Source organism: Gossypium arboreum, chromosome 13, assembly GCF_025698485.1.
Source record: "Gossypium arboreum isolate Shixiya-1 chromosome 13, ASM2569848v2, whole genome shotgun sequence".
Lineage (NCBI taxonomy): Eukaryota > Viridiplantae > Streptophyta > Magnoliopsida > Malvales > Malvaceae > Gossypium > Gossypium arboreum.
Genome location: NC_069082.1, coordinates 127,931,609 through 128,075,787, shown reverse-complemented (window position 1 = coordinate 128,075,787; position 144,179 = coordinate 127,931,609). Strand labels below are relative to the sequence as shown.

The following is a 144,179-nucleotide window of genomic DNA, read 5'->3' as shown; positions in this document are numbered from 1 at the left end:
AAAATAGAAAATGGTGTCGCCACCGACCCTTTTTTGAGGTGTAATCGGATCACCTTGAAATAGATCACTTTAATAAAACATTTGATTTATTAACATAATAATTTTAGGTCTACGAAAATTGAGAGAAAGGATTCGGGAGTCGGTTACGCACGAGGAAGGGTTAGCGCCCCCGTAACGCCCAAAATTGGTACCCAACCGATTAAATAACTGTCCCTGTGTCTTAGATTTAAAATGTTTTTGAAATGAGATTTCTTTTTGATTACATTTGAATAACCTGAATTGGTCATCAAAATCTTTTTGTTTCAGAGGAATATAGCACCACATCCAGCACGGTAGGATGTGATCCTTTATATCCACGGGAACACGATAGATTTCGACTTTCAAAATTCATGACTTGGGAATTACAAAAGGATGCTCTACTATTTAGTCCAACGAAAAAATCGAAACCCAGCACAGTTGGGCACGATTCCTCGAATTTCCAAACGTTGAGCATTGCCTTGCCTTAGAAACCACGAATGAAATTCCAAAGGGATATTCGATTATTTTGCATAAACGAGAAATTGCAACCCAAAGACGATAGGGCACAATTCCCAATTGCCAATTATCGAACACTTCCTTCGTTTTAAAAGTTTTAGAAAACATGAACGAAATTCTAAAGAGACATTCAATTATTTTGGGCAAGCGAAAATTGCAACCCAAAGACGATAGGGCACGATTCCTCAATTGCTAAATATCGAACATCGTCTCCGTTTAAAGAATTTTAAACAAATGATTTTAAAACCGCTTGAAATACACTAATTTAACTTAAAATAAAAGAGAATAGTTGGTTTTAAAGAATTAGAAATTATAAAGTGATATCTCTAAATCGGAAATAAAAACGGGATAATATACATGAGCATAATAGACGCATTAATATAAAATAAAATGAAAGACGAGAATAACAAAAATTATCAAGCACGCGAGATAGTCACAGAACAAAGATAACGAAAAGTAAAGTAAGAACTTAAATAAATGATATATACGTAAATAAATAAATGACACAAACAACGATAAAAATAATAATAATAATAATAATGCAATGATAATAAGAAAGAAAAAGTGATAACAATAATATGTCAAATAATAAAATTAATAATAATAGTAAATATAGTGATGATAATAGCAGAATATGCAATATATAGTATTAGAGGCAAATACATAATACATACATATTAGAAATAATCATAAATAAATAAATAAATAAATAAATAAATAAACTATTAATAACTATATAAATAGATATATAGTAGTTGTATATACATGGTATTGTTTAGGAAAAACATAAACATAAGATAGTATGAGAAATAAAATGTATAAATGATATAATATTCGGTATATACATAACAATAAAAATACAATATTAAAAGACATATACACGTAACATAAAAATGTATCCGTATTTGTATATTAAAAATACGATATTTAAACTATTTACATAGTATATACATGCTAAAATAATAATAATATTTAAAATAAATATTAATGATATTACATAGATATATACATATATATTAAAATGAAAGCATGATAATATCAACAGTATGTACACAATATATAATATATTAAAGATATATATATATATAATATTAATAATATATATATATATATATATGTGGTATAATGTTAATATGTATGCATAATATGGGGTATGACATAATATTTAAATGTGTGTACATAAAATATATTAGGAGTAATAATAAGAAACAATAAATATATATAATAAATATTGTAAGCATTAATTAAAGCTAAAATGTCTAAATAATAATAAAATATGCTAATAATAATAATACGAAAGTAGGACATAAAATAACAAATAATATTTTAAATAATAAAAAAAAATAATAATAATGCAGAAACCATATTAAATCTAAAGGGACTAAATTCGAAACAAATAGGAAGTTTTGGGGCCGATTAAAAAAGGAAATATGACAAAAGGGACCCAGATGAATGCGCGAGTGACCAAGGAGATTGAAATGGAAATAAATCCACTCGTCCAAAACGCATCATTTGATTAAGGACCCAGATGAAACGACAACGAAATTCCAGGGGTGAAATTAAAAAAAATCAAAAAGAATGGGACCACATCGAAACCGGCCTCAAAAGCGGAGGGACTGAGGGCGCAAATAAACCCTCAGTCCAAAAACACGCGGATCCTAGGCAGTTTTCGGGTCGGGGTCGGGTCAGGCGATTAAACAACACCGTTTTGGGTGTGTAATAGTTGCCCCAAAACGGCGCCGTATCAAGGGGGTATAAAAGCTAATATTTCAGAAAAAAAATTCATTTTTCCCTGAGTTTTAGAAAAAAGGAGAGAGAGGGAACTGTTTTCTCTCTGGGTAAATCCCAGAACTGGCCAGAAAGGTCCGGCCACTCCGCCAGTAGCTCGCCATGCCACTATCCCTATACCTGTGGTGGAAATCGCCAAAGGTAATTTTTTTTATATTATCTAATATATATATGTGTTATGTGTAGACAAAGGAGAAAAGAAAAAAAAAAAAGAAAAGATCCCAAACTAAAGAAATTAGAATCACCTTTTTATTTTCGATTTGGATTTTTCTCTTTTAGGGTCTGTTTTTGCTTTTGATTTAGTAGTGTTTAAACCACTTTTCTCATTGAAAGTCCAAAAAGAAAAAAAAGAAGACCCTTACAATGCATTTAGAAGGCTTTATATAGCCGAAATAAAAATTACATTTCATTTTGATTTTCTTTCTTATTTCTATTGCTGTCTTTTCTCCATTAATGTATGCAGATGGGGCAGGTGGCTCAGCAATAGCAACGGTGGCAGGCGGTTAGGTGCGGTGCCGTTAGAGGCAAGTGGGGGGATGGTCAAACGGCTAGGGTTTTAGGTTTCCCCTTTTTCTTTGATGTACTGGGCTATGTGGGCTTGGGGGTCATTTGGGCTGTAATGACGTGGGTTAATAGGTTTAGTGGGTTTATTTAGGATTGGGTTTAGGGGTTGTAAATGGGCCGAGCAAATTGGGCTTGTAGCAGATATTGTTATCAATATAGGAAGATGTGGGTTCAAGTGCACCAATAAATAATTTTAAATATTATGTTAAAAAGAACAGATAATGCTCATCCAATTGAAGATTCTCATGTGCTTCTCATGTGATTTTGCTGCTGCAATTTTATTAACGATAGAAAAATATTTTTGAATCTATATCAAAGTAGAAAAGAGGCCGCAGGATGAATGAGAGAAGAGAATCTAAGGATATTTCTTAATTACCTAACAAATATTATATATAAGAGTAATTTTGTAATTATTTTAGGTCAGCGTGAGGTGGGTTTAGGATAAGTTCGACTTTTATCTAATCCAACTCCTTTTTAAAATTAACTCACTTCGAACTCGATTTAAAAAAAAAAAACTCGACCCCATTTGGTCGGATTGGATTAGAACTTGTTACTTTTTATTATTATTTTTTTGCCATCTGTGAACCATACTACTAGACTTACATGGCAAGACGTATACAATATAAGGGGCCACATATCCCAAGAACAACCGAAACTTTGCCGAACTTCTTCCACAACTCTACAAGAACTAGCGGCTCTAGCTGGTTGATTTACATAGGGAACTTTACAATATATGACAAGATAATTTGATGGTAACTCATATGAAAAGTACATAAAAATCTTTACCACGACGAATTTTTTCTTAGTTAAAGTGGTTAAACCGACAAAGTATCTAAACAAAAGTATTAGTTATAATGCGGTTTAAAAATTAAATTTCAAATATCCTTTAAAAAACCCCAATTTATTCACGATTTTTATTTACATCCATAATCAAAATCCAAAGTTGGTACCATAATTCCATTTGGAGCTAAGATATTGTTTGCCAATGGACAACATCAATATCAAGTGGACGGCACCCATACCAAAACAATGGAACACTTCAATTCATGATTTAGCATTTTAAAGAAAAAAAAATATTCAGGTACAATTGCCGAATGAAGACCATTTCATTTTCGTCTATAAGCAGTAAATTCACCCAATTAAAACAAGAAAACTAAATAAAATATATATCATATATTAAATGACTCTTTCAAATCCCAATAAATTAATGACTCTTTCAAGGTTTGTATACAATTAGTGGGATATCACTACCAAATCCACAATAAATTAATGAAGGTTGACAGAATAAAATGTTAAATTATTAGGTTTTGTTGGAGAATTAGTAAGCTTCATACAACATTAAACAATTGAAACAATATTGGAGGGATGAGTATATATAGTGTGGTTTGTCTAAAACATTTCATTCACTAAAGAGAAAGGTATTACATCTCAAGGCATCAGAGAGAAAAAGTTGAGGGAATTTCGGCGCTTAATTCTGCTCAAAATGGCCAATATTTGGCCTCATCTAGCCTATGCATTGGCATTGTGCTTGTCGATCAACAATGTAGCTGCCTATTATGATGAGCCTTATAATACTCCACCACCTTACTATAGTAAGAAACCAGAAACACCATTGCCTCGTTATACTTATAAGTCCCCTCTACCATCATCACCACCACCATACACCTATAACTCTCCACCACCACCTCTTTATTTCTACCAATCCCCACCTTTACCACCGCCTTCACCTCCACCACCGTATGCCTATAAGTCTCCACCGCCACCTTCTCCTTCCCCTCCACCTCCTTATGTGTACAAGTCCCCACCTCCACCATCTCCATCTCCACCACCTCCATATGTTTATAAGTCCCCACCACCACCATCACCTTCACCACCGTCGCCTTATGCCTACAAGTCACCACCTCCACCATCTCTTTCACCTCCTCCACCCTATGTCTACAAGTCTCCACCTCCACCATCACCCTCACCACCTCCTCCTTATATTTATAGGTCTCCACCACCACCACCACCACCACCATCACCTTCACCACCTCCACCCTATGTCTACAAATCTCCACCTCCACCATCTCCCTCACCACCTCCACCCTATGTCTACAAGTCTCCACCTCCACCATCTCCCTCACCACCTCCTCCTTACATTTATAAGTCACCACCACCACCATCACCTTCACCACCTCCACCCTATGTCTACAAGTCACCACCTCCACCATCTCCCTCACCTCCTCCACCCTATGTCTACAAGTCTCCACATCCACCATCTCCCTCACCACCTTCTCCTTATATTTATAGGTCTCCACCACCACCACCACCATCACCTTCACCACCGCCACCCCATGTCTACAAATCTCCACCTCTACCATCTCCCTCACCACTTCCACCCTATGTCTACAAGTCTCCACCTCCACCATCTCCCTCACCACCTCCTCCTTACATTTATAAGTCTCCACCACCACCATCACCTTCACCACCTCCACCCTATGTCTACAAGTCCCCACCTCCACCATCTCCTTCACCTCCTCCACCCTATGTCTACAAGTCTCCACCTCCACCATCTCCCTCACCACCTCCTCCTTACATTTATAAGTCACCACCACCACCATCACCTTCACCACCTCCACCCTATGTCTACAAGTCACCACCTCCACCATCTCCCTCACCTCCTCCACCCTATGTCTACAAGTCTCCACCTTATCCATCTCCCTCACCTCCTCTACCCTATGTCTACAAGTCTCCACCTCCGCCATCTCCCTCACCACCTCCACCTTATGTGTACAAGTCCCCACCTCCACCATCTCATTCACCTCCTCCTCCTTATGTTTACAAGTCTCCACCTCCACCATCTCCCTCACCACCTCCACCCTATGTCTACAAGTCCCCACCTCCACCATCTCCTTCACCTCCTCCCCCTTATGTTTACAAGTCTCCACCTCCACCATCTCCATCACCTCCTCCACCTTATGTTTACAAGTCTCCACCTCCACCATCTCCCTCACTACCTCCTCCTTACATTTATAAGTCACCACCACCACCATCACCTTCACCACCTCCACCCTATGTTTACAAGTCCCCACCTCCACCATCTCCTTCACCTCCTCCACCATATGTGTACAGGTCCCCACCTCCACCTTCTCCTTCTCCTCCTCCACCTTATGTCTACAAGCCTCCACATCCATATTACTAAAAAGTTGCATTTCCTCCCTCTTCATCTCCTTTTCCGCATCTCTAAAAGCCAATATCGACACCATTATTCAATCAAATCAAATGTTTTTCTAAGTTCAGCGAAGCTAAATTATAGTTTCTTGGAACAATTTCCCTTTCTTTGAAATTCTTGCTCGTGTCCTTTATATGAAATTAACGCGGATGTTTCTCACTGTTGGAAGAATAAAGAGAACAAATAAATTGATGTGGAAAATCATCGTATGATTTCTTGATTGTTTTTGAGTAATATATATTGTTACAATTGATACATTGATATCTTTGTCAAGGGTTGAGGTTTTACTTTGTAATTGTTTACTTCATAATATATTTTCCATATATTTCATTTATCTTTTCTTCACTTGATTATGATTCTTTTACTCCCCTTTCCTTTTACTATTCTTATCTTAAACTTATTGAAATTTGTGATGCTAATTAATTAATTAACAAATCCTCTCTTTAAATTCTAACCACCATCAAATTGCCTAAGCTAAGTTTTCTTTTTGGTATTCTGCTTGAAAATTATGCATGAACTCAAGCAATATAAACCCAAACTCAATTGAATTTTATTGCAATTAATTTAAAGTAATTCCAAATCACAAGTGTACCAATCTTGGGTTTTTCTTAAATAATATTAATGACTAGTTTGTCTACGTGACCTTTAATAATAGGCCTATGCTAGTTCAAATTTGATTAAAAAGAAGCAATGGTAATTAATGTTAATTAATTTGAATCGTTTAAGGAAAAAGTAGAAACAATCAGCCAAAACCCCGGATTGAGGAAATAAGAATATCCTCAATTAATTGCTAATCAGGCTTTAAAATTGATGATAAAGGTGGAGGTTTCGATCCTTGAACTCTTGAGTTTGACTCCTACCATTTACTATTCTAATGTCTGGGTCTCATTTTCACTAGTTGCCCATGTTTTAGATGGGTTTTGTTCAATACCCAATCCCCTTTTTTACTTTTGAGCTAAGATATTGTTTGACAATGGAAGACATCACCAAGATCAAGTGAACGACAACCAGAACCAAAAAATTGGAACACTATTCGTGACTTACCTATTTATAGATTAGGTTAATTTTTTTCCCAAAATTTAACATTTATATATTTTGGATGTTTGGATAAAATTATTAAATAAAAGAAATCAACTATATAAAAGAAAATAAATAATAATTTTCAGAACTAATTATGCTTAGACTTATTTATGAGTCGACGAGATTAAGTTATAATTTGTCAATTTACTTGTTATTTTTTTGTTCATATATAGAAATATTAAAATGTATATTACTTTAAATTTACATAAAAACTCTTCCGATTATTTAATTTGAATTCATACAAAACTAGATCAATTTGAAATAAAAAGAATGCTGTGATATACAATTGTTTGGAAGAAGTTTTTTTTTTCTCATATTTGTTTTATAGTACATTTTTAAGGTTCATGGCCGCCTCTCTTATTAAAATCGACTCTGAAATTCAAATTTACATTGAAGATACTCCTTATTGTGCTTTAGACATATCACATTTTTCTTGGCAAAATTTGTTTTACTATTAGTTAGATCATTTTCTTTTAGACAAATCAATTCCTTTCTAGGGGTCCCTTTGGATGGGTGATGCGTTTACCTACGATTAGTGTAAAAACAACAGTGGCAGTGAGATTAGATACTATAACGATAATGTAGTGTGAGACAAAAAAAAACTAAACACACTGCACTGAAAATAAACGTTTATCCAAATAGGCCCTAGGAGAGTTTAATCATTTTGTGTAAAAATATTTCTTAAATAAGTAATCCAAGCTCTAGATATGAAAATTTTGCCTATATTTTCAATCTATCAAATTAATAAAACAAAAAAAATCTACAAAATCTTGAAGGGATTTACAATTTAAATACTCAAAAAATGTCATACTACCTAAGTTTACTCAAATATAAATAAATAACTTGATTTCGTCAAATCAATTTTATGTTTTTTCAATGCCTAATGGGTTGGAGAAAATGTCTGGATTTACTACCATTTTTAGCTCAATGTTAAGAATTGACTTGTTGTGGTACAAAGTCCCAAAAATTTATTAAGAATTAATGAAATTGACAAATTGTTGGAAGCTGTTTTACAAATATACAGATATTTATTCCATTGACAAATATCCAACATTTAAGACTAGCACATCTTAGTACAAATGTCAATTGGTCTCTTTCAAAACTATTATATTTAAAGTTTTAATATAGTCTAACATGCAATTGAGAGTGGTTCATTTACAATTCTATTGGACTGCTTCAAGGTTAGCATACAAATTAGTGGGATACAATACCTCAATAAATTAACAAATGTTGAAGGAATATAATGTTGAATTATTTGGTTTGTTGTAGAGTTTGAAAGCTTCATAGATCATTAAACAATTGAAATAATAATGGAGAGATGAGTATATAAATTGTAGGTTGTCTTCAACATTTTATTCATAAAAGAGCAAGGTATTACCTCTTAAGGTATTGAAAAGAAAAAGTTGAGGGAATTTTGGTGCTTAAATCTGCTCAAAATGGCCAATTCTTGGCCTCGCCTAGCCTATGCATTGGCATTATACTTGTTGATCAATAATGTAGCTGCCTATTATGATGAGCCATATAATGCTCCACCATTTTACTATCGTGAGAAACCCGAAACACCATTGTCTCGTTACATTTTTAAGTCCCCTCTTCTACCACCATTGAAACCACCATTCATTTACAACTCTCCACCACCACCATCTCCTTCCCTTCCATACCCTTATGTGCACAAGTCCCCATGTAACACCCCCACGCCTGAAACCGTCACCGGAGTCAAGCTTGAGGTGTTACTAAACTTATCTTACCTTTTAAACAACTCTAAACCACTTATTTTAATTTTCGGAATAAACTATTTTTCTGCGTCATGGTTGCTTAAAAATTCATTTCTCGAGTTTCAAAACTCAAAATTAAGATCCGTAAATTTTTCCTGAAACTAGACTCATATATCTATCTACTAATTTTTTTCTAGAATTTTTGACTTGGCCAATTAGTACAGCTTATTAGTTAAAGTTTCCCCTGTTTCAAAACTCGACTACACTGACCTCTTCTTACTACGAACCATGTTTCTTCCTGTACAAAATTCATATGACTAAGCTGTTTGTTTCTCTTAAAACTAGATTCAACAAGGATTCTAACCATATAAAGTACACCTTATAATTAGTTGAAACAAGGGATCCAGAAATCGCTCTGACCCTGTTTCACTAAAACTCAGATATCTCATAAAATATAATACCTTTACCTTTTTTGCTTATTCCCTAAGAAAATATACATAATAAGCTTTAATTTCATATATTATTCATCTTCAAACTATGTTTCTACAATTTTTAGTGATTTTTCAAAGTTACGTCATTTTTGTTACTTGAATTTGTTTTTAGGTTACTTTCACATTTTTCATAATTTTCATGTGATAATCACCATTCAATCATACATATTAATAAACATGTATATCATCGGCTATTTTATTAGCTAATCACTAGCAAGTATTTACACATCATTCATTGTTCATATTATACCAAAAGTAGCTAAGTTTCTATACATGCCATACCCAAAACAAAACGTCTAATTATACCGAGTTATTTATTTGATAGTGTGATCGGCCTCCGACGTTTCCTTCGATCCCCGAGTGACTAGATAAGTACTATAAGAAGAAGAAAATAAAGAGATTAAGCACTAGGCTTAGTAAGCTTACAAGCAAATAAATCACAACATTCAACATAATGGATAATTATGCATAATATCATCTAACATCATAAATTTCTTTACTTCTCAATTTCTATCTTCTTCTTTATTCCCTTACCTTCTTTCTTACTTGACCTTTCCTTTTTCATAAGTATAATCTACTTTTCCTTTGCTGTTAATTCACTGTAATTTAACTCGTATCCTGACCCGTTGAACCACTCGGAATACTAAGGATACTAGGGTCGTTCCTGTCTATCAATATCCTGCCAATGCCATGTCTTTGACATGGACTTACATGAATTATTCCTGTCTCCAATGCCATATATAATATGGACTTACATGGCTCAATCCTGTCTCCAAAGCCATATTTCTAATATGGACTTACATGGCTCATTTCATCTGTCTCACAACCCTAATATCCTAACATTCTTAGGGTTCAACCGGGGCTTTCTAACACTTTTCCTCTGTTACTTCACCTTAAATTCGACTTTAAATATTTTCATAACATAAATATATAAATGCTGGAAGTTGACAATAATAATGTAAAATAAAAGAATATTTCATTTATTTACTGTAACTTACATTGATACAAAATGTTACTAAACTTTACAATTTAGTCCTTTACTTTTTCTTTTCCCCGATCTACTCTCGAATTTCGTTCTTCTTGATCTATAATAGCAAATTTAACTTATTTAATATTCACATTTATTAAAATAGTCCTTGACCCATGTACAGGCCAATTTTAGGCCCAAAACCCATACCCATTAACCTAAACAACCAAGCCCACTAAGCCTAACCCATTAGCTAACCCTAAAGCCCAGTACCAAACCCACCGAACCTACCCTCTGACTCAGCATTCAGAAACCCGAACCCCACTTGCCCATACCGTCTGACACTCCCACCACTAGCTCCACCACGCCTCTGCCACGGCCGTTCGCCCATGCCCTGCAAGAAACACACGAAAAGAAAACAATATTAGATTAATATTGACAAATGGTTATAAAAACCAAAGGGTAATACTTTGTAAAGGGTTGGAGTTTTTAAGAATACAGAGAGTTCAAAAAAATTTCAACGATTAAAGAAACAACAACCTCCAATATTCACAAGCAGTATAGTTTGAGATTCAAACAATCTCAGAAAAACAGAAGCAATATCGGAAGGAAAAAGGGTTGGAGTTTTTGAGAATACAGAGAGTTCAAAAAAATTTCAACGATTAAAGAAACAACAACCTCCAATATTCACAAGCAAGTATAGTTTGAGATTCAAACAATCTCGAAAAAAGCAAGCAATATCGGAAGGAAAACAAAAGCAAGCGAAAAGGTTATCTTTTATTTTTTTCGATTTTCATATATTACATTTTATTTCTTTACTATTAGTGAAAATATAAAACATATATATTGAAACTAAAAAATAAAAAAGAATAAAAATAGAATTTTACCTTTCCTACCACTGCGTCTTTGTGGCGACAGCAGCTATGGCGCCGGGGACCTCCGGTGGCCGTCCGGTGACCGCCCCCCACACGGCCCTCTCCCTCTCCCTCTCCTCTCTCCTTTCTCCCTCTCCTTTTCTCTCTTCTTTTTCTTTCTTCCCTTCAAATGATTGTTTTTTCGGGTTTTAGGCTATTTATAGCCCAAGAAAACAGTACTGCTTTTGGTACCCAGATTTAAACAAAAGAACGACGCCGTTTTGATGCGAGTCGGGTCGACCCGACCCGTCCGGCCAGGGTCCGCGTGTTTTTGAAGCGGAAGGGCTAATTGCGCGATCGGCCCTTCCGCATTTTTGCTATTTTACGATCAGGTTTTTAATATTTTAATTTGGCCCCAGAGTTTTTGCCCGTTCATCAATTTAGTCCCTCCGTGCTGCGCCGCGTTTTGGTAATAGAGAATATTGCATTTTTGGTCCTCGTTGTTTTCACGCGTGTCCATTTTAGTCCTTTATTTCTTTATCCCTTTTAAATTACCAAATTTCATTTTTATTCGATTTAATCCTTTTTCGTTTATTTTCCTTTTTTACATATTACTAATATTGTTACTATTATTTTTATTAATATATTAATTATTTTTTTAAGTATTATTATTATTAATGGTTGTTGTTTCTAGTTTTAGCATTATTATCAATATTAATATATGTATATTATATATGTATATATTCATACATTTATATGGTACTATTTCAATTACTTTATTTTAATATTATTGTTATATCGTATTTGTTTTATATATTTCATTATTATTTTTTATGTTATTATTAATATTATTAGATGTTGTTTATTCCTAATATGTATATTACGTAAATGTCTTAATATCATACTATATATATTTTATACATGTTATGTATATAAGTTTTCTATATTATATGTTATACATATTTTTTAATATTATTAGTTATATTTTATATACTATTTTATGTGTGTTTCTAATATTATATCATATATTTCTAATCTGTTATTTATATATATGCATGTATGTACTTGCTAAATATGCTAATGGTTTTCTCTTTCATATTATTATTTCTAATGTATGTGTATATTTCTATATTTCTATATTATACATATATATTTTTAATGTTCTTTATTGTATACTTCTTTACTATTCATACATTTGTATGTATGTGTATATATCTTTTATATTATTAGTTATGTATTCTTTACTATTTCATGTATATTATTATATATGTACATTGTATATGTTCATATTAAATATATTATGTATATATGTATATTTCTCACGTACATTACGTACATACTTTTAATATCATTTTTTATATATACGTATATTTATTGTTTTCTCGTATCTTATACTATTATTACATTTAATTGTTTTCTTATATTACTGTCACACTTGTTATTCGCCTCAATATATTTCTAGATCCTTTAGTTATCTTTATTTCGCATCAATTTGCTTAGCATTATTTCGAAAATCTTATTCTTGTTTTTAAATAAGCGAGGCAATATATCGATGTGACATTAGGCATAAGTTTCATCGCTATGTTGGATGGAATTTTTAGGCCCGTGTTAACACGGTATATCCTTCTCAAAATAAAAAATTCAAAGTTTTCGTCTTTTGAATTGGATCACAATTGAATATTACTTTGAACTCATATTTTGAAAATCAAGACAACACTTGTTTATGAGATACCAATTTTGGGCGTCGCGAGGGTGCTAATACCTTCCTCTCGCGTAACTGACTCCCGAACCCTATTTTTTTTCTGGATTTTAACGTGGACTTAAATTCATTCCTTTTCATTTCAAAATTAAATTTATAAGGTGTCCGATCACACCTATAAAAAAGATCGGTGGCGACTCCCGGTTTATTTTAAATCAAATTTCAATTTCCAAGTTATTAATCGCCACAATTAGCGACCCCAAACCAAAATTTTTACGTCGCTACAACCCAAACTTTGGCAAAATTATATTTTTACCCCTAAACTTTCACATATTTGCACTTTTGCCCCAAGGCTCGTAAATTAAACTTAATCCTATTTTCTTATGTTTTATAACATGCTGATCATTTTTCCCTTCTATGGCAATATCAAAATCACACTCTAACATATACTTATGACTATTGGTATTTTTTTCCAATTTAAGCCATTTTACTCGTTTTCACTTAAAACCGAGTAGCATAAGTTGTTTAACATAATTTAAAACCTCATATTCTATCATAAAACACCAAAATACACAAATTTCAGCCATGGGTATTTTTCCAAATATGAACCCTAGGTTGAATTATTGCTAGAATAAGCTTTAATCAAGTTATCGGGACTCCAAAAACGTAAAGATCATTAAAAACGGGGCTTGGAATCACTTACTATGAAGCTTGAAAGTTGAAGAAACCCCAGCTATGGAGGAGAGAAAAAATCGGCAGAAACTAATTGAGAAGATGACCATTTTTGTGTTATTTTTCCTTTTTAATTCATTTAATATCCAAATGACCAAATTACCCCTCCTTACTAAACTTTCAAAAATTCCTTCCATGTCCTAATTTTTGTCCATGAACTTAAAATTGGTTAAATTATTATTTAAACCCTCCTAATTAATATTCCAAAGTAATTTCATACTAAAACTTCTAGAATGCAAGTTTTGCAAATTATTCGATTTAGTCCCTAACCTCAACTTAAGCACTTTATGCATAGAATTTCATCACGAAATTTTTACACAATCATGCAATCATACCATGAACCTCAAAATAATAATAAAATAAATTTTTCTACCTCAAATTTGTGGTTTCGCAACCACTATTCCGTTTAGGCCCTATTTCGGGATGTTACATTTCTCCCCCCTTTTAGGGATTTTCGTCCCGAAAATCTTACCTGTGAAGAGATTTGGGTACTGTTTTCATATAGCCTCTTCGGGTTCCCATGTAGCCTCATCTACCCCGTGTCTATTCCATAGTACTTTCACAAGTGCAATACTTTTGTTCCTTAATTGCTTTACCTCTCGAGCTAGAATCTTTACCGGTTCTTCACCGTAAGTCATGTCTGGCTGAATCTCAACCTCTGTCTAAGAAATCACATGTGACGGATCTGAACGATAATGACGTAGCATAGACACATGAAATACATTATGAATCTTCTCTAACTCAATCGGCAAAGCTAACCGATATGATAATGGTCCGACTCTCTCAATTTCTTCAAACGGTCCAATAAAACGTGAACTTAGTTTGCCTTTCTTGCCAAATCTGAGAACTTTCTTCTACGGGGATACTTTCAAAAAAAACTTCGTCACCAACTTGATATTCGATCTCTTTTCTTTTAAATCAGATACGGCTTCGCACTCAAAGTCGCTTTTAAACAATTTCGATAACTTTCACCTTTTCTTCTTTCTTTAACTAGATCAACCCCAGTAATCGGCTTTCTTTAAGCTCATCAATATAAAGGTGTACGGCATTTACGTCCATACAAAGCTTCATAAGGTGTCATCTTCAAACTTGACTGGTAACTATTATTATAGGCAAACCCTACCAATGGTAAGTATTTTTCCCAACTACCTTGAAATTCTAATACATAACATCTAAGCATATCTTCAAGTACCTGAATAACTCTCTCTGACTGACCGTCGATTTGAGGATGGAAAGCTGTACTAAAACTCAACTTTGTGCCCAAAGCCTCTTGTAATTTCTTCCAAAACTGTGAAGTAAATCTTGGATCACTGTCTGAAATGATCGATAATGGTACCCCATGTAGCCTGACTATCTCTGAAATATACAACTCGGCCAACTTGTCAAGTGAATAATCCATACGAACTGGAATAAAATGAGCCGACTTCGTTAACTTATCAATCACAACCCATACAGCATCTTTCTTTCTCGGTGTAAACGACAATCCTGTCACAAAATCCATAGTAACTCGATCCCATTTCCATTCCAGAACTAGCACAGGCTGCAATAATCCTGAGGGTACCTGATGTTCAGCCTTTACCTGTTGACAAATCAAGCATCTAGAAACAAACTCTGAAATATCTCTTTTCATTTCTACCCACCAATACAATTTCTTCAAATCATTATACATTTTTGTACTGCCTGGATGAATAGACAAAGGACTGCTATGTGCTTCCTGTAAAATCTTCCGAATAAGCTCATCATTCTTTGGTACACATATTCTGTCTCTAAACATCAAACAACCATCAGAACCAATCCGGAAATCTGATTCTATGCCTGACTCACATTGAACTCTTTTAGCTTGTAACTCATTATCATCTTTCTGAGCTTCACAAATCTCTTCAAGAAGTACCGGTTTAGCTCTCAATTCAGCTAAAATAGAACCATCATCTGACATGGCTAAATTGGTACTCAAAGCTCGCAATGTAAATAAAAGTTTCCTACTTAAAGCGTCAGCAACTGCATTTGCCTTACCTGGGTGATAATCAATCACTAACTCATAATCTTTAAGCAATTCCAACCATCTTCTTTGCCTCAAATTCAAATCTTTTTGAGTCATCAAGTATTTCAAGCTTTTATGATCGGTAAATATCCGGCACCTTTCACCATACAAATAATGTCTCCAAATCATCAATGCAAATATAATAGCAGCTAGCTCTAAATTATGTGTCGCATAATTTTTCTTATGTGGCTTCAATTGTCTAAAGGCATAAGCAATTACCTTTCCTTCCTGCATAAGTACACAATCGAGCCCATTCAAGGATGCATCACTATAAATCACAAATTCTTTACCCGGTTCCGGCTGTACTAAGATAGGAGCTTCCGTCAACAATGCCTTTAACTTGTCAAAACTTTGTTGGCACTTCTCAGTCCATTCAAACTTAACATCCTTCCGTAGCAGTCTCGTCAACGGGGTAGCTATCATGGAACATCCCTCCACAAATCGTCTATAATATCCAGCAAGACCAATAAAACTTCTAACTTCTGATACATTTCTAGGAGGCTTCCAATCAACAATGGCTGAAATCATGCTCGTATCAACCTTAATACCTTCACCTGAGACAATATGTCCAAGAAAACCAACTTCTCGTAACCAGAACTCACTTTTGCTGAACTTGGCATACAACTGATTATCTCTCAGAATTTGTAAAACTATTCTCAAATACTCTGCATGCTCAGTCTCATCATGAGAATAAATCAAAATATCATCAATGAACACAACTACAAACTTATCTAAGTACGATCTGAAAATTCGATTCATTAAGTCCATGAAAATGGCAGGAGCATTAGTCAAGCCAAATGGCATCACAAGGAACTCATAATGATCATACCTAGTCCGGAAGCGTCTTGGGACATCGACTCTTTAACTCTGGCCGATAGTATCCGGATCTCAAATCTATCTTGGAAAACACAGTAGCTCCCTTCAATTGATCAAAAAAATCATCAATTCTAGGCAATGGATACTTGTTCTTTACTGTTACCTTGTTAAGTTGCCGATAATCTATGCACAATGTCATCGATCCGTCTTTCTTTTTCACAAATAGCACTGGTGCACCCCATGGTGAACTACTGGGTCTTACCAAGCCTTTATCTGTTAATTCCTGCAACTGAGCTTTCAATTCTCTCAATTCCAACGGAGCCATTCTATAAGGAACAATAGAAATGGGCGTGGCACCTGGAATCAACTCAATACCAAACTCAACTTCTCTAACAGGAGACAAACCTGGTAGTTCTTCCTAAACACATCGGAAACTCACATACCACAAGCAGATTCAATTTTCAATTCGGATCTTTAGTGTTCAACACAAAAGCAAGATAAGCTTCATACCCTTTTCTCAAACATTTCGGCGGACATAATGAAATTATGGGAAATAAACTATCGACTCTTCGAATTAACCAAAGAATTTCACCATTTTCACACTTCAACTCAATGAATTTCTTTCCACAATTCACTATCACACCATGTGTAGTCAACCAATCCATACCAAGAATCACATCATACTCATCAAATGGAAATAGCATGAGATCAGTAGGAAAAACAAGAGCCTCTAATCATTAAAGGACAATTTTTACATACTTTATCTACTAATACATGCTTGCCTAATGGATTCGATACTTTAATCACAAATTATGTAGATTCTATAGGCATACTTATACTAGGCATCAATTTTATACAAACATAAGAATGAGTCGAACCCGGATCAATCAGAGCAATGACATTAATATCATGTAAAGAAAATGTACCCGTAATCACATCGGGGGAGGATGCCTCTTCCCGTGCACGAATAGCATAAGTCCTTGCAGGGGCTCTAATATCTGGTCTCACAGCCGAATCTCTAGAGGTACCTCTGTTACTTGATCCTACTCCCGGTTGCCTCGGTGATCTGCCTCTAGTAGGAGCATTTCTGAATCTAGCACTCTGTGTTACCTCTCGGCTAGCCACTTCTGGACATTCTCGTACAAAATGATCTGGAGCACCACATTTATAGCAAACATTTTCGCCTACCCGAAAAGGACCATAATGAAGTCTACCACACCGTGGACACCCTGATCTACCCTGTCTAACATTACCTACACTCGTAGTCGAGGTGGTCTGAGCCTTCGGATCCTTAAATCTGCTACCTCTATTCTGACTAGATTGCCCTGCCGAAAAGCTAGATCTGGTAGAAAACTCTTTGGGCCTCTTGGATGTAGCCTGAAATGATTTGCTCATCTGTCTCTTCTTTGTATCTTGTGTCTCTGTCTCAACTTTGCCTTTTCTTTTTAACAGCTCCTCTGCCTTACAGGCTCTCCCAACTAAAATAACGAACTCTTTTATTTCTAGGACACCCACTGACAGTCGGATATCATTATTTAACCCATCCTCAAACCTTTTATACATGATAGCCTCTGTGGACACACATTCTCGAGCATATTTACTAAGCCTGACAAATTCGCGCTCATAATCGGTCACTGTCATATTACCTTGTTTCAATTCCAGGAATTCCTTTCTCTTCTGGTCAATAAACCTCTGACTGATGTACTTTTTATGAAATTCCTCCTGAAAGAAATCCCAAGTGACCCTCTCCTTTGGTACAAATGATACAAGTGTCTTCCACCAGTAGTAGGCTGAGTCTCTAAGAAGTAATACACATTTCATACATTCCTCGGGTGTACAAGATAATTCGTCAAAGACTCTGATAGTATTTTCTAACCAAAATTCTACTCTTTCTGCATCATCATCTTTTGTTGCTCGGAACTCTTCTGCCCCTTGTTTCCTGATTCTATCAACTGGTGGCTTTTCTCTTACCACTGTACCGTAACTGGGGAAGCTTGAGCTATATGGGTAGCCTGAGAATCATGAGGGGGTGGAGGTCTAACTGTCGGATTCGTACGAACGAACTCGACAAACAAATCATTCAAAGCTCGGAAGAGAGCTTCTCGAGTCACTCCTCCCTGATCAACTATTACTGGCCTATTCTCAGATGGCGATGCCCCTTCTGCGGGAGTAGGCGCATTACTTTCTACATCATCATCACCAGCTCGTCTGGGATCCATTACTATAAAACAAAATATTTAAAAATCATCAGGAGTCGTCACACTATCAAAATACAAGTATGGCATGTATAGCTAGACTTTTTCTCACACTAACTGTTCCGAGAACCGACTAAACCTGCTCTTATACCGATAAATGTAACACCCCCACGCCTGAAACCGTCACCGGAGTCAAGCTTGAGGTGTTACTAAACTTATCTTACATTTTAAGCAACTCTAAACCACTTATTTTAATTTTTGGAATAAACTATTTTTCTGCGTCATGGTTGCTTAAAAATTCATTTCTCGAGTTTCAAAACTCAAAATTAAGATCCGTAAATTTTTCCTGAAACTAGACTCATATATCTATCTACTAATTTTTTTTAGAATTTTCGACTTGGCCAATTAGTACAGTTTATTAGTTAAAGTTTCCCCTGTTTCAAAACTCGATTTGCCGACCTCTTCTTACTACTTAATCATGTTTCTTCCTGTACAAAATTCATATGACTAAGCCGTTTGTTTCTCTTAAAACTATATTCAACAAGGATTCTAACCATATAAAGTACACCTTATAATTAGTTGAAACAAGGGATCCAGAAATCGCTCTGATCCTGTTTCACTAAAACTCAGATATCTCATAAAATATAATACCTTTACCTTTTTTGCTTATTCCAAAGTTGAAACAGGGGATCCAGAAATTGCTCTGACCCTGTTTCACTAAAACTCAGATATCTCATAAAATATAATACCTTTACCTTTTTTGCTTATTCCATAAGAAAATATACATAATAAGCTTTAATTTCATATATTATTCATCTTCAAACTATGTTTCTACAATTTTAGTGATTTTTCAAAGTTACGTCATTTACATTACTTGAATCATTTTTAGGTTACTTTCACATTTTCATAATTTTCATGTGATAATCACCATTCAATCATTCATATTAATAAACATGTATATCATCGGCTATTTTATTAGCTAATCACTAGCAAGTATTTACACATCATTCACTGTTCATATTATACCAAAAGTAGCTAAGTTTCTATACATGCCATACCCAAAACAAAACATCTAATTATACCGAGTTATTTATTTGATAGTGTAATCGGCCTCCGACGTTTCCTTCGATCCCTGAGTGACTAGATAAGTACTATAAGAAGAAGAAAATAAAGAGATTAAGCACTAGGCTTAGTAAGCTTACAAGCAAATAAATCACAACATTCAACATAATGGATAATTATGCATAATATCATCTAACATCATAAATTTCTTTACTTCTCAATTTCTATCTTCTTTCTTACCTAACCTTTCCTTTTTCATAAGTATAATCTACTTTTCCTTTGCTGTTAATTCACTGTAATTTAACTCGTATCCTGACCCATTGAACCGCTTAGAATACTAAGGATACTAGGGTCGTTCCTGTCTATCAATATCCTACCAATGCCATGTTTTTGACATGGACTTACATGAATTATTCATGTCTCCAATGCCATATATAATATGGACTTACATGGCTCAATCCTATCTCCAAAGCCATATTTCTAATATGGACTTACATGGCCCATTTCTGTTCTGTCCTGTCAACCCTAATATCCTAACATTCCTAAGGTTCAACCGGGGCTTTCTAACACTTTTCCTCTGTCACTTCACCTTAAATTCGACTTTAAATATTTTCATAACATAAATATATAAATGCTGGAAGTTGACAATAATAATGTAAAATAAAAGAATATTTCATTTATTTACTGTAACTTACCTTGATACAAAATGTGACTAAACTTTACAATTTAGTCCTTTACTTTTCTTTTCCCGATCTACTCCAATTTCGTTCTTCTTGATCTATAATAGCAAATTTAACTTATTTAATATTCACATTTATTAAAACAGTCCTTGACCCAAACTTTGAAAAAATTATATTTTTACCCCTAAACTTTCACATATTTGCACTTTTGCCCCAAGGCTCGTAAATTAAACTTCATCCTATTTTCTTATGTTTTATGACATGCTGATCATTTTTCCCTTCTATGGCAATATCAAAATCACACTCTAGCATATACTTATGACTATTGGTATTTTTTTTTCCAATTTAAGCCCTTTTACTCGTTTTCACTTAAAACCAAGTAGCATAAGTTGTTTAACATAATTTAAAACCTCATATTCTATCATAAAACACCAAAATACACAAATTTCAGCCATGGGTATTTTTCCAAATATGAACTTTAGGTTGAATTATTGCTAGAATAAGCTTAATCAAGTTACCGGGACTCCAAAAACGTAAAGATCATTAAAAACGGGGCTTGGAATCACTAACTATGAAGCTTGAAAGTTGAAGAAACCCCAGATATGGAGGAGAGAAAAAATCGGCAGAAACTAATTGAGAAGATGACCATTTTTGTGTTATTTTTCCCTTTTTAATTCATTTAATATCTAAATGACCAAATTACCCCTCCTTACTAAACTTTCAAAGATTCCTTCCATGTCCTAATTTTTGTCCATGAACTTAAAATTGGTTAAATTATTATTTAAAACCTCCTAATTAATATTCCAAATTAATTTCATACTAAAAACTTCTAAAATGCAAGTTTTGCAAATTATTCGATTTAGTCCCTAACCTCAACTTAAGCACTTTATGCATAGAATTTCATCACGAAATTTTCACACAATCATGCAATCATACCATGAACCTCAAAATAATAATAAAATAAAATTTTCTACCTCGGATTTGTGGTTTCGCAACCACTATTCCGTTTAGGCCCTATTTCGGGATGTTACACCCCACCTCCACCATCTTATTCACCTCCTCCACCCTATGTCTACAAGTTTTCATCTCCGCCATGTCCCTCACCTCCTCCACCTTATGTCTATAAGTCCCCACCTCCACCATCTCCTTCACCACCACCACCATATGTCTACAGGTCTCCACCACCACCATCTCCCTCACCACCTCCTCCTTACATTTATAAGTCCCCACCACCACCATCACCTTCACCACCTCCGCCCTATGTCTACAAGTCACCACCTCCACCATCTCCTTCACCACTACCACCCTCCTATGTCTACAAGTCTCCACTTCCACCATCTCCCTCACCACCTCCTCTTTACATTTATAAGTCCCCACCACCACCATCACCTTCACCACTTCCACCCTATGTCTACAAGTCACCACTTCCACCATCTCCCTCACCTCCTCTGCCATATGTCTACAAGTCTCCACCCCCGCTATCTCCCTCTCCTCTTCCACCCTATGTTTGATAGTCTCCACCTCCGCCATTTCCCTCACCTCCTCCACCCTATGTCTACAAGTCACCACCTCCACCATCTCCCTCACCTCTTCCACCCTATGTCTACAAGTTTCCACCCCCGCCATCTTCCTCTCCTCCTCCACCCTATGTCTGCAAGTCTCCACCTCCACCATCTCCCTCACCTCCTCCACCCTATGTTTACAAGTCTCCACCTCCGTCATCTCCCTCCCCTCCTCCACTCTATGTGTAGCGACGTAAAAATTTCTGCTTTCGGTCGCTAATTAAGGCGATTATTTGAAAATTTAAACCGACTTTTGATTTTATTAGCAAAGGGAGTCGCCACCGATCCTTTTTTATAGGTGTGATCGGACACCTAATAAAATTATTTTAAAACAAAAAGAAGGCCAAATTTAGGTCTACGTGAAAGTCCAGAGAAAATTGGGGTTCGGAGTCGATTCTGTGAGGAAGGTATTAGCACCCTCGCGACGCCCAAAATTGGTATCTCATGAACATGTGTTGACTTGATTTTCAAAAATACGAGTTCAATATAATATTTAATCTAGGTTCATGGATGCTAAATTGTAGTTTCTTGGAACAATTTTCCTTTTCTTTGAAATTATTGCTCGTGTCCTTTATTTGCAATTAACGCGGATGTTTATCACTGTTGAAAGAATAAACAGAAGAAATAAATTGACGTGGAAAATCATCAAATGATTTCCTAATTGTTTTTGAGTAATATATATTGTTACAATTGGTACGTTGATATCTTTATCAAGGGTTGAGGTTTTACTTTGTAATTGTGTACTTCATAATATATTTCCATATATTTCATTTATCTTTTCTTCACTTGATTATGTTGCTTTTACTCCACTTTTCTTCTTCCATTCTTATTTCAAACTTATTGAATTTTGTGATGCTAATTAATTAATTAACAAATCCTCTCTTTAAATTCTAATCACCATCAAATTGCTTAACCTTTTTTTTTTTACTCTAAAATTATGCACCAACCCAAGCAATATACACCCAAACTCAATTTGATTTTATTACAATTAATTTAAAATAATTCTAAAGGAGAAATGTAATAATCAAGGACTTTTTTTAAAAAAAAAAGCAATATCAATGATACGAGATTCACTTTTTTTATACCTTCAAACCTTTAAATCATAAAAGGATTTGAGCAACATTCTTTTTATTGTTGCAACTGCATTTATGTGAGCTAAGCTAAAATTCAATCAGCTTAAATATAGAGCTTGAATATCATTATTTAAACTTATAGAGAGGAGAAAATAAATGTAATTGTAATATCCAACTTTACCCTAAGATTAAGATTTATGGGTTTTTTTTTTTTTTGCATTATTAAACCTTAAATTATAGGCTGTAAAGAAATTATGGACTTACTATAACAGAAATTAGGTCTAATTTTGCTATAAGTCCATGTATTTTCTTTTGTTGAAATGTTTTAATAAAATTGTTAACGGTGCCTTTTTTTTTCCATTTAATAAGCTAATGTGGCAAGGTGAAACCAAATGCAGGAGATGAGGTGGATTAGTTTGTCTACGTGGCCCTCGATTAGTCAAAATCGTGACAAAAGAAATTTCTCAATCAACTACAATGTAATTCGATGATAACTCAGTTTTTTTTTTATATACTTCATGTTAATTTTATGGTTTATATTTGGGGTTTGAGATTATCTCTTTAAAAAATATTGTCTTTAAGGTTTAAATACGGACTCTTCCTTTGAAAGTATGTTATAATACAAGGAAAAAAATAAATCTTATGAAAAAATTAAATCAATTAAGTTCATAGTGATAAAAAAATCAATTAGATCCTTTTTGTAAATAATTAAAAATTGTCATCGATCAATTTAATTATTAATGGACATTGACATGATTGACGAAAGCAATGTGAAGATGATATGTGGTATGCCACATGAAAATATGTTGACCGAGTCAACATATACTTTTAAATATTAAAATTTTTAAAAATTAATATTTTAAAAAATACCTGTCTAGCATGTGGTTGGACATAACGTCCAAATTCATTTGTTCAGATTTATTGTGGACATAATTATTAAAATTATAAATTATTTTTAAAAATTATATAAAGAATCCTAAAATATAACAAAATACTTTAAAAATTATAAAAATTATTAAAATGACAATATATAAATATTTTTAATAACTTTTATAATGCTTTATAATTTTTTAAATGCATTTTATGAGTTTTAGATAGTTTTATAATTTTTAATGTTAACTTAAATAATGAATTTAGACAAAATGAGGAAAAAAACCCTAAACAAATATATATCTAAATTTGTCCAGATTCACATGAATGTGGGCAAAAAAAATGCTTGATAGAGGTAGAATATTCATTATCAAAAACTAAAGTTACATTAATCAAGTTATTGGTTTAATGACAAAAAGCTCAAATTTTGAACGTGGAGCTAAAATAGGCATAAAAATCTCAATTCAATCAAAACATGAAATAATAATATAAATATTAAGATAATTATATTTTTTTTTAGAAATCTCGTTATAGATTCTAACGATTTATGTTCGTTTTGACACAATACTTAAAACTATCCATAGCTCCTCTCAACCTATAAATAAAAAGATAATGCGTTTCAACGCACTTAAATCCACGTCTTTCTATATTAACAATAATACTCATATTAATCGAATTAAGGCTTAATTTACAATATTGAGATAATTATTGGATATTATTAGTCTACATCATGATTGGATTTAGACCTAGGTTATTGTCGGCCAATGGAAGTAGTGTTGACTTCGCTTAGCATTTACAATTCATTTTCATCTTTATTGACCCAATATAAACGGAAAATAAAATATCATAAATATATATTCGTGAATATCCCAAATATATATTTATATGCACAACGAACTTCGAAAATTTCAATTATTTTGCAATTAAAAATTGAGATTAGATTTATCCATAGATGACAATATTGTTCTTTAAAAATGAAAATAGCTGTCTGATATTTAGAAGGTTGGAATAAAATATTAAGTATAGAAAATAAGTTTAGGCAAAATATGAAAAGAATAACAATTATTACATGTTTATAGGTCGAGTCGAGTCTTCTAAAATTATCATTCTTAAACTCACATTCAATCTATTATTGATGTTCATACATTATAAAAAAAAATTGTGTTAAAATTTCTAGCATGTGCTCATGCAAATATATATTCAATCTATTATTGATGTTCATATTGTGTTAAAATTTCTAGCATGTGCTCATGCAAATATATATATCGAAAATTTTAACTAAAACATTAGAAATTTTGATAAATGTTAAATTTTTTATATTGATATAGTATTAGAAATTTTGATATAATGTGATATGCCTTTTCTTTTCTCAAGTGAACAACAAAATTTCTCGATTAAAACTCTTATCCATAGATACGGGTTAAAATACTCTTTTATCTCGTTTAATAAAAAAATATACATTGTACAAATGAATACTCAATTATGCTTACGTTTCTGTTTTAGTCATCCAACTTTAAAAAAATTCAATTAAGGCATTAAACTTAGTATTTGTTCTTGTTTTAGTCATCCGCCGTTAAATTGATAACGGAAATAATAATGTGACATTTTTCTAACTAGTATAATATATTTGCATATTCTACCAATTTGATTCTCAAACTTTCTAACCAAAACTTTTAAGTTTTAAAACAGAGACATTTCATATCTACAAATTTGTAAAACCAAAAAAAAAAAAAGGGAAAAAAAAACCTTCTCCAATTGTGCAAATATAACATGTAATAAATAACATGTGCAAATATAGTCTTGCTTAGAAACCAAACAATCGAAATCACCACCGAACATCCAAATCCAAAGAACCAAGCTTAAGAAACATAAAATCTGGCAATAGGTACTAATTAATTCAATAAAATCCAAAACAATTAACATCAAAGTTGTACTTCTTCTTTATGGATGATTTAGTATACAAAATAAAATCAATTAACAAAGACTATCTTTGAGCTATGGATTAAATTGGGTAACCATCAAATACAAGAACAAGTAAAAATTCAAATAACCCAGAAACTAAAATCCTAATATAGTATAATTCTTAACAAACCCAGTAAAGTATGTTATATTTGCATGATTCAAGAAATTTTTTCTTTCTTTTTTGGGTTTTGGAATACCTCTATTGTTAAAGTTTTCTGATAGCTTCGATTAGGAAGTGTGAGAATCAAATTGATAGAATTTCTTAATATGAAATGTTATATTTATTAAATTATTTAGAATTAGGATCAAATTGATAGAATATGTAAATATTAATGACTAAATATATTATTATATCAGTTAGAAAATGACATCTCCTATTCACGTTATCAATTTAAAGGCAAGTAACTAGAATAAGAATAAATACAATTTTTAGTGCTTAAATTGAGTATTTTTAAAATTAAATGACTAAAAAAGAAAATAATTGGATAACAATTTATATAATTTACCCTTAAAAATGAAAATATTTTTATTTTTATTTTACATTATTTAATGGAAAGGAGATGTTTCGTTTCTCTACAATTTTTAACACGATGTAAAGCATTGACTTCTTGCAAAATCAAATGAAAAAAATTATTAAAAATATTAAATCATGAACGTGATGACAAGGTGCTTCCCATATATCAAATATTTATTATTCATTTGACAAATATTGAACATTTAAGAGTTGCACATCTTACAAGAATAAATTATATGTATAGTAAGGTATAAAATACAATTGGGAATGATTTATATACAATTTCATTGGACCGCTTCAAGGTTTGTATCCAAATTAGTGGAATATAACTACAAATTCCTCAATAAATTAATAAATGTTAAGGGAATATAATCTTAAATTATTTGGCTTGTTGGAGAGTTTGGATGCATTCTAAAGCATTAAAAATTTGAATAAATATTGGAAGGGTGACTATATAAATTGTAGGTTGTCTTGAACATTTCATTCACACATAGAGAAAAGTTATACATCTCAAGAAAAACAAAGTTGAGAGAATTTCAGTGCTTTAACTTTGACTAAAATGGCCAAAATTTGGCCATGCCTTGCTTATGCATTGGCATTGTGCTTGTTGATCATCAACAATGTAGCTGCTAATGATGATGAGTTTTACAATGCTCCACAACCATATTATGGGAAGAAACCGGAAGTACCTTCAAGAGCACCACCATACATTTACAAGCCACCTCCTCATCCATATCAATCATCATCACCTGGTTATACTTATAAGTCTCCACCACCACCATCTCCCTTACCTTCACCTCCTTATGTTTATAAGTCACCACCACCACCCTATGTCTACAAGTTCCCACCTCCACCATCACCTTCACCACCACCTCCTTACATCTACAAGTCGCCTCCTCCACTATCTCCCAAACTACCTCCTCCTTATATCTACAAATCCCCACCTCCACCATCTCCTTCACCTCCCCCACCATATGTCTACAAGTCTCCACCTCCACCATCTCCTTCACCACCTCCTCCTTACATTTATAAATCACCACCTCCACCATCACCTTCACCACCACCTCCTTACATCTACAAGTCCTCTCCTCCACCATCTCCCAAACCACCTCCTCCTTATATCTACAAATCCCCACCTCCACCATCTCCCAAACCACCTCCTCCTTATATCTACAAATCCCCACCTCCACAATCTCCTTCACCTCCCCCACCATATTTCTACAAGTCCCCACCTCCACCATCTCCTTCACCACCTCCCCCTTACATCTATAAGTCCCCACCTCCACCATCTCCCTCACCACCTCCTCCTTACATTTATAAGTCTCCACCACCACCATCTCATTCACCTTCTCCACCATATATTTACAAGTCTCCACCTCCACCATCTCCTTCACCTCCTCCACCATATGTTTATAAGTCTCCACCTCCACCATCTCCCTCACCTCCTCCACAATATATTTACAAGTCTCCACCTCCACCGTCTCCGTCACCACCTTCTTCTTATGTTTACAAGTCCCCACCTCCACCGTCTCCCTCACCTCCCCCACCCTACGTCTATAAGTCCCCACCTCCACCATCTCCCTCACCTCCCCCACCATATGTCTACAAGTCCCCACCTCCACCATCTCCGTCACCACCTCCTCCTTATGTCTACAAGCCCCCACCTCCACCGTCTCCCTCACCTCCTCCACTTTATGTCTACAAGTCCCCACCTCCACCATCTCCCTCACCACCTCCTCCCTACATCTACAAGTCACCTCCACTACCATCTCCGTCACCATCTCCTCCTTATGTCTACAAGTCCCCACCTCCACCGTCTTCCTCACCTCCTCCACCTTATGTCTACAAGTCCCCACCTCCACCATCTCCCTCACCACCTCCTCCCTACATCTACAAGTCACCTCCACCACCATCTCCCTCACTTCTTCCTCCTTACATCTACAAATCTCCACCTCTACCATCTTCTTCACCTCCCCCACTATATGTCTATAAGTCCCCACCTCCACCATCTCCTTCACCACCTCCCCCCTACATCTACAAGTCCCCACCTCCACCATCTCCCTCACCACCTCCTCCTTACATTTATAAGTCTCCACCACCACCATCTCCTTCGCCTCCTCCACCATATGTTTACAAGTCTCCACCTCCACCATCTCCTTCACCTCCTCCACCATATGTTTACAAGTCTCCACCCCCACCATCTCATTCACCTCCTCCACTATATGTTTACAAGTCTCCACCCCCACCATCTCATTCACCTCCTCCATCATATGTCTACAAGTCTCCACCTCCACCATCTCTTTCGCCTCCTCCACCATCACCCTCACCTCCCCCTCCTTACATTTACAAATCCCCACCTCCACCATCTCCCTCACCACTACCTCCTTACATCTACAAGTCTCCACCTCCACCACCATATGTCTACAAGTCCCCACCTCCTCCATCTCCTTCACCTCCCCCACCTTATGTCTACAAGTCCCCACCTCCACCATCTCCATCACCACCTCCTCCTTATGTCTACAAGTCTCTACCTCCACCGTCTCCCTCACCTCCCCTACCCTACGTCTATAAGTCCCCACCTCCACCATCTCCCTCACCTCCCCCAACATATGTCTACAAGTCCACACCTCCGCCATCTCTCTCACCGCCTCCACCCTATGTGTACAAGTCCCCACCTCCGCCATCTCCCTCACCACCTCCACCCTATGTCTACAAGTCCCCATCTCCACCGTCTCCCTCACCTCCCCCACCCTACGTCTATAAGTCCCCACCTCCACCATCTCCTTCACCTCCTCCACCTTATATCTACAAGTCACCGCCTCCACCATCTCCCTCACCACCTCCTCCTTACATCTACAAGTCACCACCTCCACCATCTCCCTCACCTCCTCCTCCTTACATCTACAAGTCCCCACCTCCACCATCTCCATCACCACCTCTACCACATGTCTACAAGTCTCCACCTCCACCATCTCCCTCACCACCTCCACCATATGTCTACAAGTCCCTACCTCCACCATCTCCCTCACCACCTCCACCATATGTCTACAAGTCCCCACCTCCACCATCTCCATCACCTCCTCCTCCTTACATTTACTAGTCTCCACCTACACCTTTACCATCTCTTTTACGCCTTCCTCCTTATGTTTACAACTCAAAACCACCTCTTGTTTACAACTCCACTATTCTACCGCCATACTATTAAAAGATTCCACCGCCTCCCTCTCTTTTTTCTCATCACTGAAAAACAACACCGCGACCATTATTCAACCAAATCAAGAGTTTTTCCAAGTTCAGGGAAGCCAATATATAATTTCTTGGAACATTATTTCTTACTTTCTTTGAAGTTCTTGCTCGTTTCATTTATTTGAAATTATTGTTGATGTTTGTCACATTGTTGAATGAATAAATGAATAATAAATTGTTGGAGGAAATCATTTGATTCTTGATCGTTTTTTGTAATATATATGTAATTCGATTTCTTTACTAAAAATATTTAAGTCATTAACAATCCTCTCATTAAATTCCTAACGAAAAAAAAAAGCAATAGCCTACACTATGTTTTCTTCTACATATTTTACTTGAGAATTATGAATGAATTCGACTATAATTACCAATACTCAAATTAAATTTATTACATTAAGAACAAAAATTATTTAATATATATGTCAAAATAGTACGTCACGACATATTAAATATTTAACATAAATTTAAACTTGAAATTAGAAATATAAATAAAAAGTTAATAATAAGTCATATGAATGATAAAAATTTTCGGATTAAAATTAATTTATTGCTAACTTGTGTATTAAAATTCCTATATATCAAACACAGCTTTATGGTTTTTGAGGTTTGAATGATTTATTGGACCTCGATTTATTTTGGGGCTTTAAAAGGCCTATGAGTTGCCACAGCATGAATTTAGTTTTAGCATTTTTTGGGGGTTTGCTTAAGTGTTGGGTTAGTGAAGTCCATTTTTCATGGCCCAAATACATAATTAGAAATAAACTTGTCTAAAATTATTTGATGATTTTATCTAAATAGTTTTTTTTAGAAAATTTGGGATCCATTTGAATTTTTTAATTTAAAAATATTTTTATTTTATTTTATTTATTATAAAATATCTGTAAAAAATCATTTACTGAAAAGTTTAAATATAAAATGAACATACAAAATTATATAATTTTTTAATACGTGAGTCTTGTTACCATTGACTCAAATTTAAAGATTTAATACCATTTACTTTGGGTATCTTTTAGTAATAGAAACAAAATTAAGATATTTAATTGGGACAAAAAATCGAGTATCACGTATATTAAAATTAAATCGAGTATCATTTGATATATTAATCTTCTAAATTTTATAAAGATTAAATTAGGTAAAATATAATTATACATAATTTCAAGTTAAAGGCTTGAGATTAAATGTGGATCATGAAATGTATAATCTCGTTATAGGTTTTGATCATATCTGTTCTTTTTGACACAATATTTAAAATGACTCATAACTCCTCTTCAACCCATAAATAGGAGGATAATGCGCTTCATTACACTCAAATTCACATCCTCCTATATTAAGAACAATGTTCATATCAATTAAGGTAAGACTCAATCAACAAATAGTGTTTTTTTTTTAATTTCAAAAACAAAAATTCAATAAATGTAAACTTTAAAAGGAAAAATCTTCACATTTTTCCATCTAAACCATGTCTTATCCATAGACAAACTTCTCAATTCTTGATCAATCGACTACCGAGAGCCATTGACTTGTATCTCCAAATATTATAAATAAATAAACAAAGTGCTTAACCATTCAATATATCTAATCGTGCAAGCATTTGTTTGCCTTGTATTGATTTTTATTGCAATTAGTGGCAAATAGGAACAAGACAATATCATCTCATTAATCACTTTAAATAAATTATACTTAAAATATATTTTTTATTAAGTTAACCAATGAAATTAACTAAATTGGTCACTTTACTGTCAAATGGTAATAAAAATTTAACGATTCATTTCTACGTTTTTTATTCTGAAATTTGAATAAACTACCTGTTAGTCGCTCTAAATAAGAATCATTTCTATTTTAGTTACCTAAATTTTTTTCATATAAATGCTCTATTAATTTTTTCATTATCATTTAACGGTGAAGTGACTAATTTGACTAATACCGTTAGTCTTGTGTACAACACTATGACCAACCTCCTTGTCCAATTCCTCCAGTCGCATAAAGATTAGAGAAATATAATGCAGTATGATTCTAATTATTCTACTCGGAAAATTTGGATCAAGAAACCAAATAAAATTTGATAGCTATCCATCCCATCTTGCCTGGGTGATGATGTTATCACTTACATTCCGACATGCAATGAAACTAGTTTGATTTAAGATTTAGGGTTTGTACTTGTTTGCAGTCTAGTATTCTTTATAATTCTTCTCTTAATTTGGCTTTTAAATTAACCAAGCAACAAGATTTAAATGTTTCATGTACATGTTGAACGCCCTCAATTTAACCGTGATCATCTTCTTGAGAACCCCTATACTCTCAAAAATTAACTTATTCCACTCTTACGCAGCCTCAGTACCATCATGTTGAATTCGTCCTACTTTTATGTCTTTATATTTTAATAAAACCTAACCTCTGAATAGTAAATGGTATAGTTTCAGGAAACACATTGTCCTACCTTCTTTTACAAACTCCCCAATCCAACCTTACTAATAAGCTACGCCAACTGCATGTAAATTTCGAGCCTTTGAATCCCATGTCCATTAATCCATGACAAAACACATCAAGTTCTGAAAATGTTTACAAGGTCCAACATTATCCCCACTTACTTTCCTATCCCAAAGTTCATTAAAGTCACTAGCTATACATTAACTTAAATAATGCCAAAATGTAATTGGATTTGAGTGTAATTACTTTAATTATCACCCTCCCTCTATAAATTAAAGATTATAATTGGGGTTCGTCATTTACATTCAATTCAATGAAGTTCACTAATAATAATAACTACTTGAACATGTCACACGTACATAATTACAAACAATTATACCCAAATTTAATTAGTATATAACTCTCCTGGAAAAAAAACTTAAAATATCGATAGCTTAACATCTGTCCTTACTTTTTTAATATATATCCTATAATATTATATATTAATTAGGTGTTGTTTGACTATTGAAAAATTAAGTACTAAAACATTAAGAATTGAATTTGAATTATAAAATATGTTTGATATATTACTTAAAATTAACTACGAATAAAATTAGATTATTTGATAAATATTTTTTTTAAATTTAAAGGTGAAGTATTTAAAGGATAATGTTAAAAGAAAAAAATTGAAAAAAAATCAGTGATAAGTAATTCCTTATAATCTTATCATTTTCTCTATTTTTATATTGAAAAATTCTATCATTTGTTTTTAGTATCGATTTTCAAATATACTTAAAAAATAAGTCACTTAAAATATTAATTTTAGTTGATTTAATTTTTTAATGAGTTATAAATATAGTGTTATTATTTATATAATGATGGCATAATATATATATATATATATATACTAAGAAAAATTATCTCATAAATCACTTAAAGAAGTTTTGTAGACTCTACAAGATTTAGAGTGTGATAGATGTTTTCTAAGATAAAAAATAAAAATATTATATAATTAAAATACATATTAAATAGATAAAATCAAAATACAAAGTCAAAACTCAAACCGTAAGAGTTATTTAGAGGGTTTTTTAACATTATTCTTAGTATAATTTTTTATCATATCTGTTTTTTTTATATAATATCTAAAATAATTTATAGCCCTTCTCCAACCCTTAAATAAGAGGATAAATAACTTCAACATACTCGAATCCACATCCTCCTACATTAACAACAATATCAATGCTAATTGAATTAAAACTCAATCAATAAAAATTAATAAAAGTTGATATCGAAACGTTGTTATCACTCTACCAGTGATTTGGTCTACTTTTAATTTATAATTTTAATAAAATACCAAAGTGACATTGCGAACAAACCCAAAATGAAATTTATAAATATTATATATGTTCACTGTGACATAGTCCAAGGGAGGAGTTTACCTGTTCAGTTGGAGTACTTAGGCAAACGTTTACCGAGTCTTTCATAAATTTCTTTTCTTCAAATTGCTTCTATTCTTACTTTTTCACCATGATGAAAACTTGTTTTTTTTTTATTTAGGCCTTAAATTTGGTAACTATTCTTAAATTAGGGTTTGGACTTTTTTTTATCTAAATTAAGCTCTAAAATTGGTAATTATTTATACATTGGGCTTGAAATTTTTTTTGTTTAAGTTAATCCTTAAAAACCCTAACGTTTAAGCTTCAATATGGGAATAATTACCGAGTTTAATAACTAATTTAGACAAAAAAAAATTCAAACCTCAATATAAGCACAATTACCAAGTTCAAGCCCAAAATAATGATTTAACCCTAAAAGAAATTATATCTCCTATTACACAATATCCAAATTGAAATAGGAGATAAAACCAAATTTGATTCCTTAAAAAAGTTTAATTCTTATACTAGTCCTTCTATTATACTAAAATTTGAGATTTAATCTTTTTATTTCAGTTGAACATAGTTTGATCTCTATACTTTTATAATACTTTTAATAGGTCTACAATGATAGCACTCTTAGTTATTGCTCTTAAAGTAGCGAATTTGTTTTACTGTTATTTTGTCACATAGTGATTACATGAATATCCAATCAATCATGTTCAAATAATAACAAATTTATATGTCAATTGAATGTTAAAGGCTTTTTTTAAATTCTATAACATCAATTTAACGGTGTTATCAATTTAGACATATTAAGAACATTAAAAAAGTGAATGAACCAAATTAGACAAAATTAAATTAAAAAGATTAAATCCCAACTTTCACATAATAGAGGTGCCAATCTATAATTAGACCTAAAAAATTAAAAATAAAGTCTATTATAATAATGCTAAGGGTACTTCGATCTTGTGAAATAGGAAATTGGATATAAAATTAAAGTTATGCATAATTTTTAATATGTAACGTTTGCTAAGAACATTTCAAGTACAACTTCTGTTGACTATTTGCTAAGAACATTTCAAGTACAAATTCTGTTGACTACTTCATGGTTGAAGTACAAAAGTCTAGCACGAGTTAGTGGAATGTCAATTTCATTTTTCAATAGTTAATAATTTCATATAACATTTGAGCACATATGGATTTAATTTAATGGCTAATTAGAAGTTGGAAGTTTCATATATACCAATTTAAAATTCTTTAAAATATTGGTGAGATTACTATATAAACTTCAAGCCCTCCATTGGGAGATCACAAATCAGAAATAGGAAGTCCTTTATTTGTTTGGCATAGAAGTGAAACTTAGTGCAGTTTTAAGAGCCTTGTTCCCCAAAATGGCCAAGGTTTGGCCACATTTAGCCTATGCCTTGGCATTGTGCTTGATAATCAATATTGCAGCTACTGAGGATGAGCCTACTTACGATGCACCACCTCCATACTATTATATATCACCTCAACCTTCACCATACATTTACGAGCCACCATTGCTTCCGCCATATGAGTATAAGTCGTCACCTCCACCTCCATATACGTACAAGTCACCACCTCCACCTCCATATATGTACAAGTCACCACCACCTCCTCCATATAAGTATAAGTCTCCGCCTCCACCCCCATACATGTACAAGTCGCCACCACCACCTCCATACAAGTATGAGTCGCCACCACCTCCTCCATACAAGTATGAGTCACCACCTCCGCCTCCATATGTGTACAAATCACCACCTCCGCCTCCATATGTGTACAAATCACCACCACCTCCTCCATATGTGTACAAGTCACCACCTCCTCCTCCATACAAGTATGAGTCACCACCACCTCCTCCATACAAGTACAAGTCACCACCTCCACCCCCATATGTGTACAAGTCACCACCACCACCTCCTCCATACAAGTATGAGTCACCACCTCCGCCTCCTTATGTGTACAAATCACCACCACCTCCTCCATACAAGTATGAGTCACCACCTCCACCTCCATACAAGTATGAGTCTCCACCTCCACCCCCATACGTGTACAAGTCACCACCACCTCCTCCATACAAGTACAAGTCACCATCACCTCCTCCATACAAGTATAAGTCTCCACCTCCACCCCCATACGTGTACAAGTCACCACCACCTCCTCCATACAAGTACAAGTCACCACCACCTCCTCCATACAAGTACAAGTCACCACCACCTCCTCCATACAAGTATGAGTCACCACCTCCACCTCCATACAAGTATAAGTCTCCGCCTCCACCCCCATATGTGTACAAGTCACCACCACCTCCTCCATACAAGTACAAGTCACCACCACCTCCTCCATACAAGTATGAGTCACCACCTCCACCTCCATACAAGTATAAGTCTCCGCCTCCACCTCCATACGTGTACAAGTCACCACCACCACCTCCATACAAGTATGAGTCACCACCTCCGCCTCCTTATGCGTACAAATCACCACCACCTCCTCCATACAAGTATGAGTCTCCGCCTCCACCCCCATACGTGTACAAGTCACCACCACCTCCTCCATACAAGTACAAGTCACCACCTCCACCCCCATATGTGTACAAGTCACCACCTCCACCTCCATATATGTACAAGTCACCACCACCTCCTCTATACAAGTATGAATCTCCACCCCCATATGTGTATAAGTCACCACCACCTCCATCATATTACAAGTAAACTCCACAGATCTTTATTTTCATATAAAGACCCATTATTCCTCTATCTCTTTTATTTTCCCCTCATTACATTAACAAGTCTCCAGGTCTTCCACTATCTTCAATTACATCGTAAATTTCTAAGTCTCCTCCCCCATTATTTTCATTCCCTCCAACTCTATATTACTACAAGTCTCTATCACCTCTTTCTACACCCCATCTCTTTCCTTACTACCATAAATTGCCTACGTTCTATCAATATTTGTACTAAGTTAAAAGAACCCTAATTATTTAATGAAATATATGCATTATGAATGTTGAAGTACTAAGAGAAGGGATTATTGCTACAAGAAATCATTAGTTGGTTTCTTGCAAGCGTTGTTGTTATGCCAACTCATAAATAAAGGATTTGTTATGTTTTCAAGAATATTTACTTCCTGAATTTTCAATCTCATGTAAATTTAAATCAATTTATGTTTATATGCTTTCATATACAAAGATGCAAAATAATGTAATTTGAGTTCTCTTGATTACAATTCTCTAGTTTTGTTTTTTCTTTTTAGTGTTCATCTATCCAAATGATAAGTTTTATTAGGTCATTAATCACATTTAACTTAAAAATATATGATAAAATTTACATTTTAAAAATGTCTAACAATTAAAATGGTTATAAATCTCTATATTTTTCTCTCTTAATTGGACAATCCTTATGATTTTTCATATTTTCCCTTAAAAATTTGAATTATTGTATAATCACACGTCAGCAAAATATTATTATATAGACCCTTCCTACTACTTAAACTACGAGCCTTGGCCAATAAAATTAATCCACATTATTTATTGTTCCATTCATTTTTACACATGGATATAAACTCCAATTCAATATTTTTCCCTCAAAATACCTAAATGCAATACATATGTATTGTATTTTTCCTTCATGTTGCTGCCATCGCCAACTAAATGGAGAAATCATTTTTAAATAACATTCAAACAAATAGTGAACAACACCATTTCATGGAAAATTGATATTTTCTTTATAGAAACTCGGTTAAAAGTTGTTAGAGTTGTGTAACCTAATCTCGTCACTTGTTAAAGCGGCAAAATAGGGGGATCTGTAGACATTGATTATAACAGGATTGTTTAACCCTTAAATAGATGTAGTCGAATTCCTCTTGTATCATGTGTTTTTCAACATAGTGAATTTCTCCTCCTCTACTTGTGGTTTTTCCCAATAAGAGTTTTTCACGTAAAGTCTATGTGTTTTTATTTTTTTCTTTCTTACTGCATTGCGATCATTCCTATTACCATTATTGACATTTATTATAACAAAAGTATTAGTAAAAATCCTAAATTTTTATAAAACAAATCCAAATAAAAGGTAATAAATCATATATATTTTTAATTTTGCCAAAAAAATTCACAGAGTTCTTGGATCAAATTCATTTTATAAAGATAATTAAAAACCCGGAAAACAAAACAACCATTTTTATATGATCAAGAATTAAACTCAATAATGGGGAAAAAATTGAGAAGTAAACTCCCTGAAAGTCCAAAATTTCAATCATGGAAAAAAAATAGTTCCATTTGGATTTTGTTTGGATTTCTCTGGAAATCAAAATTCACTTTTTTATGAGATACCTTACAGAAAAAGAAAAGGCTTTCTTTTGGGTTTCTCCATTGTTTTTATAAAAGTTAATTCAATTTTTTTCATCAACTCCAAAATTGATGGTGATTAGAGGTAAACAAAATTTTATTTGATTTGAAAAAATTGAAATTTTTTTTAAATTTTGAGTTATTTGATATTTACGAGTCAATTTGAATAAATAATTCGAGTTTCGAGTTCAAATCAAGTTGAATTTTATAATTCAGATAACAAATAGGTGTAATTACCCTTTGGTCCTTGTCAATTTTGAAATTAAGCCAATTGATCACTCTCTCAACAAAATTATAAAAGAATTCAAATAATTTTTAAAATTCAAAATATTTATAAAAATTCCAAAATTTATACTTTTAAAAATCTTTAAAAATTTTAAAAAATCTAAAGAATATATAAAATTTTCTAAAATAATAATTTTGGGACCTAAATAAGTAAATTAATGATATAAGATTATCATACTAAAGTATCTTTTTTTCTTATTTTGCTTTGAAAAAGTTTTCAAATATATTTGGTTTCAAATTCATATATTCTAACATGAAATTAGTTATCTTGTAACAATATTTTAATTTAACATGTTTATTTTTTTAAATTTAACTCGAACAATGTCACTTTATTCGACTTGAATTTCATTTCACTCGATTCGATTAAAAAAATTCAAATTAAGTTTGAATAATAAAATAGGACTCGTCAACCCGATTAACTCAAAATTTTTAGATTTTATATAGAAAAGTATAAAAATAAAATACCTTCCAAATGGTGTTCATTGCTTTACAAAAATAATGGGTTTTTGATAATTTTGAGATTAACTTAATCAAATCCTTAAATAATAGTATAGGTTGAAGTGTTAGAAAACTTGATGTTTTATATTCGGGTTCCGCCTTGTGTGAGTTTTTCAAAAATTATTTTGGGGTTTAAGTCACAACATGTGTGAATCAATATTTTTAGAATTAGGCCTGTGGTTGAATCAGCTAGACCACCAATTCGATTAAAAAACTTTAAATTTTAAAAATATTAAAAATATATATAATAAAACAACAAAATTCTGGTTCAACTAAACTTTTCCATGGGTCGGGCCACTTGTCTCGTGCTGAAATCTCGCTTGAAAAGTGGGAGGGTTTAGGCAAAAAATAAGACTCATTTAGAAAAGGGGCCAAGCCTCAGGTGTAGCGACGTAAAAAAAAATTAGTTTCGCTTGGTCGCTAATTGTGACGATTTATTAAACATTTGAAAACCAACTTTCGATTTTATTAACAAAGGGAGTCGCCACCGATCCTTTTTTATAGGTGTGTTCGGACACCTAATAAAATTATTTTAAAACAAAAAGAAGGCCAAATTTAGGTCTACGTGAAAGTCTAGAGAAAAATTGGGGTTCGAGTCGATTCTGTGAGGAAGGTATTAGCACCTCATGACGCCCAAAATTGGTATCTCATAAACATTTGTTGACTTGATTTTCAAAAATACGAGTTCAATATAATATTTAATCGTGATCCGATTGAAAATGAGAATTTTAGTTTTCGATTTTTTTTAGAAAGGGTGTCTCGTTTTTTAACACAAGCCGGCAATTTCACCCAACATAGCGATGAAATCGATGGCTTAATATTAAATCGGTACATTGCCTTATTTTTGAAATTAATTAAAACATGAGAAAAATATTCCTAAAGTGAGAAATTAAAAATAGATAAAGGACGCTAAAAAATGATATCATTAATGAAAAATATTAACATGGAATACTAGAATATTAGAATAACAATAATAATGATATTTACAAAATAAAAACAAATCATGTACTAATAATAAAATAGGAAAAATGATATATTTGGTAATAATAATATAAAATAATAACATGTACATAAAAATACATATATATATATGCATATAATAAAAGTATGTAATAATAATAATAATAATATCTACAATAAAAGAAAATATTAGGAAACGTACATAAAAAAATATATACATAAAAATTTACAACAATAATATAAAATAATGATATGTACAAAATATATATATATATACATATGTACATAAAATATACACTAATATAATAATAGTTATAATAATACTAGCAATAGTAATAATTTGTAATAATAATATATACACAATATGGTATTTAAAATATATATATATGTATATATAATAATATTTAAGAATATATACATAAGAAATATATAACTAATGGCATTAAAAATATATATATACATAATATATATAAAATACATATATATATATATATACGTATTAGAAATGATAAAAAATTATTAACACACTACATAAGTAAATGAAATATAATAATAATACTAAAATAATTAATTTAAATAGTAAAGTAACTAAAAAGAATTAAATTGAACTAAAAACAAAATATTTGGGGCAAAATTGAAATAAAAATAAAAGGAAAGGACTATGTTGAGCATGCGAGAAATAGTGGGGGCCAAAACACAATTAATCCTCCCTCAAAACATAACATAGCAAGAGGGACTAAATGCAAAGCGCTACATACTTTAAGGCCAATTTTGACAAAAAATCATTTTGAAGAGAGAAAGAAAAAAAAAGAAGGGAGAAAGAAGAGAGAAGAGAGGGGGGAAAGGAAATCCGGCCAAGGGGGGCCGATCACCGGCCGATAGTCGGCCGCCGCCCGTCGCCGGCGCCGGCCACCGCCCACGATGGCCGGAAAAGGTAAAATTTTTTTCTTAACAATATATGTATATATAAAGAAAGAAAAAAGCAACACAAAAAAAAAGAAAGAAAAAAGATTCGAAAGAAGAGGAAAAAAGAAAAAAATGCAACATTTTTATTGATGTTTCTTTTGTGTTCAAAATTTGAAGGGATTTTTGTGTTTGTCTCCTTTTTCAATCTTTGTAAAAATCCTATCTTTACATGATTTTGAATGGCTTTTTATAGCCATCTTTTACATGATTTTCTATTATTTCTTTTTCTATTTTGTAGGTGGTGGTGGTAGACAATGGATATCAAAAATGGGAGGAAAAATGGGGCAAGTGGGAAAGTGGCTAGGTGGCTAGGGTTTCTTGGTTTTTTTGGGGGGGGTTAGGTTTTTCTTTTTTTTTTTTTTGGGTTAGTTTTTTTTGGGGGGGCTTAATGGGCTTTTGAATTGGGTTTAATATTTAGGTTTTGTAATGGGTTTGGGTAGATGTAAATGGGTCATGGGTTAAGGGTTTTAGTGGGTTTAGAGGTTTGGTTGGGTTTTGATATAATCGGGCCTGCAATTTGGGCTTCTATTTGCCCTCTTTGCTCATTGTCGTGCAACGATAATAGAGCAAAGATTTTCAAGGAAGACCAAATTTGCCCAGTCTTGCTAGGTCTTGACTTGCTTTAGAACTCTTCTTGTTTAGTTAGTCCCTTTTCAGTCCACCGCATCTTGTAGCTTTGGTTCACTCCACTGCATCTTGTGATATACGCCTTGTAGCTTCAATTTATTCCGATGTAACTTCAAGGATATGAAATGTATGGTTTCGATCTACTTCGCTATAACTTTAGAAAGGTGAGATCTACAACTTCAATCTACTCTTCTATCGCCGGTGAGATAAGGTTTGTGGTCTTTTCTTCTGCGACTCGAAAGGCAAGATCGATACCTCGATCAACTCCATTGCAACTTTAAGGAGAGAATCGGCGTCTTCAATCAGCTTCAATCTTTATTCTCTACTCGGCATGTGATCCCGAGCTCAACTCATTTTTCGCAATATGAATTGACTCTCTAAAAATGACATTAAAAAGAAATTGAAAATAGCTCAAAGACGTGAGCCAAGGCTCAACTCACCTCTCGCAATATGAGTTGATTTTTGAAACTTAACTTGAAAAGCGATTTTGAAAATACCTCGATATGTGATGAAGGTTCAACTCACCTCTCGCAATATGAGTTGATTTTGAAAAAGAAATTAAAAGACTCAACTCAACTCTCGCAGAAATTAAAAGCTCAACTCACCTCTCGCAATATGAGTTGAATTTTTTGAAAAAAACAGAATTGAAAATAGCTCAAAGACGTGAGCCAAGGCTCAACTCACTTCTCGCAATATGAGTTGATTTTTGAAAATGAATCTGAAAAACAGATTTTGAAAATACCTCGACATGTGACCGAGGCTCAACTCACATCTCACAATGTGAGTTGATTTTTTGAAAAATATAAATTGAAAAATACCTCGGTGTGTGATCTGAAGCTCAACTCACCTCTCACAATATGAGTTGATTTTTTGAAAGACGAATTGAAAATAGCTCGGTCGTGAGCCAAGGCTCAACTCACCTCTCGCAATATGAGTTGATTTTTTTTGAAAGGCGAAATTGAAAACGAAAATTGAAAATACCTCGGCGTGTGACTGAGGCTCAACTCGCCTCTCACAATCTGAGTTGATTTTTTGACAACAGAATTGAAATTACCTCAACGTGTCACGAGGCTCAACTCACCTCTCGCAATATGAGTTGATTTTTTTGAAAAACAGAAATTGAAAATACCTCAGCATGTCTTGAGGCTCAACTCATTTCTCACAATATGAGTTGATTTTTTTTTTTGAAAAACAAAAATTGAAAATACCTCAGCATGTCTTGAGGCTCAACTCATTTTGAACAGAAATTGAAATTACCTCAACGTGTCTTGAGGCTCAACTCATTTCTCGCAATATGAGTTGAATTTTGAAAACAGAAATTGAAATTACCTCAACGTGTCTTGAGGCTCAACTCATTTCTCGCAATATGAGTTGAATTTTTTTTTTTTGAAAGACAGAAATTGAAAATACCTCAGCATGTGAACCGAGGCTCAACTCACCTCTCAAATATGAGCTGATTTTGAAAAAGTAGAAATTAAAAGGTTCAACCCACCTCTCGCAATATGAGTTGATTCTTGAACAACATAAATTGAAAATGAATTGAAAATACCTCAACGTGACTGAGGCTCAACTCACCTCTCGCAATATGAGCTGATTTTGAAAAAGTAGAAATTAAAAGGTTCAACCCACTTCTCACAATATGAGTTGATTCTTGAACAACGTAAATTGAAAACAGAAATTGAAAATACCTTAGCGTGACCTGAGGCTCAACTCACCTCTCGCAATATGAGCTGATTTTGAAAAAGTAGAAATTAAAAGGTTCAACCCACCTCTCGCAATATGAGTTGATTCTTGAACAACGTAAATTGAAAACAGAAAGTACCTCAGCGTGACCTGAGGCTCAACTCACCTATCGCAATATGAGTTGAAATTAAAACACAAAAATTGAAAATACCTCAGCGTGACCTGAGGCTCGACTCACCTCTAGTAATATGAGTTGATTTTGAAAAACAAAAATAAAAAGGCTTAACTCACCTCTCGCAATATGAGTCAATTTAAAACTAAAAATACCTCAGCGTGCCCCGAGGCTCAACTCACTTCTCGCAATATGAGTTGATTTTGAAAACAACAATTAAAAATACCTCAACATGTCTTGAGGCTCAACTCATCTCTCACAATATGAGTTGAGTTTCCTTGAAAAGCATGAATTAAAAACATCAAAATACCAAAACCTGTCCTTTGGTAGAATTCGGGTGTCTTTTCCTTTGATTCAGTGCGACTCTCATTCAAGATTTCTTGCTCTGTTGGAGTACCTGTATATGTCATGTATGATGTTATCATGATATGAACATGTTTGTCTTAAATGCTTTTATGCCTACATGATTATGCAGTGCTCCTTAAGCATGTTTGTCGTATGTTCATTTAGCAACGATTGTTGAGGATCTGTGTTCATTGCTTTGATTCTCGACTTTCTCTTGAGCCTTATACTGCCTTCAAGCTTCACAAGTAATCGACGTTTCTCGATATCACTCTTACGCCTCGATTGAACTTTGTTCTTACTTTGAGACTCTTGTGCTTATCAAATTTTCGTCCAGGTAATGCTTAACATTTCTTTTGTTTAGAGTATGTCATTTCACCATTTATCATGTAAATAATGAGATGCATGAAAAAGGTCAGATAGGGACAAAAATGATATTCCATATTCATCTATTTCAAATGTGGCAAACAAAGCAAGTTAAACAATGAGAGTAAAAAATGTCAAAAAGAAAGAAAGGATCATATTCAACGGATACAAATGCTCTAGATATTCAACACATGAACTCTTCCTCGTTCCTCAATCAAAAATCTTTTCGAGCGCGGCTTCTTGCGTAGAAGATTTCAAGCTTTCAAAAATGCTTCAAATACTGTAGCCTCACTGCTTGACCTATCGTTCGACCGCCAGGTTTGTTTCATTAGGACGCCCTCTCGGGTTTTCATCCTAATCTTTTTGTACTAATCAAGATGCCCTTTTCGGGTTTTCGCCTTGATCTTTTTTTTTTTTTTAAGATGCCCTTTTCGGGTTTTCATCTTAAGCATAATATTTCTTCACAGCATCTGAGTTCACTGGATTCAACACTTCTTTCCTATCCATCTCGGTAAGGATCAAAACTCCGCCCGAGAATGCCTTCTTTACGACGTATGGACCTTCCCAATTTGGCACCCATTTTCCTCGCAGATCTTTTTGTATTGGGAAAATTTTTCTCAGCACGAGTTCTCCTTCATGGAATTCTCTTGGTCGTACCTTCTTGTCATGGGCTGCGATCATTCTTTTTTGGTACATCTGCCCGTGACAAATTGCCCTGAGACGCTTTTCTTCAATGAGGTTCAGCTGATCATATCGAGCTTGTACCCATTCTGCTTCTTCTAACTTTGATTCTATTAAGACTCGTAGAGAAGGGATCTCAACTTCGATAGGTAGCACAGCTTCCATTCCATAAACTAGAGAGAAAGGAGTTGCTCCCGTAGATGTTCGTACAGATGTGCGATATGCAAACAAAGCAAATGGAAGCTTCTCGTGCCAATCTTTAAACGTCTCAGTCATTTTTCCAATGATCCTCTTAATATTTTTATTGGCTGCTTCAATAGCCCCGTTCATCTTTGGGCGATTATCAGATTCATGGCATTATCTGAAATGATTCTTTCAGGCAAACCATATCGACAAATGATTTCCTTCTTCAAAACACGCAAACTACAGGTCTTGGTCACATTGGCAAACGGCGGCTTCTATCCATTTTGTGAAGTAATCAATGACCACAAAAATGAATCGATGTCCATTAGAAGCTTTCGGGAAAATAGGCCCTATAACATCCATGCCCCACATAGAAAAAGGCCACGGAGAAGTCATGACGTGAAGGGGCGAAGGGCTACATGAATTTTATCGCCAGTAGATTTGACATTTGTGGCATTTTCCGCAAAACTAATGCGATCGCTTTCCATCGTCAACCAGTAGTAACCGAGTCTCATAGTCTTTCTGGCCATACTGAAACCATTGGCATGTGTCCCACAGATTCCCTCATGGACATCTTCAAGTATCTTTCTGGCTTCAACATCATCCACGCATCTCAAAAGTACTTGATCCTTTCCTCTTTTATACACGATATCCCCATCAAGAACAAATCCCGCTGCCATTCTTCTGATTGTTCTTTTGTCGTTCTCATTCGCTTGTTCGGGATAGCTTTGATTCTTGATATATTCTAAGACATCATGGAACCATGGCCGTCTGTCTGCCTCTTTCTCAATGCTACAACAGTATGCAGGGACCTCGTATATGCTCATTTTGAAGGGCATTATTTCTGCTTCTTTACTTGCTTTGAACATTGAAGCCAAGGTGGCGTGGCATCGACCAATTGGTTTTCTTCTCATGGAAATAATGAAAAGTTATTTTTTTGAATTCTTTGATCAATTCAGCCACTAAATCACTGTACTTAACCAATTTTGGGTCCCTCACTTCCCACTCTCCACGGATTTGGTAAACCACTAGGGCTGAGTCCCCGTACACTTCCAAGATCTTGATGTTTCGTTCGATAGCTGCACGAAGCCCCATGATACAGGCCTCATATTCTGCGATATTATTGGTACAGAAGAAGTTCAGTCTTGCAGTGAACGGATAATGATTCCCGTCTGGTGATACCAGGATTGCTCCAATTCTATGCCCTAAAGCATTTGACGCACCATCAAAGCACATCTTCCATGACTTCTCCTTTGATGACTCGAATTCTATTTCTGTGATGCACATTAAGTCTTCGTCTAGAAAATCGAATCTTAAAGACTCATATTCCTCTGTCGTTCGAGTTGCTAAGAAGTCAGCTATTGCGCTCCCTTTTATCGACTTCTGACTTACATAGGCAATGTCATATTCCGAAAGGAGGATCTGCCATCGTGCCATTCTTCCTGATAGTGCCGGTGATTCCATCATGTATTTTATTGGGTCCAGCTTTGAAATTAGCCATGTCGTGTGATACAACATATATTGTCTAAGTCTCCGAGCTACCCAAACCAGAGCGCAACAATATTTCTCAATGAACAAATATTTTGACTCATATTCAGTGAACTTTTTGCTGAGGTAGTAGATCGCTTTTCTTTCTTTCACGACTCATCGTGTTGCCCCAAAGACGCAACCCATTGAACTTTCGAACACGTCAAATACAATATCAATGGTCTTCCGAGAGTTGGCGATACTAGCACCGGAGGATCGGACAAATATTGTTTTATCTTATCAAAGGCCACCGGCATTCCTCGTTCCATTCTCCGGGTTATGTTTTCGAAGAAGCGAAAGATTGGGTCGCATTGGTTGGTAAGTTAGCGATAAATCAGCGATGTAGTTTAATCTCCTAAAATCCTCTAACTTCCTTTTGCGTGCGCGGAGGTGGTAATTCTTGGATGGCTTTTATTTTATCTGGATCAACTTCGATACCTCTTTCACTGACAATGAAGCCTAGCAACTTTCCCAAGGTAGCCCCAAATGTACATTTGGCTGGATTAAGCTTTAGCTGAAACTTTCTCAGCCTTTCGAACAACTTCTTGAGGTTCACAACATGCTCTTCTTCCCCTCGGGATTTAGCAATCATGTCGTCGACGTAGACCTCTATTTCTTTATGCATCATGTCATGGAATAACGTTACTATAGCCCTCTGATATGTTGCCCCAGCATTCTTTAACCCGAATGGCATCACCTTGTAGCAGAACGTTCCCCACATTGTTATGAAGGTAGTTTTCTCCATATCCTCAAGGGCCATCTTGATCTGATTATACCCCGAGAATCCATCCATGAAAGAAAACAATGAATGTTTTACTGTGTTGTGCACCAACGTGTCAATATGTGGCAAGGAAAAATTAACTTTTGGGCTTGCTCGATTCAGGTCATGGTAATCAACGCACATTCGTACTTTGCCATCTTTCTTTGGTACCGGGACTATGTTAGCCACTCATTCTGGATATTTGGAGGTTTGTAGGAAGCCAGTATCAAATTGCTTCTTGACTTCCTCTTTATCTTCAACAAGATTTGGTCTCATCCGTCTTAATTTTTCTTGGATGGGCTTGCATTCTGGCTTTAATGGGAGCTTATGGACCACTAAATCTTCATCTAGCCCTGGCATGTCCTGGTATGACCATGCGAAAACATCTTTGTATTCGCGGAGTAAAGTGATCAAACTATGCCTGGTGCCCCCTGAAATAGAAGTCCCAATCTTCACTTCTTGCCTCCTTTCTTCAGTTCCCAGATTTATTATTTCAACAGATTCTTGATAAGGTAAAATCTGTTTATCCTCTTGTTCCACCATTCTTAGCAAATTAAGAGACGAGACATAGTCTTCAGCGTTTTCTTCGGCTTCGAATTCTCCTAAACAAATAGCCTTCTCAAAATTGATTTCAGGACTCGTAACGGGTTTGTTCATGCTGTTGACATCTGAGCACCTGAAAGTTGAATGGAAAAAGGAACTATAGAGGGGCATCCAAGTATTGAAACCAACAAATGAAATGTTATGGCATGGGATGAGGAAAATGTAAGGATTGGCTATGACATGAGAAAATGATTATGAAATTAGTGATAATGTGAAAGATTATGACGAAATGCATCTTCATTGATATTCATTTGAATGATAAAGAGCGAATGCAGGCTCTTACAAAAGAATTCTATTATATCTAAGGACATAACAGAATGTTAACATTTGAGCATTACTCTGAAGACTTATAAAACTACAAGAAGATCCTCGGCAGTCCAATTGTTCAACTTGAAACCCAAGGGACAAGGGCGTATCCTTCAGACATTTTTACTTGCGTTAGCTTCTTTGTCAATGACATTTATATCGACATTCAAGACCCTTTCAATTAATAACAGCGTGCTTTGTATATTATCCACGGGGTATATCATTCTCGCAGATGTAAATGTTTTTGACAAAGGAGGGTACGTTATGGGCTCTCATTCTATTTCTCGCCCAAAGTTCTCACCATCCTTCTCTCTTGATCCTTCTTCCACTGCTTTTCTTCTTTGACGATGTCCCATTGGAACCCCAAACCGTATCGGGCCTTGTGGTGCACCGCTTTAGGGCCTCGACTATTCCTTGCGGTACCTTCCCAAACCTTTCCTTGCTCGGGCTCCCTTTCCTACATCAACTTGACACCCATCTTGGTATTTCTCGGCGCTTTGGCTCGAGAATTCATTTCCTCAAAGAACAAATGTGGCATTGACAAATTCAAGAGATCGGTAGGAACATTCCATAGTATCTTTACTCACTTCAATATATGGTGCGTCGGCAGAAATAGATGCTACAATGTCTTCTTCTCCCTCGACAATGACCAAACAGCCATCTATGATGAATTTCACTTTTTGATGAAGGGATGATGGGACCGCTCCAGCAGAATGAATCCAAGGTCTTCCCAAGAGACAATTGTAAAAGGGTGTAATGTCCATGACTTGGAACTCGACATCATAAGTGTAAGGGCTCACTTCCAAAGGGATTTTGATCTTTCCCATGACTTCGCGCTTCGTCCCGTCGAATGCCCTTACCGTGGAATGATAGGGCCTTAAGTAGGACAAATCCATTGGTATTCTGAAAAGCGTGGCCAATGGCATAACATTTAACGCTGACCCATTATCGATGAGTACGTTGGGTATTATGTAGCCTTTGCAGCGAGTCGTGATATGTAGCGCTTTCACCGAGCCTCTACCATTTGGCGGTATCTCATCATTACTAAAAGAGATGAAATTGTCCGCATTTAGATTATTTACCCATCTATCAAGCTTCTCAACGGATATGTTGTTGGCCACATAAGCTTGATTTAACACCTTCAATAAAGTATTCCGGTGTGGCTCTAAATTTAACAGTAGAGATAAAACTGAGATTCATGCTGGCTGCTTACTCAATTGTTCCACCACACTATACTCGCTGTGCTTAATAAATTTTAAGAATTCCTGTGCTTCCTCCTCGTCCACAGGATTTTTAGCTTATTGTTCAAGCGCAGTTTCATGCTCATCATCGGTCACGTGCATCGGTGCTTTTCCTTTCTGTTTCAAGTCACTGTTCTTCTTTATCTCCTTCGAATAACATCTTCCACTACGAGTGAAATGACCTACTTCCCCGACGTTTCCAGTCACGGCTTTGGGCTTTTCATCTTCAGGTGTGACGATATTAACGTCATATTTCCATGTTACTGCTTTATTGTCCTTGTAAAGGAAATGAGACGGTACTTCAATTATCATTTTTGGTTTCACTGGTTCCTTCCTTGCATCATAATAAATTACTAATAGTCGATTGGCGCTATACGGACAACCTGACGATTGATTGTCAAAGGCACATACTTCTTTCTCATTGGTCTCTTCTTCATTAATGATCTCAATCTCCTTATTATCTATCCGGTCTTGCAGTGACCTTTTAAATTCCTCACATGATTGAATATCGTGCCCTACAATTCCATGAAAATCACAAAAAAAACCTGACATTCTTTTCTGAGATTATCGTCGGGGCGACAGAGCAATCCCTTCTTAACCAGTGCCTCCCAGATTTTCTGCAGAGGCGTTCTTATTTCTGAAACACATCTTCTGACTTGCCATTCATCTTCTTTCCCCACAGTGTTCACATTCTCTTCAGTATGGTTAGGGAACGGGTTCCCAGTTGCATTACTGGCACTATCGAATCGTAGGATACTCGCATCAATTAGTCCTTGAACTCTTCTCTTAAAGGCTAGGCAGTTTTCCGTGGAATGTCCCTGGTTTCCCGCATGGTATGCACAACTAGCATTTGGGTCGTACCATTTCGGGTATGGAGGCCTCAATGGTACCATATAATGCGGGGATATCAATTGCTTCTCCAAAAATTTTGGGTACAGTTCCCCATATGACACAGGAATAGGGGTAAATTGTGGTCTCTCGGAATTGGGTTTTGTTGGCTTCTACTCGTTTTTGGGTTGACCTTGGACGGGTATTGTATTTTATGGGAATGTGGCGGTTGGTCTCGAGTTACTTGTGGCGTAAACGGGTAAGAAGAGTAAGCAGCGGTGTTTGGTAGTAAGGGTTTGAGGAGGGTAATAGAAATTCGGAGGTGGATAATTTCGAGGTCGGGGTTGGTTTGGATATGGGTTAGGGGCATAACGGCTTCCCATTCTCACCATGTGGGCTTCTGGTTCTTTCTTCTTCGTGGGCGCTGCCCTTCTTGAACTTTCTTGACCTTCCATTCTACCGCTCTTGACGGTATTCTCTATAAGCTCACGGATATTATAATATCCGCAAAGTCTTTCGTGGCACTTTCCACTAGTTTGTCATAAAACGGTGCTTTCAAAGTGTTGATGAAAAGAACGGTTATCTCCGTTTTTGTTAATGGGGTTTCCACTTGGGCTGAGACATCCCTCCATCTCTGCGCATACTGTCTAAAAATTTCTGACGGCTTTTTCTCCATCATTTGCAAAGTCATCCGGTCTGGCACCATATCCGATACATGCTTGTATTGCTCACAGAATGCTGACGCCAAGTCCTTCCAAGATCGAATCATTTCCCTACTAAGCTGGTTGTACCACCGAAGAGCCGATCCTACTAGACTATCCTGAAAACAATGTATGAGTAGTTGGTCTTCATTTACGTAACCAGTCATTTTTCGGCAAAACATGACAAGATGCGCCTTTGGACATCTCGTGCCATCGTATTTTTCGAAATCAGACACCTTGAACTTTGGAGGCAAAACTAGATCGGGCACCAAACTGAGCTCTTTGGCACTTAATACAGAGAAGGCTTCAGTACCCTCTATTACTTTAAGTCTTTCCTCTAAGCTCCTATACTTCTCTTGAGCCTCACGATCGTCCGTTCTCAACCTGGCTACTTCCGCTGGATCGTCCGAATCTGGAATAATTGGATTGGCAGGATTAGCCTCAGAATTTGATATGAATATTCCTTGCCCTAAATGAGTATGTGGCACCGCCGTTGCTCTTGTAATTCCTTTTGAATTCTCTCCATCCTTTCAATCCTTCCATTGAATTCGCCTCCATTACTCTAGTTTGCCAACAGATTCTATCTGAATAGCGTGGTTCCATCTTGTGGTATTGCAAGCTGCGAATTGTATGTTTTAACCTCGTGAACAGTATGGGATATGCAATGAATGAATGGATGCATGAATGAATGCATGAATGTCAAATGAATGTCATCATGAATGAATATGCAAAAATTTGGTGTTAATTTCAAGATAGCCCTATTTAGGCATTTCCTTAATCAAAGGAGTCTATTACACAATGTTTGGTCACTCGATAATTGACTTCTCCATTAGAAACCCGTTTTTGCAACCAATCTCTAATCAACACCTTCCTAACAAGATGCCTTCGATGCATGATGAAAAATAGAAATACGAGACAAACGACCTTGGTTAGCGCAACAAATATAAACAGAGAAAAAGCGTGGAAAATCTAACAAATTAAGCTACTTGGTCCAATGGACTCGATTCCTTGCTTAGAAAGCACAAATGTAAAAGAAATAGAAGGTAAGATGTGCTTTTCCCGTGTACTTATTTCGGTGACTACTAAAAGAGCGGAGGTTCGGCATGGCTCTAGTTGGATGGCTCGTATGGTTCACTATATGCGGTTTTGGTTCTAGATGGGTACTCGAATCGTCTGCATCGTCATCTACTAAAATTAGTCTGAGCCTCGGTCATGGCCCATCATAGGCTTACGAGATCAATTCGAGGATTACATTTACTTATGCCTATGCGGAGGGACAAGTTAACTCACGAAAGCATAAGTCATATGTAACCGAAAGTATTCACTAGCTTTGTGCGGAGGAACGAGTTAACTCACGAAGGCGTAGCGTTTACTTTCACTTAACAGGACGGAGCCCGGTATAGAGCTCATGTTATGCAACAAAATGCACGTGCACGTGTGTGGGGAGAAACTTGCAAACCTTTACGTTTTATTTAAAAACTAAACCAAAACTAAAATCACAAAAATTTAAAGTGAAAAACAACCGGATAAAACAAGTTAGAATATATACAACACGATGCAAATGCATGATTTTTTGAAAACAAAAATTTGAGGATCACGACTAAATGTTAATTTGAACAAGGAACTTTGAAAATTTTGACAACGCGAGTTTAATTCGACTCGACTCTCAAAAAGCGTCCCAGTGAGAGTCGCCAATTGTGCGACGTAAAAAAATTAGTTTCGCTTGGTCGCTAATTGTGGCGATTTATTAAACATTTGAAAACCAACTTTCGATTTTATTAACAAAGGGAGTCGCCACCGAACCTTTTTTATAGGTGTGTTCGGACACCTAATAAAATTATTTTAAAACAAAAAGAAGGCCAAATTTAGGTTTACGTGAAAGTCCAGAGAAAAATTGGGGTTCGAGTCGATTCTGTGAGGAAGGTATTAGCACCCTCGCGACGCCCAAAATTGGTATCTCATAAACATTTGTTGACTTGATTTTCAAAAATACGAGTTCAATATAATATTTAATCGTGATCCGATTGAAAAATGAGAATTTTAGTTTTCGATTTTTTTAGAAAGGGTGTCCTTTTTAACACAAGTTTATTTAATTTCACCCAACATAGCGATGAAATCGACGACTTAATATTAAATCGGTACATTGCCTTATTTTTGAAATTAATTAAAACATGAGAAAAAATATTCCTAAAGTGAGAAATTAAAATAGATAAAGGACGCAAAAAATAATATCATTAATGAAAAATATTAACATGGAATACTAGAATATTAGAATAACAATAATAATGATATTTACAAAATAAAAACAAATCATGTACTAATAATAAAATAGGAAAATGATATATTTGGTAATAATAATATAAAATAATAATATGTACATAAAAATACATATATATATATGCATATAATAAAAGTATGTAATAATAATAATAATAATAATATCTACAATAAAAGAAAATATTAGGAAACATACATAAAAAAATATATACATAAAAATTTACAACAATAATATAAAATAATGATATGTACAAAATATATATATATACATATGTACATAAAATATACACTAATATAATAATAGTTATAATAATACTAGCAATAGTAATAATTTGTAATAATAATATATACACAATATGGTATTTAAAATATATATATATATATGTATATATAATAATATTTAAGAATATATACATAAGAAATATATAACTAATGGCATTAAAATATATATATACATAATATATATAAAATACATATATATATATATATATATATACGTATTAGAAATGATAAAAAATTATTAACACACTACATAAGTAAATGAAATATAATAATAATACTAAAATAATTAATTTAAATAGTAAAGTAACTAAAAAGAATTAAATTGAACTAAAACAAAATATTTATGCAAAATTGAAATAAAATAAAAGGAAAGGACTATGTTGAGCATGCGCGGAAATAGTGGGGGGCCAAAACACAATTAATCCTCCCCTCAAAACATAACATAGCAAGAGGGACTAAATCGCAAAGCGCTACATACTTTAAGGCCAATTTTTGACAAAAAAAATCATTTTGAAGAGAGAAAGAAAAAAAAAGAAGGGAGAAAGAAGAGAGAAGGGAGGGGGGAAAGGAAATCCGCCAAGGGGGGCCGATCACCGGCCGATCGTCGGCCGCCTGTCATTGGGCGCCAAGACCACCATTACCACCCCACAGTGGCGGGAAAATAAAATTTTTTCTTAACAATATATGTATATATAAAGAAAGAAAAAAGCAACACAAAAAAAAGAAAGAAAAAAGATTCGAAAGAAGAGGAAAAAAGAAAAAAATGCAACCTTTTTATTGATGTTTCTTTTATGTTCAAAATTTGAAGGGATTTTTGTGTTTGTCTCCTTTTTCAATCTTTGTAAAAATCCTATCTTTACATGATTTTGAATGGCTTTTTATAGCCATCTTTTACATGATTTTCTATTATTTCTTTTTCTATTTTGTAGGTGGTGGTGGTAGACAATGGATATAAAAAATGGGAGGAAAAATGGGGCAAGTGGGAAAGTGGCTAGGTGGCTAGGTGGCTAGGGTTTCTTGGTTTATTTTTGGGGGGGTTAGGTTTTTTTTTTTTTTTTTTGGGTTAGGTTTTTTTTGGGGGGGTTTAATGGGCTTTTGAATTGGGTTTAATATTTGGGTTTTGTAATGAGTTTGGGTAGATGTAAATGGGTCATGGGTTAAGGGTTTTAGTCGGTTTAGAGGTTTTGTTGGGTTTTGATATAATCGGGCCCGGGCAATTTGGGCTTCTACATCAGGTAAGGCATTTTTGGCTCGGGCATAACCCGGCCCGAATTCACAAAAAGAAATATATATATATATTGTTTTCAAACTGTTTTGTTGTCATTTCACTATTATGTTGTTATTATTTTGTTGTTATTATTTAGATATTGTATAACTCTTATTTTATTGTTAATTTAGTTACTATTTTAGATAAATTTACTTGTTAAGTTGTACATATATTAGTGTTATTTAAGTATAAAGATTTTTTCAAATTATTAGGAAACTTTTATTTTAATGTTTTTAGTGTTTTTGATGTATTATATTTAATATATATAATAATATAAAAAATTGAATACGGGTTGAACCTGAGTTTTAATATTTTTATCCAGGCCGAGCTTAGACAAAATTTTAGATTCATTTTTCAAGCGGTGCCCAAGCCTCTCAAACAGGCTTAAAATTTTGTCGAGGCCCTATCTAACCCATGGACAGATCTAGGTTCAACCAATCCGATAACAATCTCTAAACTAATATTTTAATCAATTCCTGGTCCAATTGACCCATTCAGTCCAACTAGCCCTATTCAAACATCATTAGTGTGAACTCTGTCCATAATTTTAGATATCTTTCGGTTTTTAGTAAAAGATAAAAAAAAATAATAAACATTTTTCTAAAAATAAAAATAAAAATAAAATTGGGTTGGTGCCTTTTATGAGACGGAATAGAGGAAACAGAGGCAAATGTTTGGAGATGAGAGAACAACACATAGACAGTGAAGTTTCAAAGAGATTACTCAAAAACAAAAACACACATCCAACACACTCGTGCTGTCTTGGGAACATGAACTAAAATATTATGTTATTGTAACATGTACTCTCCCCCATCTTGGAAATATCTCTCATTTTTCTTCCCTTTTTTATTTATTTCTATCAACATTCAACACTAATAAATAATTTATTATTTTGGAATTTATTTTAATTTTATATTTACCCAAAATATTTTTAATTTATATCACCCTAATCGATGTTACAAATTCATATTTTTAAGTTTTATTATATTAACCATTTTTAGATTAGTTTTAAACTATCAATTTTATATCAATTTACTTAAAAATATAATAAGAATATGGCACGTAACGTGCTTTTATCGGACATTGTATATATATTTTTTACGTAAAATATAACAAAATTGATAGCTTGGATTTCATTTTAACAAAATATAAAAAATAATATGAAATTTAAGTATAATTTAAGGACCAATTTATGGTTTTTATTTTTATTAGGCTTCACATTTCATTGTGGATCGAATCACTTCTCAAGAAAAAGATTATATAGGATCAACCAGTTGAACCAAAAATATATAAAGATATCAATTTGAGCTTGATCTAAATTTTTAACATTGTATTTGATCATGTATATGTAGAGCCTTAAAATTTTGGTAAATTATCATCTAAGTTGTTTAAAATTTTTGAAATTTATTGGAAATTTTAATTAAATTTTATAAAAAATTTAAAATTTTAATAAACCCTTAAACTTTTGAAATTTTTCATGAAATCCAAAAATTTATAATTTTTTGATTAAATCTATAAAATTTTAAAATTTTAATTAAATTCCTAAAACTTAATATCACAGTTCACCACTGATATATAAAAATATAAATTGATGATAAAGAGATGAACTTGCAGTTCGAGTATTTTGTTCAGAAATGGTGTTTTTAGTGTACCATAGCAGCATGTTTGTTGAATGGAAGACAAATATATTTACATTGGAATTCATGAATGTCAATTGTCAAACTCATCTTCCACTTATCATGTGTCATTACATTTTCAAGTTTCCACTTTCATTGTTTACTCACCATGCATGCATGAAATTCATTTTTGACTCGTGGCTTCAAAATATCAATGATGATGAAGCGAATTTAGAAATAAAAAATTATGAGGGATTGTAATTAAATTATAATTTTTAAAGGTTAAAATATAAATTTATCATGTATTAGTTTATGATTTTATTATTTTTGAAAAGAATTAATTTTTTTTATTTTGAGGATTAAAGTGTAAATTTATCATATATGAATTTATAATTTAATAATTCTTAAAGGGGCCGAACTGAAATTTTTCATCCCTTTTGCATTCGCCCTTGGTTAAGGCGAAGTCTTTTTGTATTTGAGTAACCAGATTTGAGTTTCATCATATGTAATTAAGGGTGAAATCAAGAGAGTTGACAAAGATCTTGGTCACCTTTTGATTTGGTATAATTCCCTCTTTAAGCCTTAAATTTTGATAAATTTTAATTAATAAATAGTAACAAATCTTGTTTTCACCCCTAAGGTTTTTCAATAATTCCACCCTTATAAAATTCCTAACTCACCCCTGTATGTAATTGCGATGCGTAGATGTGGGTCTCTAGTTTTATCACATGCGTATGTTATGTATAGATGTTGTCTCTCTTTTTTTTTTTTTCAATTTTTCGTCTATTAAGTTTTATGTCGGACCCTATGTTATAATTGTTTAAATATATATTTATATTTGTATTGTACTTGTGTATATACTCTAGTGATTTTAATTATTATTTTAAAATTACATTTAATACCATATAAGCATCCTCTTCAATTATATTTTTATTTTTAAAATATAATTTAAAAACGCTTGGTAGTTTTTTAATTAAAAACTCTATTACTATTTGCAAAAAAAAAACCCTTCTTATTTATTTATTAATAAGTACAGGTTGTAGCGATATGACATATTATATTTTCAATGAGAGAATTTCATTCAATTCTAGAGATAACATTGTTGGAAAGGATATTTACAATTTTAAAAATTAATATTCATAAACTGTAAAACAAACATATAGAATTAAATCCTAGAGAAATAATTTTCACAATTAACACATTAGACTTCCAGTGAGAAAACTTAGCTCGAACTTTAGATATAACATTGTTAGGAGAAATATCTACAAATGCGAAAAAATTAAAATCTTCATTGACAATAAAACAAGCATATAGAATTAAATCATTCACACATTATACTTCACTATTTGTCAAAAAGTATTGGGTGCAAATCGTAAAGTACGTTACATGGAAAGAACTCAATTCAAATCCTGAAAATGATTTTGTTGAGAAAAATAGCTATAAATTTGATAAAAATATCATTGAGGTCTCTATACTAGAAGTTAGATTACATTTTTTCTCATTTACTTAAAAAATGAGCAAATTAGCCCCTATAAGCTAGATCAAAGAGTAAACTGATCCTTTCTGTAAAAAATTAATATGGCTGACAAAATAACTTGACAGTTACACGTGGTGTGTCACGTGTACCTTATGCTGACGTGTAAAGACCAAATTTTAACAATAAAAATGGATGAAATTTTTAACAAAATAACTAGTTTACTTTTTGATGTAACATACAGAGATTAATTTATTTATTTTTAAATTAAAGAGAATATATAATTTAACTCGTAATACAATTTCATTCATAATACTTTTACCCAACAAATTTAAATATATATATATATATATATATATATTGATAGACAGTAAAATACATGAATTCTACTGTAAAAATATTCTATTATCTAATAAGAATAATAAAATTATTATATACTCTAGAACCTGTCGGAAGTGGGGCTTGAGATGTAAAGAAGAGAGAGATAGAGTGAAATGTAAAGCCAAAATGAAATGCAAATGTGAAAGGGTTGAAACAGTGAAGTTGGTTGGGGAACTGTTTCTTAGTTGGTACTGAGCCAACCCGACAGGAGCTCGCCCACCAAAGCACCTGCTGCTGCCTTTCCTCAACTCACTTCAGTTGAGACTCGAGTCTATTTTGTTGTTTCCCTAGGCCAATTAAACTAAAACCACCACAAATTTATAATCGAATTTGGATGTAATTATTTATGTAGTGTATTTGAATAATTATAGTAAACAATACATCTTATTAAATTGAGTGTTATTAAAATATTTCGATTAATTTTTTTATTTCTTACAAGCAAGGCATAGTTAAAAATTTTGTTTTAAGGGAGTAGAAATGAAATTATAAGTGAGATCCAATGTAATTACGTATATGTATGTAACGTATTTAAGTAATCATTATAATCAATGAATTTTATATAATTGGGTGTAATTGGAACACATCGGTTAATTGTTCTAATTCTTACAAGCAGGGGCAATGTTAGAAATTTTGTTGAAGGAGAACTGAAATAAAATTACAAGTGGATTTAGATGTAATTACATATGTGTAGTAGATTTAAATAATTATTATTGAATTGAATTGAATGCAATTGTGTATTTTTTTACAATTAAGAGATGAAAATTGAGTTACTTAATATAAAACTCAAACTCAAATTCTCATGTCTACAATATTATCTTCTTACGACCGAGATAAGAGATTGTTGACAAATGTAAAAATAAAAAAATAGAGCAATGTTCTAAAATGAAATAATAGATTAAACCAATTAATTGAATTGAAAATAAATTTAAATAATAAGTATTAAATATAACATATATTTAATAGACTATGCATTTGGTATAATTTTTAATATAAATTCTAGACATTATCATTTATTAAATTTTTATAAAATTAAAAATCGGTTTTATTTTTTTATTATTTTTCTTTTTTATTAATTCAATCTTTTCTCGATGATATTTTAATTGGTTTGCTATATTCTAAATCAAATTAATTATCGATTCTCAACTCAATTAATATATATTTTAAATAAAATTAACAATCGACTTTTAATTCAATCAATAAATTGTTGCTTTTACAAAATTATTTTAAGGTAATAGTTTTTTTTCGGTGGAAGAAAACCGCCAAAGAACAACGATTACAAAGATAACAAAATTAACATTCAAAAGAAGTTAAACCAACCATATCTTCAGTCAACAAAGCTTTAACTGAAATAGGGCGATCCTTGAAGATTTGCAAATAATTACGGTATAAGTTTACAATCTTTGCCATGTGATCAACAACTCTATTGTGGTCCATTGAAGCATGTCAAATTCGTTCTTTCCAATTGTGACACAACAACTAATAGATTAATCTCAATTCTGACGTACTGTTATTAGCGGCATTTCCATTCAAAATTAATTCAACCAGTATAATATTATCACATTCTAATTCCAACAACATAATACCAACTTCCCATACTATTTGGAGACATTCTAATGCAGCTCGTGCTTCCATTTTGGAAATCCTATCCTTACCAAGCCTCACTGCAAAACCCTACAGCCAGTTTGCATTGTGTTGTCTAAAACACTCTCTGAATCAATGCACTACTAATAAATACTGAGATAGCACCGTCTTTATTTGCCTTTACCCATTAACTGAATTCATTATTAATTTGCTTGTTCCGTTCTACTCTTTTGTGGTGAACAGTAGATATAGTAAAGTGGAGCGAAGTTCAATCATTAAAAAGTTTGACCTAGATTTTGGAATTCAATTCATCGAGTTTTTTTCTAAATTTAATTTGTAATTTTAAATTGAGATAAAATTTAATCTTTTGGATTTTGATTTATTTACTTAATAAAAATATAAACATAATTTTTTATATAATATTAGATAAGAGACGAGGATCACGGTTTGAATTAGCATCAAACATATGTACAATAAAAGATTTAATTCAAACCAAATAATATAAATTATATATTCAATTCAAATTTAATATTATTGTTTATATTCAAGTTTATATCAAAATTTTTCATTATTAGTTAAAAATATAGTAATTATTTCCACAAATAATATTAAAAATTACCATATATCTCTTTTTATTTTTATTTTTATTTTTTAAATATTGATAACTTGTTTGTTAATTGCTAGAACTCGGGCTAATTGAGTTAATGAGACTGTTCACTTTCTCTTGCACCGACAATAATATCTATGTCAAACGAATTAAGATTTAATCGACAACTATAAAAAATAATTAAAAGTGAAAATCAAATTGAAATCGACATTATTAATAAAATTTTATTTGAATATCACCTCCTATTCGAAAAAAAAAACTAAACTCAAACCACACATGTGATTATAAAAAATAATAAAAACAAACAACTTACAAAAACAAACGTCTAATTTACTAGGTAGTCACTAATTTGTACATTGTATGTGTCTTTTTGTGAGAAAATTAAGACAAAGAAGCAACCAAGGAGCTAAGTAGGGAGACAAAACTATAAAACCAATTACTACCTGTCTTTTACTTCCCCACTTTTCCTTACAATTAATTTACTTCTTCAACCTCTATTTATCACTCTTGTTATATATATATATATATATATATATATGTGTGTGTGAATTTCTTTCACTTTTCACACAGTATCCTTCAAACATTATCTTGTTCTTTCAACTTCCAAGATTTATCTTCTCCTCCACTTTTATTACCCTTTTTTTTTTATTCTCAAAATTTGTGGATCCTATTGAGTCTCCCCATATAAACTATTAGGGTGGGGATTTTTTGCTCTCAAACTCTAAATCTTCATCTTCAAGTGATCATCAACCATGTCTGATTCTGATCCTTACTCTAATTACTTCAATGGGTGGTTCAATCTCAACCCTTTTAACCCTTTTTTCCCATCTCCATCATCTTCAACCCCACCTTCACTTGCTCCTATCAATGGCTACAACGGGTACCCTTCTTCCCCACCTTTGAAAGAAGCTCTTCCTTTACTCCCAACAAGGCATGATGAAGAACAACAACAACAACAAGAAGATAGTTCATCTTTTAGTGCAGCCATGGAAATGGAGAAAAAAAGCTTGGAAGATAATGATGAAACCCTAACTGTTGCTCTTCATTTAGGACTCCCAAGCCCTAGTTCTTGCTCTAATGATTTGATGATGGTGTCGTCAAGGTTTTCACCACAAGAAGTAACAGATGATAAAGAAGATCATACCATTGTTGCTTCTGAGTATCTTTCAAATACACTCAACAAAGGTCAATATTGGATCCCAACACCATCCCAGATTTTAATTGGACCTACACAGTTTTCTTGCCCACTTTGCTTCAAGACCTTCAACAGATACAACAACATGCAGGTACTTTTTCAATAAAAATGGAACCTTTAATTAAAAAAGAAAAAAGAAGCCGTCTCTTTTAATTTTCAACACCTAAAAGAGGAAAAAAAAAACCCATTTTTTTTCCTTCTTTTCCAGTTTGATTTCAACACTTCACTTTTAAGCTTGGTTATGATTATAAGATAAGAAACATATGGGTCCTTAGGGTTTTTTTTCTCTTTTTCTTTTTTTTTTACACTTTATTATTGCATATCTTTCTCTTTTCTTTTTATTTTTTGCTTTGACACTTTGAATATTATTATATACATTTATGTATATGTATTAATCTTTTCATATAGTCCATATCTCTTACTTTTGCATGATTTGAGGGTGTTGGGATTTGAAAATTAAGAATAAATCTATATAGACCTGGTCCAGTTTTGAGAATATAAGATCACTATAAACTTCTCTTTTTATTATGTGATTGAACAACACAAAGATTATGCTTTTTTTTTTTGTACCTTGAAGTTTGTGTTTCACACTTTGGCAGATGCCTAGAACTGTAAGTATCCTCAGGGCTTATCAGATGATCTTCATCAAACCCCTAAAAACCCCAATTTTTTTTCTGTGAAGTAAAGTCAAAATTTGTGAAATGAAATTACATTAAAATCCCATTTTAATTCAAAGAGTTTTCTCTTCTTTTAATGCATACAATAATAGCTAGAGCAAATACATGTACAAACCCTAATCTCTTCTTTTCCACGCATCGCCATTAATTCAAGCAATAAAGCATGATTTTGATTTTGATTTTATAGATGCATATGTGGGGGCATGGCTCTCAATATAGGAAAGGACCTGAATCTTTAAGGGGAACTCAACCGACAGCAATGTTAAGGTTGCCGTGCTATTGTTGTGCGCCAGGGTGTAGGAACAACATTGACCATCCAAGGTCAAAGCCACTCAAAGATTTTAGGACCCTTCAAACACATTACAAGAGGAAGCATGGGATTAAAGCATTTATGTGTAGGAAATGTGGGAAGAGCTTTGCTGTGAGAGGTGACTGGAGGACACATGAGAAGAATTGTGGGAAGCTATGGTATTGTAGTTGTGGGTCTGATTTTAAGCATAAAAGGTCTCTAAAAGATCATATTAGGGCATTCGGGAATGGACATTCAGCTTATGGGATTGACTCTTTTGATGAAGAAGATGAACCAGGGTCTGATAATGAACAAGATAATGAATCCTCTCAATGACACATAAAAAGGTGTTCCATAGTTTTAGCCTATTGTTTGTTTTCTTTTTTTCCCTCTTTTACTTTTGGATTTAGCTTCGTAGTAAGAGACTCCTCTTTGATCAAAGGTGGACCAAGTTCTTGCATGTAATTCTAATTTGAGGGGATGTAGAATTTATCATTTAAATTTAGTTTTTATTTATTAATAAATTTATTGCGTGACTCCAACATGAAACATCTATCGGATTAATCTGATTTAAAACTTATAATTATTTGAATAAGTAACTCGAGATAACTCATTCAATGTTGAAATATAGCTAGAAGAAAGGAAATCCGATTCTAAAGATTGATTTTAGCCTATTATTAAGTTCATTGAAACTTTCTTTGGGAGATATTGAGGTTGGAATTCAAGTGGAAAGGAGTGTGTGCACTATTAGATGATTCATTAACTAATGAGATTCGAGAAATAATAGCTTAAGGGTGAGTTTGGATGGGTGGAGTGCAGTGTGTTTAGTTTAGTTTATTTTATTTTATTTTTTGTCTTACACTTCCAAACTCACCTTAAGACGAGAAAATCTCTTTCTCTTCCTTTTCCTCATAGTAGCAAAGGCTCTTCATTTACTAATTGATAATGTGATTTATTTTCATTTGTGAGTTCTTAAAAACAAGAATTAGTAAAAATTTTCATTAAATGTTTGCTTTGAGATCATATTTTTGAAAATTTTAATTTACTCTAATGATGATGTGATTTATTTTCATTGGTGGGTTTTTAATGATTTTTTGATAAAGTTGATAGCTATTTAGTTGAAAGATACAAAGATAGTTCTTTTTGTTTGCTAATAATTACATATAAAAAGTAGAATGAGGAATTATTTGTTTGCTAAGTCTTCAAACTCTATATTTTAAGTATACACTAATGATTCCTAGTTATTCATTGAGTTTGTAATGAACTCACTCACTCCTCTTTTACTTTGCAAATAGATAGGTCGCGGATGGCAGCGATAAGGTAGATGACTTGTCGAGGCTCATCCTTGAATAGATATTGGAGAACTTGAGAAATAGGCAATGGGATTTTATTTACGTGGATTTAGATTTATTATAATTTGATTATGTTATTAAATCAATTTCCTTAAAAATTAAGTTTATTTTTATTTTGCAAACCCTTAAATTTTATTGTTGTAAATAAGTGGTGTATTGAAAATTAAGTTGGGAGCTAATGGAGAGTCACTTCGGTAGCTAATATAATTCTCCAAATTTAGGTCAAAATCTACTTGGCTAGGTTCGGGGTGTTACATTGTGCGTTTAGCTTCTTTTTTTTCTTACCCTACAGTATTTAATTGGATTAGCAGTTAAAACTGATCAATTATCAAATTAAACAATTCAAAATAAATAAATTATTAAAAATTTAAAAATAAAAATTAATTTAACCATTGATTTAATCTGTCCATACCAACTTACAAATAAATTAATTTTATATATCTTACCAAATCGATACTTCAATCGCTTTTCGATCTAACTAGTCTAGTGAATTGAATTAGGACCAACAACACTACCCTATATTAATTTTTATACCCATCAAAAAAATTTTTTTTTTTTTGGGTTGCTTTACTTGAAGAAAAGTTTTGGTGACATGAGACTTGAGAGAGACAGGCAGACAGCAAAAAGAAGTCAAAAAGATTGCTTATGAAAAGTCATATCAAAGCTTACAAATATACTCACCAGAGTATGTACTTTTCTTCATTTTTACTGTCCCCAAAACAAAACAAACCCACTCTAACCACTATTTCCATGCTTCTACCTCTCTTCTACTTTTATATTTGTTTTATGGTTTAATTTAATATTAAATTCGAAATCAATAATAATCAAAAATTTAATTTTAAATTTTTAAATATAAATAAAATATTTTTATTTTATTTTATGGTATATGAAAATTGTCGTAACATTATTTTTGTTTTCAATGTTTAAATCTAAAAGAAAAAATTACAGTTTCATTGCAACTTTTAATTTCTCGTCAATTTTTCTTTTGAGATTAGATTGATCAATTAAATAAGTTAAATTATTAATAAATTAATATATTAATCCGGATAAAGGGTTGAATTTGATTTTTAAGAAATCGTGTGAAATCAATTGAAATAGGTTAAAAACAGTTGAATTAATAGTCGAATCAATTAATTTAATTTTCTCTATTTTTAAATTTCTTTTAAATTATTTTACTCTTATAATTTTTAATAAATTATTTAATTAAAATAAAAATAATCGATTAAATCAAAAATCAATAATAATTACGTATCTTATTTTAAAAACAATTTAGGTAAGGTTGGCTCGGCAGTATAGAGAGAGAATTTGCAGTTTCACTGTGCATGTAAATTTAACTCAACAGTGTTAAAAAATTTATTTATTTATTTATTTTGTTAAATTGCATTCGTGATTCTTTTCTTGTTATATTTATGTTACCCAGTGACCTGTCTGTCATAGCATTTTCATCATTATTTGACTGTTCTATTAATCTGTTAATGTGAAAATCATGAGAGGTTGATATTTTGGTTTTAAAATATTTCATTTTAATTTTACGAATTATATTTTTTGCTTATTGAGTTTTAACTCGATTATTATCGGTATTGATGAATATTTATTTAATAATAAAATATTTATAACACTCTTTCTGTGGATGTCCAATGATAGATAATATGTTTCGTTAAAAGCTTACTAAAATAAAAATCCTATGGGAAAAAGTTTTTTAGTGAAAGAAAAAAAATACACATATTTATAATACGAATAATATGTTGTCTCATTAAAAAAGTTTATCAGGAAAATTTAATGGGACAAAACTTCGATTAAGAGATAAAAAGTATAGCGCGTATTTACTCCCCTCATGACAACATCACATAATACATTATATTCTATATATTCAATATTTTGAACATTAGCTTTTCAAGTGATCACTTGAACGGTTTTATATCATTATACTTTTAAATGTCACGAGTGAAGAAGAATTTAGAGAAAATATATTTTGATCTCTTTATGAGTTTCAACCATAATTATAACAAACGTTAATCATAATCTTTCTATGAAAATACATATAGATATTTTGGATCAATTTATAATCTTTCTTCAACTGCTATTCACTAAGTTGAATTTACCCGTATCAATTTAATAAATACTTACACAAATATATTGAACACATTCCTAGAAATTTCCATATACTTTCAAGATTTTAATACAAACTTTCACTATACAATGATTTACATAAAGCTTGTAACAATAATCATCAGACGCATATCAAATTTCCATGAACAGTCATACTAATAAGATATCTAAAGGTTACTGTATCCACCACAAAAGAATATATTTTTGTAATCAATGTCAGAACTTAGCAAAAACTTCAGATTTCTTATTTTGTTTTCACAAAACTAATCATTTGTACCTCACTAGCTTTATACCTTTAGACGTTTGGACTAATGGTTCAAATTTTACAAATTTAATTATACTCGAATCGTGACTTTCTATTTTTATATTTCTTGACAAATTTATTCAAGATTCTCATTTTCTTTCATTATTTCAATAATGCTATTACATGTAAAAGCGTTGCCGATAACTGTTTTATTTTCATAATTTTATATATATTTTCTCGTATTGATATAACTTATCAACATATCTTCATGTAGTTGAATCTTTTCAGGAGTTTTTAATGATTTTTTTTTACATAAATTATCGAAAAGGTTTACGATTATTATAATAGCAACAGTCTATCGGCTAAGGGCTTAGCCCTTTAATTAAACAGAATATTATCAATTCTAGTTCTTCATTTGTCCAGCCTTCAATTTAGGCAAAATTTCAATATAATTTTATCGTTAACAAGTTAAATGTATTTCAAGCTTTAGAAATGGTTGACGGGCTTATCCCCTTAATTAATGGGATATTATCAATTCTAGTCCTTCATTTGTCAAGCATTCAATTTAAGCAATTTTTCAATATAATTTTTTATATGTATGATTTAACACTCTTCTAGGGTCAACAAAGTAGAAAGTGTTGGGCTTCTCTTTTGAGAACTCTAAAATTTTCTACTTATTGGGCTTGTCTTTATAAATAAAAAATTATTTGGGAAAAAAATGCTTGTCTCGATTATACATGATTTTTTTTAATCATATCTACGTTTGATTTAATGTGTAATTTGATATACAAACTTTAATTTGATATAGTTATACTCGTAGAACTTTAATTCTGATTCAAATATTTATTTTAATTCAATTATTCTCATTTAAAAAATAAATACATCAATTTTTATATTGGATAAATATAATTATCTGTGTAGGCAATATATAAATATGAAATGATGCTATATTGAAAATTATGTTAATACTTTATGAGAATTGGATCGAATAAAAATCAGTATAAAATTGCACAAAATCCAACTATCATATTTCATTTTTCATTTATGTAAATCATGTATGTCAAGTTTAGCATTAATTAAAATTTTTAACTATTCGTTTTATGTAAAAAAAATTAAATCGTTAAATATACATTAATATAGATAATATTTTAGATCGGTAAGATAAAGATATCGAATTGATTCGAAGTTTACATCCATGATAAGTATAAATATCTTAATAAATTCAATAGTTAATTTGTTAAAATATTAATCGTATAAAAATTATAAATTTTTTGGAACAATCTAATTATTAAGTTTTGATCAATATCGCTCTTTTTGACACAATAATTAAAATTATCCATAACCCTTCCCAAACTCATAAATAAGAGGATAACGCGCTTCAGCACACTCGAACCTACATCCTCACATATTGACAATAATACCCATACCAATTGAGCTCTATCGGTAAAATTATAAAAAAGTTTATTGAATTATGAAATTTTGTTTTTGGTAAAAAAAACTTGTATTATTTCAATCCATATATTTACATCAATCATGTTCACATAATCACCTCATGTTAACAGTCCAGGAGTGCTTACCATCAGTCCCATTGACATCATAAATAACATAATTCACATTTATGGTATCAAATTCAATACTTGGTGACATTTTTTAATTACATAATTCAAGTAGAATTAATTATTTTAAGTGTTGAATTATGGATGAAATTAAATTTGATAAAAATTTGCATATTTACATAAAGCAAAAATTAAATTATGGACTTTAAAGTGTTAAATATTCAATTTTATCGTTCAACTAAAATCTTATTTGACCAATTGATCATGTTTTTTGGGACGACAGCGTGTTGGATATTTCGTGGCTTTTATAATATTTGTATTTGAATTTATTAAATTTGAGTAAGTCATTCAAATCTAAATATGTATATATAAAATTATCCGTTGAATATCTAGATCAATTAGTTATTCAATTTAAATATTTAATATGTCAAAAATGACAACAAATTTTAAAAGTTAATGATTCATATATCCGAGCTTGATATCTAAATTCAAATGAATTATTTGCAAAAGTAGAGCTAATTTGGACAATATATTCTCTAAGTTTAATATTTGTCATTCCCTCCTAATCATTTATGTATAGTAATTAGAATATATGAATCCAAATATTATCTAAATCTACAGCATTCGAATATGCAAAAAAAAAATGTAAATATTTAAATTGACAATATTCATTCATGTTTGTGCTTACATTAATAATAGATCACTTATCTATTAGGTGTAATGGTAAGACGCATTGCACTCTAAAAGAGAAACTGCATATTTAAACTTTAGAGACAAAATTATTGAGAGAGACAGTCACGAAGCTCAAATATGACATGTAAAAAAGAAAAAAAATTGAAATATCATCTAATTTGTCATATTTGGTTAGCACCTTTTGGCTGAAAAACATTTAATCTTTAATACTTAACGTGTTTAAGTTTTCATAATTGAAGAGTTCGATTTTTATAAATAAATAACTATTCCCATTAGATCTGTGTTATTTGATTATCTACTATAGAAAACTACTCCTATTAGATCTTTGTTATTTGATTATTCACTCAAGTTAAATTCAAGAAGGTTGAATTTCACATTGATGGGAGGTTTAACAATGCCAATATATGTTTATTTAAAAAAGGCTTATTTATCATTTATGTACGCTTAAAAGCTTTAGTGTGAGAGTCAACAGCCGCATCGAGGGTCTAGCAAGGGCTTTACCTCTTAAAATGGATAATTTAACTTTTGGCTCTTCATAATTTATAAAATTTTAAGTTAATATATAATAAAATTATACTTTGGCCTCTAAAAATGATAAAATTTTGATTTAATCATTTGAAATATTGTAAATATATAGATTATTAAAATAGTGAAATTGCATTTTAGTTATCATAAAAATATATAACTTCATTCCTCTTCAGAAAATATGTAGTTCATGTATATAAGTTAGATTGCATATAAGTTGGATTGCAACTTAGTGAGTTATTCTTTAGATAAAACTCGCAAATATACGTAGTTTTCAAACTGCGAAACTAAATTCTATGTTCATTTCAAATTTACTTTATTACAAGGCAAAATCAACTAACTCTTAAATCTTCAAGTTTTACTCTATTAAAGGTTTGGATGTATTCCAATTATTGATCTGAGTATATTTTGATTATCGGTTTAATCATGCTTTATAATATTTAATTGGGATAAATCTCAAAACCATACATGAACGTTGATTTTGTACAATTTCATACATAAAATATTAATTTAATTCAATTTTATGCAAATTAGTAACATAATTATCTATATAACATCACTTTAAGTATACATATTGCAATACAAATAATTATATATATAATATAAAAATAAATTAGTATATTTATTCCTTTAAATGTGTATATTTAAACCAAAATTAAAATTTTATGTATACATTTGAATCACGATCAAGTCATGTGTGTAATTGCACATAATCAAAGTTTAAGTGTAAAATTGCACATCAAAACAAAATTAATGTGTAGGTTTTGAGATTTATCCCTATTCAATTTTGATGATAGTTATTTAAATATATATTATTTATCTATGTAATAATAACTTCAATAAAATTAAAATTAAAAATATAATTAATAGCATTATTAACCACTTAATTAATCAACAAGCTCTAAGTGGTTTTCCACAAAGACAATGGTTATGAGAAAATGACGATGCTTCGAGATGATCGAACGGAGCTCCGGCTGGAATCCGCCCGCAAAGGTGGTTGTAACTCACATCAAGGTGACCAATATAAAACGCCGCCGTCAATGTTCTCGGAATTGAACCCGAAAGCTTATTATACGATAAATCGATCACAGTAAAATAAGATCTCGGCCCGAAAACATCCGGTATTTTACCCGCTAACCCGTTTCGACTCAAATTCAAGTTTCCAATAGAAGAAGTCAAAAGAGTTGGTGGTATCGTACCCGATATTTTGTTACAATCCAAATTCAATGTAGCGAGTACCGCCATTTTCCCGAGTGAAGCAGGGATTGATCCCGATATTTTGTTCATCGAGAGGTCCAAATCTGCGAGACGATAAATTCGAGATATTGAACCGGGGATCGGTCCACTTATTTGATTCCCACTGAATAATGCTCGACTCAACATTCCGAGTCGACCTATACGTCTAGGGATCGGACCCGAGATTTTGTTATTTCTCAAATCGAGATGCATTAAACTCGATAAACTCGTTAACGAAGCCGGGATTCTCCCGGATATTTGATTATCGGCTATATTTAAAACCGTGAGACGGTTCAATTTTCCGATATCGTAAGGAATTTCTCCCGAGATTTTGTTACCGACTAAATCAAGGATTCGCAAAAACGACAACGTACTGATACATTTAGGAATCTCACCGGTTATTCCTTTCCAATCAGCTATAGTAATACTTGAAAGACGGGTCAACTTGCAAATTTCCGGTGAGATAAAACCGGTCATATAACCGGTCCGGTGAGCTCGTTCGAAAATGGGGTCTTCGGACTCACCACGGAGGTTGATGTCGGCAACTCGGTGTGACTCACTGTCGCAGCTAACGCCGTACCAGTTGTGGCAACAATCCGTGCCAGTCCATGAATCGAAGATTCCTAAGTATGGTTCGTGGAGAGCTGCTCTGAATGCTAACAGCGCCGCCCTGTCTGACGGAGGGCAGCTGTTGACGGTGGCGATGACGGCAAGTAATAATGCCGACATAATGGTAAAGACTGGCTTCATTGCTTTGTTTTGTTTGGTCTGAAATGGAGGAAGGATGTTTTTGTAAAAAATAAAAAAAACAAAATACTATGGAAAGTGAAACACAATGGGTTGAATTGAGAAGAGGTTTATTTATAATGGGGAAATGTGAAATTTTAAGGACAGTTTTGCCCCTAACGTCCATTTGGGCAGTTTTGTGGTGCTTTCTGAGAACGTTCATTGTGGTTTTGCCACATCACTCTATCACATTTTCATTTTAATTTAGAAATAGGAAAAATGATCAATTTAGTCCTAATGTCTACCTCTTTTGTAATTTTGGTCTTGATTCTTCTTTTTTATTCACTTTGGTACTTAACCTTTAAAATTTAAGGTGGGTTTGGATGAACAGTGCATTTACGTGCGGTTATTGTAAAAATAGCGGTGGCGATGAGATTAAATAATGTAGTGATACTGTAATGTGAGATAAAAAATAAACTACACGCACCGCACTTAATCGCTCATCCAAAACCACCATTGGTCAATTTATTTTTTCTAGATGAAAAAATTAATTGAACCGTTAAATTTATAATAGTATAGACCTGAAGGCTTGCATGACCGTTCATATATACTTTATAAAAAATTTTAAAAATTAATAATAAATTTAACAAAATTCAAAAATATTCTTAATTTAAATCATAGATATGTATGTATAAATTATATATATAATATACTGAAAATAAATCCTCAAACTCTTGATATTTAGAATTAGTTATTACACTTGTTATCTTCATGTTTCAAATTTATATCCTCTTATCGAGAATGTAATATAATTTACCATTACATCCAACAATTATTTTTAAATTTAAATCACTTAATCTTATTATTCATGGTAATAATTTATTATAATTACAATTATTTAAACTATATTGCTTATAATTATAATTACTTCTTAAAAAACTAATAAAACATATATTTTTGTATTATACATTTACAATTAGCAATTAAAACTTGTGGTCGAGGATTCGATCTTTGTCATGGATATGGAGTAACTTTAAAACTCGTGACTAGCATTTTTCCCCTTAATAGACCTACAAAATACGAAAAATTAATTATTGAACTCATTTAGATAAATACCTTAAGAAATAAAAAACTGAAAAAAAAATAAATCTCTAGATCTAAATTCGGGTAAACGTCAACGACGGAGCAGATTGGCCCACGAGAGGAGTACTTGAATCTCTGTCTTCAACACAGGTATCACTGGTTCGGTCCTTTTGAAAAACATGCACTCTGTTTATTAATTTATTTACTTAATACAATTTACGAAGTAAATACAGTCAACATGATATTAAAAAAATATATTTAGGGTTTCCTTCCATTGATCTGGACCGTTCAACCACCCTACATATATAAAAAAAAAAAACACAGAGACCCCATTAAAATTGATTTAAACCATGGATAGAGGAAGAAGATGAAGTGAAGACAGGCCATGAGGTTGTCATGTTATGTGGGAGATACCAAACAAGAAGTGTAAGATTTCGATGTCCCTAATAACTCAACATGAGCTTCATTATTGATGGGACGTAATTGTATTTAAATCCATTTTTTGATAAATTTAATTAAAAATAAATTTTTACATTAATTTTTATTTGTTTTATAATTAAAATTGAATTTAAATGTTTTTGTTACTTTAGTAATAATTCTGGAATTCAAGTTGGAATATTGGATAAAACATTATTTGGAATAACAGTTACAAACTTCGAAATGCAAAGTGAAGGAGGAGACTCACACCACAAATGTATTGACTTCCTTAAAATAAAAAAAAATTTATTTAATCCCAAAAATATAAAAAACTTAAATTAATATATGATAAAATTTATAATTTGGTCTCTTAAAATGTTAGAATTTCAAGTGTATCATTTTGAAAACCATATAAGCTAATAGAAAGGTAAATTTGCATTCTAGCCCTCATATAAAATATAATGACAAACACTAATCAAAATAAAATATAATGACAAATTTCAATATTTGCCTATGGTATGGTGGCAAATTTACACTTTAATCCTATTATTTTTTAGAGTATGTTTCTTTCAAGGGCTTGGGCTCAAAAAAAAATTTATAATAGATAAAACCAAAGGTTAATATACAGTAAAACTACACTTTAATCATCTAAAATAATTTTTTTAGAAAAATTATAAATTAATACATGATAAAAATATATTCTCACTTCTAAAAATTATATAACTTAATTTCAGTCTTTTAAAAAATCTCCGACTTTGTAAACACTACTTTTACAAGTAGTGTATCAAAAATTAAAGAAAAAAACTCGTGAATTACAATTTTGTTTTTAATAAAAGGGAACAGCATAAAGCGAAAATATCAACCGGTGACATCAACACAACTCGATCAACAAACAATAAACCTTTTGTCGTAGGTTAAGGATTGTCGAACACCTGCAAACTTGAACTTCCGACGAAATATCGATATGATAATATTATTAAATAATAATTGTAATTAATAAATAGAAGTTTTCCGACAAGGCAGTAGGAAAGTCATATGTTAGGAGAACCTTATCCATAAGATACTCTTCCTTATTGGGAACATGAAATCTCTCAGACATATCTGAATTTAAATTAATTTATGTCTGTTTTCCACTCCTAAGATTTGGCAGAAAATCTGACAGTTAAATTGTTAATTTAATACATTTAAGCTAGCTTAATAATTTTAAGTATAATGATTAATTTAATCTTTAACGTTTATATTTATTATCAATTTGATTCTTTTTTTAAAGTTAAATTCGATTATTAATTTTTAAAAAGTGTCAAATTGATTTTTTATAACGAAAATGTTAATTAAAATAATAATCGTTTAACAATATCGGCGTAATAACTCAATTCACACGTACTTTATGTTGACGTGACATAATTTATCTTATATATAAAAATTATAAAATTCAAAATTTATCTGCCATGATTTTATATTTGAATTTATTTTACATAGAATTTATAGGTTTTTATATATTTGATTTTGGTTATAATTATTTAATTGTAGATTCTTTATAATTATAATTATGATATTTTATTTTATTTTTAAAATTTAAAATTTTAATTAATTGTTGATCTGCATGATTTCTTTTTTTTTTGGAATTTTAAATTTTTAAATATGTTTTTATTTTTATTTATTATAACTCTGTTATTTTAATTTTTTTTAATATAAGTCCAACTAAGTCTGTGGTGTAGTGATATTCAAATCAGTCCAATTGGTCGTAAAATTAAGTATTTTAATTTAAAATATTATAAGAATTTAATTAAGTAAAGATTAGTGTAAATTTGGACAACTCACATAAATATAGTAATAATTGATACACTTAGCTGTTATGATTTTATTTAAATCCTAAATTTTGGGATTTTGATTTTGAAGTAATAAAATAAATTGGGGGAAAATCTGATTTGGATTTAGTCAGTTTTTTTTTGGTGAATTTATAAGACGAGAAGAAAGCTTTAACAATAATATGATTAGAGCGGCTCGAATCTAAACCGCATTTGAGACAATGAATACCCTAACTATCAGGTCAATACACGGTGTTCGATTTTGACAGATTTTAAATCTATATTGAAAAGAAAGATTGAATGAAAATTTTTGAATAAAATAATAAGGGTTTAGAGAATCAAGAGATTTAATTATGATCATAATTAAGAGGATTAATGCATGTTCTTCTTTATAATTTTGTTTTTAAAATCATGATATATTAGAAATTTTGAACATCAATCATGGCTTTCCTGTTGTTGCATGATTGACCTTCAGCATGTGCTACGTACATGTGCTATATATATAAATATAGGTTTAAATATATCAAAGGTCCCTGTATTCTTTTAAATTTTAAATTTTAGTCTATATACTTTAATTTTGAGACATTAAATTCCTGTACTTTTTTTTAAGTTGAAAATCTTGGTCCGTCTAATTTGTAGTTAAAGTGAACGGTGTCAAAGATAAAATATCTTTTGGTCTTCAACATTTGCAATTTTTTTCTTTGTCAATTTGGTCTTTATTTTGAACCAATAAGTCTTTCTAAAATTTTTAAAATATATATTTTTAATTTTTATGTTTTTATTTAAAATATGAAAAAATTCAAAAATTTTATGTACTTTTAAAGGGTAAGGACCAAATTGAAAAAATTGTAAATGTTGAGGATGTAGAAGTTATTTTACTTTTGACACAGTTAACTCTAAAGGAAAATTTACATGGAGGGATCAGAATTTTAAATAAAAAATTACAGGGACTTAATGTGTCAAAATTAAAGTATAGGGACTAAATTTTAAATTTCAAATATTATGGATGGAGAAAATAATTTTGAGAACATTTTTCACCAATTTCATCATTTGATCTGGTTCAATTTTAAATTTAATCGTGATCCAATGTAACAGGTGCAAAGCTAGGAAAAAAAATTAGGGCATAAATTAAATTGTCTATATCTTTATAAATTTTAAAGGATTAAATCAAATTCTTATCATTTCTAGAGGGTCAAAGTACAATTTTACCTTTACTAATTTAAATTTTTAAAATTTAAAAAGCCAAAATGTCAAAATTTTCATTTTAAGGGCCCTTAAATCCACCTTTGCAATGTAACTATCAAACATAAAAAATTTAAAATTATATATTAAAAGAAAAATAAAATTTAATTTAATTTTGGATAATCGTTGTTTTAAACTTATATTTCATAAATAATAGAAATATCTGATTTTTAATTTTTTCATCAGCCTGTATGAATTGATTAGCTGTAAGTGAAATATTAGTTACATGATCCAACAAAATTAAAGATTTAGAGAATTTGAAATTTTAGATTTATTATCAAGTATGGTCAATAATTAGCACAAGAATGTAATTCATAATAAAGGCAAATTATAATTGATTGGATAATAACTGGCATCACTATTCTTCAACATATATGTTTTTCAATAATCGTAATTAGTTAATGGTTTGGATTCGGTACAGGTGTTTAAAATTTGACTCGATTTGAAAAATCGAGATTTTTATCAAATTTTGAGTTAATCGAATTGAGTTATTCAATTTTTTTGTAATAATTCTAATAAGTGATTCAATTTTTCGAGTTTGAGTCGATTTGGAATTTACAGCTTGAATAAAAAGTTTATGTAAGTACCTCTTGGGCCCCTGCCAAGTCTAAAAATATGCAAATTGATCCTTCTAAAAAAAATTAAAAATTCAAAATATTTTATTCCAATAAAAATAGCGGTAAACTTAAAGTTTTGAAAAATAAATTACCAAATCAAATTTGTCATTCTAATTATCTTGTTTTTTCCTCTTATTTTGTTCTTAAAAGAATTCTTATCTCTCTCTCTCTCTCTATATATATATATATATATATGTATAGTATTTATGTTATTTAACTTAAAATTAGTCATATTGCCAACAAGATTTCAATATAGTCGGTTTAATTTTTAGTTTAACTCAAACAAATTTATTTAATTCAACTCGAATTTCATTTCACTCAATTCGGTTAAAAAAATTCAAATTGAGTTAGAATGATAATACATGACTTCTTAACTCGATTAACTAAATTTTTTTTCTTCTGATTCAACTCGATTTGATAGAACGTTCACCCATTGTTCAAAGATTCTTTTGATACAATGTTTAAGGTTTAGTGAATTATATTTCACTTGGATAATTTTTACAAAGCATTTTTATTTTTATTTATATAATTCTTATTACAACCATAAACCCCATAAATTAATAAGTTGAATTATAATACACGTTTAAGTATGTATGAATCTCGAGTTTTATTTATTGTTGAAACAATAACGATGTATACTTAGTTTAAGCTTAATCAACATTTTTTTTAAAAGTTAATAGTATATTTGAAATTTTATATATGAGTTATAAAATTTTTATATCAATTGTGGAATTAAATATAAAACATTATATTGATAAAGGTTTGACAACTTTCAACCAATGTTTTATAAACTAAATTGGTGGTCGAACTGGTCAACTCACCAGTTTGCCAGTTTGACTAGTCCAATCGATCTAATTAAAAAATTATTAAAAAAATTAGTTCAATCAATTCAACCGGTTCATATTAGTTTCAGATCTAATCGATCCACAAGTACCTTCCAGACTGATACCTAAATAGGTTCTCAGTCCAACCAGTCTGATCCAGTTTAAGTAAAATTGCTTTCAACCAATGAAAAAGAGTTTAAATATGGGATTTATTCTTTATACCTTTTCAATATATTCCTTACATTTTAATTTGGTATACAACGATTCATTTACTTTTTATAATGTTATTAGCTAGTAAAAGTAGTTAATATCATTAATTCTTTTATTAAAATGCTATTTTGAACTTTTCCTAACACAAAAATATAGATATTAATGAACCCTATGTGATGGCCTAATGGTCAAGGGTGTTCACCGCCCTAGGTGTGGCCTAGGTTCGAGTCGCGCTAATCATGTTTATTGCTCGAACTTTGCATTGTTATTGTAATTGACCAAAAAATATATAGATATTAATATGATGAGTTTCAAACAGAAATTTTAATTAAAAATCCCATCAACATTTTAAATTTTAACTAGAATTGTTAATCATGTTAATTAATTGGACTAAAAGATAGATAATCAAATTATATCAAATTAAAATATAGAGATTAAATTTAAAATTTGAGGGAATAAAATCACAATTTCAACCTAAATAAAATAGGGTAAACTACAAAAATAGTCACTTTTATTTGCCTCATGTTACATTTTAGTCATTTATGTTTGAAATGTTACGTTTTAGTCACTTATGTTATTATTTTGTTACGAAGTGATCACTTTTCCGTTAAGTTCCGTTATCTCCCTAACGGTAGTCTTACGTGGCAGTCCAACTAGATTTTAAATTCATCCGGCTAATACATACTTCATCCGGCTAAATTATGCATTTGATTTACAATTATAATTACGTTCTTCAACCGGGGGAAGGATGACTATCCTTTGTAATATACATCAATGAAACTTTTAATATCGTACAGTTGTTATTAATACTCGAATTTATAACAAGCCATATGGAATGTTTAGTTCTGTTTTATTTTAATAACACATGAACGATGTCGACATTAATATTTAAGGCAAACTCTTGGATTATATAGTCAATGAAAGTTGGTAATATTGTAAAGTGGTTTTTAATACTTGGTTTTATAACAAGCAAACACCTGGAACAAGAATGTCTAAAATTCGCCCTCAACGTTTGCACATTTTTCATATAAGTCCTTATACAATTTACATTCGTAACCCGGAGGACGTATGAGTATATCTGTTAATACATACTTCATCCGGCTAAATTATGCATTTGATTTACTATTATAATTACGTTCTTCAACCGGGGAAAAGATGACTATCCTTTGTAATATACGTTAATGAAACTTTTTAATATTGTACAATTGTTATTAATACTCAAATTTATAACAAGTCATATGGAATGTTCATCCTCGCACTAATATATATAGATAAACTAAAACATATATCTTGTAGAGCAAACTTATAAAGTAAAATTTTCATAAATTATGCGCGAGGTATTCATGGTAAAGACAACCACATGTGAAACTAAAATTGATTACTTTCATTTTGCAGACCAAATCAGCAACCAGTTAAAGTAAAAAAAAATGTATAAATACACGATCAAAGTAATGCAGTGTCTATTTATTTCTTTCTCTCTTTTTTACAATGCCAATTGAGTGAAAATAATTGTTAACGAGACAAAAGATTCTGATTTTTCTAGCATGAAATGGATCATATTATTTGGTAATTAATTTCAAATTTACATGTCTGTTTCATATTTTATTTACACCCATGATTTCTTCCTCGTCCTCTTCGACCCTGTTAGCTTCTTCTAACCAGCTCTTAGTAGGAGTGGATTGACAACGCATAAGCAAAAAAGCATTTATAGGTGGGACTACAGTAGCTTGATCATTAGCATGATCGAGGGAGCATTTACGAGCAATCACAATTCTTAATATGAATCTGCAAGCCTGAGAAGATTGCATATTTTAAAAACTTAATATCAATTAACATGATTTTGTCGCATGTCTAAAAGAACATTGAAATAAATAACTTATGGAATAGAGCTAAATTTGAGCAAAATATAACCAATTCTCAAAGAAAATTAAGGTGCACATAGCATAGAAGGGGAGACGCAAACTAATAAGGATGAATTAGACTAAAGCATTAAAATGATTTGTGGAACAAATTAGACACAAGGGATGTACAGTTCAGATATAAAACATAACTAAATCTATAGCACAAATCTCATGTCTCGACAGCAGTGAAACTGAGCCAAGACATCATTAAAACAATCTAGTTTTGACATTCTTTAGACTATTTCATGCAGAAAAGAAATGTCTCACTATAATCACTTGCTTATCTAGACATGCTTTGTGCATCCTTCTCCAAATAAAACTCCTAACATTTGCAAGCACGTTTACCAACTAGTTTGATGCAAAAACAGTAACAAGCTGATTTCAAGGACTGCAATCTCCTAATCATATATTTCATGTTGAGCTCCATGTTGCGAATATCTTGAAAGTTAGATTACTAGGAAGAACAAAGATACAAACGTTGGACAAAAGAATTGAATGGAACCAACCTGACATAATCAAACAAATTGTTAGAAATTTCAGACTATTCTAAATAACACAATATCAGAAAGCAACAAAGAAATAAGGCAAAGAGCAACAATATGTAACTGTAAAAATTCAAAAGCATACTTGATAATGTCTCCAGAACAACTCTCTATGATTTATAAAATTGAAGTAAGGAACTTGATGTTTGACCTGATGCTTGAAGTCTCTGCTGTATATTTTGTTGTACTTGATTGGGTTGCTTTTGCAAACCTAACTATTGCTACAATTGAGTAGGCTGTGATTGCATCTAAGCCATCAGTTGCTGCTACTGTTGTGGCTGCTGGGATGTTTGTCCTCGTATTCATTAATAAGAAAGATTTTCATTTTTTGAATAAAGTATACAACTTGAATCCATTTTATATCAACAACAATGATAGTACAAACAATAGAGTGATAGATTACGAGTTTCTATACAAGATTTCGCACATACAAGAAAGGATGACTATCCTTTGTAATATACGTCAATGAAACTTTTTAATTTCGTATAGTTGTTATTATACTCGGATTTACGACAAGCCATATAAAATGTTCAGTTCTCTTTTATTTTAATAACACGTGAACGATGTTGACCTTAATATTTAAGGTAATGAAAGTTGGCAATATCGCAAAGTTGGTTTTAATACACAGTTTTAATATCGTATAATTATTTTTAATACTCGATTTTATAACAAGCAAATATCCGAAACAAGAAACTCCAAAATTCGCCCTCAATGTTTGCACAATTTAGCATGTAAGTGCTTATACAATTTACATTTTTTGGAACCCGGAAGACATTTGAGTATATCTATTAATACATACTTCATTCGGCTAAATTATGCATTCGATTTACTATAATAATTACGTTTGACTATCCGTTGAATATATATCATTTGAGTATATCGTACCGTTGTTATTAATACTCGGATTTATAACATACCATATGGAATGTTAAGTTCTGTTTTATTTCAATAACACATGAAAGATGTTGATATTAATATTTAAGGCAAACTCGTAGATTATATAGTCAATGAAAGTTGGTAATGTTTAATCCCTCAACGTTTGCACATTTTTGCATGTAAGTCCTTATACAATTTACATACGTAACCCTTAAAACGAATGGTTATAAATGTTAATACGTACTTTATCGTGCTAAATTATACATTTGATTTACTATTCTAATTATGTTCTTCAACCGGGGGAAGGATGACTATCCTTTGCAATATACGTCAATGAAAGTTTTTAATATCGTAGAGTTGTTATTAATACTCGAATTTACAACAAGCCATATGGAATGTTCAGTTCTGTTTTATTTTAATTACACATGAACGATGTCGACATTAATATTTAAGGCAATGAAAGTTGGAAATATCGCAAAGTTGTTTTTAATACTCGGTTTTATAACAAGCAAACACCTGGAACAAGAAACTACAAAATTCGCCCTCAATGTTTGTACAATTGTGTATGTAAGTCCTTATAGAATTTACTTCTGTAACCCGGAGGACGTATGATTAGATTTGTTAATAAGTACTTCATCCGGCTAAATTATGCATTTGATTTAGTTATGTTCTTCAACCAAGGGAAGGATGACTATCCTTTGTAATATACGTAAATGAAACTTTTTAATATCGTATAGTTGTTATTGATACTCGGATTTACAGCAAACTCGTGGATTACATACGTCAATAAAAGTTGGTAATATCATAAAAACTATCTAATTGTTTATCCAAAAGAAGTTAGCATTATCCAAACCAACTTAGCATTATCCAAATGAAGTTATGGAATTAATTATTGTGGTTTGTTATTTGTCATTCAAGCAAATCAGTCATACTAATTACAAATCAGTCATTCAAAGATTTAGTTAGTTTAATTCAGAATTCAGTTTTCTCCAGCCTCTTTCTCCCATCACAGACCTCTTTAGTCTTTGGTTTGGTTAAATCAAGGAAGGATTCTAGAAAGTGGGTTAAATCCATTTTTTCCTGCCACTACCGGAACAGGGGGTTATCCTTCAAAAGTCCCCTTCCAACGATTTTACTTAACACTGAACCAACAACAGTAATTGTGCATGTTTTAGTTGCAATCCAAGGAGGAGTGTTGAAAGGTGGCCATAATGCAGCAGTATGCAAGTGACCAAGCAGTCCAGCAGCAACACACAAATGTCCATTGTGTAATCCGGATGAAATGCCTTTTTGTAATAGTTGAATTTTATTAGTTTAGTTGTAATCCTTTTATGTTATGATAGGGTTAGAATTAATCATGTTCTTAGATGATTTAGTAGTCATTTATACTGTCTTTAAGCTGATTTAACAGCTTGGATACTTGCACAAGCAAGTTTTATGTTGAAAATTGGCTTACCATGCTGCTGTGATATTTTTGGTTAAAGTACATGCAGCGCATGAAGTTGCTGTAATATCTTCGGATGAAGTGCATGCAGCTTGTAAACATGCTACAGCACAAATGTTACAAGGCTGTTTAGCTGTAATATCTCCGGATGAAGTACGTGCTAGTAATTGTGCATGCTGTAGCATGAATGGTTGCTGTAATAGCAAGGTTGTTTAGTACTTTGTTAAGTTATTTAGTTCAAAATGAACTAAGTTGGTATTATTTTAATATTTTTAGGTGTTGTTTGACATAATCAGCTTTTGTACAAGTTAACTTTTTATAGTTTCAATGTTGACTAGTTTAGATTGTAACATTCCGAAATAGGGCCTAAACGGAACAGTGGTTGCGAAACCACAAATTCAGGGTAAAAAAAATAAAATAAAAAATATTTTATTATTATTTTGAGGTTCATGGTATGATTACATGATTGTGTGAAAATTTCGTGATAAAATTCTATGCATAAAGTGCTTAAATTGAGGTTAGGGACTAAATCGAATAATTTGCAAAACTTGCATTCTATAAGTTTTAGTATGAAATTATTTTGGAATATTAATTAGGAGATCTTAAATGGTAATTTGACCAATTTTAAGTTCATGGACAAAATTAGGACATGGAAGGAATTTTTGAAAGTTTAGTAAGGAGGGCATTTTGGTCATTTGGTTATTAACATTAATAAAAGGTAAAAAGATGATAAAATTGTATCATCTTCTTCAAGTTACCAGCAGAACCTTACCTCTCTCCATAGCTGGGGTTTCTTCAACTTTCAAGCTTCATAGTAAGTGATTCCAAGCCCGCTTTTAATGATCTTTACGTTTTGAAGTCCCTAGCTCGATAAAGCTTATGCTAGCAATAATTTAAGTTAGGAATCAAATTTGGAAAAATACCCATAGGTGAAATTTGTGTATTTTGATGTTTTATGATGGAATATGAGGTTTTAAATTATGTTAGACAACTTGTGCTACTTGGTTTTAAGTGAAAACGAGTAAAAAGGCTTAATCGGTAAAAATACCTAATACTCATAAGTACATGTTAGTGTGTGAATTTGATGTTTCCATAGAAGGAAAATGATCAGCATGTCATAAAACATAAGAAAATAGGATGAAGTTTAATTTACGAGCCTTGGGGCAAAAGTGCAAATATGTGAAAGTTTAGGGCAAAATGTAATTTTTCCAAAGTTTGAGTAAAGGGTTGTTTTGATAAATGTTGATATTAAATAAGCTAAATTTGCTATTATAGATCAAGAAGAGCGAAATTCGAGAGTAGATCGGGAAAAGAAAAGTAAAGGACTAAATTGTAAAGTTTAGTCACATTTTGTATCGAGGTAAGTTTACATAAATAAATGCAATATTCTTTTATTTTACATTATTATTGTCAATTTCAGCATTTATATATTTATGTTATGAAAATATTTAAAGTCGAATTTAAGGTGAAGTGACAGAGGAAAAGTGTTAGAAAGCCGGTTGAACCCTAGGAATGTTAGGATATTAGGGTTGACAGACGTAATGAAATGAGCCATGTAAGTTCATATTAGAAATATGGCTTTGGAGACAGGATTGAGCCATGTAAGTCCATATTATATATGGCATTGGAGACAGGAATAATTCATGTAAGTCCATGTCAAAGACATGGCATTGGCGAGATATTGATAGACAGAACGACCTAGTATCCTTAGTATTCCGAGTGGTTCAACGGGTCAGGATACGAGTTAAATTACAGTGAATTAACAGCAAAGGAAAAGTAGATTATACTTATGAAAAGGAAAGGTCGGGTAAGAAAGAAGGTAAGGGAATAAAGAAGAAGATAGAAATTGAGAAGTAAAGAAATTTATGATGTTAGATGATATTATGCATAATTATCCATTATGTTGAATGTTGTGATTTATTTGCTTGTAAGCTTACTAAGCCTAGTGCTTAATCTCTTTATTTTCTTCTTCTTATAGTACTTATCTAGTCACTCGGGATCGAAGGAAATGTCGGAGGCCGATCACACTATCAAAGAAATAACTCGGTATAATTAGGCGTTTTGTTTTGTGTATGGCATGTATAGAAACTTAGCCACTTTTGGTATAATATGAACAATGAATGATGTGTAAATACTTGCTAGTGATTAGCTAATAAAATGGCCGATGATATGCATGTTTATTAATATGTATGATTGAATGGTGATTACCACATGAAAATTATGAAAAATGTGAAAGTAACCTAAAACAGATTCAAGTAACAGCAATGACGTAACTTTGAAAAATCACTAAAATTGTATAAACATAGTTTGAAGATGAATAATATATGAAATTAAAGCTTATTATGTATATTTTCTTATGGAATAAGAAAAATAGGTAAAGGTATTATATTTCATGATATATCTGAGTTTTAGTGAAACAAGGTCAGAGCGATTTCTAGAACCCTGTTTCAACTTTGGAAATTCACCATAAATTGTACAAAACTAATTAGAAGGTATACTTTATATGGTTATAATCCTTGTTGAGTCTAGTTTTAAAAGAAACAAACGGCTTAGTGATATGAATTTTTTACAGGAAGAAACATGGTTCGTAGTAACAAGAGGTTAGTGCAGTCGAGTTTTGAAACAGGGGAAACTTTAACTAATAAACTGTACTAATTGGCTAAGTCAAAAATTCTAGAAAAAAATTAGTAGATATATATATGAGTCTAGTTTCATGAAAAATTTACGGATCTTAATTTTGAGTTTTGAAACTCGAGAAATTAATTTTTAAGTAACCATGATGCAGAAAAATAGTTTATTCTAAAAATTAAAATAAGTGATTTAGAGTTGTTTAAAAGGTAAGATAAGTTTAGTAACACCTCAAGCTTGACTCCGGTGATGGTTTCGGGCGTGGGGGCGTTACATTTATTGGTATCAGAGCAGGTTTAGTCGGTTCTCGGAACAGTTAGTGTGAGAAAAAGTCTAGCTATACATGCCATACTTGTATTTTGATAGTGTGACGACTCTCGGCGATTTTTAAATATTTTGTTTTATTGTAATGGATCCCGAGTGAGCTGGTGATGATGATGTAGAAAGTAATGCTTTGCTCCGTAGAAGGGGTAGCGCCATCCGAGAATAGGCCATGAATGATTAATCGGGAGGAGTGAATCGAGAAGCTCTTCCAAGCTTTGAATGATTTGTTTGCCGAGTTCGTTCGTACGAATCCTGCAGTTAGACCTCCACCCGCTCATGATTCTCAGGCTACCCATGTAGCTCAAGCTCCCCCAATCACAGGTACAGTGATAAGAGAAAAGCCACCAGTTGATAGAATCAGGAAACAAGGCGCGAAGAGTTCCGAGCAACAAAAGATGATGATGCGAAAGAGCGAAATTTTGGTTAGAAAATACTATCGAGTCTTTGATGAGTTATCTTGTACACCGAGGAATGTATGGAATGTGTAGTATCACTTCTTAGAGACTCACCTACTACTGGTGGAAGACACTTGTATCGGTTGTACCAAAGGAGAGGGTCACTTGGGATTTCTTTCAGGAGGAATTTCGTAAAAGTACATCATCGAGGTTTATTGACCGAAGAGAAAGGAATTCTGGAATTGAAACAAGGTAATATGACGGATCGATGAGATTGTGCTTAAATTATCGGCAACTTAACAAGGTAACAAGAAAGAACAAGTATCCATTGCCTAGAATTGATGATCTGTTTGATCAATTGAAGGAGCTCTTGTGTTTTCAAGATAGATTTGAGATCCGAATATTATCGGTTGTGAGTTAAAGAGTCGATGTCTTGAAGATCGCTTTCCGGACTAGGTATGGTCATTATGAGTTCCTTGTGATGCCATTTGACTTGACTAATGCTCCTGCCATTTTCATGGACTTAATGAACCGAATTTTCGAGACCGTACTTGGATAAGTTTGTAGTTTTGTTTATTGATGATATCTTGATTTATTCTCATGATGAGACCGAGCATGCGAGCATTTGAGAACGCTTTCTGATTCGAAAGATAATCGGTTGTATGTCAAGTTCAAAGAAAAGTGAGTACTTGATTACGAGAAGTTGGTTTTCTTGGACATATTGTTTCGTGAAGGTATTAAGGTTGATCCGAGCAAGATTTCAGCCATTGTTGATTGGAAGCCTCCTAGAAATGTATCAAAAGTTAGAAGTTTTCTTGGTCTTGCTTGGATATTATAGGCGATTTGTAGAGAGATTTTCCATGATAGCTACCCACCGACAAGATTGCTGCGAAAGGATGTCAAGTTTGAATGGATCGAGAAGTGTCAACGAGTTTTGACAAGTTAAAAGCATTGTTGACTAAAGCTCCTGTTTAGTGCAACTAGAACCGGTAAGGAGTTTGTGATTTACATGATCGTCCATGAATGGACTTGGTTGTGTACTTATGCGGGAAGGAAGGTAATTGCTTATGCCTCTAGACAACTAAAGCCACATGAGAAGAACTATCCGACACATGATTTAGAGCTAGCCGCCATTGTTTTTGCTTGAAGATTTGGAGACATCATTTGTACGGTGAGAAGTGCCACATATTCATTGATCACAAAAGTTTGAAATATTTGATGACTCAAAAGATTTGAATTTGAGGCAAAGAAGATGGTTAGAGTTGATTAAAGATTATGAGCTAGTGATCGATTATCACCTGTAAGGCAAACGTTGTTCTTGATGCTTTGAGTAGGAAATCTTTATTTGCATTAAGAGCTTTGAACACTAGTCTAGCCTTATCGGATGATGGTTTTATCTTAGTGAGTTGAGAGCTAAACCGATGTTTCTTGAAGAAATTTGTGAAGCTCAAAAAAAAAATGACAGTGAGTTGTTAACCAAAAGAGATCGGTCTGAGTCGGATGTAGAGTCAGATTTTCAGATCAGTTTTGACGGTTGTTTGATGTTCCGAGACAGGTATGCATACCGAAGAATGATGAGCTTATTCAAAGATTTTACAGAAGCACATAGTAGTTCTTTGTCTATTCATCCGGTAGTATAAAGATGTATAATAATTTAAAAAAAAATGTCTTGGTGGGTAGGAATGAAAAGGGACATTTCGAGTTTGTTTTTAGATGTTTGATCTGTCACAGTAAAGGTCGAACATCGGTACCTTCAGTTTATTGCGACTGTGCTAGTCCCCGAGTGGAAATGGGATCGATTTACTATGGATTTTGTGACAGGATTGCCGTTTACACCGAGAAAGAAAGATGCGATATAGGTTGTGATTGATAAGTTAACGAAGTCGGCTCATTTTATCCCGATCAGTATGGATTATTCACTTGACAAGTTGGCCGAGTTGTATATGTCGAGATAGTCAAACTACACAAGGTACCATTATCGATCATTTTAGACAGAGATCCAAGATTTACTTCACAGCTTTTGGAAGAAATTACGAAGACTTTGGGCACAAAGTTGAGTTTTAGTACGACTTTCCACCTCAAACCGACGGTCGGTCGAGAGAGTTATTCAGTACTTGAAGATATGCTTAGATGTTGTGTAATGGAATTTCAAGGCGCTTGGGAAAAATATTTACCATTAGTAGAGTTTGCCTACAATAATAGTTATCGATCGAGTTTGAAGATGGCACCTTATGAAGCTTTGTATGGACGTAAATGCCGCACACCTTTATATTGGATGAGCTTAAAGAAAGCCGATTTACGGGTTGATCTAGTTAAAGAAATGGAAGAAAAAGTGAAAGTTATCAGAAATTGTTTAAAAGCGACTTGAGACGGATGAAGTTGTATGCGATTTAAAAGAAAAGAGATCGAATATCAAGTTGGTGACAAAGTTTTTTTGAAAGTATCCCCGTGGAAGAAAGTTCTCAGATTTGGCAAGAAAGGCAAACTAATTCCACGTTTTATTGGACCGTTTGAAGTGATTGAGAGAGTCGGACCATTAGCATATCGGTTAGCTTTACCGATTGAGTTAGAGAAGATTCATAATGTATTTCATGTGTCTATGCTACGTCGTTATCGTTTAGATCCGTCACATGTGATTTCTCAAACAGAGGTTGAGATTCACCAGACATGACTTACGGTGAAGAACCCAGAAAGATTCTAGCTCGAGAGGTAAAGCAATTAAGGAACAAAAGTATTGTACTTGTGAAAGTACTATGGAATAGACATGGGGTAGACGAGGCTACATGGGAACCCGAAGAGGCTATCAAAACAGTACCCATATCTCTTCACGGGTAAGATTTTGGACGAAAATCCCTAAAGGGGGAGAAATGTAACATTCAAATAGGGCCTAAGCGGACGATGGTTGCGAAACCACAAATTAGGGTAAAAAAATAAAATAAAAATATTTTATTATTATTTTGAGGTTCATGGTATGATTACATGATTGTGTGAAAATTTCGTGATAAAATTCTATTCATAAAGTGCTTAAATTGAGGTTAGGGACTAAATCGAATAATTTGCAAAACTTGCATTCTAGAAGTTTTAGTATGAAATTATTTTGGAATATTAATTAGGAGATCTTAAATGGTAATTTGACCAATTTTAAGTTCATGGAAAAAATTAGGACATGGAAGGAATTTTTGAAAGTTTAGTAAGGAGGGCATTTTGGTCATTTGGTTATTAACATTAATAAAAGGTAAAAAGATGATAAAATTGTATCATCTTCTTCAAGTTACCAGCAGAACCTTACCTCTCTCCATAGCTGGGGTTTCTTCAACTTTCAAGCTTCATAGTAAGTGATTCCAAGCCCGCTTTTAATGATCTTTACGTTTTTGAAGTCCCTTAGCTCGATAAAGCTTATGCTAGCAATAATTTAAGTTAGGAATCAAATTTGGAAAAATACCCATAGGTGAAATTTGTGTATTTTGATGTTTTATGATGGAATATGAGGTTTTAAATTATGTTAGACAACTTGTGCTACTTGGTTTTAAGTGAAAGCAGTAAAAAGGCTTAATCGGTAAAAATACCTAATAGTCATAAGTACATGTTAGTGTGTGAATTTGATGTTTCCATAGAAGGAAAAATGATCAGCATGTCATAAAACATAAGAAAATAGGATGAAGTTTAATTTACGAGCCTTGGGGCAAAAGTGCAAATATGTGAAAGTTTAGGGCAAAATGTAATTTTTCCAAAGTTTGAGTAAAGGGTTGTTTTGATAAATGTTGATATTAAATAAGCTAAATTTTCTATTATAGATCAAGAAGAGCGAAATTGAGAGTAGATCGGGAAAAGAAAAAGTAAAGGACTAAATTGTAAAGTTTAGTCACATTTTGTATCGAGGTAAGTTTACAAAAAATAAATGCAATATTCTTTTATTTTACATTATTATTGTCAATTTCAGCATTTATATATTTATGTTATGAAAATATTTAAAGTCGAATTTAAGGTGAAGTGACAGAGGAAAAGTGTTAGAAAGCCGGTTGAACCCTAGGAATGTTAGGATATTAGGGTTGACAGACGTAATGAAATGAGCCATGTAAGTCCATATTAGAAATATGGCTTTGGAGACAGGATTGAGCCATGTAAGTCCATATTATATATGGCATTGGAGACGAGAATAATTCATGTAAGTCCATGTCAAAGACATGGCATTGGCGAGATATTGATGAGCGAGGAGCGACCCTAGTATCCTTAGTATTCCGAGTGGTTCAACGGGTCAGGATACGAGTTAAATTACATTGAATTAACAGCAAAGGAAAAGTAGATTATACTTATGAAAAGGAAAGGTCGGTAAGAAAGAAGGTAAGGGAATAAAGAAGAAGATAGAAATTGAGAAGTAAAGAAATTTATGATGTTAGATGATATTATGCATAATTATACATTATGTTGAATGTTGTGATTTATTTGCTTGTAAGCTTACTAAGCCTAGTGCTTAATCTCTTTATTTTCTTCTTCTTATAGTACTTATCTAGTCACTCGGGGATCGAAGGAAATGTCGGAGGCCGATCACACTATCAAAGAAATAACTCGGTATAATTAGGCGTTTTGTTTTGTGTATGGCATGTATAGAAACTTAGCCACTTTTGGTATAATATGAACAATGAATGATGTGTAAATACTTGCTAGTGATTAGCTAATAAAATGGCCGATGATATGCATGTTTATTAATATGCATGATTGAATGGTGATTATCACATGAAAATTATGAAAAATGTGAAAGTAACCTAAAACAGATTCAAGTAACAGCAATGACGTAACTTTGAAAAATCACTAAAATTGTATAAACATAGTTTGAAGATGAATAATATATGAAATTAAAGCTTATTATGTCTATTTTCTTATGGAATAAGAAAAATAGGTAAAGGTATTATATTTCATGATATATCTGAGTTTTAGTGAAACAAGGTCAGAGCGATTTCTAGAACCCCTGTTTCAACTTTGGAAATTCACCATAAATTGTACAAAACTAATTAGAAGGTATAATTTATATGGTTATAATCCTTGTTGAGTCTAGTTTTAAAGGAAACAAACGGCTTAGTGATATGAATTTTTTACAGGAAGAAACATGGTTCGTAGTAACAAGAGGTTAGTGCAGTCGAGTTTTGAAACAGGGGAAACTTTAACTAATAAACTGTACTAATTGGCTAAGTCAAAAATTCTAGAAAAAAATTAGTAGATATATATATGAGTCTAGTTTCATGAAAAATTTATGGATCTTAATTTCGAGTTTTGAAACTCGAGAAATTAATTTTTAAGTAACCATGACGCAGAAAAACAGTTTATTCTGAAAATTAAAATAAGTGATTTAGAGTTGTTTAAAAGGTAAGATAAGTTTAGTAACACCTCAAGCTTGACTCCGGTGATGGTTTCGGGCGTGGGGGCGTTACATAGATGGCTTGTTTGTGTGTACAAGCAATGTTTTTAAAGTTACTAAGCTGTTTCTGGTAGTTAGCAATAAGTGATGTAGTTAGCTATAAATGTATTATTTTTCTTATTGAAAAATTAAGCATATCAGATTGCTTTCTTGCTGCACGTTTGTGAGCAAGTAAATTTTTCTTGCTTCCTTGTTCTGTGTCCTGTATTTTTTCTTCTGCTATTTTTTCCTTTTTATTACTATAATACATACTTCATCCTGCTAAATTATGCACGTTTGTGAGCAAGTAAATTTTTTCTTGCTTTCTTGTTATGTGTCCTGTATTTCTTCCTCTGTTCTGTTTTCTTTTTTGTTGCTGTCAAAAATCCCAACATTTTAATAATCCCAATGCTAATTAGTGGGGTTACTTGAATTTTTGTGATGATTTTAATTATAAATGTATTGTTTTTTCTAGTTGAAAATAGAGCAAAATGAGCTATCATCTATAAGCTCCCTTGCTGCACATTTGTGTTATTCTGTGTTCTATGTTTTCTTTTTTGCTGCTGTCAAAAACCCAACAAATTTAGAATTCAGTTTTCTCCAGCCTCTTTCTCCCATCAACCACCTCTTTGGTCTTTGGTCTAGTTGAATCAATGAAGGATTATAGAAAGTGGGTTAAATCTCTTTTTTGCTGCCACTCCAGGAACAGGGGGTCATCCTCCAGAAGTCTCATTCCAATGATTTCACTTAACACTGAACCGGTAGCAGCAGTAATACATCCAACTGCAAGAGATTTAGGATCTATTCAATATAGTTGGGCTTCTTCTATAAGAATTCAAGCTGTTATTCGTGGCTATTCTGTAAATTTTAATACTTTTTAGCTCTTTCACTTGTTGTCTAAGAATTCAAGCAGCTCAAATGAAATTCAGTTTTAGCCTTTTGATTCATTGAACTTAGTCTAAATTCTGCACCTACATTAGTTGTTAAATGAAACAGTAAGTTACTTAGCAACAATTTATTTGTAGGCAAGAAAGGCTCTCCGGGCTTTAAAAACAGTTGTGAGGGTTCAAGCCTTATTTCGTGGTGGACACGTGAGGGAAAAGGCTGACAAGGTGTTCAGGTGCAGAGAAGCTATGATTAATATTGATTCTTCATAATAATATAAAATCTACTATCTATCACCACTGGGATGCATGTTGGCAAAGCAAGTCTTAGTTTGATCTAGAAGAAAAGCGCACAATAACAAACCAAGCTACATGAAATTAACGAAATCTTGGCAAAAAAACAAATGGTTATGATCATTATTGTAAGTTATAGCTATTGCGGTTACGATCAAATGTATATGATTAATTTATAAAAAAATCTTTTAATATTTGGTTCTAATATAAATATATTATTAAAAATATATATTTAGAATTTTTTTGAAATATTCTTTTTGGCCTTTGGTTACCCAAAGCTAAAAAAATGAGAGGAAAGAAATTGAAAAGAGACCGAGAGAGAGAACCAGTAAAGAAATAGGAGGAGATTTGGAATATACAAGATATATCTATTAATACGTACTTCATCCGACAAAATTATGCATTTGATTTACTATTGTAATTATGTTCTTCAACCGGGGGAAGGATTAAACAAGAATGTATTAAATCTCTTTCTCACCTTATCCAGCCTGGATAAATTGATTGATTTGCATTTTCTTCAATTAACATATTTTTGTTTAATCCTTCCCCTGGTTGAAGAACATAATTATAATAGTAAATTAAATGCATAATTTTGCCGGATGAAGTACGTATTAACAGATATATCAAGTATATTCCAAATCTCCTCCCATTTCTTTATCGATTCTCTCTCTCGGTCTCTTTTTAATTTCTTTCCTCTCATTTTTTTAGCTTTGGGTAACCAAAGGCCAAAAAGAATATTTCAAACAAGTTCTAAATATATATATTTTTAAATATATATATATTAAAACCAAATATTAAAAGAATTTTTTATAAATTAATCATATACACTTGATCAGAACCAACAAAAGTTACAACTTACAATAATGACTGCGAACTATTTGTTTTTTCGCGGCAGACTTCGTTAATTTCATGTAGCTTGGTCTACTATTGCTGCGTTTTTCAGTTCTAGACTGAAACTAAGACTTTGTTTTGCCAACATGCATCCCAATGGTGATAGGTAGTACCTTTTTATATTATTATGAAGAATCCGAATATTAATCATAGCTTCTATGCACCTGAACACCTTGTCAGCCTTTTCCCTCACGCGTCCACCACGAAATAAGGCTTGAACCCTCACAACCACTTTTAAAGCCCGGAGAGCCTTTCTTGCCTACAAATAAATTGTTGTTAAGTAACTTACTATTTCATTTAACAACTAATGTAGGTGCAGAATTTAGACTAAGTTCAATGAATCAAAAGACTAAAACTGAATTTCATTTGAGCTGCTTGAATTCCTAGACAACAAGTGAAAGAGCTAAAGAATATTAAAACTTACAAAATAACCACGAATAACAACTTGAATTCTTACAACAGCTTGAATTTTTACAGAAGAAGCCCAACTATATTGAACAGATCTGCAATCTCTTGCAGTTGGATGTATTATTGCTGCTGCCAGTTCAGTGTTAAGTGAAATCGTTGGAAGGAGACTTCTGGAGGATGACCCCCTGTTCCCGGAGTGGCAGCAAAAAAGAGATTTAACCCACTTTCTATAATCCTTCATTGATCCAACTAGACCAAAGACCAAAGAGGTGGTTGATGGGAGAAATCGGTTGGAGAAAACTGAATTCTAAATTTGTTGGGTTTTTGACAGCAGGAAAAAAGAAAACATAGAACACAGAATAACACAAATGTGCAGCAAGGGAGCTTATGGCTGATAGCTCATTTTGCTCTATTTTCAACTAAAAAAACAATACATTTATAATCAAAATCATCACAAAAAATTCAACTAACCCCACTAGCATTGAGATTATTAAAATGTTGGGATTTTTGACAGCAACAAAAAAGAAAACAGAGCAAAGGAAGAAATACAAGACACATAACAAGGAAGCAAGAAAAAATTTACTTGCTCACAAACGTGCATAATTTAACCGGATGAAGTATGTATTAACAGATATACTCAAGTATCCTCCGGGTTCTAAAAAATGTAAATTGTATAAGGACTTACATGCAAAAATGTGTAAACATTAAGGGCGAATTTTAGATTTTTCTTGTTCCGGGTGTTTGCTTATTATAAAACTGAGTATTAAAAACAACTATACGATATTAAAACTGTGTATTAAAACCAACTTTGCGATATTGCCAACTTTTATTGCCTTAAATATTAATGTCGACATCGTTCACATGTTATTAAAATAAAAGAGAACTGAACATTTCATATGGCTTGTTGTAAATCCGAGTATAATAACAACTATACGATATTAAAAAGTTTCATTGACGTATATTACAAAGGATAGTCATCCTTTCTTGTATGTGCGAAATCTTGTATGGAAACTCGTAATCTATCACCCTATCGTTTGTACTATCGTTATTGTTGATATAAAATGAATTCAAGTTGTATACTTTATTCAAAAAATAAAAATCTTTCTTATTAATGAATACGAGGACAAACATCCCAGCAACCACAACAGCAGCAGCAACTGATGTCTTAGATGCAATCACAACCTACTCAGTTGTAGCAACAGTTAGGTTTGCAAAAGCAGCCCAATCAAGTACAACAAAATATATAGCAGAGACTTCAAGCATCAGGTTAAACATCAAGTTCCTTGCTTCAATTGTATCAATCATAGGGAGCTGTTCTGGAGACACCATCAAGTATGTTTTTGAATTTTTATAGTTACATACTGTTGGTCTTTGCCTTATTTCTTTGTTGCTTTCTGATATTGTGTTATTTAGAATAGTCTGAAATTTCTAACAATTTGTTTGATTATGTCAGGTTTGATTATGTCAGGTTCCACTCAATTTATTTGTCCAACATTTGTATCTTTGTTCTTCCTAGTAATCTAACTTTCAAGATATTCCCAATATGGAGCTCAACATGAAATATATGATTAGGAGATTGCAATCCTTGAAATCAGCTTGTTATTGTTTTTACATCAAACTAGATGGTAAACATGCTTGCAAATGTTAGGAAACTAGATGGTAAACATGCTTGCAAATGTTAGGAGTTTTGTTTGGAGAATGATGCACAAAGTATGTCCAGATAAGCAAGTGATTACAACGAGGCATTTTTTTTTGCATGAAATGGTCTAAAGGGTGTCAAAACTCGATTGTTTTAGTGGTGTCTTGGCTCAGTTTCACTGCTTCCGTTGAGACATGAAATCTGTGTTATAGATTTAGTTAAGTTTTATATCTAAACTGTACATCCCTTGTGTCTAATTTGTTCCACAAATCATTTTAATGCTTTAGTCTGATTCATCCTTATTGGCTACATTATGATCCCTGCGTCTCCCCTTCTATGCTATGTGCACCTTAATTTTCTTTGAGAATTGGTCATATTCTGCTCAAATTTACCTCTATTCCATAAGTTATTTATTTCAATGTTCTTTTAGACATGCGACAAAATCATGTTGATTGATATTAAGTTTTTGAAATATGTAATCTTCTCAGGCTTGCAGATTCATATTAAGAATTATGATTGCTCGTAAATGCTCCATCGATCATGTTGATGATCAAGTTACTATAGACCCATCTACAAATGCTTTTTTGCTTATGCGTTGTCAATCCACTCCTACTAAGAGCTGGTTAGAAGAAGCTAACAGGGCCGAATAGGACGAGGACGAAATCATGGGTGTAAATAAAATATGAAACAGACATGTAAATTTGAAGTTAGTTACCAAATAATATGAGCAATTTCATGCTAGAAATATCAGAATCTTTTGTCTCGTAGTTAACAATTATTTTCACTCAATTGGCATTGTAAAAAGTAGAGAAAGAAAAAAACAGGCACTGCATTACTTTGATAGTGTATTTATACTTTTTTTTTTACTTCAACTGGTTGCTGATTTGGTCTACAAAATGAAAGTAATCAATTTTAATTTCATATGTGGTTATCTTTACCATGAATACCTTATGCATAATTTATGAAAATTTTACTTTATAAGTTTGCTCCACAAGATATATATTTTAGTTCATCTATATATATTAGTGTGAGGATGAACATTCCATATGACTTGTTATAAATCCGAGTATTAATAACAATTGTACAATATTAAAAAGTTTCATTAACGTATATTACAAAGGATAGTCATCTTTCCCCCTGTTGAATAACGTAATTATAATAGTAAATCAAATGCATAATTTAACCGGATGAAGTATGTATTAACAGATATACTCATATGTCCTCCGAGTTAGGAATGTAAATTGTATAAGGACTTACATGCAAAAATATGCAAACGTTGAGGGCGAATTTTAGACGTTCTTGTTCCAGGTGTTTGCTTGTTATAAAACCAAGTATTAAAAACAACTTTACAATATTACCAACTTTCATTGACTATATAATCCACGAGTTTGCCTTAAATATTAATGTCGACATCGTTCATGTGTTATTAAAATAAAACAGAACTAAACATTCTATATGGCTTGTTATAAATCCGAGTATTAATAACAACTGTACGATATTAAAAGTTTCATTGATGTATATTACAAAGGATAGTCATCCTTCCCCCGGTTGAAGAACGTCATTATAATTGTAAATCAAATGCATAATTTAGCCGGATGAATTTGAAATCTAGTTGGACTGCAACATAAGATTACCGTTAGGGAGATAACGGAACTTAACGGAAAAGTGATTACTTCGTAACAAAATAATAACATAAGTGACTAAAACATAACATTTCAAACATAAGTGACTAAAATGTAACATAAGGCAAACAAAAGTGACTATTTTTGTAGTTTACCCAAATAAAATATTATATCTATTTCCTTATTTGGAACTTTCATACATTAGAACCTTGGTTAATTGCACTAGACATCCACAATCTATGACTATCATTCTAAATTCATCTTTAAACTTCAAAATGTTCTAATCATATCCCTAAACTATTAATGTTTTAAATTAACTCAGTGTTGGGAATCGACCCGTATATGTAATGAGAAAATAAAAGTAAAAGTAAAAGTAAAAAAGATCAAATACACAAATATTTACGTTGAAATTTTTTTCCAAAGAAGAGACAAAAAACCATGAGCAAAGGAAACTTTACTAAATGAGAAAAAATCGAAAGAGTACAAGATGTTAACCCTAAATCCTGAAAGAACAAAGCACTTGGCTCAAACTTGAAATTTCCTAAAACTCACAAAACTCTTTTAATCTCAACTATGATGAAGATTATTATTCTAGGTTATAACAGCCTCTTTTATAGGCTATTTGTAGGTTAAATATGATTAAAATATCCATAAACTAATCAGAATGTAATTGAAAAATAACAACAAAGTTTAACTAGGAGAAGAAAACCCAATTAAATTGGAAAACATGTTACCACGTCTCAGCGTTGTATGTCCCTCGTTAGGATGTCATTCTTCGCTTCGTCGGGACGTCGACTATTCCTCATCACAACTTCGATTCATAAATATGAGGCACACTCCACACATACTTATCTTGATGTATTAAAATGTATAACTTTTGTCAAAAACAACTACCACGTTAAAAGAAAAAAACATAGGTACTGCATTAGAAGAAAATGTCAAACTCAGGTACTAAACAACATATTAACCCAAATTAAATTTCAATTTTTATATTTTTTAGTTCTTAAAAGGCAAGTTATTCTATTCGGCTTGTGCTGGGTCCAGCCAGGCTGTGCTATTCGGCTAGGTAGCAACTAGGGGAGTCAATTTGTGTTGACTTTGAATCTATGATGCTTAAAACAAAAGCCAAGATTAGCCGAGCCGATCATGTGCGCTGCGCAAGACATGGCTTCAGACAAGGAGAGACATTGCCTTATTTTATGCCTCTTTCTTTGCTCCCTCTTCATACTTACTACAAAACATTATTAATTTTTCATTCTTTTAATTTAATATATAAATTATATAATAAAGTAATTGAAGCATACTTTTAGTAGGGAATGTCTCTGCAAAACAATCCCCTTATTACATAAAATCTTAATTTTGATACTTCAAATATTAATTGATTTTCACAATTTCTTTGAATATTTTATATCATACATGTGGTATAATTATGTGGTGCCACATTTCAGCACATTTTTTGGCTAGAAATAAATTAGGGTAAACTACATTAAGATCATTAAACTATTAGTAAGTTTACACTTTGGTCATTTAATTTCAAAAAATTACAAAATGGTCATTGAGTTATTTAGAAGTTTTCATTCAAGTCATTGGGTTATTAAAATTGTTATTGTATGGTCTTTTCTATTTGTACTGCTTGCATCAATCTAAAGCTCTCTTTCCATTTCTATTTTATAGTTCATTTTTTTTATGAAATAGTTTTAAATGTTACGAATTTGCGAATCAAAATGCAAATAGCTTTCTTCTCCGATTTCCAACACTAACTGTAAGATCGACTCTTGTCTAAGGTATGTTCTTTTTACTCATCGATGGGTACTGATCGACACATCGAGTTGTCATTTGGAGCTCACTAGTCGAACTTCAAAAAGAAAAAAAAAAACCTTAATAGCTCAATGACTCAAATAAGAAACTTTTGAATAGTTTAGTGACGTAAATGAAACTTTTTAAATTTCAGTAACCAAAACATAAACTTATTAATAAATTTTTTCAGTAATAAAACTTATTAATGATTTAATGACATTAAACGGAATTTATCCAATAAAATAAGTACTTTCTATTTTAACACGTAGTGCAATTATGTGTTGCTACGTGTCCAAAAGATGTGTCATATCACTTCATATTTAACGGTATTATCTAATTGAAAATTTCCGAAATACACCAATTGTAATGATATAAGTGGAAAATTGATATAAAAAATAAAATAAAGTTTTATTTTAAGTTATATAATGTTGAAACATTTAACATCGCAATATTTTAGGTTCAAATCTCACTATATTTATTTATTTATATCTTATATAAAATTATCAAACCTTTAAAGTATAGTATAGATACATACCACATTGGAAAGTTGGATAAGTTTCAATAGCTATTAGTTACACTATCTCATTATTTAATTATTTGATAAAACTTATGTAATTTGATTTTTTTATTTTGGGTTTACTTTATATTTTCTTTATGGTCCATATTTAGGATTTGGGGTTTAGGGTTCGTGACTGTTTCTCCTAATAATTTCATTTTTAAAATTTGAAATCGTATCTTCTCAGTACAATTTGACTTTAAACATAAATATTATTATTTAAGATATTTAAGAGGGATTAAACATAAATATTCAGTTTGAAAATGGATAATGATCATCACATAGAAACCTTGTTTGAAGAAAGGTAGAGGTCCATCAACCTACTAATTCATGGTCTAATAATAAGGATTATGAGAGAGGCTCGTCAATGGTCTAATAATTGGATTATTTAGATAGAGAATTGATATAAATAGGCTGAATGAGTTAAAAATCTATTAAATTAATAAAATTGTATTATTATTATTTTAATAATAATTTTAATAAATTGTCAAAAAAATTGTTCACCTTAAAATGTTTTTATATGGAAAGATTCATTTTCTTTCAAGACATTTATTCAATTTTAATGAGTATGTATAACCCAATTCCACTGTCTTCTCTTCAAAGGTACTCAGATGTTATTACTTTGTTGAAATACTTAATGGATTGAGAAGAGGTGTAAAACAATTACTAGTGGAAAGTGATTGTTTAGTTGTGGCCAATATGTTTAATGGTCAAACAGATGACACAGAAGGGAGTTTGGTATGAATCATCATAAAGCTTTTAGCAAAGAATTGGCATGTGAAGATGATGTTTACTCCACGTATAGCAAATATGGTTGTCAATTCCATAGCAGCATTAGGAAGAAATATTCCTCTTGATTTGAGAATTTACGATCTTAAGATGGAGTTTTTACAATATAGTGTTGGTGTCGTAACTATACATATTTAACTTCTTTATTTAACTTTTGAACATTTATCTTAATATTCTTCAACCACATCCTCCGCAACATTAAAAGTTATTAAAATTAAAAAAAAATATTACAAAAAATAATTTTTTTATTAAAATGTTTGATAATAACTTTCAATTTAATTAGTTAAAAACAATTTTTCCAACCCATATTCCAACCGATGGAATCCAATTCAAAAAGAGAAGAAAAGTTGTAAAATTTTTGAATTTTAAAACTTTATAGATGGTAACCAAATATAAAAAAGTGTAAAATTGTAATGGTTACACGTGTCGACATATCAAACAGCCAACAAAGCATTTTCAAAGTTCTAACGTTCACCTTCCTCAAGGTCTCTACGCTTTCCCTCCCATATAAAAGATATAAATTTGAAATTCCACTTCTTAAATGGCGATAAACAATTTCTTACTTAAAAAAGATCAAAATTCAAAATTTGTTTCCTTAATTTCACTGTAAATTAGCAAAGAAATCAAATCAATTCAAATCTTTTATATACACACAACGCTCCTTTTCTTCTTCTTCGTCGTCGTTTAGCCATGGAAGAAGCCGTTTCAGCTGACATGGCAGTGGCACCTCCATCATCAAGGGTTTCACTTTCACCATTCTCTCCTGTCCGTCGACAGCGGAGGAGGCTTTCTGTTCACTTCGCCGATCTTAGCCGGCCGGTTGTTTCTTCTGCTACGCGGCTGGCGAGGGTTTCACTCCAAGGACGTCTTGTAAATGCCGAGGAAGCCAGCTCGGCTCGAACTGTAGGAGGCGGTTTGGGCTGCAAGGAGGCCGTGGCTTGGGAGCTATTTAGTCCTATTGAGAGGTTCTTGATCGTGGCGGTGATCGGCGTCGCAACTGCCGAGTCTAAGAAGAATTGGTTGATAAGCCACCTAAGAAAATCGGTCGAGTTGAGGGTATGTTTTTCTATTTTCCTGTTTAAATTTAATTAGGTTTCTAATTTATTGATCTCTGGAGTTTTTGTTGTTCAATTAATTCAATTGTTGTTAATCTAATGAAGTTTTGATTCAACTATGTATGATTAAGAAAATATCTATGTTGTTAAATTGCTTAATGATTACCCATATACATATCTCTATTATCAGTTACAAATATAATTGCTCAACTTAATTAATTTATAACAGTCTTTTTTCCCCTTTTGGTTAGTGAACACTTGAAATTCAAATTCAGATGTATTGGATTTGATTATTTTGCTATTATTGTGTACAAAAAAAACCCATTTCCATGTTGAAATTTTGGAAATTCAAGCGTCTTTTTGAGTCATTTCTGTGCGGAATTGGCAAAAATCAATCTGATTTAGTTTTATATAAATGGATTTTTAGGATGAGGTGCTTTCAAGCATGCAGCAGAAGGTAGACAATCTATGCGAACAGCTGAATAACGGCGAAGAGAAGCCGAGAATTGGGGCTAAAATAGAAGTAGGAACTCCATTGAATGAAACTTTTGGCTCTGGGAGTATGAAGGTTGATGACTGTGGTTGTTGGATTTGCTATCAACATCGCGAACAATTTAAAGTAAGAACAGGATTTATGGAAGTCACGAGTAAAATTATCTTTTTCGGGTCACTTACTTTGTTGATGTGTCAGGGTAACTATATGGTGAAAAACTCTAGTGGGAGTGTGACGCCATTGCCAAATGAGACTGAACAAGAGGAGCGCCGCATGTCTGATTTGTCAGACTGGGCTTCAAGTGTCACGTCTGCATCTGAAATCCAGGTGATGATGGATTTTTATGTCTTTTGGAGTGCCGGAACCCGTTTTATGTTCATTGACATTGGCTTCCGAGTTTTCTTTAGTTTTTTGATGTGCATGGTTTTTTGCAGTTGAATAATCTTGCAATAGAGCAGGATACTTTCAATCTTAAGAGGGAATGTGAAGAGAAGGATGCCATCATAAAGGAACTAAACACTTCTGTCCAATCAACCAATATGGCTAGTTCGAAGGTAATGTTTCGTTTTTGTTCACCTTTTTCGCTTGCTATACTTTGTCCTTCGGTTATTTGAGTTCGAGTGTAAACATTTTCTGATAACAGAGGATATCGGAGTTGGAGGACATTATACGCAGAAAGAACACGACAATCACTAGATTGAAGAAGGACATGGTGGTTCTAGAACAAAAGGTAAGTCGTTCTTAGCACAGCTTTAGCTTTAAATTTAGGAAATAAATGCAAGAAACAACTAATCTAAACCTTGCATGATATCCAGGAACCTACTTTATCCATTTGTTTCTTTTACCTATGGCAATTCTTTTTTTTCTATCAAGTTCTATAGAAATCAACTATAATATCTAATTGGGTTAAATCACTTTTTGGGGCTTAAACTTGGCAATTATTCTCAAATTGGGGCCTGAATTTTTTTTAATCCAAATTAGGCCCTGAACTTGACAATTGTTCTCACATTGAGGTCTGAACTTTTTTTTTTTTGTCCAAGTTAGGCATTGAACTTGGCAATTGTTCCCGCATTGAGGTTTGAACTTCTTTTTGTCCAAGTTAAGCCTTGAACTTGGCAATTGTTCCGACATTGAGGTCTGAACTTTTTTTTGGTCTAAGTTAGTCATTGATATTTTCTTGAAAACCCTAAAATTCAAGTTCTAATGTAAGAACAATTGTCAAGTGTATGCCCTGATATGGGAACAATTGCCAAGTTCAGGGATTAACTCAGACAAAAAAGTTTAAGCACCAAATAGTGATTTAACCCTATCTAATTCTCCATTTTGGTGTATAATATGGAAACTAAGAATATTAATCAGCCTTTCCATGCACAGGAATGAAAAAAAAAGAGCCAAATGTGAATGTTATTGTTCAAAAACAATAAAAAAAGTATGGACTATCATGATGGATGATTTGCAACAATTTCTTGTTTATGAATAGTTTCTCTTGATGATTTTCTTGTATGATTGATGTGTTAGAGGCTTAGATGCAATAAAATTTCAGACTCGATATGATTAATATGGTGTCGATCGTTGCCATATCCTTTATTTCAATCATACATATATTTACATACAGGTTGTCCACTTGACAAGGCTTCAGAGACCTTCCTCTTCCACCTCAAGTCCGAACTATTGGCAAACTCCAGTCATGACAGATAACCTCCTTTATGACATGGATAGTACTACTAGTCCTTCCTCATCTGATTCGGATTGCTCACCAAAGATCCAACCACAAGCTCCGGTTCCCAAAGTTGAGGAAGTTTGTTTCAAGAACAATGACATTGCTTTAGACAAAGAACAAAAATCAGCACCTGCAAAAGTTACAAGCTCTTTTACGGGACAGACCGCATGCCGTTCGATGCCTGAACCGGCTACTCCATTAAGAGAAATATCAATGAATCAAAGATCTAAACCACCATCTTCAAGGCAAAGGCAAGTATCAGCTAGTCAAGATTCAAAGCGAATTAAGAAGCAAACTCGAAGTGTATCGAAAGATTCTACCTCGAAGAAGAGATGGGCTTAGTAAGTACTCAGAAACTAGATGGTTTAGTACTTAGAAACTTTATCCTGTTCTAACACTTTGTTGTACCTTTTTTTTTTAGGTTGCTCCATTCAGTGCATCTACAGATGATATATGCTGGAATATGATTTTTGCAGTTCAAAGATGAATCCAAAGATTAAATGTGCAGGAGATATATTAGTCAGGCTAGTACATATCTATATGTTCAAAAAAGTTATGCTGTTTTATGTTTTAATTTTGTTATTTGGTACAGCTAGTATAAGTCTTTGTGAATTTCTAAAGGTTAATAATGTGAATTCAATACATTTTATGAGTATATTTAATGGATGGTTATTCTCATAGAAAATGAAGTTATGTATATGATCTAGTTAGAGTTTAAGTACCTAAAATTTTTATAGAGGATAATGGATTCTTTAGTTTTCTAATTTTACAAAAAAGTTGTTATAATCTTTTATTTAGTTTTAATTTTTAAATTTATGTTGTTTGTCATATCATCATGATGTAGTATTCATGTGGTAGTTTAAACCGTTAAAGTAACAAGTGCAACATTAAACACAAAGTTCGTGCTAGATAAATATAATTTTTTTTAACCATATTGAATAAATAAAAATTGATCTTGAATCAATCATACCATTGAGGAAACAAATGAATTTTGGTTATCCTAATATTAAAAAATATAATTATTTGGGTTTGGGTCCAATCTGCTACTTTTATAAGCATCAAGACTTCTAAAATAGTCATTTAAGGGCTTAATATTTATAAAAAATGTTCAAATAAAGACTTTTCATGCACTTTAGTCAAATTTGTAGTAAAAATTAAGTGAATGTTAACATATTTAAAATAAAACACATAATAGTTGAATTAGATATTACTTGAAAAGAAAAGAAACTAATAAAAACATAATTTAAAACATGATATATGAACTTTAAAAAGTCCTTATTTGAGCATTTGCGAAAAGGTTTGTCTTTTATTTGACAATTTTGAAAGGTTTGGCCTTTATTTGAATACTTTTGTAAACGTTAGGCCATTATATGACAATTTTAAAAGGTTTAACTCTTAAAAGGCTATGTCTAAATCTGATTGCGGGTTGGGTCATGCCAAATTTTAAGCTCGTTCTCTAGGCTTGTTCCAAAAAATGGATTTAAAATTTTGCCTAAGTCTAACCCAGATAACAAATACTAAACGAGCTCACTCTGCCTACTTGTATTAAATTTTTTTATATAAAAATAAATTTAAAAAATACAATACATCAATTACACTCAAAACATTAAAATGAATGTTTTTCAGCGAATTAAAAGAGTTATACAATATTTGAACAATAACAACAAAACAATAGTAATATAATAGTAAAATGGTAGGAAAACAAGAGCAAAAAATTTTAAGTAGATTTGGATTGGGATAGGTCGGCATGAGATAAAAAATCTTATTCGAGGCTCAATTCGTTTAAAAAATGGGATTTATATTTTTGTAAAAACTCATTTTTCAAGTACTTATTTTTACCTAAACTATTTTACTTTTTAAATAGATTTTTAGACTTGACGGGATCCAAGTCTAATAAAAAATTTAAAACGATGCTATATTCGTAATGAGATTAGTAATTTATGAAAATTTAATTATTTCCATACAAAATTGAAATTTATATATCGAATTAAATTGTCAAGTATATTTTTAAAATTTTGTTCCTTTAAAAAATAACTCACAAATTAAGTATACTTTGGATCATTTGAGGAGGAAAGGGTAAATTACAAATTAGTGTCACAACGAAGAGGTAATTACCAACCAGTGTGAGGGTTCAAGATCCGTGACAATTTCAAAAAAGGAAAACTATTGGTCATTCACACAGCACACGGATCGTAAACTCTAAAAGTCTCCACAGCCGTTGATGAATCATGTAATACAATCTAACCGTCCAGATTTAATCTTTGAAAACTTTTCGAAATTCCCGCGTTCTCTCTCAAAATTTCTTTTATATATGCTCTCAAATCCATTCCTCTCTTCATCAGTTTCCCATCGATTTTCTCAGCAACCAAACAAAATCTTCCATTGTCTTCTAGAACTTTCCAACCACACTAGTGTTAATCAATGGCTCGTACAAAGCAAACAGCCAGGAAATCAACCGGTGGAAAAGCTCCACGTAAGCAACTGGCGACGAAAGCCGCGAGGAAATCAGCTCCAGCCACCGGAGGAGTGAAGAAGCCTCACCGTTTCAGGCCAGGAACAGTGGCGTTGAGAGAAATCAGGAAGTACCAGAAGAGTACCGAGCTTTTGATCCGTAAACTTCCATTCCAAAGGCTAGTGAGGGAAATCGCTCAAGATTTCAAGACGGATCTGAGATTCCAAAGTAGTGCGGTGGCGGCTTTACAAGAAGCGGCGGAAGCTTATCTGGTTGGCCTGTTTGAGGATACCAATCTCTGTGCTATTCATGCCAAGAGGGTTACTATTATGCCTAAAGATATTCAACTGGCTCGGAGGATTAGAGGAGAGAGAGCTTAAATAATGTATATGGTGATTTGCTTTGAATGATTTATGCTTTTAGGATCTGTGTTGTTAGGTTTTCTCTAGATGTAGATCTCTCAGTTTAGTGGTTTGTGTTCAGTGATTGATGAAATGAAAGTTTGGAAAGATCTAATTAGTAGTACTTTGGATTGAATTTAATCTTCGTTGAAATCCGTTTCATTTTGTTATCTGATCTATCTCTCTTTTGTTGTTTGTTTGAATGTTCAAAGTATTTGGATGCTTCCAGTCACCCAATTGAAGTACAGCATATAGTCTCGTCCAATGCTGAAGTACTCTTATTCCCAGGTTTTTTCTTCTTTTTAATTAATCCTTTTGTTTTAAAAATCAATTATGTTTCTGTTTGGTTCAATATAATGATGAATTTTTTGCAGTTCACAATCCACTGGTTTGTTGTTTTAATTTGATTAGATAAATTCAGATTGGTATTTATTATGTGTTTTAGTTTGATTCAATATTTTAGATTTGTTTTCTTTTTACTTGGTTTCGCCTAAAAAATTAAATTAAAATGCTAAAATCGACTATAGTTTATATCTACTCTTTTTAAATTATTTTTCATATATAAATAAATTTTAAATATATATATATATCAAATATATTAAAAATGTTTTCAGCAAATTAGAAATACATAAAAAATAGTTTTTATACTTAAATAAAATTATGATGATTGCAATTTAACATGTAAATGTCTTTAAACAATATTAAAATTAACAATAATAATAAAATAATAGTAATATAATAACAAAATAATAGTAAAATAGTTTATTTGGGCCAAGTTTGAGGTTAAAAAATTTTACCAAAAACCTTGTCCCGTTTAGAAAACAAACTTATATTTTTATAATTTTATCTAAACTCTTTTATTTTTCGGATAAATTTAAATAAATAATCTAATTAATAATAAAATTTAATTTTGACTGATTCGTGATTTAATCGATTTCATCGACTAGCTCAAGTATATTGTTGTTAGATGGTTTGCTATCAGATACGTGCAAACAAAATGGTTGGTTGCTGTGTTCTAGCTACGGCATAAGCAACTAGCACTAGTTGTAATCATGAATTAAAGGATTAAGCACCGCATTCTTTTGAGTGGGGTTATTAATAAGCATTCTTTTGAGTTAGCGGTACATTTATTTATAATAAAAATAACGGTAATAGTGAGATTAGATAATATAGTAATATTGTAGTATAAGATAAAAAAGAAATTAAACGATAATAGTAAAATAAAATAGTATAGTAATATTGTAACATGAGACAAAAAAGAAGTTATTAGCATTACACTAAAAATAAACATCGATATAAAGGGACACTAAGATTTTGGCAGCCCAAAGTTCAACAATCATTTTAGGCATCTTGTGGTCAAATAAATCTGAGTTTAAACAATTGAATTTGATTGTTTTATTTGTAAATTAAATTTGAGTTTGGGTTAATGACAAGTAAATATTTTCTTGGGTTGGATTAATTTTTTTTATTAAATCGAAGTAAAATGAATTTAGATTTGAGAATTAGTTCTATGAACGTAGTTTTAAATTATTTAATATGTCAACCACAAACATTAATTGCAAATGCAAATGGTTCAAACGACTATCTGAGAAAATTGAGTTAATGGGTGTTATTAAACCAGACAGCTAAAGACAATTCATGTCCATGATTCTTCGACCTGTTCCTCTCAAAATAATAGCCATAAAAACACCATAAATAGAAGCACCGAAAAAAAAAAAAAACCCCAACAAGTTTAAACATAAATCTACAAAGTTCATAAAATTAAGGACTAAAAATTACTTTTAACCATAGAATCATCCCTCCAATGTTTAAACCAAATGTGACAAACTATATAAAATCCCCTAATCCATACCATATAATCTCCTAAACTATAGTCTAAAATAAAGAAATAAAGCCACCAAACCGTTCCTTTTTACAACTCACGTACCGCCAATAGAAGCAAATCACTGTCACACAAACACCACGATTCAATCCCACAACATGGGTATGTAAACACCCTTCGCCAATAGGCCAAACATTGGGTTCATCAAATGGGTTAAACAATATAAATGACAAACAGAATTTCTAATATAAATTGACACATATTGACTTGAAACCATTGTCTTTGCTTATTCTCACTTGCAAAAGGAAATAAAAACCAATTCTACAAGCAAAGTTGTGTTCCAATTTTAAAGTATAAAGAACCCTCAAAAATGCATCCCTACAAATAAAATAAACACATGGTCTCAATTGGTTCAAGTAAATATGCCTCACCTTTTCATCTATTGTCAATAAGGTAGGGCATGCTACATCCATTTCCCTAAAATCAGTAAAGAGTTTTAAGCTTTAGTGGTTGCTTCCATGATGTCTGTTCCTTCTGATTCGAGCTCCTTAACTGCCATTATAAGACTTCGGGTGATTCCGTTAAGATACAAGCCATTTTCTTTCATTTCATCGAATAGTTTCTCAGCTGTTTGCCAATCTAAGACCTTTAAGCAAAGAGACTGGATCAATTTATTGTATTCATCGACATTAGGTTGGACACCGAAATCTTTCATCTCGGCCAATAGGTTCAAAGCCTTGTCAAACTCTTCGATTTTGCAGTATCCACGAATTAGAGTGTGATAAGTTGCTGGACTCAGCTTAGTATGTTTTTTCTTGGCTTCTGACAATATTTCACAAGCTTGATCCATTTGGCCACCATTTGCATAACCACTCATTATGACGGTGTATGTGTAAACATCAGGTTTCAACCCCCTAGTCTCCATCAGTTTCATCACCTCCTTTGCTTTTTCCATATCTCCTGCCTTTGAATATCCATTGACAACTGAATTGAAAACCGCATTTCCAGGAGGCGGCCCTTGTTCAATCATTTTAAGAATCACGTTTTTGGCTTCATCAACATTTTTCGTCCGACACAGACCACGAACAACAGCCGAGAACGGCTTGATTGCATATTTCCTTTCATCTCCGGAGAATCCATCTAACATCTCCAAAGCTAACTTCACCGTTTCATCCTTCTTACAGAGTGAACCGATTAAGATATTAACAGAAGAACGAGGAAGAACCTTGTTTTTCCCCTTGGCCGACAAATAAACCGTGTGAGCCTCCTTAGCCTTACCACCTTTACAAAACCAAGATATAATCTTCCCAACCCGTTCACCATCCGGCAAGCTCTCTTCACTGAGCATCTTTTCACACACAGACCAACCCCAATCATAAAAAGACCGTCGACATAGAGCTTCAATAGTGAAATAAAAACTATCTTCATTCGGTACACACCCGAAATCCGCAAATTTATCAAACACCTCCATAGCTGCCTTCCCTTTACCCAACTTCGAAAACAAAGCAATCAACTCATTTAAAACACCCACATTCAAAACTCCCTCCCTTTTCTCCCCAATTTTCTTAACCAAATCCCACAAACCATAAGCATTCTTCATCCTAGCATCACTACAAATAATCTTAACAAGTGAATCAACAACAGTAGCAGTCACATCAAACCCAGGTTTCTCCATTACCCATTTCAAAAACCTAATCAAATTTTCACCCAAAATATACGGAGTTTCAACAACTTTAACAACGAAATCTTCATGTAAATCCAAATCCATAGCATTAAGATTAGATTCTAAAGACCCATCAACTCTACTTTGCAATAAAGACAACACGTTTTCTAACTTGTTACCATCAATCTCATAAGCTTGGGTTTCTTCTTCCATGTCAATTTTTGAATCTCCAGTTACGAAATTGTCCATTCCGGTCTCATCAACGGCAAGACCCTCTAAAGAGGGAACTTGGGTGTTGCTAGTCTCGATCCCAGCGATGAAATCCAACTGGGGATCCCCATTTTCTGTGAAACCAGGGGAAGAATCATCGCTTGGATTCGCGGATGAATGGGAGAAAAAACGATGAAGGATTGGAGAGAGCGATGCTTTGGGGAAGGAATGTAAAGGTTTACGACATAGAACCTGGTTCATTTGGGTAACACCAAATTCCCGTGCTACCATCAACAGCCTGGATCTTGCCGACATTGATCTCCACATCTCTTCCTTCCGTTGTACGTACTTGAAAAAACTCTGGAAGTGTGCAAACTGCAAAACCCTAACCCTATATCCTGCAGAGGTTATTTTTTTAGTTTCACTTTTAATTTTGGGTTTTTTAATCGGGTCATTAAAACCCGAATTGCGCATCCCACCCGCATTTGACAGAATCTCTTTATTATTATTATTATTTAAATATTTTTTATTAAAAGCAGAATATTTTATTCGGTTAAACTACATGTTTGATCATTCAACTCTAAAAGGTTAAAAGATGTTCATTAAATTATTTAAAAATTTACATTTAAAATATTAGTTTGTTACAACCGTTGTTGTATGACCTTTTTTGTTTACACTGTCTGTACAAATTGAAAACTCTTATTTATTTTCTCCTTTACAATTCAATTTTTCTTATGAAACAGCTTTGAACATCATAAATTAACGAACCAAAATTCAAACAGTTTTCTTCTCTGATCTCTGACATTAACTATCATATCGACTTAAATCTAATGTATGTTCTTCTATTCGTTGATCTACCATACCGGTCATCAAATCGTCACTTAGAGCTTGTCAGCCGGATTTTATTTTTTAAAACTTAACAACTCAATGACTTGAATAACAAATTTTGAATAGCTCAATAAAAACTTTCAAATAATTTCGTGACCATTTTGTAATTTTTTGAAGTTAAGTAATCAAAACATAAGTGTATCAATAGTTTTAGCGACATTTGGTCTAATTTACTGTTTTATTTTTGACAAATTAAAAATGCTACTCATTATTTGTCAGAGTTGATAAGATAAGCTCTAACATAGAAATCTGCTCATCCCATCCGTAATGATTAAAACCTTAAAAATTTCGAGTTTAAATTTGTTCAAGACTGACCCGAACCCAAAATTGATCTAAATACGAGCTCAAAGCACAAGTGGGTTATTGGTGATTGAACCAATGTCAAGACAAGACTTTAAATTTGGATCCCTATTTGTCTAGTCATGACTCCATTTTGTATTTGGTTGTGGTTCTCATACCGGTATACAACTTATTTTCATTTGATTATTGTATTTGTATTTATAGAATTATACATTTTTATTCATTATTTTAAAAAAAAGTTCAATTAAATATAATTATCTTAGACATTTTGATATAATTCATATTCGTTTTATAATTCATATCTAAAATTTGTAATTGTAGAAATGTTGCTTAATAGACAATAAATTGACACATTAAATATCATAAGTTCTTGCAAAGACTAGCATTAACGAAATGACCTCCCGTTCAACCTAAACCCTAAATCCTAAATCGGTAAATTATTTAATCATTTATAAATGATACAAACCTAAATGATGCACCAAATTGTTATTCATATTGATAAGAGAAAAGGGTGTGTGCTTGTAACCTATTATTCATAGTGAGATGGTCTAGGTTATCGACCGCCACAACTTGATCTTAAACGAGGTCTCTTTCTCCTAGATTGTTTTTCCACCGGAACATCCTCTTGGACCAGAGGGGCATCATCATTCCCGATTAGAGCCACAGGCTCTGCATCTGTTAGTTGATTTCTCCCATTATTTTTGGAAGAAACCGAGCCTATTTGGTTACCGACAACATCGTTGCTGTCAGCATGACCACCTCGGGATATTTCGGTTATGCTGGATGTTCGAATTAGAGCTTCCTCTCGGCCCAACACCCCTAACCAAATTGCACTCTCCTTTGCTGTCAGCTTACCTTGTAAACATTTCGACTGAAGTACATGTCTCCGAATTTTTGCGATATCGGGTGACATGTGCTTGATCACGGCTGTTAACACTCCGACTTTCCACATCTTCTTGAGATCATGTGGCTTCTTATACGGAGGACTATCACCCCGTTGTAGCCCTAGTTTTACCCACCAATCTTCATTCCCGGTAGGCCACCAAGGCGGAGGGATTCTCTTTTCTAGTGGATACTTTCTCTGCGGTGGATCACAATGTTGCATCAAAGTTGATAAAAGAGATCCGATAGTAGCATCTTGTAGGTCTTGGAGACTGCTACATGGGTTTCCGTTTCTATTCCTGTCAGACACACTCATAGCTAAACACTCCGCCTCGTACTTGACTATAGCTGCCGGTCCATTCTTGTCGAAGTTCACCTTTTCTTTCCACCAAGCTCTTAAATTATCCGAAGCACCACTCACAGCCTTACCTTTTTCAGGAACAATACCGTACACAAATCCACGCGCATTATAAACTTCCATTAACATCAACATGTTCTTAAGAATCCCATCTTGCGCTCGGGAAATCTTCTTCCTCCGAGCCAGTTCCGAGGTTTGATTCAGTTCCGCAGCCTGTTGAGCTGCAACCCTTTCCCTCTCCTTAATCCTTCTGAGTCTAACAGAATCTTTCCACATTCGTCTCTCCAATTCATCCGCTCCGATCTCTTCATCGCTAACATCTTCCTCACCCATATTGTCACACTTTAACTCACTAACTTCAATGTCCCAACTGTTCGATCCGATAAACTGGCAACCATCAAATCATACCCAAAAAACCCTAAATTCGAACAGCAAAGAAACTAAATAATAACATTTCAAACAGTAGTACTAAACCCTAACCCTCAAAGGTCCAAATTGTAACATTCAAAACTCAATTTCGTTTCCTCTCCTAACAAATTTAAGAACATTTCAATATGCATAAACTCTACTGAAAACTACCCATTTACTCAATTGAAGTACAAGTTGATCTAAATTACAAATAATAGAGCAAAAATTCCATTTCTTATTCAAACAAGAGTCACAATTAACTGAAGCTAATCTAAACAAAATAAAATTATAAATTCAAAACTAAATGCAACCCACAAAATTTCCTCACTTCTCTCACATGAATAGCAAAATCAAACAAAACCCAGATTGAATCCAGCATAAATCGTTCAATATTCAATAAAGAATTGATAAAAAAGAAGAAAATAAAACACGGGTTTAAATTTTTTTTTCAGTGAGGTATTGAAAGCTTTACCTAATATCACCTCCAGTATCATCAAGTTCAGCCATGGAAAAACGATAAAAAAAATTTAAAAAAAAAAAACAGATATTGTGTTTTTGGTTGCTTTGATAAAAGATTGTGAATTTCAATTGCAGTAAAGGGCTAAAACCTAGAAGCGTTCAGAGAGGACGACAACTTTGTTGAGATTTATGGAGATGAAGATGCCATTTGAGGAGGTGTGATCTCATGCATTGCGTCCACATAATAAATAATAGGCTTAATTGGTGAATAAATTTTTAAAAATAGTAAATGAATATTCATGTTGATTTAAATTTAGACCTTTATTTGTTTTAGATTTGGTGAAATATAATAACAGGATAAAGTCTGGATAATTAACGCGATTAGCATGACTCAATTTAGACCATATTTAATATAATGAATACTTTTGACCATAAGACAATCACATGGATTTTATAATCCTTAATTTTAATATTAAAAGAATTATAAAAATTATAAAAATTTATATTTGGAATGAACATGAACAAATACATGTCCATATTCATCCCATTAAAATTCAAAAATTCTAAACATTGATAAGTTATTTTGAAATTATTATTATTTTATTAAAAGAGGTTATTATTTTTGAAACTATAAAATTATTAAAACAAATTTAAAATAAATCTAGACATCTGATTGTCCAAATTCAAATAATCTTGCACATTTATTTATCCTTATTCATTCTAGTCAAATATTTTAATATTTTTTATAATTTTTTAAAAAAGTGATAATGTGATACTCGAAGAGATAGTTTAGCTATGTCTGTTTTTTTGCTTTATTCGTTGTATTAGTTAGATTCTACATAGAAACTAGTCACGTATATATTTGTGTTTGTATTTGCAATTGCATTTGTACTAGTGGAACTTGTTAAAGAAAAAAAGGCTTAAATATAAAATTGGTATATGAACTTGTTCACTTTTTTAAAATTAATAGTTAAGGTTTTTTTGTCCCAAATTTATACCTGAACTCTTTTCCTGTCGACTAAACCTATACTTTTCTCTAACATCTTTAATTTTTTAATGACTTGTCAACGCTAGCCAATTGTGTAACGCCATATGGATTGTTATTTGTACCTCTTTTTCTTTTTCGTCTTTTTTAGAAAACTAACCTAATAATATTAAAAAAATTATAAAAATGACCCAAGTTCTCGATTATTTAGGAAAATAACCTAAAATTTATAGTTTTTTTTTTGTGACAACACTCTTCAAGGGAGCAGCACCGTCCCAAAATCTCACTCAATCATCACCTAATTATTAAGTCAATGATTAGCTAAATAAAAAAAATTACTTTTTTTTTGTGTCGCCACTTTTCAAGGTGACAGCCGTATGAGTATTTTCAAATATCGTATTTTCACGGGTACTTCTGGAGTAAAGAAATTAATTTTTTTATTTTTTGGTGTTGCCTCCTTCAATGGAGACACCAAATGTCTAGAAAAAATATTTGATTATATAAGTTCATAAATGGCGGCACCAGTCTAGGTTTTTTTTTTTGTCACCTCTTGCAATGGAGGCATCAAATTTCTGTAAAAAAAAAAAATTGATACCAACTTCAGATGTGACGACACTGATATTTTTTTTTTTTGCATTTTTTGATGCCACCATTTCACATAGAGTTACTAAAATTAGTAAAAATAATTTCTCCTTAGTCCTTACTGCATAAATTGGAAATCTGTAGAATAGTCTAGACTTTTTCCTCCCACAACGTTGAACTATTGTGGCACTAATCCTTTCTTTCGTTTCTTAAAATTTTAGGATTAAATTTAGGTCTATCTGTTAAAATTGTTAATTTTTTGTTGTTGTTAAACTTGTTAATGTGACATTTTAAAATAAGAAGAGAAAAAACTCACTTGGTAGTAATGTCACTAAAAAAATGACATTGTAATGAACCTAAATTTAACAAAAAAATTAATAGCGTTAACTGTTAGACTTGAATTTTTAAATCTAAAAATTAAAAGATTAAATCTTTAAAAATAAAAATATAGAGACTAAATTCTAATTTTTTAAAAAGTATGGGGACTTATTGCAATTTTTATTATTTAATAATTATATTATGTTGAAATTAAATTTAAAATCGAATCAAAACTTTTAATTTAGAGGTGTCCGTGCTCGATTCTAAAAATATTTTGAGTGTTGTTTTAATAAGCATTTCTATTAAAACAAACAGTTTAGGTTAATAGTTTTAAAAATGGAATAATTACCAATTTGATATAAAAATGTAAATATTGAGGAATAAATTTAATATTGTACCTTTAAATTATATCCAAATATTCTACATATTTCTAATTTCTGAAATAGGGATCAGAGAGAATTTTTTTTTTACAGATTTTGGTGATTTCATGTGAAGAGATGGCATCGAAAAATTAAAAAAAAAATTGTGGTGCCACCACATTCGGAGTTGGTACCATTTTTTTTTACAAAAATTTAGTGCCTTAGAACCAAAAAATAAAAACAAAAACTTAGATTCGTGTCGCCACATATGAACCTGTATCCATTCTTTTTTTCTAGACATTTGGTGCCTCCATTAAAGGAGGTGACACCAAAAAATAGTTTTAAAAAATTAAATTACTCTAGGAATGCCCATGAAAATACAATTTGAAAATACTCTACAGGTGTCACCTTGAAAAGTGGCGGCACCAAAAAATTTAATTTCTTTTACAGCTAATCATTGACTTAATATTTGAATGATGATTGAGTGAGATTTTGGGTGTTGTCGCCTTGGAGAGTGTTGTCACCCAAACAAACTGTAGATATTAGGTCATTTTTCCTAAATAATCTAATACCTAGGTCATTTTAATAAAATTTTAATATTATTGAGTTAGTTTTTTTAAAAAAAAATCTTTTTTTTTTCATTTTCCCTCTTTTTTTTATTTATATTTTTTACTTTATTTTCTTTTTCCGACTCTAGTCGTCCTATTTCTACATTGTTGTTAGACCACCATCCGGTCTCCTTCGATGAGCTTTTCGACCAATGAGGACACCAAAGGTACAAATAGCGGTCCACATTGTGCCATGCAATTAGGTAGTGTTGCCAAGTTATTAGCAAAATACTAATTTTGTTGACAGAAAAACAATTTGGGTAACAATATGAGAAAAAAACATTTAAATGTCAATCTGAGAAAAGTTGACAAATTTAAATATCAATTTTATATTTAAGCAAAAAAAAAAAACTTAATTCTCATATTTATACTTTCTATTCTTTCCCTAGAACCTACTAGTAATAAGGATGTTTATTTATTAAAATATCCCATATACGTAGGCGAAAACAACGGAAGGGGCCAAATTTACTGTGACAGGAACAAAAGTAGCAATACAGTTTATAATGCTATGACAATAGGCATAGTAAGCAAAATTGTACGAAAAGAAAAAAAGAATACGAAATAACTATAACGGATGCCTTAAATAGACATCAAGTGGTTGATATTATCCCTCCAAGACTAGAACTTATTGTTTTAGATGGTGAATCTATCAAGCTCGATCAACCATTAACAATTAATCCTAATGTGAGTGACTTTTTTTTTTTTTATTTTCTTTACTTTTAAAATGTTATTCATTTTCAATTAATAGACTTTTATTATACATTAAACTAATCCTCATATAATTAAAAGATTTAATGAATGTTAGTTTTCAAAATCTAAATTTACTATTTAGATTTATTTCAATTAAATGATGTTAATTGTAAACATTCCATTTTTAGTATTTTTATTGAAAATTTAGATACTTATATACTTAAAAGTGCATATTATCTTTATGAATAATTAATTGTAATTTTTTTACGTTATATTTTATGTTATAATTTTTTGACATAATATTTAGAATTATTCATTATCCCTCCTCAACTTATGAATAGGAGGATAATGCGTTTTAGTGCGCTCAAATTCACGCCTCCTATATTAATAACAATACTTATACCAATTTTTTACGTTATAATTAAATTGTTTGGTAATAAGTTAATAGAAAATATTTGTGTTATTAATATGTATTTCATTTTATAATATTTATTTTAACATTTTTTGCACTTGATTTGTTTAGAAAATAGTTTCTGCTAAGATAATATTTAATTAAACATATGTTTTAAAAATTTAATATTTAGTTTAAAACAGTTTTATTAAGAAATATTAGTTTTAAAACATATTTTAAAATATATCAATTTTTAAAACATGTTTTAAAATATATAATTTATTTAAGGAATATGAGTTTGAAAATAAGATGTCTAAATTCAATTATATGCTGACATAGTTTTAGTTTGATTGACATCGATATTATTATCGATATGGAAAAATGTGGGTTCAAGCATGCTTAAGTGCGTCTATACTCTTCCTATTTAAAGATTATATGTGATTATAGATAGTTATAGACATTATATCAGTTTGGTGAATATTTTTAATCAATTACAGTTAAATTTTAACTTGTTTTTGTCTTAATTTATATGGATCATAATACACAACATATTATTACTTTTTCGAATTGGAAACTTCTTATCTGTGTTCTTTACACATTTTCATTGTATTCTATTTAAAGTTGATTTTTTTTGTACTAAAGTATCGGCTAAATTAGCCATAAATGCTGTTATTTCTCTTTAATTGGCTAAATAGGTCGTTTTTTTTTTTAAGATTTAGAGAATTAGGTTGATTTTGGAGAGAGTGTGTGAAAAACACGTCCAGCTAGGCACACTTTCTACACAGTTGGCAAGAAAGTACGTTCAACTAGACGAACTTTTACATACTCTTTCTAAAATCGACCTATTTCTCTAAATTAAAAAAAAATTATATATGCACAATTTCGCCCAAAATGTCACTAGATATATAGTATGTTTAAATAAATAGTTTAATATATACTATTAGAATAGTAATTTTTCAAAATCTTAATCTATCTCGATATATCAATATCAATCGAATTAATTAATAAAAAATTATAACAATTAATAATTTGTTGTTATATTTACCATGCATATAAGTAACGTAGAATAGCGTCTTTTAAATTGTTACAACAATACGTGAGTGGGTTAAATAATTCTTTTTACTTAAGCTTAGAAAAATAAGGAAGGTCGAATATCTTTGCTTTTTCGTTAGAAGATGCCATTGTTATTTACTCTAATTTCAATTTAGAAGGAAAACTAAAAAAAGAAGAAGTAAAATGTCATTTTGTTTTTAAAATTATTTTATGAAAATATTAAATTAAAATCCATTATTATAAATATATTCCTTCTTTTCCAATTTTATAATCAAACAAAAAATTATTTTATATTCATTTTATTAATTTCAACTATTTAAATAAAATAATTTTAATATATTTAAAATTTCGATTATATTTGAAAAATTGAAAAATAAATATTGAATATAAATTACAAAACCTGTTATATTAATTATGGAATATAATTGAATTTTTGATAAATATAGATTTTAAATTATAAAAAATTATATTCTATATTTTATTCTCAAATTTTAAAACATTTTACATCTTTCTTAACAATATAATTTGAAATAAATAAAGTAAAATAAAATAAAAATATTTTTATTAAATGATAAATAGTTCTCGTGTACTTTACATTTTCAATATTTTTATAAAAATATTTTAATTTATTAAACATATGTAAAAAATCAAAAATTAAAAATATTTTAATTAATTTAAAATTTTCAACCTTTTGTTCTAAAAATATAATTTTTTTATGAAAATACTATTTTAAAATTTCAATTCATGGACGGTTACTTCTTACCATATAGGTAAAGATTCGGCTGTGCACTGGGGGCAAATTTAATTTCACATATCCACGCGCATGTAAGGCACGTGGCACTAAATCCTCTTTTTTTAATTTTTTTTCCGAAACTCATTTTAAACGAAATTCATTCTCTTTATTTTTCTCTGCTATTGAAACGGGAGAATTCTACAGAAAGTGAAAAAGAAAGCGTTTTTTTTTTCTCTGTAATTTATGCAAACGGGAAATCTGCCACAATCTCTCTCGATGAATTCGCCTTTTGGAGGACCGAGCGCGTCGAATCCAACTGCTGCCGGAGCTCCGGCGAATAAGGATCGGAAAATGGCAACGGCAGAGCATTTAGTTCTCGATCTCAGCAACCCTGATCTCCGAGAAAACGCACTTCTGGAACTATCGAAGGTAATTTAATCAACCAAGTTTTCTATTTTTTTTTAAGTATTTAAGTTGATAAATTGATGCTCATTGTTCGTATTATCTTTTGTATGGCTTTCATGAAGTAGGGTTTTGACTTAAAGAAAGTAGGTAAATTGGTGGATATTTGATTTTGATTTTGATTTTTTTATACTTTTAGTTTATGAGGAATCCGTAGGAACTATATGTGAAAGTGTTTTTTTCTCCTTATATTTATGTGGATAGGTATAGATAGTGCAGGATGAAATCCAGGAAATAATTCCTGTAAACGTGTTGTCTTTTCTTTCTTTTTTTTTGTTAATTTATGGGTTTAGAGATGGTTATTTTCCTGAAAAAGAATAGAATTCATGAAAACGTGTAATGGCATATGGATAATGAGCGTTTATATGATTTTGGAAAATTAGTCATTGTAATTCTTTGGAAATTAATACTTGTGTGATAATGAGAGAGTTTTGTGTTCTGGAGAAGGACAATTAGATTATGATATTCACCTGGGGGAAAAGACTACCTGAAAGCGGTTATTATTAGAAGTTTGGACTGAATTAAGAATATGTTAATTATAATCGATCTAGAGCCTTGAAATTTAAGAATCTTCTCGGTGATCAACACTATATCTCGCATCTGAGAGCGGTTATAGTTAGAAGTTTTGAGTGAATTAAGAGTATGTTAATTACGATCGATCTAGAGCCTTGAAATTTTAGAATCTTCTCGCCAATCTACACGATATCTTGCATGGTATCAAATATTAGAAGAGGGTCGAATTAAGAATGCGTTACGTATGTTCCTTCTAGAGCCTTGGAAATTTTAGAATCTTCTCACTAATCTACTCGTTATCTCGAATGGTATCAAGTTTTTTGACTCTTGTTTTAAATAAAATCTTTGACATGATTATTTATTCATATGAGTTATTTATAGCCTTTCAGTCTTGGTCTCTAGTGTCCTTTTTATGGTTGCATTGCATGTCATTTCTTATGTTGAAGCTCCTTAAAGGTATAATGGCCCTAAAGGAGATCATATGTATTTTTCATTTGGTTCTTTTTTAGAATACCCCCCTCATGTCAATTTTTCTTATGGTTAAAATGGGGTTGGAAACTGAAAACTGCACTGGCTCTTCTCTTTTCCCCTTTACATGTGATGCAATATCAATTTTCTCATTCAATGGCTTTGGTTTCATTTTAAAGCATTTAGCATTTCATTAAGCACATTTGCGTGCATTATCTTCATAATGATTTTGAATATTGAGGTTGAAATACTTGTCCTTTCCTGTGAGTAGCAAATTAGTCAACTAGTCAACTATTCACTACAGTAAGTGATGTGGTGATATGGAAATATGGGTGGTTGATTGAAGTGGATTCATCATCTTTGAAAATAAAATATAAGGGTTCATTGTTATTTATAAAGGTCAAAAAGTAAGGTAAATAGCTCAGAATAATTCTTTCTTTGTGCACAGCTCTGCAACTTAATCTCTAATGTTCTTTCTCTATATGTGGTTATGTAATTTAGCTGTTCAGCATTTGTCTGTTACTACTATAAACTAGCGTCTACCTTTTTATTTTTTAGAACAAGGAATTATTTCAAGATTTGGCTCCTTTCGTGTGGAATTCTTTTGGTACTATAGCTGCACTCATTCAGGTATGCCTAATAAACTTGTTTTTGTTTTTATTTTTAGAAGAGAGAATTATTTCAAGATTTGGCTCCATTGTTGTGGAATTCTTTTGGTACTATTGCTGCACTTTTACAGGTATGCTATTTATAGCTGGTACTTGGTAGTTCAAATTTACTCCCCTCTCTTCTCCCTATCCCATTTCCTTTCTTTCCATTTTTGTAATTTTCTTATTCACTGTCAAATGCCTGGAGGCTTGGTAGAGAACTTGGTAAGTTCATTTGATAACCTTTCTCCGATTGAGTTCTTGATGCTTTAATTGCGGTACACATCTATTAGCAAGTTGATATTTTTCATGTTTTGGGTTGTGTAAGCTAGCACTGTAAGGTTGGACATGAACATTAATGAAAATGAAGATGGGCAGCTAGATATTATTTGAAGTTCATGTTAAATATATATATACATTTCAAATCTAGAATACGAAAGATGTTATGTCAGTGTTGTTTGCTAGGTAACTTTCATGTGCGTCTTGGTTAAACATGCATTTCATTTTACCACATCTATTGATATTGTTTGGGAGGCCTTTGCTTGTTTTAAGAGATTTTACTTTCTTCATTCTCTTAAGCATAAAACTAAGAACTCCATTTTCAGTTGTTTGTAGCATGTGAAATTTTTATTGAGTGCAATTTCATTCTGATGCCCGTATTACTTTGCATATTATTTCATTTTAACTTAATTTGAAAAAATATTTTCTCCTTTTAGGACCTAAACAAAAAGGAGGAGGATAGGAACAGGTAGAAAAAGTGGTTTTATTAATTGGAGATATAGTAGAAAGGATTATTACATTTTGGCTAGTGAGAAACTTCCTTAGCCAGATTTGGCAGTTTGGGGTGCCATACCTGTGTTGACATGATCCGACGTGGGATTCGGATCAGATCTGGTGAAAAGTGGACATGGCGGTGGGTGAGAACTGATAAGAGAGAAAAAAAGAAAAAGAAAAAAATAACTTTGATTTGCAAAGATGAGAGAGAAGAGATAGACATGGTAGAATGATGACGATGATAGAAGAGGAAAAAAACCGTTTCAAATAAATGAAAAAAAAAGGGTATAATAAATGCTATACCCTATATTTTAAGTTTACACACATAGTTTGTCTTTTTAGGAGAGAGAATAATATATATCAAGAAATGCCATGCACAGTTTACGGGGAAAGGTGGGAGTCTGATTTATTGGACACCTGTGTCCGACACCCGTGTCCCGAGTCCAGGTAACATAGGTGAGAAATGATTTATCGGAAAAAAATAATTTCAATTTTTTGCTTAAAGTCAATGGTATATCTGATTCAAATTGATCTTTTTAGTTTGTTTTACACTTTTATCTTGCACTTGCAAAAGTTTTTAATCATTGAATGTTTTGTCAAAAAGAGTGGATTCTTATCATTTTGAGTCTAATGACCACTTCAGACATGCTAGATGCTTCTTACATATTCTTTAATTAATTGAGCTGCCGATTGGAGATCAAAATATTGTCATGGTTAGGGATTTGTTCTGTCTCAGTTCCCTGATGCTAAGTCATTTAACTTGCAGGAGATAGTTTCAATTTATCCTGTTCTCTCACCTCCAAATCTGACTCCAGCTCAATCAAATCGAGTTTGTAATGCTCTTGCTCTGCTTCAGGTGATATCTTTTTGCCCTTTTCCTCTGCTTCTCAGATTGAATTTCACTTGTCTAATGTTAACTCATTAATCATAAACCTAACGTTGTCTTGAGTTTGTTTTCATTTTTTTCTCTTGTTGAAGGGGGAAAAGATAAGTTTTTGTTTATTGTTGTATTGGTCAATTAGAAGGCATTGCTAGTCAGCAAATAAAAAACCAAATCAAAGGTTGAACCGATAGGGCTGCCAGTTCCTAGTTCAATTGGTTAAACTGGCCTTTTCAATAAAGGAGGTTTAAAGATTAAATAAATGATTTTAATATTGAACAAGCATTAAACATAGGAGATTCCAGAAAAGCATTTGGTTGGGTGTTCAATATAGAACTAAAAGGTAAAGATACAAACGCCCGCCACATAATAAAAAGACTAATGGAAAGCCTAAAACCCGGTTCAATCCTGTTTTCTAACTGGTTCACTTGAAACCCTGTTTATTTATACTTATTGGACCAATAAGCCTTCGGTTCTTGATTAACCAATCCAACCGGCTAGTCCAATTTTTTGTTTATTTCTGCTAATGTGTGATGATTTGTCATCTTTCTTACAGTGTGTAGCTTCTCATCCAGACACAAGGATGTTATTCCTGAATGGTATGTTCTTATATGATGCTTAAAACATGTCCTGAATATTTACTGATTTTACTTTGCATTGCTTTTTTTTTTTCTATGCTTGAAGTTGCATTGAATATCAGACCATTTTGTGATCAATTATGGATAATACTTTAAATAGGCTAGTGATACTGTCAAAACGGAATTGCCTCTAAGTACCAAGGCACTCTGTTGAGATTTCTTGTTGCTAAAAATCATAGAAGTTGAATATGCCTTGGGTAGGGAGAGAGAATACTGTTTGAGATTGCGGGATATTTTTTCCATCATAACATTTCTTTTCTTCAGAAAAATTATCCTATACACCAGCAATAGAGTTTTTAAACTTCACTGGGTTTAAATGGACATATTTATGAAATGTAATAAATCATTTTCCATATGGAGAATCTGTAACCACGCATATGGATGTTGTAATTTCACCTACAGCTTATAGAATACAATACTACTTTTAATGTAATTTTTCTTTCCAAATAATATTGCGTTAAGTTAAATGCATCCCTATAGTTGTTATTTTCTAAAATTTTATTCAATAAATGCACTCGTGAGAAGACTACTGGAAAGTTTATATGGTAGCTCTGATTGGTAAATATGAATAGACTGATATTTACTTAATCTTATAACAATTGCCTTCATTTCTACTTTTTGAGTGTTCCTGAGTAATTGTATATAATCAAAAGTCAAAGACTAAATATTGCCAAAATTTTAACTTCTCTTAATAACTTTTAGAATTGTGATACAAAAGTGACTTATAGTCTTTTATGTAGGGGTAAAATCGTGAACTTAAATTTAATGGATTTTCTTAGTCTTTGAGCTTTTTAGAAGAGAAAATATTGACAGTGGAAGTAAATTGATTTCTTGTTCCTTTTTCTGAGGTTGTAATGGCAGAAAGCTTGAATCAGTGTTGGAAATTTGTGTATTTGTCTTTTCTATGTAACTTTGAACTAAAGGTCCTTTCCTGTGCACGACTCCATGCGCCTTGGCTATGTGCATAGTTTTTTGTAGAGGGTTACATGGTCTTGGGTGTTTCCACATTATCATTCGGTTGCTTGGTCATTTTGCTTGCTTGAGCCCTTTCTCTTACCTTCTTGAATAATATCTCTGGAAAATTTGCAATGCTAATGCAGTAATGATGTTTCTTTCTTGCTTCCTGTATTTATTTAACAAATGACAGATAGTCTTTTGATCAACTGTGTATAGTTGTACGTATTCTATTTGACGTCTCTCACTAATTATTTTTCCATTTGTAGCTCATATACCCTTGTATCTGTATCCTTTCCTTAATACGACCAGTAAGTCAAGGCCGTTTGAGTATTTGAGGCTTACTAGCTTAGGTGTCATTGGTGCCTTGGTGAAGGTAATTCATTCTTTTTCATTTAAGTTGATTGAGTTGGCAGCAATGTGATTTTCATGAATTATGATGCCATTATATATTTGACTACAACATGCTAAGCTGAAGGAAATGCATAATCCAAGAGGTTTAAAAAGCAAAGCAGTATTCTATGACTATGATCATGGGGAAATTTGAAGTGGCCTTGTGTAAAATATATGATAAAACATAGAGAAGGACAAAGATATAGTTAATGCACTGCTATAAATAGAAAGAGAGACTTTGCAATGCATGATCTACTACAGTTGATTATAAACTTTAATGGCAGACTTTGGAAATGCATGGCCAAAAGGACTAGCAGTAATTTGTGTAAAGAACAAGCTTCCATGGCTCTCCTAAAATTCTCTTTGCAATTTGTTCCCTAATATGTTTCACTTGAACTCTGTAATCATAATCAGCTGGCCGGTAGGATCTATCCATTGCATGATTTTTAGGATCTAATTTAATGAACTAGGGAGTTCGTCCCTTGCTATGTGCTGTTTTACATCTCTTTAGGGTAGAGGGTTGTGTTGTACCTTCTTTATTTTCTTGTTAGTTACTAGTTAGTAGTTTTGTTCCACTCGGAAAATGTAAAAATTGATGTATGTTTTTTTTCGCCCTCTCTTTTTTTTAGTCCCTTAAATCTGAGACCATGCAATAGATGCTCTGTATGTTGGGTTTTGTTCAATATAAAATGTTTGCTTCTTGCAACACATAGTGTGGAGAAAAGATACTATAGCAGCCAATTTCGAACCTAACTAGCAATGATCTCTCTGTTGTTATTCATTGTTGTCTGCGTAATGATTCTAACAATACTTATAAAATGAGCTTTCTTTCTTTTGCAGGTTGATGATACTGAAGTTATCAGCTTCCTCCTGTCCACTGAGATAATCCCATTATGTCTGCGCACAATGGAGATGGGCAGTGAACTGTCGAAAACAGTTGAGTTTATTGATTTTATAACTTTGCTTTACCGGTTGTCCTAAATTATCTTCTTTTTCTGTTTCCCTACATATTCCATCTGAAATATGTTTTTTAATCTAGTAGCAAAATTAGGAAGAATCGCGTGATTACCAACATGTGTGTTTGGAGGTGCCCATGGCTGCCCAGGCCTGCAAATACATGCATATTTTAAATTTTTTGGCAGACTTGAACACTCACTTCCATAACAATGCCAAGAATATCATCAGCTAATGTCTATTGATTCGTGAACTTGGTATTGTATTTGTATTTAGGTTTAGGCTTTTTAGCTTTGTAGAACCGGTTGGTCTGGAATTTGGGTGGCCATTTGGATCAGCTTGGCTTTTGCTATTGGATGCAGAATGTTGTCGAGTATGACTAGTATAAAAGGGCATGTTCTCATTCTGTTGAGTCGAGTCATGTGCCAACCAATAAATGCGGTGATGTGATCACTGATTTGCTGAACGTCCATTCTTATCCCCGCCCATTTTGTATAGAGATTATTGTAGCATCATGTTTTACTTGAGCTATAGTATTATTTTATGGCACAAGGCTGCATAGGAGGCATCCACTTTTGGAGAACAATGAAATATCTGAACTTAGTGTGAACATGATAGCTGTTGTACCTCAACTGTTAAGTTAATTCTATCATATTAATTTGTTATAAGCTGTATCCAGAATTCATCGCATTATGTATAATATCGTTTTTTTTTTTATGTGACAAATGATTGTTTGATGGCAGGTTGCTACTTTTATAGTTCAGAAGATTCTACTAGATGATGTTGGCTTGGACTATATTTGCACCACTGCAGAGCGGTTTTTTGCAGTTGGTCGAGTTCTGGGTAATATGGTTGCAGCACTTGCTGAGCAGCCCTCTTCGCGACTACTGAAACATATTATTCGATGTTATCTTCGTTTGTCAGATAACCCAAGGTTTGTGATTGATCATCATGAGCTCACTTGTCATTTTTTGGCTCTGAGCTCGCGTTCTTTTGCATAAAATTTGACATTATTCGGCTTTTCCATCATAATACAGGGCTTGTGATGCATTAAGAAGTTGCCTTCCGGATATGCTACGAGATGTCACCTTTAGCAGTTGTCTTCGTGTAAGTACTGCATGTTACTTCGTATTTAGTGTATTCCATATGCAAATTCATTTATCATCATATTTAGCCCGTAATCAACCAGAACGGAGACCAGAATCATATCCACTGACTGGTTGATTTAGATAAAAAGGCTTGATTGAGTCTGAATGAGTTGTTCTCATCAGTGACTTCTGGTTGCTGGCCATTATTACGATGAACTGATGTCTGTACATGATTTCTGTACCTGGAAAAGAAATTTATCCAATCTCGACAGAGAAATCCACGTTATATCAGTCACTTTCTTTTTCTCATCCACTTTTTTCATGCTTCTAGGAGGATCAAACCACTAGGAGATGGCTGCAGCAGTTGCTTCACAATGTTGGAGTGAATCGAGTGCCAACTCTTCAGGCCGGTGCAGGATTCGATCACATGCTGGTTAACTGAAAATCGTTTGATTTTCTTTCTTTCATTCAAAACTGGTTTCATCTGGCATGACCATGGAGAAATTCTTCATGGTTTTCATCTAAACTATTATTAGCTTTTGGTATTTTAATTTAATTAGTAGTTGTAATTAGTGATTTGCTGTATGCCCTTAGTAGTACAGGATAGCCTTAAGCCTAAGGACTAAGTTGAAGGATCTCAGTGTTGTTTTATACATTTATTTAGCTAGTTTTTAAATGCATAATTAAATATTATTTGGTTAAAATTTTTTGTTAGTCCTTCTACTCTTCTTAAATTTGGAATTTAGTCCCTGTACTTATATTTTTAAGAATTTAGCCTCTCCTTTTCAGTTTTATTAACAAAAAAAAAGTTTTAACAATGTTAATAATTGGACTTAAATTTCAAAATTTAAAAATAAAGGGACACAATTTTAAATTTGTGAAGAATACAGGACTTACGGAACACTTTAACCTTATTATTTTAATTTTTCTTCAGGTCCTAATCAAGGAATGATTAGGTGAAGGGATTCTAATTAATAGAGTTGAATTCTTTGAGATTCTTATTTATAAGCCATATTAACCCAAATCCAATTTGAAATATGGATATCATATTGTGTCAAAGCTTGACTTGTATTATCACCATCTTATTTGGGAGTAGTCACCTTTACTATGTCCCTAATGGTAGTCATTGTCAATACTGTACTGATATTGATTTTAAGATTAAATGAATTTTTACTCGGTAATTCTATCGAAAGTTATTTATATGCATTTGCTGGTGCAAATTTTTTATTTAAAAAAGGCTCAATTTTTAGTTTTGAAGATATGTGTTTACGAAGGTAAAAGCATCATTGAAGTCATTATATGTAAAGTTAGATTGTATTTTATTTTCTTTATTTACAAAATGAACAAATTAATTTTTGTTAAAGATTATATATGTTTTTACTGTTAAAAATTAATCCTCAAATGAAGATTGACATGATATTTTTACCTATATTTGAACGACCATAAGCCAAATTTATTAAACTCAATTTATATGTCTAGATAGAAAAATTGATTAAATTGTTCGGATTTTGATTAAATTGAGAAGTGAGCCCAATCAACGCACTTTATTTAAAAGTTATCAAACTCCTCATTACTCGGTTTAGGGTTCACATGTGAAATAAAAAAGAGAGATGGAATTATGGTAAAAACTGAAAATAGAAAATTGACAACATAGTGCTAACAGATTGTCTGAAGAAAAGAAAAACATAAAAATAAAGGGCTACAGTTAGCATGAAATTTACTAAACAAGTCGAGAATTACACACATTACATAATTTATAACAAAAACCATGATTTTCCCACCAACTCCAGAGCTCCGATTGCCGCGAACATCGGAAAACATATAATGGCTGCTTCGGGTGCTCATAACATGCTGTCTGATCTTGCAGGCAACCTCCTAAAGAAGTTAAGAGGTGTCGATGGAAGCTTGTGACGGAACCTCGGGTGTCGTAAAACGTAAATTCCTGCAAGAAGAGCAACGACTTGGAATGGTGTAACGTAAAGAACCAAGGCAGCGATCAAACAGAACGTCACGAATAATGTGGTTGCTCTTGGGTCTCTCCAGCTTAGCAAGGACTGAAATCGTTCCCCTTGAGTTGCGAGGTCACCGATCACAGTTTGAACTCTCCCAGCTATACTTCTTAAACGATCGTACCTCATCCGAACGATATCGGAAGGTCGAGAAGTCGGAAAATTATCGAACTCTTCGTCTAGTTCATCAGGATGAGCTGCATCAGCATGTGAAAGCCGAGTATCCATATGAGGAGGGTGTCGTGGTCTCCACCGATAATTCCATATTCCAATTAAGAAAAGGTAAAGAAAGATCGTTGGAAGTATCAGCTCGGGATAAAGGACTAAGATGATAAAAAGGATATGGATTAAAATCGTCGTAAGAGGGTTTCTCCAGTTACAGATTTGATCGAACCATTTTCCGACAGCAATTAATCCACTTAAAACACCCATGATTCGGAAAAAATTCGCTTTGCTTCTCCTCATACTCCACATATGCGAATCGACATCGAGCATGTACTCGACAACTTCTTTCCTCAATGGTGGCTCGGCTCGACTGAGTCTCGTCGAAACAATCTGCATAGCTTGATGCCTTAAAACATCGAGTTGAATCACCGATAATGGATGAATGTAATGCATCTTTGGTAATAACGGATGCGAGTACATATGCAACATGTTAATCAAACTCGAACAAGTGAATCTCAACGCCAATTGGATTTCGCCCGTTTTTTTCACGCCTGATGGATGCAGCACAAGTAAAGGATACGAGTGTGTATACACCCTATCGGCTTCAAGCGTAGAAAGCCGAATTCGTACCTTCCCGATTTTCGCGTCTCTAGCCCCTCCGGCTCCGCCATGTACATGTCCGTTATCGAAAACACCCACTGTGATAACAGTACAAGTATCGAAAACCTCCCAAGTGTATTGCTCGTTCCACCTTGGCATAAAGTTATCGACAATCGTCCTCGTCCGGATCCATTTCTGCCCATACTTAGCTACACAATAAGCATCCGTAGTTCCTCGTCCATCTTTTGTTTTCATCGGCATAAGTCCATGAGCACTTAGAATACCAAGTTCCAAAATCCCGATACTCGGTCTCCATAACTGTTTAGCTGTCGGCCTAAGATCACTACTATAATGAGTTGATTCATCCAAAACATGATATCCACCTTCTAAACAAATCCTCAAATGAATCCTACTAGCGAATTTAATCTCTTTTTTCTCTCCATCGACAATCACATGTTTCTCGAGATTAAGCCATCGACTATTCACCGGTCTATGGTCCAACCTTCGCTGCACCATATGTAAAGGAATCACACATTTCCCCAACGTTTCGTCTTTGTTCCCCCCGACCCTATCTTCAACACTTAGCACCAACGGCTCTTCAAACGGCTCGGCAACCACAAACATCAAGTCCTCATTCCACATCGGATTAATAGTTTTACTTTGAGATATCCGAGTCTTCAAAGCTTGATTTCCGAGCATTGCTTTCACGAAAACCTCGGGGAACCGGCTTTTGTCATTAGGTACCAAATCTTGAGCTTCGATCACATTCACTCTCACATACCAAAGCTTAGGCGAAAGATAAACTTTCGACCGGATACTCGCAACAGCATCTGGACCAACTGATGCAGCATCCGAGTGCCAAGCCTCAGGAAATGCTTCGTCGGCTTGTGTCCCCATCCAAACAGCAAGCATTAACTCTCCTTTAGCTTTATCCCCCTTCCGGTCCTCCAACCGATACCATTGCGGTGCCAACGGACTATCTGGTGGAATTCTTTTCGGAATCTCATTAAGATCGAACAATGCCCTTCCGATTAAATCATCAGCCACCACATCTTTATCTTTCACATATACTTCTAAAACCGAAGCTTGAATCCGTTCTTTCGAGAACGCAAACACTTGATTCCATTCGGGATTGTTCTTCTTTTCGAAATGCTTAGTAACTCCTTTATAGTTCCCTAGCTTAACTTCGACATAAGGATCACAGCCACCAGTTACATCTTTCCCCGGTAAATCTTTCGCCTTTACCACACGAACGTAAAGGTATTGCATTTGCTCCACCAGATCATACGTGCTCGATAGCTTATCGCCCGTCACCGCTCCGGCACCGATCTTCGGTGAAGTCTCCTTCAAAGCGAAATCTATAGACTGTGGTGGCTTCTGCATCTTGATAATCAAAAACAGTACTAAACAACACGCAAGACAGATTCAGCAATTTCCTGCTACAAATAATACAACTATATTAGCTAAAAATAATAATTTTTTTTTAAAAAATGGGTTTTAAAGATTATTACTTGTGAGAAAGCTTTGAACTTGAACCTGCAAAAATCAAAGAGCAATCAACAATGGTCTAAGTTTCAATGAGCTGTCATTAATTATTATTAGTAAAAAGAGCATTTAATGTCATTTTTTTTTAAAAAAAAGGCAAAAACTTGAAGATTCCTTAAACAAAAAGTAAGTTTTTTTTTTCTCAGCTACCAAAAAAACAACATTAAAAACAGCAAAAAAAAAAAAAAAGAGACAATGATTCAATAAATGTAAGAAAAAACAGATCTAAAACAAGAAAATAGCTAACCTAAACAAAGAAAATTGAAAAAAAAAAAGGTATAATATTTAAGCATGCATTATTGATATTATTACACTCAAAAGCTTAGACCAACCCCACAAATAAAATCTTACCATTTATTTTTCTGTAAGAAAAATGAGGAAAATAAAAATTGTACCTTTGTAGGAATGTAAGAAAAAGAATGAAACTTTGATGAAGAATGGAAAAGAAAATATAAATATTTTTGAAGTAAAAGGGAGTTTGAAGATTAGGAATGGGGACATGTGAGTTGTGACACTGAAAGATCTGTTTTTTAAAAACAACTAAAGAAGAAAGACTGAATCTACTACTGGGTACCAACCAAACCGACCTTTTTTTTTTTTTTGAACTTTTCAATGTTTATTTATTTATTTATACTTTTATTTTAACATGAATGATAGTTGTATAATTTGTTTTTTTTGTTGTTGTTGAAATTTAAAATTTAAATTAAAAGTAAAATCAATATCAAATTTTGTTGTCATAACTTTTAAGTTGATTAAATTTAATTCATCTATTTTTTTTACATTTATTGAATCATTGTCTCAAATTTAAAACTTTAAACCTCGAACTTTAAATTCAGATTAGGTTTGGGATTCATATTTCTCAAAAATATTTTTTGACAGTAATATTAAACACTCAAATTTTTAACCAAAATTTTCAAAAGTATTTCTCAAAAATACTTTCCCACAACACTTTTCAAAAGAATTGCTAAACTAGTCCTAAGTAATTTTTTTATGATATTAATACATATTTTGGTATTTTTTACCCTAAACCTCAAACTCTAAATCCAAAACCTCAAACTTAAACCCGAACTTTAAACCCAAATCGATTCGAGGTAAAAAATTTATCAAAATTATGTATTAATGATATAAAAAATTTAATAAAATGTTATTAAATAATTAAAATGTACTATAGATAATGCAGTGAGGGTTTATAAAATGATTTTTCTTAATTCATTTATTATTTAAATTTTAAAATTTTCAATTCTTATTTAATTAAAATTAATTGTTTAAATTATGTTATTAGCCCTAAACTTGTGTAAATTTATAAATTAAGTGTTTCTTATATTGTTTTTTTATTTTTTGGTATAATTACCGTTAAAATTAATTTTGTATGGATCAAGTGATATTAAGGAAAAATCATTCTAATAAAGATAACTCTAAAAATCGAATTTGGTTCAAATGTCAAGAAAAAAATATTTCACTTCTTCCAACCCATTATTAGTTATTTCTTGATTTATATATTATTAATATTTTTACTTTTTAAAATTTTATTTTAACACAAATCAATAATCATTAAAAATTCTGAACTGAATTTTTTGTAAATAACGTGCAAAAATAATAAATTAAAATATAATTTAAAAATAGCATAATGTAATGAATTTATCTATTATTTGATTCGGGTTAAAATTGCAAAATTCAAGAAAATTAGATATTAAAAACAACTTAAATTTAAAAACATGAATTAAACTTAATAATTTATATTAAGTATAAAAATTAAAAAAGCGAAAATGACACGTGGGAATGGTGGGGTTGGTTAGGAGCACATGCGTGGGGAAGAGGTGTTTTGTTTGTTTGTTGGAATGTGGGGTTGTCCCTCTGACTCCATGTTTGGTGTTTGCCTAATTTCATTTTCTCTTGGGTGACGATAAAACCCCTTTTTTCTTAATAAATAAAAAAATTTATTGATTTTCTCGCGATATCAACGAGTTACAATGCATGGTCATCTCCGATATTAATCTAAATATACGTTACACATTTTCTTTTACAAGCAATCGGTTATATAGTTATCGAATAAATTTGTCGGAATATTTGGAAAGTGAGAAAGTTTAAATAAAAATATAAGTTTAATTAATAGGTTTGAATAAAAAATTAAAATTTAATTTTTAAATGGGTTGAGTTTCGAGTAAGATCTGAGCTCGACTTGGCCCAAATTTGAAAAAAAGGAAAGAAACTATTGCTTTTTTATTACTTTTTCATTGTTTTCGTATCGTGTCAATGTTATATTACTACTATTTTATTATTATTGTTTAGATATTGTATAATTTTTATTTTATTATTAATTTTGTTATTATTTTAGAGATATTTGCTCGTTAAATTACAGTTATTTTTAATTTTTTATTTGTTCGAAAACATTTATTTGAACTTTTTAGTGTATTTTATGTACTATATTTTTAAAATTTTATTTTATATAAAAATAGTATAATTTTTTTTAATATGGGCAGCCCAGTGCTCGTGTTTTAGTATTTTTATTCGCCGAGCTTGGGGAAAATTTTAGGTTCATTTTTCGGGTTATGTCCGAGCCTAGAAAATAAGTCTAAAATTTTTACTTGGCTTGGTCCATAGACAACTCTATTATTGGAGAAGGGGATTGGTTTGTAAATAGAAAAAAATTGAGGGGGACTTTTATTTTTTATTCAAAAAATAAGTAAATTAATCTTTATATGTTAGATCGAAGAGAAATTTAATCATTTTTACTAAAATTTTTATCTATTTCTACTGTTAAAAGTTGATGTGATTATGTACGCCGTGGTGGAAAAATATGGGTACGTATATTTCGGACAAACCCACATGATAAGACCTCTGAAACACGTATGGGTTCGGGAAAGGATCTCCAGTATTGGGTAGTCATCGTTAAACCAAGCAGAATACTTTATGAAATGAGCGGAGTAGCGAAAATATTGGAATAATTAAACAATTACACATGATGTGTTACATTATACTTTATGCTAATGTATAAAGAGTAATTGTTTATCGATAGAAATTAATAGAATTTTTAACAAAAAACTCGTTTACTTTTTAATCTAATATATAAAAATTAATTTACTTATCTTTTAAATAAAAAATAAAATGGTCTCCATAATACTTTTATTATTTATAAACATAAGCCAAATTTTTTAGTTATTAGTTACTTTTCTTTACTAAAATCAAAACAAATATTTAAAATATATAATAAATTTACTTGTTATTTTATTAATGAGATACATCAATTCAAGAAAAATATTATACAATTGTAAAATAAATGTGAAAAAATTTATCTCAATTTTTAAAGTTTTGGAACAAAATTCAATGTACGATTAAAGATTAAAATACATATGGTAATTTTTTCCTCTTCTCGTTTTTATTTTCTCCATTCAAACTCATCTCGAATTTCTTTCTCCAACAACAACAATTGTTTTGCGGAGTTTCACTAAAAAATATTTAACCATTTACTAATGTTTTTAACATTTTATTAATGTTTCCAAAGATTTCCTATTGAGAATTCATCTTTTCGGTAGTGGAACCAGGGGCTGACAGGAGCCCGGTTTTCTTAAAATAAAAATTTTATATTTATAAAATTTTAAATTAATAATGATAAAATTATATTTTGATATCATAAAAATAATAAAAATATAATTTAATTTTTTAAAAATTATAAAATATATTTAATTCTAGCGGCTCAGAAAATTTTCTGACTGCACCACTTATCTCCTCCATATCAGATTTTTTTTTCCTCAAAGGTGTTGCAACACCAACTAAAAGTGGAGAAAAAAAAATTATCTCAAACTTTTGAACCCAAAATCCGCACTACTGAAAGAGGAAAACCCAAGAATGAAGAAAATCGAAATCTGGATTTTAACATTAACTCAAAATTTATGTACCAAAAAGAAATTGTTTGACATTGGTTTTCATTTTGATATTTACAGTATTAGTTTCAGTAAAGCCTTTCAACAATAATTGATAGAAGAGATGATGATGATGATGATGATGATGAAGAAGAAGAAGAAAGCAAAAGAAATTTCAGATCTTCAACAAGATACAAGTCAAGTAAAGAACAGAGACGCTAATCTAATCAATAGTCGACTGAAAAACTTGATTATTCCGGTAATGTCGTCTTTTAAGAAAGAGGGTGTCTCAACCACAACTCCGGTGAGATTTGGGTCAAGGTTTGATGTATCAAGAAAAGTTCAGTGTGCAGGCATGGTGTTGTAGATTTGCTGCTACTTTCAAGAAAATAACTGCTTTAATTAATGCTAGCACCACATTCATGATTTTTGAGTCAAAAGTGGAGATTCTCAATCAACATGAATGCAGTCTACTGCTCTCTTAGTCAGCAATGCTTGGTGGGTTTGTAATTATTTTAATTTTTATCCGGTTACAGTTGATGAGGTAAGAAAGGTCTGTACAATCATTTCTCACGTTAAAAGATTTTTGAACACTCACTTATTTCAGTATTGCTCGCCAAATAATTATATAAAATAATATATTTAAATAATTTTTAAAAAATAATATATTTAAATGAATTGGTTTTTTTTATCCACATATTAACTTAGTATTGTGAGGACGTTTCTTTACTCCACAAATATTGTTGAAAAAGTAATATGTTTTTCATTTGTTTATATTTTTATTTTTATTATATTTTATAAGACACATGCTATTTTCTTCACCTTCATGTGCCATATAAAAATGCCACATAGGATGAATTTTCTTAATTTAATAAGATTATTATCCTTTATAGTAAAATAATAAAAATTTAAAAATACTTCACATTATCTTAAACCAGTTTGTAGAATTTTTAAATTAGTGATGGATAAAATAATTATGTTAATTTAATATCTAATTTAGTTTGGAATTTTTAAAATTTTAAATAATTCACTCAAAAAGCTATACAAATTCATAACAAACCCTAAATATTATAATTGATCATATTTAAAAAATTATTAATTAATAAAATTTAAATTTACTTATTTTCTAAATAAATCATATTTTTAAAAACCCCATCGTAGCGGGGAGTAAATACTATTATATTTATTATTTTTAATAAAAATAATAATATACATGCATATTCAAGAAAGTTTTTTACGATTTTAAACTTTAAATTAAAATTTATAGATTTTTAATTTAAAAAAATGATATACCACTCCATTTCCTAAACGAGGAATAAAAATTAGATAGTAAAAGAGAGAACAAAAATTAAATTATTAATTTCCTATTTTCAGCTTTCTTTCACTAAATACTTTTTAATTAATTTCAAGTTAAACTTACATAGCAAAAATATCTAAAACCATGAAGTGTTAGATGCAATAGTAAAACACATTACACTTTCAAAAACAAAACACGAGTTTAAACACATTGTTGGAAAAACCAACCACATCCCAAAAAGATTGGTCTATTAGTCTTCATGGACCGTAAAATAAATATGGTCATAAATACTTAAAAAGATAACAATAGAAAATATCACTTTTTTGTGACATCAAGGCTGATAATGTAAATTCACACTCAACACAAGTATCTAGTTTATTTGTAGGGATACCCGAAAAGATTAGTCTTCATGGATAGTAAAATAAATATGGTCATAAATACTTAAAAAAATAATAATAGAAAATATCACTTTTTTATGATATCAAGGCTAATAATGTAAATTCACACTCAACACAAGTATCTAATTTTATTTGTAGGGATACAAATACAGTAAAAATGGAGTAAAAATATGAGGTATCTAGGTTGCAAATTAGAAATGGTGTTATTAAGTGTATAGCGAACTCACTATAGAAAGAGTCTAAAGACAAATATGGGACTATGGAAATCAAAAAAGTTACCTTTATCATCTAGAGACTCTAAATATATATCTTCTCTCGGCTCTTCTCGTACTCCGGTTTGCGTTGCGTATTCTAATGCCATCTCGTAATCCACCTGCAAATGTCGAGACAGTAAAATATCGACTATTTTACAGAATGAACATATGGAGATATTGCAAGCAAACAACATAGAACTCACCTTTTCAACATGTTGAGTGAGCTTTTCATATAGTGTTTCTTTGGTAATCAAATGATCGGATACTTTTCGAAGAATATCTGCATCTCCTTCCTCGTAACGCTTCTTTTTCGATGCATGTGACTTTGCCATTTCTTTCAAAACATCGTAAACGGCATTTGTGGCATCGGGGATATACCTGTGCCAGTAGATTGTTACATTTTTTATCGGTTTAAGCTAAATGAAGAAGAAATGCCATTCGGATAGGGCAAGGGACTTGAATTTACTTGCTCAAATTTCGTTTTCTCTCTTGCTGTTCTCGCGCCTGCATTTTCTTTACTATTTTCGACTTCAGTTGGATGCAGCATTGCTGAATTGCAGACTGAAAAATATAAGGTTGTTAGTTTATTAGTTATATTCGTAACAGAAATTTTGATGCAGAAATTAGAAAAGAAGGCTTCCTCACTTTGACAGCACTAGCTATTTCGCTGATATCATCCCCGATGTACTCCTTTCCAGTCCCTTTAAATGGAATTTTCGTGCTTACAATACTCACAAAGACACCGATTTTATCTTGTGTTTGGTTGATCTTGTAATTATTCCAACTGATGATGAAAGTCGAGTTAGAAGCCTTGATTGCAATAACAGTTTTGACAATACTGTCATACAAAGTAAAAGAATCGTATGTGGTGTATCTTACCTGATTCTCTTTAGCGCAGTCCTCGTGACAACATCACCACCTTGCTCAAAAAGAAGCGGTATTCGATTTGCAAATCGGAAAATATTCAAACCCTGGGATTTATGGAGTACTCGTTAGTTTAATTTTCTTGTACAATAACTATAGAGCACTAACAAAATTTTACTTGTACAAAACCCTGCCACTCCCATTGACATTGTTTTTGAGAGAGGATAAAAATAACAGATTGCCGGAACAATGGGAAACGAAAATATACTTTGCTTTATTCATTCACTCGGGATTTTTTTGTCTTTTATCTTGCTAATTCAAAATGATATAGAAGTAAATAAACTTAAGTTTCAGGAATGCCTGCATTTACCTGTTTAACATCTTTTCCACCCACACTAACACCAGCTTCCACAATGAATGGGTGTCCCTCAAACACTTGAGCACTGTGTAAAATTGTAAAAAGAATCAATCATTTAGCCCAAAAATACGTATCCAACATTCTTAGCAAGGTTTATAAACAATCCCGGTAGAAACCAGCCCACCAGGGCAAACCTGCCAGAATAAGTTGCAACCATGTCAGGATGTAGCTCCTTTATAATTCCTAACCGAAGATTGTATTCACCAGCAGGGCTTAGACACTGAAAGGAGCATCAAAGTTAACAAGGCAGTTGCATTATAGCTTAGAAGACAGGAAATTGAAATATCAAAAAAATGCAGCTTACATCACCACTGGGGTCATCGAATTTAGCTTGACGAAATAACTGGTGAATTCGAACAATTTGCTGATCGGTGAGAGATTTAACAGCTGTTTTTGGACTAAATTCTGGACCCATTTCTCCTACAAAGTGAGCACAGCAACCACAATACAGATAAGGTCAAGATTCTAAAGACTAACCGATATCAACTAAGCCAGGAACATATATACTACTGCCACTTCAGAAAAATTCCAACCCTCAGTGAATTGACATAAATCATAAATGTCTCTCCACTCCACTAAAACTTTTTACATTTCAGATATATATGAAACTCAAAGTGATAGAACCCCTGCATTATTTTACATTTCTTTCATACAATGCTTTCGAGGATCGTCTTTACACCTCTGTAAATATAAAAAATGGGTAAAAATGCAATTAACCTGAACAAGATAAGAAATAACACTGAATTCTTGCTCGAATGTGAAAAAGGGTAAAAGAAAAAACTCCCAGAGGAATGAAAAGAGAATAACAAAAACCAACTCCAAATTTAGATATCCAGAAACTTCTTACCAATTAATCGCTCAGCAAGGGGTTTTCCAATATTTACAAATTCATGCTGAAGAAACTGCATTAGGTTTTGCTTTGAAGTTTCAGCTATAAGACGTTTGATTAGTAGTATGTCAACAGAAGAAGGATGGTGCTTTGTCTCAACTGGGACTGGAGGCATTACATCTGTCCTCCGTGCAAACTTTATAGTGACATTTTTACTGCATGAGGAAAGTAAAACACAAAAAAGTTCAAACACAGTTGAGCAAAATTGTGTGTGAAGACCGATTGAGATAGAGAGAGAGCATACTCAGGGGCGTCCGATACAAACTTAAATAGAAATTGAGCATATGGGGTGATAACAGCCATCTGTCTCATATAATGCAATATCTTGGACTGCAAATACAAACAAAATGATCTTTTAGCTAATGAAACAAAGGAGCACCTGCAGCTACTTTCAATCATCAAGGAATTCTAAAATGTATAAACATCTATAAAACTCAAATAAAATAATAAGGAGCGTCAGCTGCATACGCGGTACGTTGTCCAATTTCCCTCAATGACCACTTGAATTTCTGCTCCATGCCATTTATCCTTGTTGTCACGTTTTTCATGCAAGTGAATGTGAGGAATGTTCCTGAAATTAAAAACACCATTATGGTATAACTATGCACCAAACTCAGGAATATAACTCTTTATCATCAAATCATCATTGTGGGCTTTTCAAATATACCATAACCCTCAGAATAGATACAAAGAAGAGAATTCAGAGTCCAGACACCTTCATGAACAAAAATATCCCAGAGTGAAAAATGCAGAGATAAATCAAATGAATATTTGTGGTTTATATTGACCAAAGAAATTGTTGTGGTTTATGAGAAAACTAAAAATACACCTTGCATTCAGATCATACCTATGAATGTCTATATCCAACCTACAGAATGAGAGATAATTTTGACCCCTCATTGATGATGAGATCTCAATCGGCAGGCCTGTACTCATTTTGGACCAAATTAATGCCTGCATGAATACAACTTCAGTAAATTCAATATGTTCCAAACCACGATATTCAGAAATAGGAGCCAAATTACATAATTATTCTCTTTAACAGTTTTGTTCGATCATAAGCAGGGAAACTAAAATTGAATTGCTTTGAGGTATGATGTCCTATGGGCACTCCACTGCCTGTTCCAGACATTGAATGGTTCCATGGAGGAGAATATTTTCACAAAGATGCAAGATAAATCACAACTGAACATGCAACCTATAGTATACCCAGCATAAAAAAATTAAGCAATCAAAGCAAGGCACACATGTCAGACGTATTACCATTTTTGCACCAAGACCAAACTTCCCTCGCGTCTGTTTCAATCCATACTTTGTGCCAGACAGAACTGCATAAACGAGCATTCAGGCAAGGTTAAAATGGAAGTGGAATAAATCGTCTACAATAAGAAAAACGTCAACCTGCAGTTGTATCAAAACCAATCAAGAACTTAATGCCATAAGTAATTTGAACCTCGTCCAAACATGTTTGGGATGTCATCATGTGGCATGCCTCTTCCATTGTCCTGCATTTCAAAAACTCCAGTCAAGAGATTTAGACCAAAGGAAAAGTTTTAAAAAGTCATTTACAAGTAGAACAATTTTATCAAAGTTAAAACACAAAATTCCAATACAGTAAGGAAGGTTGAGATGGGTAGTAATTATACCCTGCATGTCACCCTGTAAAAAGAAGCTTCGCCTCGACCCTTGGAACTCTTGGAAACCGCATGTTCTTTGACTTTCTTCCCAAGAGCAGCATTCTTTGCTTGTATTTCTTGAGCTCGAGCTTCTTTAGCTAACCTTTTCTGAAAGAGTGAAAACAAATTGAAGCAGGAGACTGAGAGATGACAGACAAACAGCTAAGAGAAGACTTCTTGAATGCCTTACAACAAATTGATTGCATAACAAGGAGTTGGAGAAAACACCATGCTATAATTTTCAAATGGAAAAAGATTGCAAATCTAACCACTTTAACATATCAAGTGAACTTAACACATATAGAACTCCAAAACATAAGTAACTACATAGTTCAATCAGGAAACTGAAAACAAAAGAGAATGCACGTTAGAAGGCGCAGATACCTCACGGGCCTTAGCTGTCTCATAATCATCATATAATTCTTCGTCAACACGTTCTCTATCAACAAGCCCAATCATGGAATTGAATTTACTTTTGACAATCTCTTCTCTGCAACAGCAACGCGGATTTAAGGAGAAAATAAATAAATATATACATCCACTAATTGCAAAAATGATAGCTAAAAGCAATTTCTCTAAAGCTTACATTGTTATTTCTATCACTGGAAGCTCAGATATTGCTTCTGCTGAATCTAACGCATTTTCAACTAGTTCTCTAACAGTTGTGTATAGACATTTCCCAGGCTGAAATCCAAGCAGAAGTAAATCATACAATATATAAAATCTTAAAAACAAATAACTTTAAAAAATAAATAAATAAATAAACTTCCGTGATCTGTACTTAAATTTATAGTATAATAATTGCACAGCTACTAAAATGAGTCCTTAAATTTTTTTTTTCAAAATTTTCAAACGCAATTTTCTCCTAATTTCAATTTCATGTAAAAACAAAACAAATTTTAAAGAAACAAGGAAGAAAAACGTAATTTACATTATCAAAACCAGCAATGTTCTTGTTCTCTGCGAAGAACTCAGCAGGAGACTCTGCATAAACCAAACAAAATTAAAAAGTTAAGAAAGCAAATTAATCTCAGTATAATCCACCAATCCAAAAACGTAAATACATATATACAAGCACAAATTGTATAAATAGGTACGCACTTTGCTTAAGAATGCTTTCTTTTGCTTTTTTTGGAGTTTTTGATTTGCCTTTCTTCGTCTCTGTTGGACTTTCACTTTCCATTTCAAATTCTCCGAGAAACCAAAAAAAAAAATTAAAATTAACAAAAAAATCAAGATAAAATGTTAAGAAATGAAATACAATAGCAGATTCAGGGCAAAAATGGAGATATTTGAGAAATGTTGGAGCAAAAAGAAAGAGGGGAAATTAAATTAGGGTTAGTAAAGAAAGCTTTTCATAGCGTGCGGTCATTTGTATGATAAATTATTGTGCGCGCCATTTTGTGCTTTTGGTTTTTCAAGTTAAATAAATTAGACGATTCCTAATTTCCCGCCAAACTTTTTTTTATTTTGTTTCGATTCGATTTTTGCTTAGGGATGGTTTTTCGGCCTGAATCTGATTCGGGATTCGGGCTCAGTTTTTATATGCCTTACCTTAATTTATTTTGAATCTAAATTTATGTTGTCTCTCTAAATAACTTCATCTTTAGTATTCGAGTTTGGATTTTCTTTAGATTTCAAATCCTATTTGACTTGCCTCAAAATATTAAATAACTTTTAGAGTTAATTGCACCAATTGATCCTCAAACTTTAAAACATTCTAATTACATCCTTAAACCATTAATATTAATATCAATCAGGTCCTTTTATTATTAAAACTGTTAAATGAAATGTCAAATCTTATATGACATAATTTAAATAAAATTTTAAAAATATATTCCCAAATAACTTTTAAAAGTTAAAACTAAAAAAAATAATAAAAAAGAGTAAATGATAAAGCTTCATGAAAGTTTTGAAAATTTTAATACCAAAATTTTAAAGAAATATAATTTATAAATATTGAGAGTTAAAGTTATTATTATCTCAATTTTAAAAATTGTCACAGTTAATGAACCAATAGCTATTATTAAATTAAATTATAAATTTCATTATATTTTAATATAATTATATGTTAAATAATGTATTTTCAACTGTGTGAAGCCGAACAAATTTTAGTTGGAGCCAGATAAAATTTTAATTTTTATAGTTTATATCTTTATAATTTGTAAAGGATTAAATCAATTTTTATAATTTTAGGGAGGGCCAAAGTGTAATTTTACTTTACTAATTTAAAATTTTTAAAAATTTTAAAGACCAAAAGAACAAATTTACATTTTAGGGAGGGCCAGGGCCCATGCCAGCCCTCCTGGCTTTGCCTCTGTTTTCAACTAATATATTTAATTTTTTTAAATTACAAGTTCAGCTACATTACAATTACAAAGAATATATTCTAATAATCATCATATAGTCAAACTTAGATTAAAATAAAATTATACAAGACTCGATATGATGAGATGTAAATTAAAATAAATATAAATATAAAAAGACTATACATAATTAATAAGAACGAGACTCGAACCTAAACCTTTAAAATTCTTAAGATCTTAATTTTACTATTAAACTAAGACATTAACTTTGAGTTTGGATAATTACAAAATTTTATCTCGTAAATTAAAAATCAATTCAATAATAATCAAATCAAATTTAATAAAATTGGTGAAAGTTGTCAATTTTCTTGTGGGTAATTGGGAGTATGGTTTTAACTTAATTGTGAAACTATTTATATCTAAATATATCAATTCAGTCTCTATTATTATAGGGATCTTACAATTTAGTCCTTTACTATTAAATGAAATAATTTAATGAGAATTTTGTAACTTTTTAAGTTGAGTGATCAAAACTTAAATACACTAATAATTTAGTGACTTCGGTGTAGTTTACAAATTTCTTAAAATAAGAAAAAAATCAAAACTCATTGCAACTACAAACAATAACCAAAATAAGATTGTACATAAACTAAAATAAATATGGACAAAAACTCAACATAATTTATATAAAGTAAGACTTAAATTAGGAATCTTAAAATTCTTGAGACATTATCCGAGTTCAATAATTACAAAATTTTACCTCGTAAATTGAAAATCGAGTCAAATCAAATATATTTAAGTAATAACCAAACCAAGTATAATAGAATAGAGGTTAAAATTTTCATAAATCCCTATACTCTTCATAAATTTGAAAAATAATCATACTTATATTTAAAATTTCAAAATTTAGATCCAAATTATTAACACCATTAATTTTTTATTAAATTAGTTGGTGTGACATTTGAAATTAAAAAAATCACTTAGTAGTAATGTAACTAAAAAATGACGTTGTAATGAACTTGAATTTAACAAAATAATTTTATCGGTTTTAACAATTGGACCTAAATTCTAAAATTTTAAAAATAGATAAATTAAATCTCTAAATCTAAAAATATTAAATTCTAAATTTATAAAATTACAAAAATTTGTGAGATATTTTAAGTTAAAACCGAACACATCAATTTTGGCTTCTTTCATTTTTTTATTTTTTTTCATTTTTGCAAAAATATTACCTTCTCTTGTCTCTAATCCTTTTTAAAGAAATGGGAAAGAAAGTGAAAGTTGCCAATTTTCTTGTGGGTCACATAGGAGTTTTGGTTTTAATTGTAAAACTGATTATATTTAATTGTATCAATTTAGTCTTTATTATTATAGGCATGTTATCAAATAAGTCCTCTATTGTTACAATTTAGTTCTGTATTATTAAAAAATATTATAAGAAATTTTAATAAAACCAACATCTATCTTTTAAAGTAATTCTATAGCATTTCAGTATATTTTATATGATTAATATTTTAACGATCTAAACGTCATATTTCATACATATCACACATATCAATTTTGATGTAAATAAAAATATTTTAACCCGTTATTTTATGTAAAAACTATCATAACATTCAATAAAATATTAATATATACAATATTTTAAATTGATATCATAAAGATAACGGATCAATTAAAAATTTAAATGTTTAATAAGTACAAGTATATTAATAAATTTAATATATATAATTATATTTTAACGATTAAATCATTAAAATATTAATCATGTAAAATATATAAAAGAATACATTAATATAAATAAAATTTCCTTTTAAAAGCTAATATCATTTGAGCTTTATGCTCTGCAAATAAAATATTATTTAATGTTAAACTACGAATCAAAGGATGATCCCTTTAATTTTTTTAAACAATAAATGTTAATTTTATTCAACTAATTAAAATTAGCCCGATATTTCTAACACAAAATTGCTCCAATAAAAATTATTTAACCATGCTTTGTCTTATAGGGACAAGTAAAAATATTATAGAGACTTTTGTACTAAAAATTAAATTAGATACTGTCCTATTCACTCAAAAATAGGTAAATCAATTATT

The 144,179-nt window shown here is 31.9% G+C and overlaps 11 protein-coding genes across 21 annotated transcripts; 6 read left to right on the top strand and 5 right to left on the bottom strand.

The window, feature by feature from the left end:
• Positions 1–4,292: 4,292 nt before the first annotated feature.
• LOC108452330 (extensin-2-like) lies at positions 4,293–6,431 on the top strand. Its single transcript, XM_017750103.2, has one exon. It carries the CDS (start codon positions 4,370–4,372, stop codon positions 6,065–6,067), a length of 1,698 nt encoding a protein of 565 aa, XP_017605592.2. The 5' UTR covers positions 4,293–4,369; the 3' UTR covers positions 6,068–6,431.
• A 20,466-nt stretch (positions 6,432–26,897) lies between these two features.
• LOC108452573 (extensin-2-like) lies at positions 26,898–36,313 on the top strand. Its single transcript, XM_053024627.1, has 3 exons — positions 26,898–29,509; positions 30,245–30,260; positions 34,764–36,313. Exons 1-3 carry the CDS (start codon positions 26,970–26,972, stop codon positions 36,168–36,170), a joined length of 3,963 nt encoding a protein of 1,320 aa, XP_052880587.1. The 5' UTR covers positions 26,898–26,969; the 3' UTR covers positions 36,171–36,313.
• Positions 36,314–60,600: 24,287 nt separating this feature from the next.
• Positions 60,601–62,700, top strand: LOC108452474 (zinc finger protein WIP2-like). The gene is made up of 2 exons (XM_017750270.2): positions 60,601–61,301; positions 62,075–62,700. Exons 1-2 carry the CDS (start codon positions 60,768–60,770, stop codon positions 62,510–62,512), a joined length of 972 nt encoding a protein of 323 aa, XP_017605759.1. The 5' UTR covers positions 60,601–60,767; the 3' UTR covers positions 62,513–62,700.
• A 6,767-nt stretch (positions 62,701–69,467) lies between these two features.
• Positions 69,468–70,728, bottom strand: LOC108452130 (DNA damage-repair/toleration protein DRT100). Its single transcript, XM_017749880.2, has one exon. It carries the CDS (start codon positions 70,639–70,641, stop codon positions 69,547–69,549), a length of 1,095 nt encoding a protein of 364 aa, XP_017605369.1. The 5' UTR covers positions 70,642–70,728; the 3' UTR covers positions 69,468–69,546.
• A 29,017-nt stretch (positions 70,729–99,745) lies between these two features.
• Positions 99,746–103,153, top strand: LOC108452106 (uncharacterized). Its single transcript, XM_017749856.2, has 7 exons — positions 99,746–100,256; positions 100,683–100,874; positions 100,947–101,075; positions 101,183–101,302; positions 101,392–101,478; positions 102,364–102,809; positions 102,890–103,153. Coding segments are annotated over exons 1-7 (1,341 nt in total). The 5' UTR covers positions 99,746–99,890; the 3' UTR covers positions 102,891–103,153.
• A 1,646-nt stretch (positions 103,154–104,799) lies between these two features.
• Positions 104,800–105,474, top strand: LOC108451228 (histone H3.2). The gene has a single exon (XM_053024004.1). It carries the CDS (start codon positions 104,890–104,892, stop codon positions 105,298–105,300), a length of 411 nt encoding a protein of 136 aa, XP_052879964.1. The 5' UTR covers positions 104,800–104,889; the 3' UTR covers positions 105,301–105,474.
• Positions 105,475–107,382: 1,908 nt separating this feature from the next.
• On the bottom strand, positions 107,383–109,500 carry LOC108453766 (pentatricopeptide repeat-containing protein At3g02650, mitochondrial). Its single transcript, XM_017752056.2, has one exon. It carries the CDS (start codon positions 109,488–109,490, stop codon positions 107,640–107,642), a length of 1,851 nt encoding a protein of 616 aa, XP_017607545.2. The 5' UTR covers positions 109,491–109,500; the 3' UTR covers positions 107,383–107,639.
• A 970-nt stretch (positions 109,501–110,470) lies between these two features.
• Positions 110,471–112,560, bottom strand: LOC108489911 (ETHYLENE INSENSITIVE 3-like 3 protein). 3 transcript variants are annotated; one of them, XM_053024431.1, is made up of 2 exons: positions 112,325–112,560; positions 110,471–111,831 (listed from the first exon to the last, which is right to left on the bottom strand). In XM_053024431.1, the coding sequence occupies exon 2, from the start codon at positions 111,775–111,777 to the stop codon at positions 110,758–110,760; it is 1,020 nt and encodes a 339-aa protein (XP_052880391.1). In that variant the 5' UTR covers positions 111,778–111,831; positions 112,325–112,560; the 3' UTR covers positions 110,471–110,757. The 3 variants fall into 3 exon arrangements, with proteins under 3 accessions (XP_052880391.1, XP_052880390.1, XP_017650138.1); XM_053024430.1 differs by having other exon boundaries at positions 110,471–111,862; positions 112,325–112,556; XM_017794649.2 differs by having other exon boundaries at positions 110,471–111,814; positions 112,325–112,553.
• A 5,601-nt stretch (positions 112,561–118,161) lies between these two features.
• On the top strand, positions 118,162–126,505 carry LOC108452917 (uncharacterized). 3 transcript variants are annotated; one of them, XM_017750716.2, is made up of 9 exons: positions 118,162–118,459; positions 120,144–120,212; positions 121,661–121,750; positions 122,331–122,373; positions 123,636–123,742; positions 124,600–124,695; positions 125,457–125,647; positions 125,751–125,820; positions 126,133–126,505. In XM_017750716.2, the coding sequence occupies exons 1-9, from the start codon at positions 118,274–118,276 to the stop codon at positions 126,241–126,243; spliced, it is 963 nt and encodes a 320-aa protein (XP_017606205.1). In that variant the 5' UTR covers positions 118,162–118,273; the 3' UTR covers positions 126,244–126,505. The 3 variants fall into 3 exon arrangements, with proteins under 3 accessions (XP_017606205.1, XP_017606203.1, XP_017606204.1); XM_017750714.2 differs by having other exon boundaries at positions 120,141–120,212; XM_017750715.2 differs by lacking the exon at positions 120,144–120,212 and adding an exon at positions 120,032–120,103.
• Positions 126,506–127,417: 912 nt separating this feature from the next.
• LOC108452916 (FT-interacting protein 3) lies at positions 127,418–130,726 on the bottom strand. 7 transcript variants are annotated; one of them, XM_053023768.1, is made up of 3 exons: positions 130,708–130,726; positions 130,087–130,111; positions 127,418–130,011 (listed from the first exon to the last, which is right to left on the bottom strand). In XM_053023768.1, the coding sequence occupies exon 3, from the start codon at positions 129,956–129,958 to the stop codon at positions 127,643–127,645; it is 2,316 nt and encodes a 771-aa protein (XP_052879728.1). In that variant the 5' UTR covers positions 129,959–130,011; positions 130,087–130,111; positions 130,708–130,726; the 3' UTR covers positions 127,418–127,642. The 7 variants fall into 7 exon arrangements, with proteins under 7 accessions (XP_052879728.1, XP_017606201.1, XP_017606199.1 ...); XM_017750712.2 differs by lacking the exon at positions 130,708–130,726 and adding an exon at positions 130,472–130,698; XM_017750710.2 differs by lacking the exon at positions 130,708–130,726 and adding an exon at positions 130,516–130,698 and having other exon boundaries at positions 127,418–130,014.
• A 5,051-nt stretch (positions 130,727–135,777) lies between these two features.
• LOC108450267 (DNA topoisomerase 6 subunit B) lies at positions 135,778–141,203 on the bottom strand. The gene is made up of 19 exons (XM_017747811.2): positions 140,878–141,203; positions 140,708–140,760; positions 140,363–140,460; positions 140,161–140,266; positions 139,747–139,884; positions 139,554–139,605; positions 139,364–139,428; positions 138,948–139,054; positions 138,569–138,671; positions 138,345–138,430; positions 138,059–138,255; positions 137,516–137,631; positions 137,346–137,431; positions 137,164–137,236; positions 136,809–136,900; positions 136,575–136,713; positions 136,396–136,490; positions 136,133–136,307; positions 135,778–136,048 (listed from the first exon to the last, which is right to left on the bottom strand). The coding sequence occupies exons 1-19, from the start codon at positions 140,957–140,959 to the stop codon at positions 135,902–135,904; spliced, it is 2,010 nt and encodes a 669-aa protein (XP_017603300.1). The 5' UTR covers positions 140,960–141,203; the 3' UTR covers positions 135,778–135,901.
• Positions 141,204–144,179: the final 2,976 nt, after the last annotated feature.

Excerpts from the sequence above, each read along its gene's own strand:
- LOC108452916 (XM_053023768.1), bottom strand. The coding sequence starts at position 129,958 with ATGCAGAAGCCACCACAGTCTATAGATTTCGCTTTGAAGGAGACTTCA.
- LOC108452917 (XM_017750714.2), top strand. The coding sequence starts at position 118,274 with ATGCAAACGGGAAATCTGCCACAATCTCTCTCGATGAATTCGCCTTTT. Across the intron at positions 124,696-125,456 it reads GCAGTGAACTGTCGAAAACA|GTTGCTACTTTTATAGTTCA; the intron begins GTTGAGTTTATT and ends GTTTGATGGCAG. Across the intron at positions 125,648-125,750 it reads CGTTTGTCAGATAACCCAAG|GGCTTGTGATGCATTAAGAA; the intron begins GTTTGTGATTGA and ends ATCATAATACAG.
- LOC108452474 (XM_017750270.2), top strand. The coding sequence starts at position 60,768 with ATGTCTGATTCTGATCCTTACTCTAATTACTTCAATGGGTGGTTCAAT. Across the intron at positions 61,302-62,074 it reads ACAGATACAACAACATGCAG|ATGCATATGTGGGGGCATGG; the intron begins GTACTTTTTCAA and ends TTGATTTTATAG.
- LOC108452573 (XM_053024627.1), top strand. The coding sequence starts at position 26,970 with ATGGCCAAAATTTGGCCATGCCTTGCTTATGCATTGGCATTGTGCTTG.
- LOC108450267 (XM_017747811.2), bottom strand. The coding sequence starts at position 140,959 with ATGGAAAGTGAAAGTCCAACAGAGACGAAGAAAGGCAAATCAAAAACT. Across the intron at positions 138,672-138,947 it reads TTGGATATAGACATTCATAG|GAACATTCCTCACATTCACT; the intron begins GTATGATCTGAA and ends TTTTAATTTCAG. Across the intron at positions 137,432-137,515 it reads TCGATGACCCCAGTGGTGAT|TGTCTAAGCCCTGCTGGTGA; the intron begins GTAAGCTGCATT and ends TGCTCCTTTCAG.
- LOC108453766 (XM_017752056.2), bottom strand. The coding sequence starts at position 109,490 with ATGCGCAATTCGGGTTTTAATGACCCGATTAAAAAACCCAAAATTAAA.
- LOC108489911 (XM_017794649.2), bottom strand. The coding sequence starts at position 112,359 with ATGGCTGAACTTGATGATACTGGAGGTGATATTAG. Across the intron at positions 111,815-112,324 it reads GATACTGGAGGTGATATTAG|TTGGGACATTGAAGTTAGTG; the intron begins GTAAAGCTTTCA and ends CGGATCGAACAG.
- LOC108452106 (XM_017749856.2), top strand. The coding sequence starts at position 99,891 with ATGGAAGAAGCCGTTTCAGCTGACATGGCAGTGGCACCTCCATCATCA. Across the intron at positions 100,257-100,682 it reads GAAAATCGGTCGAGTTGAGG|GATGAGGTGCTTTCAAGCAT; the intron begins GTATGTTTTTCT and ends ATGGATTTTTAG. Across the intron at positions 101,303-101,391 it reads CCAATATGGCTAGTTCGAAG|AGGATATCGGAGTTGGAGGA; the intron begins GTAATGTTTCGT and ends TTCTGATAACAG.
- LOC108451228 (XM_053024004.1), top strand. The coding sequence starts at position 104,890 with ATGGCTCGTACAAAGCAAACAGCCAGGAAATCAACCGGTGGAAAAGCT.
- LOC108452130 (XM_017749880.2), bottom strand. The coding sequence starts at position 70,641 with ATGAAGCCAGTCTTTACCATTATGTCGGCATTATTACTTGCCGTCATC.
- LOC108452330 (XM_017750103.2), top strand. The coding sequence starts at position 4,370 with ATGGCCAATATTTGGCCTCATCTAGCCTATGCATTGGCATTGTGCTTG.